The sequence below is a fragment of the Canis lupus genome, chromosome 12 (genome assembly GCF_048164855.1).
Source record: "Canis lupus baileyi chromosome 12, mCanLup2.hap1, whole genome shotgun sequence".
In the NCBI taxonomy this organism is placed as follows: Eukaryota; Metazoa; Chordata; class Mammalia; order Carnivora; family Canidae; genus Canis; species Canis lupus.
The window spans coordinates 24,967,356-25,097,892 of NC_132849.1; the positions used below are offsets into that span (position 1 = coordinate 24,967,356).

General features: G+C 41.6%; 1 protein-coding gene and 2 long non-coding RNA genes across 3 annotated transcripts; 2 read left to right on the forward strand and 1 right to left on the reverse strand.

Annotated features, from left to right (window-relative positions):
- Positions 1-2,453: 2,453 nt before the first annotated feature.
- Positions 2,454-12,645, reverse strand: LOC140601280 (uncharacterized). Its single transcript, XR_012004318.1, has 2 exons — positions 11,758-12,645; positions 2,454-10,869 (listed from the first exon to the last, which is right to left on the reverse strand). It is a non-coding gene; the product is annotated as an uncharacterized lncRNA (long non-coding RNA).
- A 525-nt stretch (positions 12,646-13,170) lies between these two features.
- KCMF1 (potassium channel modulatory factor 1) lies at positions 13,171-94,882 on the forward strand. The gene is made up of 7 exons (XM_072770023.1): positions 13,171-13,491; positions 62,112-62,279; positions 67,330-67,469; positions 83,026-83,127; positions 85,839-86,013; positions 88,660-88,942; positions 92,692-94,882. Exons 1-7 carry the CDS (start codon positions 13,476-13,478, stop codon positions 92,951-92,953), a joined length of 1,146 nt encoding a protein of 381 aa, XP_072626124.1. The 5' UTR covers positions 13,171-13,475; the 3' UTR covers positions 92,954-94,882.
- Positions 14,273-30,096, forward strand: LOC140601295 (uncharacterized). The gene is made up of 2 exons (XR_012004333.1): positions 14,273-20,356; positions 21,103-30,096. It is a non-coding gene; the product is annotated as an uncharacterized lncRNA (long non-coding RNA).
- Positions 94,883-130,537: the final 35,655 nt, after the last annotated feature.

Genomic DNA, 130,537 nt, shown 5'->3' on the forward strand with positions numbered 1-130,537 from the left:
TGGAGGGTCACTTGTAGCGAGAAGAGAGATGACTTCACACAGGCACAAGATTGGATAAAAGGGATCACTGGGTCACAAACTGAGAGTAAAACCAAAGGAATAGATCAATAGAACAACAGTCCTAGTTCACAAAAGTCAAAGTGAGTCCTACATGTCAGTGACAGGGAGAATGGTTTGAGGCAACATGGCAGGTGTCAAGGGGTGTCCATTAACCTTTAGAGTATAGCTTACTATTTTTAGGCTGTTACATATGCCTTCCTCTTTGTGGAACAGACCTTTTCTACTTAATTACAGGGTGATGGCAGTAACAACAACAATAAATAACACTTAGATAGGCTTACTATAGGCCAAATGCCAAACGAGTGCTTTACATAAGTGAATAAACTTTACTGGCTGGGAGAAGCCACTCTTTTTTTTTTTTTTTTTCCATTTTTTAAAAAGATTTTATTTATTTATTCATGAGAGAGGCAGAGAGAGCCCGACGTGGGACTTGATCCCGGGTCTCCAGGATCACGCCCTGAGCTGAAGGCAGCGCTAAACTGCTGAGCCACCTGGGCTGCCCTAAGCCTGGTTTTCTAATGGGTTCTGATAGGGCAGGGCCTGGGAGAACAGGGCAGGATTCAGTGTTCCGGGTGGTGCTCAGAGTCAAAGATCCAGTCCACAGGGAGGGCAAGGAAGAGACCAAGACACAACAGTAGGACCCCAAACAAAAAGCCAACCCAGGGATGGAGATCATAGGCAGGGCAAGCAATGATTTCAGAAACAACATGTAGGCTCAGTGGGTATCCGCAAGGTATGGATTCCTGGGGCCAGAGTATAAAGCTAAGACACCGAAATGGCAACATGGGAGCTCAGGAATCAGCCCAGGGCTAGCAGATCTGAGTCTGTGCCCAACTCACTCCCTGGAATAAAGGTGGGCAGATGGGCTGCATAAACAGGTACTGAGGGAGACTCTCCAAAGTACCAGTCTGAAGGGGCTGGGCGGAAGCCAAATATCAGGAGGCAGGACAAGAACTGATGATGTCAGGATAGAGTGAGTGCATTTGGAATGGAGAGAGGAGACAGTCCTGGAGAAGGTACTAACAAAGGCATCATCCCAGTTTGGACAGAGCCTGGGCCCTCTTTTCCCTCCTCACTCAACCCCACAATCTGGGCTGAGGCTGCTCCCATACTCCTCAGCTTGGGGACTGGGCTCAAGAAGTGGGTCTCAGGAAGTAACAATGGGCCAGCTGTGAGCCACCGTTTAAGGGGCTCGCCCTGTGGCCAAAAGCAGTTCTAAGTGTTACCCTGTAGTTACAGTTCATCTTTCCAGACTTTCCATTCTTTCTTCCTTAAATGAAGTTCTCCTTTTATAATTGTTTATCAACCACAACCTCTACAGGCGCCCAAATGACAAGTGTCTGTTAATGAGGTGGTCACTGCATGCCTATCACCAAAAAAAAAAAAACCACCACCACCACCACCAACAACAACAACAAAAAACAAAAAAACTAGGCTGGGTTTTTTTTTTTTTCCATTCATTGGAGGAAAAAAAACCTCATCATCCATGCTTGTTGAGTACTATGGGAGTAGGGCACTTGTGTATATGTTATTCTTTGTTCAGTTGATTTATAGTACTAAGTCACCTAAATTTGGGGTTATTTGTTCCTGCAGCATAGTTTACTTACCCTGAGTTCTCATTGTTTTTAAAGATTTTCATGTATTTATTCATGAGAGGCACAGAGAGAGGCAGAGACATAGGCAGAGGGAGAAGCAGGTTTCCTGCGGGGAGCCCAATGAAGGACTGGATCCCAGGACCCTGGGACCAGGACCTGAGCCAAAGGCAGATGCTCAAACACTGAGCCACTCGGCACCCCTACTGATCCTGATTTCTATGAGAGGATAGGGGAAGGAGACCATGACAGGCTTCACAGAGAAGCCAGGAGAGAACAGAGGAAAGGACAAAGGACACTGGAGAGAGGGAATGGGGGCTCAGTCCCAGAGCTGCACAAGCCACTGGCCTGATCTCTGGTCTGGTGTGGCTGGTGTGCAGGACATGAAGGAGAGAGAGAAGGAAGAGACAAGGCTGCAGAAGGAGAATGGGGCCAGGTCGTGAGTCTTGAAAAGTCAACTAGGGAGTGGCAGGAAATAAGGAGCCAACAAAGGGGTTTGGGGGAGTGTAACCCTAATGAGATTTATATTTTAGAAAAACCTCTAGCGGCAGAATAAAGAGACCCATGTGGGAGAAAGACCAGAGACTTTCTAGAGCCTCTGTAGAGCTTCCTAGAGCTTTTTCCAGAGACCGGTTAGGAGGCAATTACTACAAGTTGGGGGTCATGAAGCCCTAAACCAAAGGTTGAAGTATAGGGCCAGATGGTGAATATCAGCCTTTGGTTGCCATATCGTCTCTGTCACAGCCCCTCATTCTGTCCTTGTAGCACAAAAGCAGCTGTAGACAACATGTAAAAAAAACGTCTGTTCCAATAAAATTTTATTTACAAAGATGATGGGGCCCATGGGTTGCAGTTTGCCTACCCTTGACTTAAAGGAATAACACAACAGCTATCATTTCTTGAGGACCCCCCAGGTACCAGGCGCTCTACAGACATTGGAGGGAGGTTACTACTGGCTCCGTTTTGCAGACAAGGAAACTGAGGCTGAGCAATGTTGGGTAACTTGCCCAACGTCTTGTGATGGAGTGTGGCAAAGCTGGGATTCAAACTCAGGTCTGACTCTCGAGCTTGTGCTCTTTTGTGAGTTCATGCCACCTCCTGCAGGTAGTCAAGAAGGAAGAAAGAGGGAGATATACAGGACTGTCAATTCTCAGGGCCCAGGAGAGTTTACTCATTCATTCATCAATTCATTCCTTCAACAAATACTTTGCTTCTGCCGTGTGTGAAGTTCTGGGGATTCGAAGACGAATGACAAATGATTCCCCTGGATAGCTGGGTCTAGCATTTAGACCTATAACTGGGTGTGGGGATGAAGGAAAAAATACGATTAATAAGAATAAGGAAGTAAAACATTAAAGTTGCTCTCATCCCTGCCTCCTTCTTGCCTTTATGCATCCAGAGAGCCCTCTGATCCTCTGTGATCACAGACACCCCATCCTTTTACCCTCTAGCATCAACGCAAAGGCGGATTTACTGTGGAAGTTTTGAAGCTGAAGCATCTGGGTCCCTTGCTTCCTGAAACAGGACCTTCTAATGCCCTGAGTCTAATTTTGTATTTCTTTCTTCAGAGTCGCCCTTCAGAAATACGTAAGCTTCAGGCACCCAAACGTGGATCCGCCCTTGAGCGAATGTTTTCCAGAGCCTGGTCTGTTAAATGGCCTCTGCAAGAATTACTAGGGGCTAAGGATCCTGGTCTGGGCGCGCAGGGTTTCTCTCAGGGGAACTGAGAACCTCGGGGCAGTGCTCAAAGTCACGAGTGTGCCAATCCAAAGTCGGTCTTCATTATGTCCACTCTCCTCCGCTACCACCAGCTGCCCCCCCTCCCCCTTCCTTCCAAGTCAGCCCGGGGGCCCTAAGGTTTCTCTGACTCAAGCTCTTTGGAATTCCCCTCAGCAACCTCTCAGTGGGCCATCAGGGCAGGAAAGGACACCTGTGGTCCTGATGGGGTGGGGGTGGGGGGAGCCAAGGCAGTGCTGGAGGCTGGTCACTCCCTGCTGCTGGACTTCCCAGGACAGGGCTGTTATATCAAGCTTCCATCCATCCATCCAAAGGAGACCAATCACTGCCGGGAAATTTTGACTATTTCACATTCACCCAAGTCATAGGTGATTCAAAACCAGAATGCTATTAGTGTGAGCACAGGAGGCATAGTTGGCAAAATAATTGGCTCTGGTCACTTGCTCAGAGTCCTGTGCCCTGCTAGGCAAATCCACAAAGCATACCAAATTATAGACTGGGAATTGGGTGAGTGAGCGAAAACAATACTGTGACTCCTTAAGGGCAGGTACTGTACCTATTTGCCCACTGTCACATCTCCAGCAGCCAGTACAGCCCCTGACCTGTGATGGGAGGTGCTCAGTAAAGTCTCTGATTAAAGAAATGGGAGCCACTGTTCTTAGGAGATAAAACAATTTCTCCTAAGATGAATTGCTGTTCTTTTGGACTAGTTGTCTCTAAATGAACAGCACTAGCCAATAGTATCAAAGCATCTTTATCCTTGGGTCCTGTGGGAGATAGCCTATAATTTCTCCAAGCAAGTCACACGCAAGCCTTCTGTTAGGGCTCTGTTACCTCCCAAGCACCCACCTTAACTGTAACATTCCAGGGCTCTTTTCCAGAGTACGTTTTAACTTCTTGTTGGGTTTGCAGGAGACTTGGGTGATACACTCAGAATAGACGCTTGTTCATATAAATTGGTGTAGATTCTACTCATTTCACTTCAGAGGGCCTCACATTTGAAAGAGGACTGCAATCACCTCCAATTTGACCTCAAACTTTCTAATTAAGTTCTTCTTTCCAGCTTGTTTCTTAACTCAGGCAAAAGACCCTCAGGGCAAAGCATCCCCTGCTGGGAACCAAAACTACCCCCTCAAGCAATATAGACTGTCCTGAACCACAAGACCCCACCTGCGATTGACCCCAAGACAATGACTTGACCTTCACTCACTAACCTTTCCTTATATAGACCTGGGACTATTTTCAGCCCTTTGGAGACAGTCTTTGAGATGCTAGTCTGCTGTCTTCCTGGTGTTGGCCTCACTAAAATAAATCCCTTTCTTGTTTCACGAGTCCTCTGTTTCTCTTCCTTTGGATTTTGTCAGCAGTGAGTGGCCAACCTGTTTTGGAATCCCTGGAGCCAGGTGCCCTTGTACCCCTGCCTCCCAGCTACCCTTTTGACTTTCCTTAGAGCAACCAATCCTCCATAAGCCCCATTCTTCCCAGGATCTCTCTTATGTAGGTGTGTGAAGTTAAGTTTACCTATGATTTTTAAACATAGTCAAATCAGGAAATACTTTCACGAAGAATTCAGTGACTTATGAAGATAAAGCAAGACAGAGTAAGGACGTTGTGGGTCTGGGGGTCAGGACACCTGGGCTCCAGATCTGGACCATATTCAGGTCACAAAACCCAAGCCCCTCTTAGTGCAGGGCTACACTAGAAGTGTGGAAATGAAGAGATACTGTCCCAAGAGTAGCACTGTGGGGGGGAAGGGAATAGTTTAATTTCAATGATGGACAGTTGTAAAATGAATTGGGAGCACTTAGTGGGGTGATTCTCCAACTGTACTGCACCACTGGGATTCCCTATGGGTGTTCTTTCAAATGTAGATCCTGGGCCCTTCCCCTTAGAAATTCTGACTCAGTAAGTCTGAAAGTGTTCTGGGACTCGGAAAGCTTAAAAAGCCCCCCCGCCCCATCCCAAGGTGATTCCACTGGCTGTGGCCCCAGCAGCTTGAAGAGGTCAGGAAGTCAGTCACAAGGGCAGAGATCTACAGCTACAGCTGAGTAGAAACTCACCAGGCAGAGAGACACAAAATGGTAGGATCTTACCTTCCACTTTGGGAAAATGAAGGCCACGAGGCCTGACTGCCACAGTTTCCTGCTCTACCCAAACGGACTTGATCTCCGTTGACAACTGTCAGCAGAGGATGAAGTGTCCTGCCTTGTGGTGAAAGCAGACCTCATCTCTGGGCTCTTCCTCACTCCATCCTCCCCTTGCCCCACTTGAACACCGACGTGGACACACACAGCACACTCATCTCCCCCTCAGCCTCTAAACATGCTGGTTGGTGTCTGTGATCTCAAAAATAATCGGAATTAGAGCTGTTCCCTTCACTCTAGGCTGCGCTCCACATACCACCTTCCAGTTCCCATTTTTTTCAAAGCCATCTTCTTTACTTTTTTTTTTTTTTTTTAAAGATTTATTTAAGAGAGCGTGCGTGAGCAGGTAGAGAAGGAGGAGGAGGGGCAGAGAAAGGAGAAGCAGATTCCACACTGAACAATCCCAGGGCCCTGAGATCACTACCTGAGCCAAAGTCAGATGCTTAATTGACTGAGCCACCCAGGTGCCCCTCAGTGCCAATCTTTTATAACATAAGACACAAAAAAAGAAACAAAAGGGGTATGAACCTAGTACATGTTCATTATAGAAAGTTTCAAAACTAAGGGGGAAAAGGTCCTTTCAATCTGCATCAGAAGCTCTCAAAATACTTATCAGAACTGCAATTCAATTCATTTTATCACCAGAATGCAAACACCTCGAGGATGGGGACATGGTTTTTTCTTTCTCATCCTGTGTCCTTGGTGAACATAAAACACTCTCTACAAGTTATGTATTGAATAACATACCTCATTCATATTGTGCCCCCCTCCCCAACTGTATTAAGAATCTGGTATCTATCCAGTCTTTATTTAGAAAACAACAACGGGGGATGCCTGGGTGGCTCATTGGTTGAGCATCTGCCTTTGGCTCAGGGCGTAATCCTGCAGTCCCGGGGATCGAGTCCCACTCGGGGCTCCCTGCATGGAGCCTGCTTCTCCCTCTGCCTGTGTCTCTGCCTCTCTGTGTCTCTCATGAAAAAAATAAATAAAATCTTTATTAAAAAAAAGAGATTTTATTCATGAGAGACACGGGGGGGGGGGGGTGGACGGCGGGGGGCGGTAGAGACAGACAGAGGGAGAAGCAGGCTCCATGCAGGGAGTCCGATGCAGGACTCCAGGATTTCGCACCCGGGCGAAGGCAGTGCTGAGCCACCTGGGCTGCCCAATAAATAAAATCTTAAAAAACAAAAAAAATGACATGATGCCATTTAGAAAAGCCATCATTTAGAAAAAGAACAGAATATATTTTGAAACTTGCTTTTTTCACTGAAAACACCACAAATATATTTCTCATTCCTTTGGGTGTGTATAAAGCGTAATCCACTTAGATTGTCTTCAGTTTTATTTTTAAAGATTTTAATTATTTATTCATGAGAGACACAGAGACAGGCAGAGACATAGGCAGAGGAAGAAGCAGACTCCTCACAGGGAACCCAATATGGGAATTGATCCCAGACCCAAGGATCATGCCCTGAGCTGAAGGCAGATGCTCAACCGCTGAGCCACCCAGGAGTCCCTTGTCTCTAGTTTTAAATATTAAAAAGAACATGGTGATAAACATCCTTGTATCTGAAATCTTTGCATGTATCGTTCAACATTCAAATAGGCTCAATGACTTGAAGTGGGACTGTGGTGTCCAAGAATGAGAAAAAGCCCATGGCTCTTAAAATCCTGTTGTGCGATGATTGTAACAATTCATGTGAATAAACATTAAGAAACAGGACTTAAAAAAAAAAATCAGTGTGTGTGAGAGGGTCTTATATTAAATAGAATGGTCAGGAAAGGCTTTTCCAAGATGACCTAAAGTGAAGCCTGTCATATGAAGAATCTGGTAGACATGCCAGAGAAGCAAATGAAAAGGCCCCAAAAGCAGAAAAGGAGACCACGCTGAAGCCAGGGCAACCCACGTTAACACTGACCCCATGGAGAGTAGCAATAGACGAGCTACAGCAGGTCCTATATATACTTTAGACCTTGGTAGTCATTTGAGTTATCATCCGTAAGGGACAGGGAATATTGAAGGTGAGCCACTGAAGGGCTTTAAGCAGAGGAATATGATCCAGTCTGTGATTCTGAATAATAGCTCTAGGAAGGAAACATCAGAATATAACAATGTTTGTTTCTGGGTGCTAAGATTATAAGCAAATTTTTAAAATGCTTTTCTAGATTTTCCAAAATTTCTTCAATGAACATTTTTATTACTTAGTTTTTTGTCTGCTTTTTGAGTAGGCTCTGCTCCCAACATGGGGCTTAAACTCATGGCCCTGAGATCGAGTTTTATGCTCTATTGACTGGGCCAGCCAGATGCCCCTAGTTTTAAAAATTTAGTCAAAAAATAAAAAAAGCTAACTGGAAATGGTACAAAGGACAGTAGACAGAAATATGATTAATGGTAAGGAGTTGAGATCACTCTGAGTCTTGAGGAGGGTTGGTAGTGGTCTACAATGGTTTGGCTGGCATGGGCATGGAGAAAGAGATGAACCTGACCAATGTTTCCTGAGTAAAACCCAATGTGACTGATTGGCCAGGAGAGGTAATGGGAAGGAAGTCTAGGAGGACGGTTGGTTTCATCTTCGGTCACTGACTAGGTTGACAGTGACGTTGCTCAACTCAATAGAGGATACAGTAAAAGTACAGACATGGTAGGGAATACAAGAGTGGTATCACAGAAGACAAGAGTGGCTCACAGCATTAGAAAGCAAGCAACCAAATTCCTCAGGTTACAAAGCTGAGGAAGAGAAGTGATAGTTCTTCCAAGGAACTTGACTATGAAGAGAAAGAAACAGGACAATAACCAGGGGGAGTATAGGGTTGGAATGTTTTTGGACAAGGGAAATGAACCAGTAAGGCTGAGCAGTTGGCAGTACAGATGTTCAGGGGGTGGTTTAAGGAGCATGATCTAAGATGGGATGAAGTGGGATCCTCAGCACAGGTGGATTGAACCAAAAGAGGGACACCTCAGTTCTGGGATGGGAGCAAGGGTGTGAAGCAGCAGGATACACATATACAAATTTCCTTGGAGGCTCACTGTGTGAAGAAGTTCTTGCTTCCTTTTTTTTTTTTTTTTTAAGATTTTATTTTTTATTTATTTATTCATGAGAGACATAGGCAGAGGGAGAAGCAGGCTCCATGCAGGGAGCATGACGCGGGACTGGATCCCGGGGTCTCCAGGATCAGGCCCTGGGCTGAAGGTGGCGCTAAACCACTGAGCCACCCGGGCTGTCCCAAGTTCTTGCTTCTTAAACTTTATTTTCTCTGTGATTAGAAGGCAAGGTTATCTATTGGGGAGGTGGATGCATAAGCAGGTGGTGAAACCAAGTGAAGGTTTATAATGATCTGAGAATGGTAGAGAGTGCTGATCAAAGACACCTACCATGGAACACGGAGGTCCAACTGCAGTAGGATGCACTAGATTTCGTAACAGCTCTCCACATCCTTTATTTTTAATATTCTGCACCCCAAGTTAGGTATAGGTGGGGAGAAATGGAGTCATGAAACTGATTCAGGACTGGGAATTTGCAGAGCCAGTGCAGCTTGAAAATGAGGAGTCTCAGGAGTCAAAGGTTATGATTGAGAATAGCTTGAGTGGACGATTGGAACCCACTGGGTCAGGAAGATAATGGAGTTGAAAGAAAAAATAAGGGCCAAATGGGAAGTCCGAGGGATTGGAGTTCTCAAGTAAAAGGATATATTTAGTTGTAGATTAAGAAAACTGGAACAGGAAGTTATAATAAAACAGGAAGTTGTATATCCCAGTTCTGGGTATGGTCATGAGGGGAGCAGGTGGTGGAAGTGTAGATGCACATTTAGACTTGAAATAAAGGCACTGCAAGGCCATGCTTGAAAATACTCAGGGTGGCAGAACTGGAAATGAAAACCGGAAAGTGTGTTCAAGGCCTCAGTGACTTGCAGGGACTGTGAGGTTAGCAGGAGAGCATACAGGTGTGAGGTAACTAGATGGCGTGAGCCTTTCGGACCCTTTCCAGGCCTCCAGGGAGGTGGCAGGAAACCAGGCAGCAGCAGAGCCCCTGGAACCACAGGGGCTCAATCCTAGCTCTACCAGTGACTGTTTGTGTGGCCAAGTCAATTAAGTTCTCTGTGCCTCACTTGGCTTATGAGTAAAATAAAGATCAAACAGCACCCACGAGTAAAGGGCCTATAACTATGCCTGCTACACGTACCAGAGCACGACTCAAGCATCTGCATCGTTATCGTTTCTCACTCGTACAATGAGGGGGTTGTGAGAATCTCTAAAGGCAGATTCTTAAAGGTTCTAGTCTCAGAATCCCTTTACACACTTGAAATAAACCCATTTCCTAACGGGTATACAAAATATTTTTTTTTTAAACATTTTAAAATATTTTTAAGACAAGAGTTTTTTCAAAACAAAAACATTTGTAGGTATGACAACATTTTCTAGTTTTGCAAATACCTTTAACTTTTGGCTTAGCTGAAGACAGCTGGATTACCTTACTTGCCTCTACATCCAATCAATTGAGATGTGCTGTTTGAAGTATATTGATCTATTAATTTTTTACTCTGAAATAATAATACACACAGGAAGTTGCAGGGAGGGCCCATGTATAGTCCCCTGGCTCCTTCCAATGGTAGCAACAACTTACAAAACTATAGGAAACTATCATAGCCAGGAAGTGGACATTAGCACAATTAACCAACCTATAAAGCTTATTCAGGGCCGCCCCGGTGGCCCAGCGGTTTGGTGCCTGCCTTTGGCCCAGGGCGTGATCCTGAGGCCCCAGGATCGAGTCCCACATCCGGCTCCCTGCATGAAGCCTGCTTCTCCCTCTGCCTGTATCTCTGCCTCTCTCTCTGTGTGTCTCTCATGAATAAATAAATAAAATCTTAAAAAAAAAAAAAAAAGCTTATTCAGATTTCACCAGGCTTTCTATGCATTAACTTGTTTTACACAACATAACCAGGCCATAGTATGGAAGATGGGTTGGCGAGGTTAAGTACACGGGAAGAACTCAAGGAGGTAGGAGGAAGGGCCTGGAGGAACCATTTCTGGAGAAAAGAAATCATTTGATGGACATTTGGGTATAAGCACTTAAATTAATCTTTTTGGAAATGAAATCTCCCACATGGCAGGATAGCAAGCAGGTTGTTTTAAATTAAAGGGCCTGACCGTCAACTGGTCAACTGGACTGAGAAAATGTTTTCTTGAAACTGTTGAGGGCAGCCCGGATGGCTCAGCAGTTTGGCGCAGCCTTCAGCCCAGGGCGGGATCCTGGAGACCCGGGATGGAGTGCCATGTCGGGCTCCCTGCAGGGAGCCTGCTTCTCCCTCTGCCTCTCCCATGAAAAAATAAGTAAAATCTTAAAAAAAAAAAAGAAAATCCCAAATAATTATAATATTCTTGCTTACTCTTATGCAAAGAACAACGTGTAGTCACTCCCTTGTTTTCTTACTTTTGACCAACTGAAAACTATGGGATAACTGTCAAGATCTGATATTCCCTTGACGTTTAGACACTTACCTGTTTGTCCTCCTTAACAGAATTGGCTAACGACGCCCCCGAAACCAAAACAAACTAAACGTCTGTACTTACTCTTATTCCTTCCTGGAGTACAGTATTGTCAGTTCTCCTACCTGCTCTAGCATGTTTTTTTTTTCCTTTCCATGTTTTGACTATTATTATTAATGCCTTAATCTCTGTGTTGAATCTATTTACAGACATAATTTACTCATCACGAAACTGTAGGGTGGTACTGTCCTCACATTTATAGCACAAGTAACAGAACTCCTGAGCATTTGGTGCCCAGGATCACACACCCCAATACTGTATAAAGTGCTTAGAAAGATGCAGCTAAGCATTCAGTCAGCGTCAGCGTTAGCTAGCCTTGTTTCTGGAAGCCCTGTCCTAGTCCTCTTTCTTCAACAGCTGTGCTGGATTTAATTTAGGCAAAAGCTCCTGAAGTGCAATGGAAATATTTCTGGTGACAAAGTCCTGGTTTAGATCCCCATTTGTTTAAAACCTTATTTGGCGGGTGTCTAGTTTATCAGGAGTTATTACCAAATACAGTCGTTGGGTAGATCTGAGTGATCTAATACCTATCCCTTTAAGATGAGCTTTGTAACACGTTTGACATCAGGAAACGCTTTAAAAACAGATTTAATTATATATGGTAACAAACACTACTTTTACCATGTCTTATGCTAAATATATTACATACGTTTTAGCACTTAATCCTCCAAATACCTACCTGTTATTATCACTATTAGTTATCATCTGTAATCATGCTCATTTTAAAGACGGGGAAATCAAGGCATAGGAAGGCGGTGATTTGCTGCAGGTCACACAGCTGGTAATGGTGTACAGGATCAAGAGTGACCTTAGCCTAGGGACAGAATTTTACACACACACACACACACACACACCAAAACATCCAGAACAATTTCAGATATAAAAGCATAAGTCAAAATAACCAAAACCAAACATAGGGCAAAGAACCGGAGGTTCAGCAAGGTTAAAGAACTTGTCCAAGGTTACACAGAGGCTATCAGAACCAGAGTGCGGTGGCTGATGGATCTTGCCTCCGAAGCACGGTCCGTTTCCACCAACCACGCTCCCACCAACGCGTGGGCAGGGGCAGGACACCTATCTGTTGAATCAATAAGCCTGAAAACAAAGTCGACAGGGGAGAGGGTGAAAATGTAAAAGGGAAACGAAGACGGGAAAGGGGTCCCCGGGCAGGGGGACAAAAGCGGAAAATACACCCTCCGCAGCGCAACAGTTGTGCAAGCAGCGCATTCCGGGGCAGCCGCGGTGCGGGTGCGCGGGACCCGTGGGACACCCGGGCTGGCGGGGCCGAGGCTGCGGGATCTCCCCGAGGGGCCTGCCCCGGAGCCCCGGAGCGCCCCCCGCCCCCTCCCGACCGCCAGTCACCCGGCCGGGGGGCAGCCGGCGACGACCGAGGCCAGCCGCTCTCCCTTCGAGCAGCCGGCTGAGAGACAGTCACAAACACGAGTGCCCAGGCAGTGCGCAGCCTGTTCCGCAGCCCGCAGCCCGGTGCCGCCGCCCATGCGCCCGAGGGCCCAAGAGCGCCGCGGCTCCGGGGGGCAGCGCCCGCCTCCCGCGCTCAGCCCGGCCCGGCGTGGCGCGGTGCGGCGGCGGGGGGCGCCCCCGGCCGGGACCCGGGTAGGGCCCAGACGGAGCAGCGGTGGCCTGGCCGGGCCGGCGGGGGGCGGGCGGCAGCGGCAGCGGCAGCGGCAGCGGCAGCGGCCGGGCATTTCCTCTTCCTCCCTACGCGCTGCGCGGCGGCGGCCAGGCCCGGCCCAGGCCCGGCCGAGGCCCAGCCCAGGCCCAGGCCCAGCTCCGGCGCCGACCGCGGCCTGCTGGCGAGCGCGGGCGGGCGCCGCGCCTCCCCCGCCGCGACCGCCTGCCGCGGGCCCTCGGGGCGGCTGGGCCCGGCGCGGGCAGCGAGAGGCGGGGCCGACGTGCGGGCGGCGGAAGGAGGCGGAGGAGGAGGAAGAGGCGGAGGCGGGGGCGGAGGCGGAGGCGGAGGCGGCGGCCGGGAGCCGGGGGAGAGGGCGGGGGGTGGGCCGGGGGAGGGGAGGAGCGGGATTTGCGGAGCGCGGCGCCGCAGCCGGGAGCCGGCGGGCCCGAGAGTGACCGAGTCACGGCGGGCGCCGGCGGAGCCGCGGCGTCGGACCCGCCTCCTGGAGGAGCTCAGCCCCGGCCAGGCCCGGCCCCATTCCCGCCCCGCGCCGCCTCCCCGCCGCCGCCGCCGCCGCCGCCGCCGCCGCCGCCGCCGCCGCCGCCGCCGCCGCCGCGGGAGCGCTCCCCTGCCCACCCCGCCCCCGCGGCCGAGCCCGGGAGTCGAGTGGGAGTCGGCCGGCCGGCGCGGGTAGCGCCGGGACCCCGCCGGGGACACTGCAGCCGGAGCTCGGGAGGGGCCGCGCCGCCACCGTCTCAACTAGGATGTCCCGACATGAAGGTGAGAGGAGCCCCCGCCCCCACCCCACCGCCGGGCCTCGGCCTACCCCGCCCGGGCCGGGCGCCGCAGAGGGCGGCGGGGCAGCGGCGGAGACTTGCGGCGAGCCCGGGCCGGGCCCGAGGCGCCTGGCCTGGGAGCGAGCGAGCGAGCGAGCGAGCGAGGGCGGAGGACCGCGCCGCCTCCCCGCCGCCTCCCCGCCGCCGCCGCCACGGCCGCCGCGGCCCTGCGCTGGGCCTGGTGCCGGAGGCGGGGCGGCCGGGCCGGCCGGAGGGTTTGCACTGTCATGGGGCGGGGGAGGGGGAGGGGAGCGGCGGGGCCCGTTACCGGCGGGAGCCCGGCCCTCGGGACTCCTACCGGACGCCGCGGCCCGCCTGGCCGGCCCCGAAGCCGCGGGCTCCGGCGCGGCCTAGCGCTCTCGCCGTCCCGGAAGGGCTCGGGGCGGCCGCCGAACGGGGCCGCGGGCGGCGGCGGGACCCCGAGGAGCCGTCCGTGGGCCCGCCGGGCGCGTCCGGTCTCCGGGAGACGCCGGCGAGCGCCTGTGCCCGCGGGCCACGGCGGGGCGGCCGGGGAACGGGGAGCCCCCGCCACCCGGAGCCCGCCCCGGCCTCGCGGCTAGGCCTCGGCGCGTCCCTGGGCTCGGGTAACCGAGTTCCCGGGGCGGATCCGGCCCGGACGGGGCGAGGAAACTCCCTGCGCGATCCCCGGCCGGAGCGGGACTCCCTCGCGCGGCGTGCCCCGTCTCCCTGGCCGGGTCTCGGTAAAGGACCGTGGGGAGGTCTGCTAATGGCCAGGGGGGCGGCTGGGACTGGTTTTTCGGGCTAACAGCGTGGTCGGGGACAGTTGCAAATGAGCAGACAGCGCTAGCCCAGTCCCAGGGCACAAAGAGAAACCTGTCTGGGACCAGTGTACAGGCGTTGAGCCGGTAAAAAAAAAAAAAGAAAAAAAAAAAAAAGAAGTTAACTTCAATTTACTGCCATATGGTTTGGAAAAGGGGGAGGGGGGTTGTGTTTTCTTTGTTTCACTACCGCAGGTCTTTAAATAAATTTTAAAAAAGTGCTAAGTGACTTGGGGAAAAGTTTATCCTGGTAAGGTTAATGCAAGATTGTAGAAGTGGCTCGCAAGTATTGTGTACTCTTGGTTTTAAAATCCTGTAAAGGTGATGTAGGAGTGGAGAAAGTTTACTGAGTCAGATTAGTGTGTGCTTCACCCCATTTGGAAGGGTTTTCTTAAGGGAAATGCAGGCCTTAGAATTACGAGGTTGAAAAACGGAGGTTGATTAGAATTATATTGAGAGCAAGTTTCAGAATTTGTATTACTAATTGCAGTGTTGAGATTGACTCAAAGAACAGTTTGTGTCCAAGGATTCTGTATTTTAAAAGGCTCAAAACCGCCGTCTTCACTTGCTGTGTGCAAGTGTTGGACATTTTGAGATAAGGTACTTAGGCTCATAGAAGTGTTTGGCAACTAGGCCCATTTTCCCATTTTTTTTTTTTTCCGGTTTAAATGGGAATGTATTCTCTATCTCTGTAATTTAAAAGAAGTTATTGAAGCTACCACCACATTTTGATTTGAGATACTAGAATTTATGTTAGATGTAGTTGTACGTTCATTGACCACCTTTAAGACAAAGTGAAACAGCATGGATGCAGGCTCTCATAAGAACTGGGAGAGTTAAAACTACAGAATTAGCACTGGACGATTGGATTTGAGAACCGTTCTCCTGCTTCAGAAAAACATCCAGGTAGTTCCATTCTAATTCAGAGGTGTCCTGGGAAGTTTTCTTTACCCTCCGTAATCTTTTAGAGTAAGTAAAATCCCACTGCGTGAACATTCTTGAATGTAACACAAATTCTGTAATTTAAGCCCATTTCCCCCTATTTGGTCCTGTGGAAAGGCATATGGTTATGAAACTTACATTACCTTTTAGTTACTTGAATATTACTGAACCTCAGCACATTAATAGCACACTTTTTCCGGTAACTTACATAATGCCAGATGTTTCTGAAAAAGGAACATTCCTATAATCTGTCAGTTGAAGACTTACAGTACAGTATTTGACAAGTGATTATCTTTTAAGGGGCTAGTTTATGGCCTATCGCAGGAGTGGCAGTCTCATTAAGAATCACATTTAATTCACTAGATATGTGTTTTGTGGAGTATTAGTTCAGGCTGCCATTATTTTCATCAGTAAAAATTTAATCTATCAACAAATGTAGAATTTGACACCCTCACTATTGTAGTTCCTGTCTTACCTTTCTCTTTTTTGGGCAAACGAGTCCCATTTCTTTGAGCATTTCTTTAGTGGTGTGATTTTTTAGCTCTTTCCATCATCTCTTCAACCTCCAAATTCTCTGTGGGTTCTTGTTTCCTTTCACCGTGTGACCCAGAACTCGATGTAGTAGTCTGCTAAAAGATCTGAGATGTACTGCCTGTAATGTTGTATTTGGATCCTGCTACTTCTTCTGGGCCTTCCAAATGTGTGATTTGTTACTTTGTCTTTGTGCCCACCCTAATGAGTTGCACGATATTTTTTATGTAATGACGTAACTTCCGACAACACAGCCCCAAGATGGACATCTGTCAAGCTTAGAGTCTCTACCTTGTGAAGCAGTGGACCACCTCAGAGAAAGGAGATGCAACCCGGCGAGCATAAAGAAAAGCTTCTAGCCCGGGTTCAGCATACTTCTGTAAAAGGCCAGGTAGTAAATATTGTAGGGTTGGTGTGCTATAGGGTCTCCGTCATCTCTGCCATGGTAGTGCAGAAGCGGCTATGGACAACACGTAAATAAATAAGCATAGTGATGTTCCAATGAAAACTTTATTTTTGGATGCTGACATTTAAATTTCATATAATTTTCATGGGTCATAAAATGTGACTCTTTGTTTTACCATTTAAAAATGTAGAAACCATTCTTAGCTTGCAGGCCATACAAACACAGGAGGTGGCTGAATTTGGCCCAGTTTGGCCTGTGGGCTATAATTTGCCTACTTTGCTCAACTAGAGCTTTAGAGAGTTGACGGAACTGGAATTGTTGGGAGCCCATAAAGGGCCCACTCTGCTTGGTATTCATTCCCTCGTTTCCTATGGGCAATTGTAATGGGGAGTAACTGGTTCGATCCATCGTCTGTACCTCCGTTTCCAGCAGCACCGCGTAGATTGGTAGAGAAGTAATTGTTCTTCCTGGTGGGAAACAGGCTCCCCACCTTCCCAGGACCCTGTCTGAGTGGAGCCGGCAGTACTCTACATTAATTAAGTCTCCTGCTTGCCCATTATGACTTTTCTAGCCAGAATTCCGTTTTTCCATCCTCTAAGTCTCTTTGTAATGTTCTTGTCGTGTTAACAGACCTTTTACATCAGTGCCTGGTCACATTATGTTCACCATACCAACACCATCTAGCTCCATGTTACACACAATAGTACCAGCCATCATCTTTTTTATTCGTAAGAGTATTTTTTTAATGTTTCACAACACACTTTCTTTTGACTATGTTTAAAATATAAGAATGTAATTCAGAGCTTAAAATCCATTTAATAGCTTGGCAAATTAAAAACATGTCAAATTACTCAGTGCTTGTTAGCTAAAATGAAATTATGAATGTTCTTGCATGAGTTCGAGCCTAATTGATTACCTGGAATTAGGAACATATTTATTGCTTTAAATCGGTCAACCTATTTTCAGTTGCTACTATGTATAAGACAGTTTGCTAGGAACCAAGGAATTTGGGGTGAATGAGGCACAACTCCGGAAGTTTGGTGGCACAATTCTGCAGCACATGTGAGATATGCTGTAAGGAATGGATAAATGAACTGATAACAAAATAACTATCAACTTTTTTTTTTAACACAAGATTTTATTTATTCATGAGAGACACGCATAGAGAGAGAGAGAAAGAGGCAGAGACACAGGCAGAGGGAGAAGCAGGCTCCATGCAGGGAGCCCGACATGGGACTTGATTCCCGGTCTCCAGGATCACGCCCTGGGCCAAAGGCAGGCGCTAAACCGCTGAGCCACCCGGGCTGCCCCCAACTTTTTTCTTAACTAATTTTGCCCCACTTCGGAGAGGGAATCTTTTTCTTAAGTGCCTTCTTAACTTTTTGGTGGCTACTCTTGATTTTGGAAACCATCGAGATTTCAAATAGAGTCCTTATCTTTACTGGATTTATGTTTCCCCTAGCTTTTAGAAGACTTTTCATATATAAAAGTGATAGCAAGTAAGTGAACAGGTAGGTAGATATTGTTTTCAGAAGCATCTGATGCTGTTTATTTTCAAAATGTAAAGTACAAAAGTAGGTAGGCCATTAATCTAGCTTTTGAAAGTTGTACCATATTTTGAAATTGTGCCACTCTTGTTGGTAGATTTAAATTTTCTCTTCTCTAAAAATGTTATCTGACACTAAAAGCATACATGCAAATGATCCCAGAGTGAAGTGCAATAATTTTGTTTTCAGGATTTGGGAATTGCAAAGCCAGGATTGGTAATTGGCTTGTGATTTTAATGTGGTGACTTTTGCCTTCCTGTAAGTGAAGTAAATTGACTCCCACTGAAAAGATTTTTACCAACATGTCAGACCATTTATTTTAACTATGATCTCTTAAAAGACTATGACATTTTTACGTAAGACTTTTTCAATTCAGTAAATTGTGAATTACATTTACCTTGATTTTTCAATAAAGGATAGATAAGAATGTAAATATTTTAATTTCTGGGGTCTTCGATTTCATAAAAAGGTGGTTTTGAAGTTCATTTTCCCTATATTTTGACATTCATGTTTAAGTTAAGTCGTCGTAAAATTTTGTCTTAACTTGGAAATTTAATTTGGAAGAAATTACTTTCAGACTTAGAATTCTTTTTTTAAGATTTTATTTATTTATTCATGAGAGACACAGAGGGAGGGAGAGAGAGAGAGAGAGGCAGAGACACAGGCAGAGGGAGAAGCAGGCTCCATGCCGGGAGCCCGACGTGGGACTTGATCCCAGGACTCCAGGATCACACCCTGGGCCGAAGGCAGGCGCTAAACTGCTGAGCCACCCAGGGATCCCCAGACTTAGAATTTTAAGATGTATTAGCAGCGATCTTATTTAAAGATTGAAAACTTTTTTTTATAATAGAAACTTCATAAAATTCTAATGTGAAACAAATCCCTAGATTAGGCTTGCAATATCTTACAAATGAAGAAATCCGTGTACTTATGAGTCATTTTCAAAACATCAGCTTTATAACATTTACCATATATATTTGCTGAGGTTTGTGGGGGTTTTTTGTTTTTGTTTTAAACTGGAAGTTCCAAAAGCTGTTTTTAGTGAAAGTTAAGGTATCACTGGATTATCTTAGAAATAGTGTTTTTTAATTACATTATAAATATTTCTGGGGGGGGGTGTTCTCACAAGCATGAACTCAAAAGGAGATATTTCCTATATTTTATATTCATAAAAATTAAGGGGTGCCTGGTTAAGTGTCAGACTCTTGATATCAGCTCACCTTATGATCTCAGGGTTGTAAGATCTAGCCCTCCTATAGGCTCTGCACCGGGTGTGAAGACTGCTTAAGATTCTCTTTCTCCCTCTCCTGCACACACCCACGGGTCTCCCTCCCTCTCTCTCTCTCTCTCTCTCTCTCTCTCTTTCTCCCCTCTCCTCTCCCAAGAGTTAAAAATTAAATGCTGTTCATAATTAAAATCTTCCTTTGTAAAAGATTAATTCCATATTAATTTTAGAGCTGTGCTAGGAGCTATGATATTTTTCAGTTTTTTAAAATGATAAGGTATAGATTTTTCAATTGAAATTATTTATTAAAATTGAGGAACAAGGGGCGCTTGAATGGTCCGGTTGGTTAAGCATCCAACTGGATTTTGGCTCAGGTGATGATCTCAGGGTCGTAGGGCTCGGTTGCTCAACGCGGAGTCAGCTTGTCCCCACTTGCATGCATATGTTCTCTCTTGTGCACTCTCTCTCTCTCAAATCTTAAACATAAAATAAAATAAAATTGAAGAAAGAGCCCTTAAGAGGTGTGCAAATCAGACTTTTTAAAAAATGTGGTAATTTTTTATATATTAGCCGTGTCCTGATTCATGTTGGAAATACACGTTAAAGCAGTTTGCTACGAGAACATACTACCTAGATTTCATGGGAAGGAAGTGAGTGATCCAGAAAAGAGAGGTTGTTATTGGGATGGTAAGGACAAGAGGACAGGACATTGTTGGCAGAGGAATGTTAGACAAGGTGGGCCTGAAGCTTGGAAATGATTTGTAGCCACAGGGAATTAGAAACAGAAAACCAACTTTCATGCCTGATGATATGTCCTAAGAATTGAGTACCTGGAAATGAAAACTCAGTGTCCTGTGAAACTAGCAAGAGATGAATTTCCTTGTTAGGTACCTTCCAGGGTGCCATCCCTACTACCTTTCTCACCACCCTCCCACAGTGTTTGCTAATGATGTTTTTAGTTGTTGCCTTTCTGAATAGTAACAAAGCAGTGTGGGTTCATCCAGTTCATGTACATGGTCAGTTTATTTCTTCTTCTTTTTTTTTTTTTTAAAGATTTTATTTATTTATTCATGATAGTCACACAGAGAGAGACAGAGAGGCAGAGACACAGGCAGAGAGAGAAGCAGGCTCCATGCACCGGGAGCCCGACGTGGGATTCGATCCCGGGTCTCCAGGATCACGCCCCGGGCCAAAGGCAGGCGCCAAACCGCTGCGCCACCCAGGGATCCCCAGTTTATTTCTTCTATGGCTGCAGTGCCAACCAGCAGTCCAGCAGATTTTGCTGGTGGTCGCAAGGAGTATCAAGGAGGAAGTATGGATGGATCCCTACAAGACCATCACTACTGCTAGAAAAAAAACAACTGAAATCACAAGAGTGGGTCAGTCAAGTCACCTTCAGCTAGGAGGGACAGACGATAAATGGGTGAAGCCTCTTGACATCATGACTAATTAAGTTTAGCATTATGTCCTGCTGAATTGTGAGGGGTTTTTTCCTTCTCTTGCTAGTACTCAGTGCCAGTGTCATGAACTCTAGCTTTTTTTCTTTTTTTAAGAGGATTTTCATTAGGAGAGTCACTTCGGCGTGCTAACTTGAGGGGCTAGTACAATAGTCGCAGGCATATTCAATTATAATTTATTTTTGGTTTTGACTTTTGTTTCTTTTATTGTTCGCTGAAGACTGTCACCCTCCCCTCCCAACCAGTAAAGAGTCCCTCTAGTGGCACTCCTGCCCTATTCTCCAAGCATTTTTTTTATTCTGTAATTGTTTGCTTGTCTGCCTCCCCAATAAACTACCTGAAAGGTAGGTTTAGTGTTACACTTACCTTTGTGCCCTACCACCGAGCACAATGACTGGCCTTTGGGAGGCCAGACATTTGAACATTTGTGGGTGATTGTTAAGAGATGTTATTATTTGTCTAAAAAATGGTGAGACTAGAAACTGCTGTCTTCTGTTTTTATCTGGGAAACTGGTTAAGAAGGAGGGAGATTGTGGGAAAGAGGATTTGGAACTTTCCTAAAAGAAGGCGTGAATAAACTACATAGAATGAAAAAACTTAAGGGGAGCTGACTGCTGGGGGAATGGTTTAGGATTAAACTCAGGTATTGCTTTTTGTTCTGCTTCTAGCTCTAGTTTCGGATTAACTGGCTGTGGGTTCTGAATATTAATCGCACCATGCGTGAGTTTTCTGATTCATTCAGTGAATATTTATGGACTTCCCACTCGAGTACCACTCAAAGTCATCTCCAGAGCTTGCCACAAGTTGTGAAGCCCTGCTGCAGGATGATAATATTCAGTGGGTTTGAAACACCTTTGGGAATTAAATGCTTTCCTGTTGCACGGGCTGTGGTTCTTTTCCAATGTGCTGGAATTAGTCCTTGAAGTTTATATTTTATGACAGGGTAATTAAATCATGTACATATTTTAATGTTTTGGCAGTATTCATCTCCCCCTCCTTTTTTTTTTTTTTTTCTTTTAACTCATTTTAAGTTTCTCAATTACTTCTAATTCTGCCCAGCAGTACATTACTTTCCTTAACAATATTGTCCTTAGGCTATGGAAGTCTCAACACATACCTACGTATGTTAAAGTATGTTCAAGTAGGTTATTCCTTATAGGTTTATAAGTATCTTTTTGAAGGTTAGAAAAGAGCTCAAGGGATAAAATGTTTAATTTTTGTATTCAGTATACGTTTTTTGGTGCATAGGCCTAATGGTTATATAGCAAGTGTTGGGTGAGTAACTAGATGGTACTTTTTTTGGTATTCTTCCTCAACCAGTATTCTCCTTTGGTGTCCTCTATGATTATAGAGGTTTGGCAACGCAAGGAAAAGAGAAACTTTCTAAATTAGGAGTTAAGGACATTGCAGTAAAACAGACAGGGATTATTTAAAGGAATTACTACAGGGACACCTGGGTGGCTCGGTTGCTTGTGTCTGACTTCAGCTCAGGTCGTGATCTCAGTCAGGGTCCCGGGATCTGGCCCTCCTTGGGCTCCGCACTCAGCAGGGCGTCTGCTTCTCCCTCTCTGTCTGCCCCTCCCCCCACTGGTGCTCATGTGCATTCTCCCTCTCTCTCTCAAATAAATAAAATCTTTAAGAAAATAAAAATAAAGTTGTTACAGATGTGTCTCTTCTGTAAGAATGAAATACATACTGGGAGCTGGAGGTATTTGGGTATTAGGAACCAGGTAGTTTTCATAAACAGAGACCTTATATTCAGCCTAACACTGCTCAGGATTCTGATACAGTTAATTGCAATTTGAAATTAAAGTGTATAATTTGTGTGTGTGGGGCTATAGATGTGACCCTCTGTGATCATTGTGCATATCCATATCTTCCCTCCCTCGGAAGGTGAGGTCATTAGCACCTGAAGTGACGGGGTGGATGAGCACCTGACCCATGGTTTTCCTGACAGTCTATGTCAGACGTACCACATAGTTTCATGTTTTTTCATTGCTCCATTATCACCTTCTACAAGCTTTTTAGAAATCACCTAAAGGAAGAGGAGATAGTAAATCTACTTGCAGAATTGGGTTAGACCATCACTATGCAACGGAAATCTAATGCAAGCCACATGTAATTTAAATTCTCTGGTAGTGGGTGTCCAGGGTGACACATTCGGTTAAGCAACCCACTCTTGGTTTCAGATCAGGCTGTGAATCTGCATGAGATCAACCCCTGTGTCAGGCTCTGCGACAGGCTCTGCACTCAGCGTGGAGTCTGCTTGAGATTCTCTCTCCTCCCTCTGCCTCTACCATTTGTGCGCTCACATGTGCACGCACACTTTCTCTCAAATAAGTAAATGAATCTTTAAATTCTCTGGCAGCCACAGTAACACAGCCAAAGAGGTGAAATTAATTTAAATAGTTTAATACTTTAACCTAATGTATCCAAATTAACATTTAAGCCTGTAATCAACATAAAAATTATGTTTTTTTCTCACAAAGTTGTAAAAATCTAGTGTATATTTTACACTTTGCATACTTCAGATGGTAAATTTGGATTGAAAATATTTGATTTTTTTTTTTTTGAAAATACTTGATCTTTACTGAGAATCATCTTTAGATTTGTGCATTGGGGGTCTGCTAAGACATTTTTTGATCATATGCAGTCTCTTTTTGGAGGTACATTTTGTTTTTGTTGTTTTTTTTTTTTTTAAGATTTTATTTATTGATTGATGAGAGAAACAGAGACAGGCAGAGGGACAGGCAGAGGGAGAGGCAGGCTCCCTGGAGGGAGCCCGATGCGTGACTCCATACCTGGTCTCCAGGATCACACCCTGGGCCGAAGGCGGTGCTAAACTGCTGAGCCACCTGGGCTGCCCTGGAGGTACATTTTGATGTAGTATTGCCATCTTCTTAACAGTCCATTCATTAACGTTCTAGATTTTTGCTTCTTGAATTTCTTTGCTAAGAACCTAGACTTCACCTTACTTTTTCATTTTAAAATTATTTTTTGGGGATCCCTGGGTGACTCAGCGGTTTAGCCTCTGCCTTTGGCCCAGGGCGCGATCCTGGAGTCCCCGGCATGGAGCCTGCTTCTCCCTCCTCCTGTGTCTTTGCCTCTGTCTCTCTCTCTGTCTATCATGAATAAATAAATAAATCTTTTTTAAGAAATAAATAAAATTATTTTTTAATCTATGTTAGCAACGTATAACCATTACAGTAGAAAACGACTTTATAAACAGCTACAAATGTATATAAATTATAATCCCTCTGTGGGCTATTCAGATTTGAAGAGTAAATAATGGCCTCAGGGTGATTTTAATGTGAATTTGGGGGATCATTTTAAGTCCTCTGTGATGACGAATGTAGAACTTGTAAAAATTGTTACTAATCCATTGTAGGTTCTATTATGGTGGATTCAGAAGATGTTGTGGATTCTATCTGGTGATGATAGGCTTTTTATCATTTGAAGAAAGTGATCTACAGGCTTGTAATTTATTGTAGGTGTATTTCATTGTAGTAAGCTTCAATCTCTAGTATCCATCTGGAAAAGGCCTTTGGCATCTAACAATAGAAAAGCACGTGGTTATGATTCTTCCTCAAAGTAATTTAAAAAAATTGAGGTGTCTGGCTGGCTCAGTCCATAGAGCATGAGACTCTGAATCTCACGATCATGAGTTCAAGCCCCACATTGGGAGTGGAGCCTACTTAAAATAAAATTTTTAAAAAAGTAATTTTGGGCAGTAATTTTGGCTCAGCGGTTTAGCGCCGCCTTCAGCCCAGGGTGTGATCCTGGAGACCTGGGATCAAGTCCCACATCGGGCTCCCAGCATGGAGCCTGCTTCTCCCTCTGCCTGTGTCTCTGTCTGTGTGTGTCTCTCTCTCTCTCTCTCTCTCTCTGATGAATAAATGAATAACATCTTTAAAAAAAAAAAGTAATTTTAAGAAAACCAATGATGGAGTTAATAGCCCACACTATCAAGGTTAGCCAGCCATGGTGATTTCTCTTTTTTACCTGTTTGGTGTATTGTTTTAGCCAGTTAGAACTATATTTGCAAGTAAAAATAGAATGTTTGGGAGATAGTCTGTTAAAAAAATAAAGACCTAGTGGTTTTTGCTTTCATTTCACTGAAACAGCAGTTCCATGGAACAGTTTTATAGTTCCATTCTTTTTCAAACCCCCTGAAGCCAGGTCACTGGAACGTCAGGATTTTTGGCTTTTTTTTTTTTTCTTTTCTTGAAGAGTATAAAAATACTAATAAAGTTTTTAGGTGCTCTCACCTACTGGTTCTCAAAGTGTAGTTTAGGATCAGCACTATTAGCATCACCTAGGAACTTGGCTAGAAATGCAGATTCTTGGACCCTACCCTGGATCTACTGAATCAGAGCTTCTGGGGGCAGAGCCAAGGAATTCAGGCTTCTGCCTGGACCCAGTTATAACCAAAGGCATTTGTGTGTGACATGGTTATTGCTGGTGACAGGAGCACACAATGGTTGTGGTACCATATTTCATGGTATGGTACTAACCAGCTGGAAATACAGCTGCTGACCTTGTCCTCGTTCTTGAACACCATGTTACTGTCACTCAAGGAAGTAGAAGAGAGGTGACTCCCCACTCCAGACCAGCACTATTAATTTAATCAACACATGTTTATTGAATTTATTGAATATGTAGTTGGGACTAGGCACTATTTTGGCCTCAAGGATACCATAATGAACAAAACAGAAGATTCCTGTCCCTATGACATTCATATTCTTTTTTTTTTTTTTTTTTTTTAATGACACATTCTATTAGAAGGACTATATCAGGGGTACATGGCCTCTGAGCCAAACCTGGCCAGCTGCTGGTTTTTGTAAATAACATTTTATTGGAACACAGCCACATCTGCTCATTACATATTGTCTAAACTGCTTTTATATTATAATGAGTTGAGTTGTGACAGAAAAAGCTGGAAATAGATACTGTTTGGCTTTTTATAGAAAAAGCTTGTGGATCTCTGAGGTAGACCATAAAAGAATAAATGTGTAATAGAGTGTTAGGAGGTGACAAGAGTTTTTGAAAAACCATACAGTGGGATAAGGAAATAGAGAGTAGGGGCCTACTTTGGGAAACTGTGATTATGGAGGGCCTTTTTGAAGATAGCACATAAAAAAAAAAAATTCAATTAAGTGAAAGATATTTTTTTTTAATGATTTTTAAAATTTATTTATTCATGAGAGAGACACACACACACACACAGAGAGGCAGAGACACAGGCAGAGGGAGAAGCAGGCGCCATGCAGGGGGCCAGATGCGGGACTCGATCCCAGGACTCCAGGATTACGTCCTGGGCCAAAGGCAGACGCCAAACCGCTGAGCCACCCAGGGATCCCCCAAGTTTTCACAGTATTAATGACTGTATTCCTTATGCTGTATTCCTGTATTTTTATAACAAGAGTTGGGGATTAGGGCTTTCTACCAAGTGAGAGAATGGTAGAGGGTAAACTACAGACTAAGGAAACATGAAGTATGTTGGAGAGATGTGGATGAGACAACACTGAGACCAGAGCTTCTGGAACAGAAGACTCCTGTATGTAAGTGGTGGGAGTGAGGTATTAGATAGATAGATTTACCTAGGAGTCCAAGGAGGGAGTGGGACAGGGACCCATTTGTTCTTAGACATCAGTGCTAGAAGTCTGTTTTCTGTAAAAGAAAGATACTGATAACAGTTTAGCCCCCCCCCCCTTCTTTTTAAAGATTTTATGTATTTATTCATGAGAGATGCAGAGAGAGATACAGGCAGAGGGAGAAGCAGCCTCCCCTCAGGGAGCCTGATGGGGGACTCGATCCTGGACCCTGGGATCATGTCCTGAGCCGAAGGCAGACGCTGAGCCACTCAGGCGTCCCTGTTTGGCTTCTCTCTAAGGGTCATTAAGATGAAATGCCAGCCAGGTAAGAATGTTTTCTGAGTTAAATGAAGCACTGCATAAATGTAAGGTGATGGTATTTTTATCATGGAAATAAGATTGAAAAGGAAGACTGGAGCAAGGTAGATAGGGAAGGATGTAGATTGCCACATTGAAGTCAACCTTTGCCTTTTTCCATGTAGATTATGAAATGGAAGAGGGAGTAGTACACCAAAAGTTTTAAGCCGAGAAAGGCCATGGTGAAAAGTGGTATGTTTAGGAGGATCAGTGTGGTAGTGCATGCAGTATAGGGTGGCATCTGTGGCAGGGACACCATCAGAGCTTTTTTAGTGGAATAAGCTTGAAGTTAAAGGGGCCTGAATTAGTTGCAGTAGGAACAAAAGGAAAAAAGATGACTTGAGATAGTCTTATTGCAGGAGAACAAGGACTAAAGTATAATTTCAGGACAACTAGCCAGTGCACCAGAAGAATAGCAGGTTCTTTTACTAAATAAGGAAGATAGGAGGGGAGAAATGGGGAACTGTTGAGGAAAGGAATAATTTTCAGCTTTTGGCATTTTTAGTTTAAGCTGATGCTGGGCCATTAGGTAGAAATCAGGAGTTGAGAAATACTACCTGGGGCTCAAGAGAGAGAAATCTTGGCTGGAGATAAGAATTTTATGACTCCCTACTTTGAAGCCTGAAGATTTGCTAGATTTCTCAGGAAGAAAACATTTAGAAAAGAGAGGATCAGAGACATAAGAGAACCATGACTGTGATGTGATTTGCAAGTCACAGAGACCCTTTCCTGACCACCCATTTTTCTGTAATACCACTTGTCATGCAAGTGTTAACTTCTATAGATGCAGCCTTCTTTAAATAGGAGTGAGAGGGTAGATGTAGGAAGGGAGAAACTAATATTAACCAAGCATCTGCTATACTAATAGTAGTATTTATTGAGTGCTTACTATTTGCCAGGCACTGTGTTCAGCATTCACATGTACTAAACCATTTAATTCTCACACCAGTCCTGTGAAATATATATTATCCACATCTTACAGATGAGGAGATTGATGCACTGAGAAGTTAGGCATCTTGCCAAAAGTCGTACAGTCTGTGATAGAGCTGAGATTCCCTTTTTTTTTTTTTTAAGATTTTATTTATTTATTCATGAGAGACAGACACACAGAGAGAGAGAGAGATGCAGAGACACAGGCAGAGGGAGAAGCAGGCTCCATTCTGGGAGCCTGATGTGGGACTCGATCCCAGGTCTCCAGGATCAGGCCCTGGGCTGAAGGCGGCGCTAAACCACTGAGCCACCCAGGCTGCCCTAAAGATCTTATTTTTAAGGAGTGCCTGAGTGGCTCAATTGGTTAAGCCTCTGCCTTGGGCTCAGGTCATGATCCCGGGGTCCTAGGATTGAGCTCAGAGTGGGGCTCCCTGCTCAGTGGGGAGTTTACTTCCCCCTCTCCCTCTGCCCTCCCTCTGCCCAGCTCATGCTGCCATGCCTGTCACTCTTTCAAATAAAATCTTCTTTTTTTAAAAAAAAATATTTTATTATTTTTTAAAGATTTCATTAATTCACGAAAGACACAGAGAGAGAAGGGCAGACACATAGAGGGAGAATCAGGCTCCTCGCAAGGAGCCACATGTGGGACTCAATCCCGGGACGGGATCATGCCTGAGCCAAAGGCAGATGCTCAACCACTGAGCCACTCAGGTGTCCCTAGAATACCATCACTAAGTGGAGATGTTATGTTGGGCACTTGGGACCACAAAAAAAGACCCTCTTAAGATGAGAAAGGTGAGTATAATACAGTACAGTAAGAAGTATGATAAACTTATAGCATATGGTCAGTGGATAATGGAGGCTTCTCCATTTCTTGGATGAATTCATGAAGGCATCCCAAGAGAAGTTATTCATTTGAACTGGTTGTTGATGAATCCGTGAGGTATTGGGGTGTTGGGGAGAGTATTCCATGGAGGGAGACTTGAACAGAAAGGGTTTTCCTTTGAGGAGAGACCATAAGAAATTTAGCATTACTGAAGCAGAAGGGGGAGGGGGTTGGTTAATACCAGGAGATGAAGTTTGTTGAGATAGAAGGGTAATAGGGAGTGAATTTTTAGGAAATTTTAAGCCAGGAATTTGATTTTGTGTTCTGAAAGGAAAAGTTCTGAAGGATGGATTTGCAGGGAGGAGGGGACAGTTAAATTACCATAAGATAAGAAAGTGCTGTAGTATGTGCAAATAGGAGACATACTTGGTGATTAACTAGAGGGGTTGTGGAAGAATGAGAGGTCTAGGAAAACTTAGGGTTTGGGCTTGATTAGTTGGGCAGTGACATTCACTGTGATGCATATCTAAGAGAAACATGCTTTGAGGAAGAAGGTAGGAAGGAGGGGAAAGACAAGTGATTTCCATTTTTAGCACGTTGGGTTTGAGGTACATATGGGAAATCCAGGTAGAGATGTTCAGGGCCGTTGAACACGTGGATCTGGAATTCAGAAGAGGTTGGACTTAATCCATAGTAGTAGAGTTGGTTGCTCAGTGATGGTGAGAACATATGGATTGAGAAGATGAGGGAGACTGAGCAGTAAGCCGTTGGAAACACTTAACATTTAAGGAGCATGAGACTGTGAATGGGACTCGCCTGGAGAGTAGGAAGAGAATCAGGAAAGAATGCGGGCATTGAAATTTAGGAAGGCAATTTTCTTGGAAGGAGGATTCAGTTAGTGTTGCTGCAAATAGTTCAAGAAGACAAGAAATGAAGTGTTCATTGGCTGGAGCTCCTGGAATGAAGAACTTGTGGAACTCAGTGAGCACTTTCAAAGGAGTGGACTAGAGAGCCCAGGCTGCAGGGTATTAAATTCTCAATGAACATGAGAAGTTAGGAACACTACCTAAAGATTTAGCTGTGAAGGGACGGAGAGACATCAACAGCTAAGGGTATCTCTAGCACCTAGACCAGGTTTTGGCAGGTATTAGAGACTGGGAAAATTCATTCAGTCTAAATACTGTGCCAGTAGGTACACAGTATTTGAAACTGAGGATAGAGTAATAAAAATAAGAAGTTCTCATTGTAGGGCTTACAATTTTAATTGGAGGAAGAGGGTAAAAAAGAAACCTGTAATATAATTTTGATTCATTATAAATATTCTGAAGAAAGTAAAACAGGGTGAGGGAATAAGGATTGAATGAATATGATGGAAGCCGAATGAGTAGCCTCTGGCTCTCTGTTTAAAAGAGTGGTCTGGAAGGCCTTTCAGAGGATGTGTTTGATCCTTCCACTCTTTCTCTGCCCATTTAAGAGACAGCTAGAGCACAAGAGGTAGGGGTGATTGGGAGGAAAACAGAGAGAAAGAGAGAATCCCAAGCAGGGTCCACACCCAGCATAGAGCCCAATGGGGGGGGGGGGGGCGTCGATCTCACAATCCTGAGATCATGATCTAAGTCAAAATCAAGAGTCAGAGGCTTAACCAACTGAGCCACCCAGGCACCCAAGATATGTTTCTTTTAGGCAGAGATTTCACATATAAAGTCCTGGGGTTAGAATAAAGTAGGTTGCTTGAGGAACAGAGTAGCTGGAGCTGACTAGGCAGGGAGGAAGAGGAGAGAAGATGAGGTAGGGATAAACTGAGCCCGTATTCTATGGGGCATTTATAGGCCTAGTGAGACGTTTGAACTTAATTCTTTGAATGTAGAGTTTACCAGCACTTGCTGGTGTAGTGTAGGCAAAAGCATGAGGGTAGGAAGAGGGCCATTTACTGAAACAGGAAAGGCAGGAGGACAGAAGGAACATTTTTGGAGGTAGAGGTCAAGAGTTCTCTTTCAGACGTACTAGGTTGGAGATGTCTGTTAGATGTTCAAGTAGAGGTGTGTAGGCCATTTGGATGAGTGACCTAGAGTCACATGGGCTGAATGAATGAACAAACACATGCTCAGCAGTGTTGTTAGAGATCTTAAAGTCAAGACCTGATGTGACTGTGTTGTTCTGTTCCTCTTCTCAGTTCACTGTGGCTCGAATTCCCCAAACCTTTTATTAGGTAATGTCTGTTTCCAGGCCTATGGGCCTTGTCTTTTTTCTTAAAGTAGCAGAAAAGAGGCAGCATATAGGTAGACAGCCCGGTGTATCTCTTGTGGCTGTGCTAGAGTGATAAAGATCCAGACCAGGAGAGCTCACTGTGGGAACTAGGCCAATTTGGTAGCTGGATAATGAATTAGCTTATTTTCATTCTTTTTTCTCATCAATAAAATAAAGAAGTAGATAGAATAACAGACCGTCTGGTCCAGAAGGAAATCAACCTTCCTTTTTTCTTTTTCCAAATAAAATTGTGTAGAAAGGCTGAGTCATACTACTTGAGATCATAGTGAAGACTAGAATTCAGATCCCATGACTCTTATTCCAGCCCATTTTTTACTGTATATGCTTTTGAGATGAAGAGACCCAAAATGCAGGCTCAGAGTTTATTAGTTTATAGACTAATACTAGAGGCTAGACTAATGCAGTGGGTACAATTTTCCTGTTTACTCAAGTGTTTTTTGAGATGCTGAATAGTAAATTGAAGAGGGTTTTTGGAACCAGACTGCCTGAATTCAAACCCTCCTTGGTCACTTACTATGAAGTCAGTAGGTTGTTTATCTTTCTATGCATCATTTCATGAAATAAGCATAATGCTTACTAACCTCACAGTGGTTGGTCAGTGGTTATTATATATGAAATAGGCTAGTACCTGGCATATAAAGCACTCATTATTTGAGCTATCTTCATCATTTGCATCTTGGATATAGAAAACAGCTGTTTATCATACTTCTAAATAGTTTGCATATAATTTGAGTGCTAACAACATGCAAGGTATATATTTCCATATATATAAGATATAGTCCCTGCCCTCAAAGAATTTGTATTCTAAATGAGCAGGAAGGACAAAAATACAGGAGATACCAAAAGGCTTACCTACTTAAAATTAATAGGCCAATGAGGGCTATGAATAGTCTCTTCCTTTCCTGTCATTCTCTAAATCTAAGTGTTCAGATGAAGTCATAGAGACTGAGGAGAAGGGATTTGAGCCAGCTTTGTGGAGAAGGGACTTGCCTGGATAGGGGAGAAGCAGATAGACATTCCAGACCAATGTGGTAGGCAGAAATGAGTATGTAATAAGAAGGCCAAGGCATGAAAACACTCGAGATTTTTTGAACAGTAGAAGAAATTTGCTAAGGAAAAGGCTCATGATAGATAGTTGTGAAAAGGATCTGTGGGGAATATACGAAGACTGAGCGTACCAAACTTAGCTCTTTTTTTGATTAGGCTTAATTGGTGTATCAAGGGGGCAGCCCCAGTGGCTCAGTGGTTTAGCACCGCCTTCAGCGCAGGGTGGTATCCTGGAGACCCAGGATCGAGTCCCATGCAGGGAGCATGGAGCCTGCTTCTCCCTCTGCCTGTGTCTCTGCCTCTCTCTCTGTGTGTCTCTCATGAATAAATAAATAAAATCTTTTTAAAAATTGGTGTATCAAGGGGTGCCTGGCAGAGTTGGTAGAACATGGGACTCTTGATCCCATCAGTCTTGATCTCATCAGTTCAAGTCCTACATTGGGCATAGAGTTTACTTATAATAGATATATCAAGGTATCACCATAGACACTGTCTTTCCTTCATTAGGGCATATCAGACTAAGACTGTCCTTGTTCTCAAGGACAGGATAGATTACTAAATGACAGGATGGATAATGGTGTAAGCGTTGCTCACTGGTTGAGTAGCTCACAGAGTGTTGATCCATAGGTTTATGGCAACCTGAAGACAGAACTAAGGAGAGATCCTGTATCTCTTTTTTCTGTTCTTGGACTTTTTTAAAGAAATCGACTAAGATTAATACATAATTAATATATTCCCCTGTTCTATTAGTGAGTTTCAACACATCCATTTTTTTTTTAAGATTTTATTTATTTATTTATTCATGAGGCACAGATAGAGAGGCAGAGACATAAGCAGAGGGAGAAACTGGCTTGCTGCAGGGAGTCTGATGTGGGACTTGATCCCAGAACTCCGGGATCACACCCTGAGCCGGAGGCAGACACTCAACTACTGAGCCACCCAAGCGTCCCAACATTTTGTCAGTTTTATATCAAAAAGGAGGTTTTCCTCATTTCCAACCCCCTCCCTTTTTTAGAGTTTGAACTTTTTTTTAAAGATTTTATTATTTATTCATAAGAGACAGAGAGAGGGAGAGACACAGGCAGAGAGAGAAGCAGGCTCCCTGCAAGGAGCCCAATGTGGGATTTGATCCCAGCACCCCAGGGAGCCCGCTTCTCTGTGGAATGAATGAATGAATGAATGAATGAATGAATGAATATCTTTTAAAAATAAAAATATTTATAATAGCCCTCTCCTCTTTTATTTTTTTTTATTTTTTTAAAGATTTTATTTATTTATTCATGATAGACATAGAGAGAGAGACACACAAACACAGGCAGAGGGAGAAGCAGGCTCCATGCCAGGAGCCCGATGTGGGACTTGATCCCGGGACTCCAGGATCACGCCCTGGGCCAAAGGCAGGCGCTAAACCGCTGAGCCACCCAGGGACCCCCCCCCCCCCCGCCCCCGTCCTCTTTTAAAAACACTATTCATTGGGGTGCCTGCGTGGCTCAGTCAGTTAAAACATTTGCCTTTGGGTCAGGTCATGATCCCAGGGACCTGGGATTGAGCCCCACATTGGGCTCCCTACTCGGTGGGGAGTCTGCTTCTTCTTCTGTTTCTGCCCCTCCCTCTGCTCTCTCTCTCTCTCTCTCAAATAAGTAAATAAAATCGTTTTTAAAAATGCTATTTATTTGTTGAAACAACTGTTTCTTTGATAGTGTTTCCCACATTCTGGCTTACAGTTTTGTAATGTCATTTTAATGTTTCCTTTCATTCCCTATATTTCTTTTAAGTGGTACTCTGTTCTAGATGCTTGATTCAGATGTTTGTTTTGGTAAGAATGTTTCATAGGTGCTAAATATTTCATAATAAGTCTTATATCTTGTTGAGAGGCTGTAATGTCTGGTTGTCTCAATGGGTTCAAATGTCAGCATGTCTCTCCACTGGCTGTCACTGCTGTAAGTTGCCTGGATCTGTTATTTCATAGTGGTTGCAAGATGTTTAATTTCCAGCTCTTATCATTTTCCTGTGTTTATTCATTGGGATTTTTCTATAAAGAACTCTTATTGGGGCACTTGGGTGGCTCAGTCGGTTAAGCGTCTGCCTTCTGCTCAGGTCATGATCCTGGAGTCCCTGGATCCAGCCCCACATCAGGCTCTTTGCTCAGTGGGGAGTCTGTTTCTCACTCTGACCCTCCCTCCTCTTGTGCTCTCTCTCTCAAAATCTTAAAAAAAAAAAAAACTCTTATTTACATACTTTAAAGAAATCATTGTAATTCTGTAATATAAAGGAAAAATAACAAAATAATGTGTAATAAAATAATGTATCTTTCAAGATGTAAATGCTCAGGCATGATTAAATTAGGGGAAATAATGAGATTGTTGTACCTATATACAGAATCACTGTGAATGTGACAACCTCAAATGCAAGTCCATAACAGACATGTTGCCAGTTCAGATACTTTAAACAAAGTTGCCATCGATGCTGTTTCTTTTTGAACAACTCATGGTGTCAAGTTCTAAACAATTTACCCAAACAATTGTATTACTGGTGATTTCAGTGTGTGTTAAAACCATGCAAAAAGTACTTAGTATCTATATATAACACTGACTTTACTTCTAAGTTCAAGCTGTTATTTATTTTTTTTAAGATTTTATTTTTTTAATTTTAATTTATTTATGATAGTCACAAAGAGAGAGAGAGGCAGAGACACAGGCAGAGGGAGAAGCAGGCTCCATGCACCGGGAGCCCAACGTGGGACTCGATCCAAGGTCTCCAGGATCGCGCCCTGGGCCAAAGGCAGGCGCCAAACCGCTGCGCCACCCAGGGATCCCTAAGTTCAAGCTGTTATAAACAGGTTTTTCCTTTGGAATACTTTATTTATTTTTATTTTTTAGACTTTTTTTTAAAGATTTTTAAATTTATTTATTCATGAGAGACACACACAGAGAGAGGCAGAGACACAGGCAGAGGGAGAAGCAGGCTCCATGCAGGGAGCCTGATGTGGGACTCAATCCTGAGACTTTGGAATCATGCCCTGGGCCAAAGGCAGACATTCAACCCCTGAGCCACCCAGGCATCCCTAACCTTTTTTTTTTTTTAAGATTGTATTTATTTATTCATGAGAGACATGAGAGAGAGAGGCAGAGACATAGACAGAGGGAGAAGCAGGCTTCTCGCAGGGAGCCCAAAGTGGGACTCAATGTGGGACTCGATCCCTGGAACCGGGATCACACCCTGAGCCGAAAGCAGATGCTCAACCGCTGAGCCACCCAGGTGTCCCTTCTTTTTATTTATTTATTTATTTTTTTTATTTTTATTTTTTATTTTTATTTTTTAAAGTAAACTTTACACCTAATCTGGGGCCCAAACTTATGACTCTGCGATTGAGTCCCAGTCTCCTTTGGGACATTTTTTTTTTTTCTGTTGGGAAAGGCCATGGGAAAGCCATGGGAAAGGCGGGACAGTTCTTCACTGTGTGATATTTATTGTCCATCACAATACAAGTTTCTAGAGTCCCTGGCATTAACCTCCCAAATGCCACAGTGACATGCAGTCATTGTTACAACCAAATTTTCAAAATGTCCTCTCAGAAATAATATTCCCTCTTTTAATATTATATTATATTATATATATTATATATAATATAATATAATAATATTCCCTCTTTTCGTCCAGTTAAACGAACATATTAAGACAGGAAATCAAATAACCGCTACAAATAAACATTTGAAAATAGATAAAATTCATCTCTTTTATTTTTTTTTAAAGATTTTATTTATTCATGAGAGACACACAGAGAGAGAGGGGGGCAGAGACATAGGCAGAGGGAGAAGCGGGCTCCTCACAGGGAGCCTGATGTGGACTCGATCCCGGATCCCAGGATCATGCACTGAGCTGAAAGCAGACGCTCAACTGCTGAGCCACCTAGGCATCTCAAAATTAATTTCTTTTTGCTAATATTATTTTATACCTAGAAAAAGAGACTCTTACTAAATTATCTCATTAATTCTAATAATTTTTAAGTGTCTGGGTATATACCTAGAAGTAAGAACTATTAGATGATAGGGTATGACTAATTTTCATTAAAAAATTTTTGTTGCACTCATTTTTCTCCCTAATTAGAATTGCTGCTTTCTTCCTGAATGTTGTCAGTCTTAGAGATATTAAACCTTTTTAATATTATAGGACTTTTTTCCCAGTTGCATTTGCCGTGTGTGTGTGTGTGTGTGTGTGTGTGTGTGTATATGGTGTTTTGACTCCTCCAAAAGATTGTCAATTTTATTGTAGATACATCTCTGCTTTTTCTTTATGCTTTCTGGATTCCATCATGCCTAGAAAGATTACTTTTTTTTTTTCAAGACTTTATCTTATCTATCTATCTATCTATTTATCTATTTATTTATTTAATGAAATTTTTTGAAGATTTGTTTAATTGAGAGAGAGCGTGTGAATAGGAGGGGCAAAGGGAGAGGAAGAGAGAATCTCAAGCAGACTCCTCACTGAGTGCAGCAGAACCTGGCTCAGCACTCAATCTGACACTGAGATCAGGACCTGAGCCTAAACCGAGAGTCAGACACTTAACCAGCTGTGCCACCCAGGGGCCCTAAGATTTTATTTTTAAGCAATCTCTACTGGGGCTGTAACTCATAACCTCAAGATCAAGAATCACATGCTAAAATGTGATTCTTAAAATGGTCACATTATTGGCTTTTTGCCATGCCCATAATTTTTTCTCTGTTTATCTGCTTACTTGCGTTCAAGACAGAAAAGGTAAAAAATAAATTGAGGGGATGACTTGAACCATTATGTGGGAAGTGAGGGAGGTGAGAATGTATGTGCTTTATTTTTTTTTTTTAATTTTTTTATTTATTTATGATAGTTACAGAGAGAGAGAGAGAGAGGGAGGCAGAGACACAGGCAGAGGGAGAAGCAGGCTCCATGCACCGGGAGCCCGATGTGGGATTCGATCCCGGGTCTCCGGGATCACGCCCTGGGCCAAAGGCAGGCGCCAAACCGCTGCGCCACCCAGGGATCCCTGTATGTGCTTTAGAGAGAGAAAGAGGACATGGAAGTGGGAAATTGATTGCAGAGAGCCTAAGAGGGGAAGGACCTTGTAGGAGAATTGTGGACCACTTGTCCATTCAGTTTTGGGGGGTCTGGGGGGGTATTTTTAGGGTGGCTTGTAAACTTACTTGACCCTAAATTTTAGCAAGAAATACATTTTTTACAACACTCAGAAAACACACATATAATGGAAACAAAAGTTTCCTGAAACTACCCTATTTGTGTTGTACTCTGATAATTTTCTATTTTGTTCCATTTTCAAGAAATTCTGCCTAAGATCCACTAGATTAGTGATTGTCAACCCTTTCAGACCCAGTGCCTTAATTATTTGTGTAACAAATATTTTAACACTCTGTTGGTTATTCTGAAATAAAGTTCATTGATAAGTCACCAGCTACCTTAGATGTTACAATGAAATACATCATTGAGTGCCTGGATCTACTTGCAATAAATATATATGGACTTAAATAAGATCAGAAAACATACCCTATATAAAATGTGGGAAAATGAAAGAACTAGATATAGATAGTACAATAAAAACTGTTAGAATAATAAAAATGAAATAAGAAAAAGAGAAGCTTTAAAAAGAGGGAAAATATAAAGAGAGAAATGATCTTATTTAATGTAGGGATAACAGGGATCCCTGGGTGGCGCAGCGGTTTGGCGCCTGCCTTTGGCCCAGGGCGCGATCCTGGAGACCTTGGATCCAGTCCCACGTCGGGCTCCCGGTGGATGGAGCCTGCTTCTCCCTCTGCCTGTGTCTCTGCCTCTCTCTCTCTCTGTGTGTGTGACTATCATAAATAAATAAAGAAAAAAAAATTTTAAAAAAAATGTAGGGATAACATAAGACAAATTAGATTGTCAACATGGATAAATAAAAGTAGCACATATACTCATCAGTGAGTTTGACCTTGTTTATAACTGTAGTGTCCCAGGGCACCTAGGTGGCTTAGCAATTGAGCATCTGCCTTTGGCTCAGGTCGTGATCCTGGGGTCCTGGGATCGAGTCTCACATCAGGCTCCCTGCAGGAACCCTGTGTCTCCCTCTGCCTATGTCTCTGCCTCTCTCTGTGTCCTCATGAATAAATATGTAAAAAAAAAATTTTTTTTTTAAAGATTTTATTTATTTATTCATAGAGACACACACAGAGAGAGGCAGAGACACAGGCAGAGGGAGAAGCAGGCTCCATGCAGGGAGCCCGATGTGGGACTTGATCCCGGGTCTCCAGGATCACGCCCTGGGCTGCAGGCAGCACTAAACCACTCCACCACGGGGACTGCCCTGTAAAAAAAATTTTTAAGTGTAGGGTCAAAATAATTCCCTATGAATATAAGAAATAGTGAAAGGGACCATTAGAGAAGGGGCAGACACTGAGGGGGAGAAAATTAGGAAGACAAATCATTTGAGACTCTAACTCTGGGAAACAAAGGGTTGCAGAAGGGGAAGTCGGTAGGGGGATGGGGTAACTGGGTGACGGGCACTAAGGAGGGCACATGATGAGATGAGCACTGGGTGTTATATGTTGGCAAATTGAATTTAAATACAATTTTAAAAAATAATAATTCCCTGTGAAATGACTTGGCATGGGACAAGAAAGTGAAGTCCAACAGAAAACCTGGTGGAGTCTACCATTAGCAACCTATATTACCTTAGTCTAGTCTTTAACCCTGGTGGAAAGCATATCCTTTGACAAATAGTAGGGAGTAGAGGCTAGACTGGGAAAAGAAAAATGGTTATGTGGTAGACTTTGGGAGACATTGTTAGAATAAAAAAGAAAAGAATAACAATTCCAAATAAAGTTTATTTTTTTATTTTTATTTATTTTTATTTTATTTATTTATGATAGTCACAGAGAGAGAGAGAGAGGCAGAGACACAGGCAGAGGGAGAAGCAGGCTCCATGCACCGGGAGCCCGATGCGGGACTCGATCCCGGGTCTCCAGGATCGCGCCCTGGGCCAAAGGCAGGCGCCAAACCGCTGCGCCACCCAGGGATCCCCAATTCCAAATAAAGTTTAACATTTAATTTTTGCAACATAGATTTCTAATCATTCTGCCACAAAAAATATATATATAGAACAACCTTGATGTGAAATACTTTTTTAAAAAATGATTTATTCATTTTAGGGAGCAACCCTGCGAACAGGGGGATAGGGAGAGGATCTCAAGCAAACTCCATGCTGAACGCAGAGCCTTACATGGGCCCCCATTCCCACAACCCCAAGATTATGACCTGAGCCAAAGCCAAGAGTCAGATGCCTAACTGACTGAGCCACTCAGGCACCCCAATGTGAAATACTTTTTTTAATATTCAGAAAGAATCCTCTGCTGCATAATTCCCTACTAAATGTTTGAAAATAAATCTATTCAGAGGAGTCTTTTTTTACCTATTTGAAAATCACAGCTATAAAAGCCATCTGGTATAGGTATGCTATACTAGAAAGTCACCTACTACAAACAACTTCATCAAGATTTTCTGAAATACCAGTCTTTTGTAGAGTTCTAAAAATGCAAAATGGTCTTTCTTATGAGATAGTAGCATACCTGGAGAATAAGTGTTTACTAAGGCTGCAAAAGATATTTTGTTTTGGGACGCCTGGGTTTTGAGCATTTTTTGTCTGCCTTTGGCCCAGGGCGTGATCCAGAGTGCCAGGATCGAGTCCTGCATTGGGCTTCCTGCATAGTGCCTGCTTCTCCCTCTGCCTATGTCTCTGCCTCTGTGTCTCTCATGAATAAATAAAATCTTTTTTAAAAAAAGATATTTTGTGTTTATGGGAGAAATGGAGTCTAGTAGTATGATTAAATAATTTTAAAGGCTATTATATTTCCCAACTGAATGTCTGGTGGAAGATTTGGCATATCTTATTGGGTTGCTGGACAATTCTTTACTGCATTTCCAGACACGTATCTTTTGAACCTTTCTCCAGTAGACTCTAGTAGTACCCCACAATCATTGTGATGACCAAAAAATACCCCTCACAGAGTTCCAGCATGCCACCTGGGAATGGTACCTCCAGGGAGAGCTACTGTGACTAAACTGATTTCATGTGGTCATGACCTATAGTTTGAAAAACACTTACAGAAGGTGTTGGGGATCCTCTTTAAAACTAGTAGAAGGGTATCTGAGTGGCTCAATCTGTTGAGCGTCCAACTCTTAATTTTGGCTCAGCTCATGAGTTTGAGCCACACCTCAGGCTCTACTCACTCAGCCTGGAGTCTGCTTGAGGTTTTTCTCTTTCTCTCTGCCCCTCCCCCCACTCATGCTCTGTCTTTTTCTCTTTGTCTCTAAAATAAATCTTAAAACAAAAACAAAAACCTAGCAGAAGAATCAATTGCAACATTATTGGAAAGGTAAGATTATTTCCCTAGCATTGATGGATCCACTTCAGTTAGCTTTTTTCTTTACACTCTGGCTTTTGGACTCCAAGTTAAATATTGGTAGCCCTACTAAATTCATTTGACCTCCAATTTAAATGGTACCAAGTATCCCCTGAAATATGCGGATATCTTTTCAAAGGCACATTTCAGTTTGTCTAATCTCTAAACACAACCCATGTGTTGATAAGAGCATTCACTACACTATTTGAAAGTCATTTGTTGAACGGTTTCCCTTTTTATTTCTTTCTTTTTATAACTTTTTAATTTTGTCATAATTTCAGGTATACAGGGGAGTTGCAAAGGTAGTAAAGACTTCCCATATACCCCTCAACCAGTTTCTCCTAATGTTAACATGTTACCCTGACATATTTGTCAAAACTACTACACTGACATTGGTACATTTTGACTAAACTGTAGACTTGGATTTTATTAGTTTTTCCACTGATAACCTTTTTCTGTCATAGGATCCAGTACAGGGAAGCACGTTCCATTTAGTGCCTTCTGGTTTTGACTTCAGTAGCTGCAGAGACCAGTGCACTACTTTCTTACGCTAGCTCTGTCTAAAGCTGTCACATCCCCTATGCATTACCCACTCTCAGCTCTTCTGGTAGATAGCTCCTTTTGTCTTTTAGTAATTTCTCTTGACTTGGTTTTTAGAACCTTTGCCATTTTGTCATTATGGTGTATTTGTTTCTCATTTTAAAACAAGTCATCCAGAACTGAATGCAGTTCTTCACATATAGTCCAACAAGAGTAAAACATTTTGGAAATATTACAGTAATGTATCTTATGTTTGTTAATACAACCTGAGCTTGTTTATTTGCTGGCTTTTTGTTAGCCTTTTCATCCCATCTTAAGCTAATACTGAAGACAAAGTTCTGCTTAGTTAATTCTTTTAGAATTTTTTAGCCCATGGATGGCTGTTTATTCTAAAAACAAGACTTTACGAGACTTTTAAAAATTCAATTTGGCACACCCATTCACCTTTCTTTGAATGTCTCTTGTCACTCTGTTTTAGCTGTTTCATGTACAAGCGTTACATTTTTTGTCATTGCCTAAGTCACTTTTAAAAACATTAGCTAGGATAGGGTCAAGTACAGGACCTTATAATGGTGCAAAATAAGTGGGCAAAAGAAAAGATGTAGCAAGTATTTAACTATGTGAGGAAGCTAAAATGTTGTTAGCAAAGAGTGAAGGCCTGATTCAGTCTTACTTCTGTGTTGACTGTGGGTGGTGCCTAAAGCTAGAACTCTTGCAAAATGAGAACAATTGAATTTTTTGGAGGAAGGTCTGGTAGGAGGAAGGTCAGTTTTACCTAAGAATGAAGCCAGTTTTTGATTCACAGGCTTGATAGCTTACTTTCATTTTTCTGGTCATGCCTGAATCTTCTACTTTAAGATTTTCATGAGCCTTACTGAAATTAGACCTTTTTATGAATGGCATTGGAAATTTTGGAGGACTTTAGATACTTCTATTACCAAGGATGTACTTGAATCACATACTTCCTGTTCTGTAATGCCTGGTCATATCTTATTTCCCATTTTTCTTTTTTTTTTTTTCCTGTTGGTCTTTTTCTTAATTTTTAAGAGCCCATTGTTTGTTATATTTGTTGTATTTCTCCTCATCTGTTGTCATTTGACTTTGTTTATGCGATCTTTTGCCAATATTAAAGTTGTATACCTCTCGTCGAATTTACTGTGCTCCCCCCTTTTATGGTTTCAGGTTCTCTGTATTGCTTAGACAGTCCTCACTTACCTCCTCACTCACCCACTAAGAGGTAATAAAAGTATCCTTTTACAGTTTTTTTTTAAGATTTTATTTATTTATTCATGAGAGATCCAGGCATCCGATCCTCTTACAGTTTTTTTTTTTAATTTTTATTTATTTATGATAGTCACAGAGAAAGAGAGAGAGAGGCAGAGACATAGGCAGAGGGAGAAGCAGGCTCCATGCAATGGGAGCCCGATGTGGGATTCGATCCCGGGTCTCCAGGATCGCACCCTGGGCCAAAGGCAGGCGCCAAACTGCTGCGCCACCCAGGGATCCCTCCTCTTACAGTTTTTAAAAGAAATTTCTAGGGACGCCTGGGTGGCTCAGTGGTTGAGTGTCTGTCTGCCTTCGGCTCAGGGCATAATCCCGGAGTCCTGGGATTGAGTCCCACATTGGGCTCCCTGCGAGGAGCCTGCTTCTCCCTCTGCCTATGCCTCTGACTCTCTCTCTCTCTCTCTCTCTCTCTCTGTGTCTCTCATGAATAAATAAATAAATTAAAAAAAAAATAAAAAAGTTTCTAGCTCTTCAAAAAAAATAATCTAAATAGGATTTACCATTTTTAAGATATATGGCCAGTAAGTCAGTCCTTTTCTTTAAAAATGGAGTTTTTACATATGTGTGAGAAATGTGTCATATGTTCAGAAGAGTGTACAAAATAGGTGTATTCAGTAAAAAGATAAAACAAAGATCTTTGTTTCCATCACCCATATAAAAAAGTAGATCATCTAACAAACATGTCCATGCTCACTATCTGGAACTTTGTCTTGATCATGTCTTGCCTTTCTCTATATTTTAACTCTCAATATATCTATTCCTATAAGCAAGATATTGTTTAGTTATGAAACATGGAATAGCAAACTCCAACCTCGCTGTGTGAGGAAAGGGCAGTTTGCACTATTGGGTGAAATCTCTGAGGACAGGAGAAGCTGAACAGTCTGCCTTCAGCCTCACTGAGAGTTTCTGAGAGACTCTTTGGAGAAGTCATTCAGTGAGGTCATGATTGAACCCCAGAAGGAAACTCAGGGCCACCAGATGGGGGGATTTGGCTGGGCCATTGTGTGGACCAGGGTAGATTTATAGCAGAGATGTGGTATGAGGATGGCTGCTCACTATGGCTCACCTCCTGCTCTCTCTCTCTCTCTCTCTCTTTTTAAAGATTTTATTTATTTATTCATGATAGACGTAGAGAGAGAGAGAGAGAGGCAGAGAGAGAAGCAGGCTCCATGCCAGGAGCCCGATGTGGGACTCCATCCCGGGACTCCAAGACCACGCCCTGGGCCAAAGGCAGGCGCTAAACCACTGAGCCACCCAGGGATCCCCTCACCTCCTGCTCTCATGAGCGCCAGAGCAGAACACTTTGGTGAAATGAGGGTCCTCAGCTGAACCTCTGTCCTGGAGGGGAGAACAGGAACTTACTCAGCACACAGTTGTGACCAACCAAATCCAGACAAGCAGCTGAGTCTGGGCTAGACAGACTCCCTGGGTGCCATTCTGTCATCAGATTAACAAAAAAAAAAAAAAAATGTACAATACAATATGATTGTGTGTGTATATAGTTGATTCCTGTTACTTGTGGTAGTTCGGTTCTGAAGTTTCCATGAACACTGAATTAGCAAATACTGAACAGTTGCTCCTACAGTAAATTCAGGGTTAGGTTCCTGTAAGCTTCTGGTCACATTTTCATCAATAGATCAGTCTTGTTTTTCATAAGTGATTTTATTGAAAGACAACTTATTTAATATATATTGTTGATTTATGATCATAGAACTCACAGTCAATAGCAATATAACTCATGCCTGAACTAAGCTTATCTAATACATATTTTCTCTGTAACACATGTCACAGCCTTATGGTGCATAGGAACACCAGACAGTGCTGCAGCAGTACCATTAGGGGCCATTTGAAACAGCTTGGGATTCTCTCCTTCTGCCCCTAACCCCCATTTGAAACACTAAAACCACCTATAAACAGTACAAAAAGGTGAAAAGCATGGCATTAAGTGGACTGTGAAAAAGACCCTTCTTTGCAGTATAAAGACAGAAACAAGAAAGTAGAGTGTTGAGTTTTTTAAACCTCAGCTGGTAATGTGCATGAATGACTGAAAGCACTGCAGGTATTAATATGTATGTACGTATATTTATACATATATGTCAACAAAATGGAAAATTACCCTAGAATGTTAGAACTCAAGATAGTAACTCGGGTGGTTACTTGAAGGGATGTGAGGGAGACTTTTGGGATTCTTGATCTAGATGTTACACAGGAAGTGTTCATTTTGTGAAAATCAAACTGTGTGTTTATGATTTGTGTACTTGTCTAAATGGTATTCAACTTCAGTAAACAGTGTAAAACATTCTGTAGCCTCAGGATCTGGATGGTGACCACTTGGTATGTATGGCTCTAAGTGTCGCTGCTCTGATGAGGAGTAGTGATTCTGGGGGTTCCCCCTTCACCATCTAGCTTCCTGGTGTTTTGTTTTTTCCCTTCCTGGTGGTTTTTGTTGCCACTTTCTTGAGGAAAGGCAACTTAGAAATTTAACTGCCTCTTGGGCACCTAGGTGGCTCAGTTAGGCATCTGACTCTTGATTTCAGCCCAGGTCATGATCCTCAGGGTTGTGGGATCGAGCTGCATGTCAGGCTCTTTGCTCAGTTGGGGGAGTCAGCTTGGGATTCTCTCCCTCTGCCCCAACCCCAGCTCGTGCTCTCTCTCTCAAATAAATAATAAATAAAACCTTTTTCTTTTTTTTTTTTTTTTTTTCTTTTAAAGAAATTTAGGGATGCCTGGGTGGCTCAGTCGATTAAGTGTCTGCCTTCTGCTCAGGTCATGATCCTGGGGTCCTAGGATCGAGCCCCACATGAGGCTCTCTGCTCAGTGGGGAGTCTTCTCCCTTCCCTCTGCTGCTCCCTCTGCTTGTGCTCTCCTGCTCTCCCTCAAATAAATAAATAAAAACTAAAAAAAAAAAAAATATCTAACAGCTTCTCAACTCTTAACTATAGAGAACTGATGGTTACCAGATTGGAGATGGGTGAGGAGATGGGTGAAATAGGTGATGGGGATTAAGGAAGGCAGTGTTGAATCAGTATATTGTACACCGGAAATTAATATTACACTGTATGCTAACTGGAATTTAAATAAAACTTTTTTAAAAAGAAATTTAACTGCTTCTCAGCTTTTACATCTTCCATCTTTGTACAGTTCTCTTCCCTTTCGTTCTGGTGGTACCTGATACTGCCAGTCCTGGACATATTGTTACATCTGCACTGTAAATTGGATTGTTTCTTAGCTTTCTCCTTTACCCATATTAGGATTCAGCTCCCTCCTCCTCCTCCTCCTCTTCCTCCTCCTCCTCCTCCTCCTCCTCTCCCTCCTCCTCCTTCTCCTCCTCCTCTTCTTCTTCTTCTTCTCTTTAGATTTTATTTACTTATTCATAAGAGACACAGAGAGAGAGAGAAGCAGAGACATAGGCAGAGGGAGAAGCAGACTCCTCTCAAGAAGCCCAATGTAGGACTCCATCCTGGATCCTGGGATCAGGACCTGAGCCGAAGGCAGACGCTCAACCGCTGAGCTGTCCAGGCATCCCAGGATTGAGCTATCTTCAATTTCCTAACTCCATTACCACTCATCCATCTTCCAGCTTCCAAATTTTATTGCTATTATTTACTCATATCATTATGAAATTGTCATTTTTTTAATTCCAGTACTAAATTTTAAGAGTTTCAGAAAAGAACAGATTTAGATCTTACCTTGTTATCTGTTCTAGACTCTATCTTCACAAAATTATGGCTCAGCCTCAAATGCCATTTGTCTGATGCCTTGCTGTATAGTGCAGTAGCCACTAGCCACATGAGCACTTGAAATGTGGCTAGTGTGGAACTGAAGTTTAAATTATATTCAATCTATAGTCACATTTAAAAAATCATAGGGGCTAGTGGCTACCAGACTGGACAGCACAGGTCCAGTGCTGGTGAAGTAGGAATTAGGAGTAACTAATCTGCATATTTAATCTAGATATCAGCCATAAGGAAAATATTTTTTCTTTCCTGTTTCCTTCACCATAAGAAAATGTCCCCCTATTTCCTTCTCTTTGACTTTCTTACTTATGTGTATCAGTATGGACATGTGGATTCCTATATTCAATGGGTTATAATCTAGAACTTTTATTATTTATCTTGGTACTCAGATTATCCCAGATTTGGCCAATGGAAACCCCACCAAGGTTTCTTCTGTATCCTTTTGACATGTATCCATCCATCCCTCTGTATCATTCATTGTAGAACTAGATATTACAAGCTCATGTATTTGCCTTGCCCCAACCCTTGAAATCATCCTTTTCCAGGGATGGTCTATGTGCTCATTGCTGCTGGAGCATCACTGCTTCTAGATCTTCTCAGCTGGTGGGGTATTTTAATGGGTAGTAGCTGTTGCTTTGGGCAGTACAGATGTAGACATTTCCATCTTTACAAAAAAGGAAAAGATGGGTTTACTGGAGTTTTATGAGTGTGATGCAACTGGCTGGTGATGAGAATGCTGGAGCCGGAGGCCATCTTCTGCTGGAAGGATGCTTTCTCTCCTAGGGCCTCTCATTGGCAGAATGTAAACCAGAAGCCAGCTGCCAAAGGAGTTTGAATAATCAAGTTTGCAGACCCTGGGCCAGGTGGCTGTCCTGTGCTTTGTAGGATGTTAAGTAACATATTTAGCCTCTATCTGCTTGATACCAGTATCTCCCTCCCTCCGACCCAAATGTTTCCATGCATTGCCAGATATCCCCTGGGGGAAAAATGGCCCCTGATTAAGAACCACCTCCTAGACCCAGCATTGCAAAGCTGGGTACAGAAGGGTAGGCTAGAAGGTGAGAAATAGTAGTAAAACCAGCACCCTACTTTCCTTCAGATGTCCTTGAAATGTGAAGGTAGGGAAGAAAAATTAATGTTTATATATCTGTGACAGCGCTGCAATATAGAAAGATTATTGTATGCTTTTGTTTCTCTTTAACTGATGAAGAAAGTAATCTTTGCAGTCCAGCAGAATTCAGATCTTTGCCAATAAAGTTATTTGTTTACCTGCTCCCAGTGTTTGCTCTTGAATTTTGTACCTTGGAGTTACTGCCATACTTTTTTTTAAGTGAGTAAACTGCTCTTTTGAGTGTTGCATTTCAAAGTCATTGTTGATAATATTGTCAGCCTGAATGCATATTCTCTATAGTGCCCTATTCTGGGTCAGACTGTTCAGAATCATGGCTAGAAATGCTCATAAGTGGAGGGCAGAAGAAACATGAGTAATATTTATATTAAGACCAATGTTTTTATTTTATTTTTAGCTTTGGGTATTTATATTTGAATACCCATTGATTTCCTAGAGACTTATTTCAAACTCTGTAAGCACTGTTCATTTTCCTCATTTGTCCTTTCCTCATATTGTGTATCACTCTCCCTGATAGAGATATGTCCTCTCTTTAAGGGAATCTCCCAAAGATCAGCCTGTTTACAGTATCTTCCTGCTTACCAGTTTCATTATCACCTCAAACGTAACATCTAAAATTAGACTAGTATGCTTCTTCAACCAGATGTAAGCTGCCTCTTTTCTCCTGGTGCTAGAGCATTCTCTGTACTTTGTGTTAATTATTCTTAGTCCTCTCCAAAGTTTAATGTCTGCTCTAGGTCCCTTTAGTTTAAAATCAGTGAAGGAACTAGAACAGACTAAAGAAAAATAATGTAACAATTGAAGGTAACATATTTGAGGACCTGTTAGATTTTAAATTGGTTAGCCTAGACAAGAGGAAGTAGTGACTGAATTCTTGTCTTAAAGCTATGTGGTGGGTTTCTGAGAATGAGTTTGGAGTAACTGTTCTGTGTAGGTAAGATGGAAGAAAGGGACCTGAAGTGGTTTTTCAATGTTTTGAAGAGAAAGTACCTCAGGAACTGCATCATACAAAGAGTTGTGTCAGAGGGTGACTAACTGTGGGTTTTCTTGTACACTTCCAACCAGAATAGGTCATCTTTAAAAAAGAATTATTTTTATTCATTTATCTATTTATTTGAGAGAGAGCCTGCACAAGTGGGGGGAGGAGCAGAAGGAGAGTGACAGACTGTGCTGAGTGCGGAGCCTGGTGCAGGGCTCGATACCACGATTCCGAGATCATGACCTGAGCCAAGATCATGAACTGAGCCGAAATCAAGAATCAGATGCTTGGGATCCCTGGGTGGCGCAGCGGTTTGGCGCCTGCCTTTGGCCCAGGGCGCGATCCTGGAGACCCGGGATCGAATCCCACATCGGGCTCCCGGTGCATGGAGCCTGCTTCTCCCTCTGCCTATGTCTCTGCCTCTCTCTCTTTCTCTCTCTGTGACTATCATAAATAAATAAAAATTTAAAAAAAAAAAAAAAAAAAAAAAAGAATCAGATGCTCAACCAACTGAGCCACCCAGGCACCCCAGAACAGGTCATCTTTTATTGTTGTTGTTGTTGTTTGGTATGTTGGATGCATTTCCATAGTTCTCTGTCCCTGAGTCACGCTTCATACTGTAGTTTGCTTATTTACATATCTTTATTTCCCATTAAAGTTTAAGCACTGAATGGGTATTGTTGGTGGTCAAAATTTTTTGTTGATTAAAATAATGTGTTGAGGTAAGTCAGTGCAAAATGAGCTCCTAGTATTGATCCAGGACAAATCTTTTCCACTACAATAGAAAGAGCTGTCATGTGCCTTGCTTGACTGGGAATTTATCACAAGCGCAGCTGCACAAATTTCTAGCTCAAATATCATTAAATAGATACCATTAAACAATATGTTTTCTGCTCCCTTTTCGTTCATCTTGTGGTATATTAAGGATATCCAGTTTTCTTCCCTTTTCCCTCAAACAGTTGCAGAAAATCCATTTAAAAATGTTTAACCCATAGACCAGGGATTCAAGGGGGAATTTGGTGGGGGGTGGGGGGGAATACCATTAAATATATTTTACCTTTTAGTTGTTTTAAATGAGATTCTTTTCCAAACAGTAAGTCCCCTATTCCTATTTGTACTTATTGGCCAAGTATACGATGGGAAAGCATTCTAAACCATTCCTCCACCCTGTTGTCAGTGTCCAGTAGTATGATAATCACTGTATCTTTGAGTTGTTTAGCATGCCAAGATCATATATGGTGCTTAAGAGAAGTCATTCTTGAATGCTTAGCTTGAAACTCAGTGACTAATTTATACTTCAGCAAGAATAATTAACCAGTATGGGATATAGAACCCATCTTTGGGGCAAAAAAAAAAAAAGTTTTATTTCATAATTTCATATGTCAGCTATTTTTACCCATTTCTATCTCTGCATAAAACAAGCCATCCTGGGATCCCTGGGTGGCGCAGCGGTTTGGCGCCTGCCTTTGGCCCAGGGCACGATCCTGAAGACCCAGGATCGAGTCCCACGTCGGGCTCCCGGTGCATGGAGCCTGCTTCTCCCTCTGCCTGTGTCTCTGCCTCTCTCTCTCTCTGTGACTATCATAAATAAATAAAAATTTATTAAAAAAAAAAAACAAAAAAAAAAAACAAGCCATCCTGTGTCTAAAAGTCCTCTCCCATGTTGCTTTACAGATTAAGATGAGATGGGGAATTTGTCCATGTTCGTTGATTTTTTTTTTTCTTTTTTAAGAAAACATTTTCAACACAGGATTAAGACTTTGCAGATACTGGTGAATTCCACTTTATATCCTTCCTTGGTTTGGTTCTATTTACTTCCCCCTCTCTCTACCCCACAGAGATATCACTTCTTGCAATCGATATGTATCCTTTCTGTCCATTTTTCAGTATGCTTTCCACATATGTATGTGTCCATAGAACACATACACATATTGTGTATTTTTAAATTTACAGAAGTGGTTCCCTATGGTACGTATCCTTTTTTGCAACTTGTTTTTTTGTGGGGACCAACAATGTTGATATGTGGGAGTCTGGTAGTTCGTCAGAGCACAGTGTTGTAGTATTTCAGTGTGTGATTGTGTCATATGTCATAGGTTGTTGATTCCCATGTCTTAAAGTACATGTATATCAGATTTCCTGAAATGTTTGAAAAGACCAAAAATGAAAAATAAACTATATATCTGAGAGTTATATTGATCTGCTGTGATTTGAAGGAGTGAAGCTAGACAGACATGTTTCCAGCTTACTGAAATTTTGTCTCTACATTATAGCAAGTAAAAAGTGCCAAAGACATCAACACTTCTGAAACAAACAGATTTATTGTTGTCAAAAGGCTTGCCTCAGTAGATTATCCTGCATAGTAATCGTTGGTTTGCCACTTACTGGCTGTGTGCTTTTGGAGGAAAGTGGTTGTCTCTTCAATTTATTTATCTGTAAAAGAAGAGTTCAGTAACCAGACCCTTTCTGGAGGAGCCTGGGGCATCAGGGTCAAACACTGATTGATTATTGAAGGAACATTGCCGGGTAGAGATGAGCTGAGGGACATTCTCCTGTGTCGTGTTATGCCTATTTACATGTTTTAATTTCTTTAGCCCTAGAGGTTTGAATGTAGTGTTTTTTTTACTAGTATTTTCTTTTCCAAATCTCTGCAAAATGTGAGCCCTAGATATTTTCTGTAAAATGATCAGGATACCTATTTGAGAGGGCTGGAGCACTCTGCCTTGCCCATAGACCCGCCTAGGGAGGGTCTTCAAACAGAGCAGGAGTTCCTGTGCACTGAGCATTGTTTAAAGCAACTACACCAAATTGCACATATATATGCAAATTCTGGGTTTTTATTTTTTTTATTTTTTATTTTTTTTAAAGATTTTATTTATTAATGAGAGACAGAGACAGAGAGAGAGAGAGAGAGAGGCAGAAACACAGGTAGAGGGAGAAACAGGCTCCATGCAGGGAGCCCGACGTGGGACTTGATCCCGGGTCTCCAGGATCAAGGCGCTGGACGGAAGGCGGCGCTAAACCGCTGAGCCACCCGGGCTGCCCCTTTATTTTTTTTATTTACACATAAAACTGTAACTGACGATAAGTAACCTGTTTCCCACTGCCAGCCCCATCATCTGTTACAGCTGGCAGCCAAGCTCTGCTGGGCAGATGTTGCTTGCTGACTGCTGGCTGGTGTCTAGGAGTCTTTGGCACAGAGTTTTTACCTGACTCATTTACTTTTCTCCTATAGGAAACAAGAACCTGTTGTTCAGTTCCTTTCTCTTCCCCCTCAATTTTCATCATTCAGTCATTCTTACATCAAGAAGTCTGTTACACACATTAATCCCTTTTCCCTTCTCTCTTTCTGAGCTCTTACCTTATGACTCTAGGAAAACATCCTCTTTTCATTCGTTCAACAGGTAATTCATCAAAATCCTTACATACCTCCTCTTCTTTCATTTTATGTGAGCCAGAACACAGCTCTAATCATGGCTGAATTTAATAATAATAGAGTAACGTAGAAGCCTCTGTATTTCCAGATAAGTTACTGAAAGGCTGCTCGTAAGTTCATGAGTGAGCAGGTCATTGTTACTAAGATGAGTTTCTGTTTGCTCAGGGATGTATTTCTGTGAAATAAGAGGGTAGTCCAGTTCTTTAAAACCAAGCAGACCAATCATTTGTTCCAGAATGAACCAACTTCTTCCTCTATGTAGGAAACTTTCAGCGGTGAATTTAACTTCCCTCCTTGATAAAATGCATAAGGAACTCAATATAACGTCCAACCCCTGCCTCTCTGTTCACTTTTTGAGGCAGATTTGAACTGGCTTTGAGGGATCCCTGGGTGGCGCAGCGGTTTGGCGCCTGCCTTTGGCCCAGGGCGCGATCCTGGAGACCCCGGATCGAATCCCACGTCGGGCTCCCGGTGCATGGAGCCTGCTTCTCCCTCTGCCTGTGTCTCTGCCTCTCTCTCTCTCTATGTGACTATCATAAATAAATAAAATTAAAAAAAAAATGAAAAAAAAAAAAATGAACTGGCTTTGAATCATCCTTAGCCACAAAAGAAGTTTTATCACACTTCGCAACTACATAACATTGTTGTGAAGATTAAAAAAACAATATATGTAAACTTTCTGGCACACGGTAAATAAGGATAGAAGTTGCTACTCATATCACTAGAGTGTTAGCTCTATGTAGCAAAGATTTGTGTTCACGTCTGTATCTGGCACATAGTAGATACTCAATGAAAGGATAGAGGGATGTTCCTTATTGTTACATATGACAACTTGTAGAATTCTACCTAAAACACTAAAAGAAATGTAAAAAAGCTGAGTCACCATACAGAAAGGGCTGTTGTAAATTGCCAAGTAAATGTATCCATTTCACACAGGTATATTAAGTGTAAAGAGCACAAGTACTACAAACCTACTTACCAAACTTCTCTGTGCTTTCCTTACTCCTGTGTTCCTCTTTGTCGCCCAGTTCTATTCCTTCTGAATCTTGCCCTCTCCCAACTGTATACTTCTTTCTCATTTTTCTTTCTCTGCCCCTGGACTCTCTCTAACTAGAAGTCTTTTCTTGAATGGTATGTTTATATGGCTCTCTTTACCCAGTTTTCTCTCCTCTTGACTTTCTCCCTTAACCATATGGCAGAGATTTTAAAAAATAAACATGTATAGTTACATATATATTTTATTTTTAAAAATTCCCTAATTCTAAAAATAAGTAAGGCTTTTTTTTTTTTTTTTTGTAATTCCTAGAGTTAAAGAAAAGAATCATGCCTTACCTTTGCAAGGCATGATTCCTCTGTGATTCTTTAATAGAAAGGGGTAAAGCTTCTCACTACCAGCTTGGGAGGCATTTTAAAATTTGTCTTAAATTCCTTCCTCCAGCAATTTTGCTTGAGGTATGTCTCCAGATATTTCAAAATATCCTTTAACCATCTTCTTTAATGCTGGCTACTTCTGCTTTTTTTTTTTTTTTTTTTACAATACTTCATTTTCTAATTGCTTCCATGTTCATCTGAGATCCTCTTCAAAGGGTTGCATGATTTTTCAACCACCTAAATACAAAAAGCTTCTCCTTCAGAATTGTTATCATTGTAAAATTGTTTTAATGGCATAGATCTCTGTACTGTTCTCAATATTAAAATTATTGTATAGCGTATGTGATATAATATGCTCCTTTTTTTAAAGTCACAGTTATTAGAAATGCATGGGCCATAAAGAGATAGTACTTAGATTTCTTGCTAAAGTAAAAAAGAGGGTCTACTCCCCAAATTACATGGCACTAGACGTCAAAATAAGTTGTCACTGACAAATACTATATAATCCCAGGCCTTCAAATTCCAGGTGGGGTCAGTTTCCTTTTGTGCTCTTTGTTACTGTGTTCCTTGACAGATTGCTGCCTTTTATTGGCCTTGCCTTCCCATCAGCTCTATTCTACCTAACAATTTATTCAAATGGAAAGGCTGTATCACCCTTTGGGGTTTTCCTTTTTAAAACTATAAATAGGGGTGCCTGGCTGACTCACTTGGTAGAACATCTAATTATTGATCCTTGGAGTTGTAAGTTCGAGCCCTACGTTGGGTGTTAGAGATTACTTAAAAATAATCTTTAAGAGGGATCCCTGGGTGGCACAGCGGTTTGGCGCCTGCCTTTGGCCCAGGGCGCGATACTGGAGACCCGGGATCGAATCCCACGTCGGGCTCCCGGTGCATGGAGCCTGCTTCTCCCTCTGCCTGTGTCTCTGCCTCTCTCCCTCTCTCTTGGTGACTATCATAAATAAATAAAAAAAATTAAAAAAAATAATCTTTAAGAATAAATAAATGGCTGTAAATAAATGTCAAAATGCCTTCATTTCATTTTAGAAAATTAAGGGGGAAAAGGACTTTTTACATATTATTTCAGTGGCTTTTTCAACTTATTTTCTGTTCCCACTAGAGGGCATTCTTTCCTTTGTGTATTTATTTTACAGAACTGTTAAATAAAAAAGTAAATGTTGAGGGTATGAATGTGCTCAGATATACATACCTCTAATAGATAGGAGTTGTCAGACGTACACATTCTCTTTAAGTTTCACCAGTGCCAATATAAAAATTGAGGTTAAACAATATCTCCTAGCATTTTTATCTTATAAGCTTCGTCAGATGGGGATAAAAAATATCCCACCATAACTTTAGGATGTAGTTTGTGCAATTACCATTTTATAAACCAGTGCTTATCCAAATTTATGATACATTATGGCTAAAGCTAGATTATTCAAAGATGAATTGCTTATTTTATTATTTGGTTAACTCAGTTTTTGCAGGATGTATTTTGTATAGGGTAAATGAACCTAAACATTGTTTTTAATCCAGTAGATCTAAGTGCTAACACTCGGTAGTCCTCCAACCTTGCCTTGCAAGGCTTTATTTTGTTTGGCAATATTCTTGTTTCTGTTGTGACATCATACCTTTCTATAGGAACTTTAATTCTTAACATCTAATCAGAAGCAGCTCCGTTCTTTCCTATCAAGGAATTGATAGTTTTACATTTGCCACATATACGTTCTGTTTCAGATTTTCCTGAGCCTGCTGGTACCAGATAGGACCATGGCTGTTAAACCAAGGGACCGTGCAGCAAAGAGCTAACTTATCTTTTCTATTAGGAACTGTAGATTGCCTGCAGTTGACATTAAGGGAGCACATTTTGTTGGTGTGTGTTATACAATGAATTCAGACAGATATACTTAGAAGAGACTCTGTTGTAAGTGGGAAATCTGGGCTCCTTTTCAAAGCTAAATGAGGGTTGGTAATTCTAAGTGGGAGTTGGGGGAAGACGTGGTTGCTATTGAGAAACTGCTCCAAAGCCTATGGGTGCTTCTGTGCTTTACTTTCAAGTCAGGAGGTGGTATGGAATCTTCTATAAAATTAGATATTGACTTAATTACGTATTGATTTAAGCTTATGTTGACAGATTAGAAGTATTGAGTTAGAAGTGTTAAATGGCAGAGCTATTACAATGAGAGGGCAGGTTATGTGGAGAATTGTGCAGTATAAAACATTTTCGCCACCTCAGCTTTTTATTCATAGTCCACTAATCACACACAAAAAACCTTCCATAGCATATTTGACACCACAGATTATTATAAAATGACTCTTGTTTTAGGAGTCTGCTAAAAATTTACCTAACATAATGTTTGATGGTATGGCTGAAATACGTATTTGTGTTTGAAATAATAACCTCAAATTATAAAAGTTAAAAGTCTTCAGTGTTTCGAGAAGTTAGAAAACAGGGGCTCCTGGGTGGCTCAGTCAGTTAAGCATCTGCCTTTGCCTCAGGTCATGAACCCGGGGTCCTGGGATTGAGCCTCACTAGGGCTTCTCCTCTACCCCTCCCCCTGCTTGTTCCTGCTTTCTCTCAAATAAATAAAATCTTTTAAAACAAGATGTTAGAAAACATACATTTTAGAAATGACTCCATCAAAAAATACTTAATATTTTTAAAAAAACAACAGCCACTCTATTTAAGATTTTATTTTATTTTTTAACTCTATACCCAACATGGGGCTCAAACTCACAACCCTGAGATCAAGGGTCACATGCTCTACTGACTGAGCAGCCAGGCACCCTGACAACTCTTTCTTAAAGATCTGACAGTTACTGAACTCCTGCTGGGTTGTAGGTGAAGCCTCCCACCACCCCACACCCTCACCCTTTAGGAGAACTATGGGCATTTAGATTTAAATAACTTAGAATTATATCAGAAGAGTAAAACAGGCAAGAGATAAGCATCATCAGATCTTCCTCCTCAAAGTGATGATTGCAGAGTTTTTTTTTTTAATTTTTTAATTTATTTATGATAGTCACACCCAGAGAGAGAGAGAGAGAGAGAGAGGCAGAGACATAGGCAGAGGGAGAAGCAGGCTCCATGCACCGGAAGCCCGATGTGGGATTCGATCCCAGGTCTCCAGGATCGAGCCCTGGGCCAAAGGCAGGCGCTAAACCGCTGCGCCATCCAGGGATCCCTGATTGCAGAGTTTGGCAGTGTCCCCATCCATAGTTGCCATAAGTTTTGTTTATTATACTGGTCAGCAGGTGTCCCTACTATGGAAAGAAAAGTCAAAAAACAAAAAAAAAAAAAGTCAGGCCTACAGAGTAACCTCAAATGGGACACACCAAAAAGTGAGTGTTCAGAGCAGGGTTTTCTTTCTTTCCTTCCTTCCTTCCTTCCTTCCTTCCTTCCTTCCTTCCTTCCTTCCTTCCTTCCTTCCTTCCTTCCTTCCTCTCTCTCTCTCTCTCTCTCTCTCTCTCTCTCTCTCTCTCTCTCTTTCTTTTTTAAGAACTTTATTATTTATTCATGAGAGATACAGAGGGGGCGGGGGGCAGAGACACAGACAGAGGGAAAAACAGGCTCCATGCAGGGAGCCTGATGTGGGACTCAATCCCAGGTCTCCAGGATCATGTCCTGGGCTGAAGGCAGCGCTAAACTGCTGAGCCACCCGGGCTGCCCAGGGTTTACCTTTCTGGCACCTTTTTAGCACCATTCCTACTACATTTGTTTGGCAAAGTTATTGTATCCAGTTAGGTTAAACTTCCATTTGTGAATGTGAATAGTTATTTACCCCTTTTCAGTATTTTAAGTATTGTCCTGCCTGGCAGCTGTTCTGAATAAGCAGATTTTGAAGTATTCCATCTTTTTTGCCCAAATACCATCTTTTTCTGTGAAGCATTCTTGCCCACACAATTTTTCCTTTTCTGCTTTGTTCTTCTCCATAGTACTTTCTCCTAACTTGCTTTACAACTTCATTTGTTTTTATACCTATCTTCACCCATTAAAATGTTAGCTTCACAGGGGCAGAGCTTTGTCTGTGTTGTTTATTGCTATTTCCCCACCACCTAGAACATAGTAGGCACTCAATCAATATTTATTGAATTTGTTAAAAAATCTTTGGCTTAATGCCATCGTTTGGCTTTCATTGTAACTTGGTGAGATCTCGGTACAACCTTGGAGATTTTAACAATATGGGAAGGGTATTTTGAGGACTTATTTATTTATTTAAAAATTTTTTTATTTATGATAGTCACAGAGAGAGAGAGAGAGAGAGAGAGGCAGAGACATAGGCAGAGGGAGAAGCAGGCTCCATGCACTGGGACCCTGATGTGGGATTCGATCCCGGGTCTCCAGGATCGCGCCCTGGGCCAAAGGCAGGCGCCAAACCGCTGCGCCACCCAGGGATCCCACCACTGTGCCACCCAGGGATCCCACCGCTGCGCCACCCAGGGATCCCGAGGACTGATTTAAAAGGTTGTGTATACTGGTACTGATAATGAATTGAATACCAGAAAATGTAATAACAGAATCTTACTCCACCTGAATGAAACAATGTAAGACCTTCTGGGGCACCTGACTGGCTCTGTCAGAGGAATGTATGACTCTCTCTCTTTTTTTAAAAGATTTTATTTATTGGGACTCCTGGGTGGCTCAGTGGTTAATAAGCACCTGCCTTTGGCTCAGGGCATGGTCCTGGAGTCCTGGGATCGAGTCCCACATCAGGCTCCTTGTATGGGGCCTGCTCCCTCTGCCTGTGCCTCTGCCTCTCTCTGTGTCTCTCATGAATAAATAAATAAAATCTTTTTTTTATTTTAGAATTTTTTTAAAATTTTATTTATTCACGAGAGATACAGAGAGAGAGAGAGAGGCAGAGACATAGGCAGAGGGAGAAGTAGGCTCCATGCAGGGAGCCCGATGCAGGACTCCATCCTGGGACTCTGGGATCACGCCCTGGGCCAAAAGGCAGGCACCCAACCGCTGAGTCACCCAGGCGTCCCAGAATGTATGACCCCCCCCCCCTTTTTTTTTTAGAATGTAGGACTCTTAATCTCAGGGTTGTGAGTTCGAGCCCCACATTGAGTGTAGAGATTATTTAAAGGAAAAGAAGAATGGTACTGCAGACCCCCTCTGCCAGATCCGAAAGAGTATTACCTTTCAAGATCAGCGAGGGCTCCACACCCCCCAGAGGGAACCACTGACTAAAATTTTAGCATTCCCTGTTTTTTTTTTTCCCTGTTTTTATTTTATAGTTTCATTGCATGTTTGATTTCCTAAACTAGATAGCATTTTTGAATTTTCAACCATATATATCCTTTAGGACTTCCTTTCAGTGTTGTGAGATTCCTGAAGTCCTCACCTGTGGCTGTGATGCATTTTCTAATTCACTCTATAATAGACTGTTATTGGACCTTTGAGTTGTTAATGCCCACCTCCCCAACCCCCCAGTGCAAAATCCACTGTGAACATTCTGCTCCATTCTTCTGATACACATAGAGAGAAGATTCCCCAGGGAATCTACTTGAGAGTGAAACCGCCAAGTCCTGGGAATGGCTTAGCTTGAACTTGACTAGAATATGAACTGGAGTTTTTCCAAGTTGTCGGACTGATGTATGCTGGCAGAGTAGAACTGTTTCTGTTGTGTCTTCACTAGCGTAGCTTCACTAGCACTTGGAGTCATCATATTTCTAGGTCTTTGCCAGATTGCTAGATGTAAGATGATAGCTCGTGAGAGTTGGATTTTTACCTCTTTGATGACTGAGGAGATTGAGCACATTTTCATATATTTACTAGTCATTCGTCTTTATTGTTCTTTGTAATGCCCTCGGAAGTCTTTCCCCATTTTTTCTGTTAGAGGTCTGTCATTTTCTTACTATGTGTCAGTGTTTAACATACTCTGAACACCAGACTGTTGTCTGCCAGGTATGTTGCACATATCACAGTTTCAGGACCTTCTTGTCTTTCCATCACTGGAGGGCATTAAAAGGTAAAGAAAAAGTCCTAATTTTATTGTGGTTGAATACATGGTTTGGACCATGTGTGTGTTTTAAGAAATTGTTTCCTACTCTGAGCTCATAAAAATATTCCCTTATATTGGCTTCCAGGGATTTTTGTTTTTTTTTTTTTTTTCATTTTCCTTCAGTATTTGTCTTTAAACCATCTGGAATTGATTTTTATGTGTGGGATCTGTGGAAGAGCTCTGTTTTTATTTTCCCCACATATGGATAATCACCTGTCCTAGCATCATTCATTCCCTCCTCCCTTCTCTCCCCACTGAGCTCTAGGGACTTTGTTGTCATAAAACAGATTTCAACATATATGTACCTGTTTTAGGCTTTCTATTCTATTTCATTGGTCAGTTGGTCTGGCTCTATGCCAATAGTATCCTGTCTTAATTACTGTAGCTTTGGTTTTTAAAACAAATTTTTTAAAAAGATTTTATTTGTGAGAGAGCGGGTGAGCAAGCATGCATGAAAGAGGGGGAGGGACCAGCAGACTCTCCACTTAGTGGGCTGTTGAGCAGTGGCTTGATCCCATGACCCCGAGATCATGACCTGAGCCGAAACCAAGAGTCTGACACTTAACCAACTGAGCTGCCCAGGCACCCCTAAATGTATTTTTATAATAACTCTTGATATGTTAAGCCAATCCTCCCATCTTCTTTTTCTTGGAATATCTTGGTTATTCTTGGCCCTTTGCAACTTGCATAAAAATTTGAGTCAGCTTGTCATGTTCCACAAAAATTTTTTTGTGATTTTGATTAGAATTGCATTGATTCTATCAATTGATTTGGAGAGAATTGACATTTCATTTCATTGAAGCTTCTCATCCTGGTATTTTTAGTTTTTAAAGTCCTTTAAATGTCTTTGAATATATATTTATATATTTTTAAAGTTTTTTTTTAAAGTAATCATGTCCATCGTGGGACTTGAGCCCACAAACTGAGACTAAGAGTCACATGCTCTACCAACTAAGCCAGCCAGGTACCGCTAAATAGATGTTTACTAATTTGCTTCATAAAGGGTTGCCTATTTTTGGTTAGATTTATTCGTAGGCATTTTTTTTTAAGATTTTATTTATTTATTCATGAGAGACACACAGAGAGAGAGGCATAGACATAGGCAGAGAGAGAAGCAGGCTCCATGCAGGGAGCCCGATGTGGGACTCGATCCCAGGTTCCCCAGGATCACGCCCTGGGCCGAAGGCAGGCACTCAACCACTGGAGCCACCCAGGTGTTCCTATTCATAGTCATTTTAAAAATGCTTTTGCAAAAAAAAAAAAAAAAAAAAGCTTTTGCATTTAGCAGTTTTTCATCGTGGTAAAATATACATAAAATCTATCATTTTTACCATTTTTGCACATACAGTTCAGTGGCTTTAAGTACATTCACATTGCATGCACAACCGTCTCCATAGTTTTTCCATCATCCCAAACTGGCTCTGTACCCACTAAGCAATGCTCTCCATTCTCCCTCCTACCCCGTCCCTGGTAACCACTCTTCTACTTTTTCTATGAATTTGACTAATCTAAATACCTCATGTAAGTAGAATAGAATCTTAACTGGCATGTTTTTTAATAATAAATTTTTCTATCTTTTTTGGAGTTATGAAATACAGTGGATACTTTATTAAATTGGTTTTTAGCAACTTTGCTTAAAATACTGAATTCTAATACTTTAGTTGTATTTGGGTTTTCTACATAACAAACATTACTTGTCAATAAAAGGCTTTTCCTACTATTAAGCATGTCCATCGAGTTTTAAATTTTAATTAATTTTTAAAAAGATTTTATTTATTTATTCATGAGAGACATAGGCAGAGGGAGAAGCAGGCTCCATGCAGGGATCCCAGGACTCCGGGATTATGCCCTGGGCTGAAGGCATTTGCTCAACCGCTGAGTCACCCAGGCATCCTGTAAATTAATTTTTAAAATATCTAGATGTTGTTTGGTTCATTTCCAAATTTGTTGGTTACCTCTTCTTTTCAAGCTTCTCTTTTATTTATTTTAACCTATGAAGTATTATCTGATATTCAGTTCTGATATAAACTGTTTGTCAGGGCAGCCCAGGTGGCTCAGCGGTTTAGCACCGCCTTCAGCCCAGGGCCTGATCCTGGAGACCTGGGATCGAGTCCCACGCCCGGCTCCCTGCATGGAGCCTGTTTCTCCCTCTGCCTGTGTCTCTGCCTCTCTCTCTGTGTCTCTCATTTTTTTTTCTTTAATTTTTTTAAAATTTATTTATGATAGTCACACAGAGAGAGAGAGAGAGAGGCAGAGACACAGGCAGAGGGAGAAGCAGGCTCCATGCACCGGGAGCCCGACGTGGGATTTGATCCCAGGTCTCCAGAATCGCGCCCTGGGCCAAAGGCAGGCGCCAAACCGCTGCGCCACCCAGGGATCCCTCTCTGTGTCTCTCATGAATGAATGAATGTGCCTCTCTCTCTCTCTGTGTCTCTCATGAATGAATGAATGAATGAATGAATGAATGAATGAATGAATAAATAAATAAATAAATAAATAAATAAATAAATAAATAAATAAAAATTTTTAATTATTTGCCAGTCCGATTCTGCTGTTTATGCTACTTCTTTCTTGTGGTGCTTTGTTTTTGGGGTGTGTGTGTTTGTGTGTGCTTTGTATATGTTTTGTGTATGGATTCATTCTATGGAAGTTTGTTTCTGCCATAGGCTTGGGGGTTGTACTAATTTAGGACCTATTTTATTTTATTTTATTTTATTTTAAGATTTTATTTTTATGTAATCTCTACACCCAATGCGGTGTTTTTACTTACAACCCCAAGATCAAGAGTTGCATGCTCCACTGACAGAGCCAGCCAGGCGCCTCTGGACTACTTTAAACTAAATTCTTGACCTGAGAACCATTTGGAACTGTTTGGTAGTCTGAGTTTCAACTCTCTACTGATTACAGGGCTGTGATGGGTTTTGGTTATGATTTTACAGGTTTTGTTGTTTTGTGCCATGGGGGAGAGGGAAGCTCACTAGAGCAACTTTTGTAACCCCTCAGAGGGGATTTCTAGCTCACGCATACATTGAGAGTATATTAGGGTCTCAGCTTTGTGAGAGATTGCTTTTAGACATTCTACCTTTGGCAGACCTTGATCTTTGCTTTTGGGGCTTTGTCCTGTAACACTGTGAAACTCTAAGCTCAAATTTTTACATGCTTTGGCGAATAAATCCCTGCCCCCTTTAGTGATTCTGGTTACCAGTTCCTCTTTCATTTGGTTTTTACTCTTATTAGGTCATCAAGGCATTTTAAAAGTTATTTTTACATTTCATCAAATATTTTATTTTTTATTTATTTATTTTTAAATCCATTTGAATCTTAAAGATTTATTTATTTATTTATTTATTTATTTATTTATTTATTTATTTATTTATTTATGATAGGCACACACACAGAGAGAGAGGCAGAGACACAGGCAGAGGGAGAAGCAGGCTTCATGCCGGGAGCCCGATGCGGGACTCGATCCCGGGACTCCAGGATCGCGCTCTGGGCCAAAGGCAGGCGCCCAATCGCTGAGCCACTCAGGGATCCCCCTCATCAAATATTTTAAGTTACTTTCATTAGAAATGTAAATCAGAGTAACAAATACACTATATTTTTGGAAATTCCTATATCATTTTACTATGTTGTTTCTAGTCATTTTGGAAAGGAAATGTGGGGTTAAATATATACCTTAAATATTTATAAAAATAAAATGGAATGTGGCCTATTACAGCTGCTTATTAATGATATTTCTTTTTTTTAATAGGTGTCAGCTGTGATGCATGTTTAAAAGGAAATTTTCGAGGTCGCAGATATAAGTGTTTAATTTGCTACGATTACGATCTTTGTGCATCTTGTTATGAAAGTGGTGCAACAACAACAAGGCATACAACTGACCACCCAATGCAGTGCATATTAACAAGAGTAGATTTTGGTATGTATTTAATTCACATTTTAATGGGTTTTCATTTAGAAGTTTGTGTATATGTGCATGAAGAAGTAAAGGCAAATGATGTTCTATGACTCTTGCCAATGGGATACATTAAAAATAACATGAATTTTTATGTTCTAAATAATTCTCTTAATCATAGCTTAATTGTTCATGAAAGCCATTCAGAGATCTGTAAAACTGACAAGGTATAAGATGGAAGAGTGCCTCAATAAAGTCTAGAGTCAATGGACTGTTCTTGCCAACAGCATACAAGTATTCTTGCTCTGGTTATCAGAAAGCAGATTGTTACTATAGATTGTTCTTAATCCATAAAAAAAGCTATAAATGTTTCACCTTGTAATTTCTTACCTAGTCAGAATCTATTATCTTTCTGTTTACAGCCATCATACTTGCTGTGAAGTAGTATCTCATGGTTTTTTGGTTTTGTTTTTGTTTTTTTAAGATTTTATTTATTTATTCATGAGAGCCAGAGACATGGTCAGAGGGTGAAGCAGGCTCCCTGCAGGGAGCCTGATGGGGGACTAATCCCAGAACTTCATCCTGGAACTCCAGGATCATGCCCTGAGCCCAAGGCAGACGCTCAACCACTGAGCCACCCAGACATCCCCTTTGCTCATTTTTTAAAATTAGGTAATATGTCTTTTTGTTACTGAGTTTTATTTTACTTTATTTTATTTTTTTAAAGATTTTATTTATTTATTCGTAAGGGAGAGAGAGAGAGAGGCAGAGACACAGGTAGAGGGAGAAGCAGGCTCCATGCAGGGAGCCTGATGTGGGACTCGATCTCAGGTCTCCAGGATCACGGCCTGGGCTGAGGGCGGCACTAAACCGCTGAGCCACCCAGGGATCCCCTGTTACTGAGTTTTAATAGTTACTTGCATACTCTGTACAACTTCCTTATCAGGTGGATGATTTGCAGGAACTTTCTCCCATTCCATGTATTGTTTTTTCACTTAAAAAAAAAAACTAGTTCAATGCAAGGCTTGAACTCAGGGTCTTGAAATCAAGAGTCGGACGCTTAACTGACTGAGCCACCCAGGCACCCCGTGTCTTTTCACTTTTTTCATATGTTTTGAAATACAGAAGTTTTAATTTTGATGATGTCCAGTTTGTTTTTTCTTTTGTTATGCTTTCAGTGTCATATCTAAGAAACCATTGGCTGATCGTGAGAATTTAAAACTATATTTTCTTCTAAGAATTTTATTGTTACCTTTAGATCTTTGATCCATGTTGCTTTAATTTTTGTATATGGAATGATGAGGTAGACCATTCTTTTGCATATGGATATCCAGCCATCACAGCATCATTTGTTGAAAAAGACTATTCTTTACCCAGTTAATTGCTTTGTCATTCTTGTTGAGAATTAGTTGGCTGTGAGGTGAGAGGGGTAGGGAGATGGAGCAATGTTGGTCAAAGGGTACAAAGTTTCATTATGCAAGATGAATAAGCTCTGTAGAGCTGATGTACAGTATGTTGACCATAGCTAACAATATTGTACTGCATATTTGAAATTTTTGGAGAGGATAGATCTTAAATCTTTTCAACACACACACAGAGTAACTATGTAGAGGTGATAGATATATTAGTTTGATTGTGGTAATCTTTTCACAGTGTATACATGTATCAAAACATCAATTTGTATTTTTATATGCCTAAGATATCTCAATAAAGCTATTAAAAAGGAAAAGTTGGTTGACCATAAATGTCTTTTCCTAGACTCTCAGTCTCTTTCATTGATCTATATTATCTATCTTGGGATCCCTAGGTGGCGCAGCGGTTTGGCGCCTGCCTTCGGCCTAGGGCGCGATCCTGGAGACCCGGGATCGAGTCCCACGTCGGGCTCCCAGTGCATGGAGCCTGCTTCTCCCTCTGCCTGTGTCTCTGCCTCTCTCTCTCTCTCTCTCTCTGTGACTATCATAAATAAATAAAAAAATAAATAAATAAAAATTTATATTATCTATCTTTATGCCAGTACCACACTATCTTAATTACTATAAGCTTATAGTAAGCTTAGAAATTGACAAGCATAAGTCTTCCAGCTTTGGCTTTGTTTTGTTTTTTTCAAGATTATTTTGGGTATTTTAGATCCCTTTAGTTTCTGTGGAAGAATTTTAGGATCAACTCGTCAAATTTCTGCAGAGAAGCCAACTGGAACTTTGATGGGGATGGGGATTGTTTTGAATCTGTAGAATACCTTGGAGAACAATGGTATTGATTATGCCAATCCATAAACATGAGATTTTCTTCTGTTTATTTAGGTCATCTTTGATATTTTCAACAAAGTTTTGTAGTTATCAGAGGATAAGTTTTACACTTTATTCATTAAATATGTTCCTTTGTATTTTATTCTTTTTACAATTGTAAATGGATTTTTTAAATTTTACTTTTGGATTGCTCATTGCAAATATTTGGAAGAACAATGGATTTTTATATATAGATCTTATAATGTTTTTGTTGTTTATTCTGATAGTTTTTTAAGGATTTTTTTTTTTTTTAATTTTTATTCATTTATGATAGTCACACAGAGAGAGAGAGAGAGGCAGAGACACAGGCAGAGGGAGAAGCAGGCTCCACGAACCGGGAGCCCGACGTGGGATTCGATCCCGGGTCTCCAGGATCGCGCCCTGGGCCAAAGGCAGGCGCCAAACCGCTGCACCACCCAGGGATCCCGGATTTTTTTTTTTTTTAAGATTTATTTTAAGAGAGAGAGAGAACAGGAGGGGCAGAGGGAGAGAGCCTTTAAGCAGACTCCCTGCTGAGTGCAGACTCCACTGTGGGGCTCAGTCCCATGACCCATGAGATCATGCATGACCTGAGCCAAAACCAAGAGTCAGATGCTGCACTGGCTGTGCCACTTTGGCATCCCTAGGATTTTCTACATGTAAGATCATGTCATCTACTAATAAAGGTAGTTTTACTTCTTCCTTTCCATCTAGTGCTTTTCATTCATTTTCTTGCCTGATTACTAGATCCTCCAGGAAAATAATGAATAGAAATGGAGAGAGTTGGGTTGCCTGACTCTTGGTTTTGGCTCAGGTCATGGTCTCAGGGTGCTGGAATCCCACCTCACATCAGGCTCACAGGGAGTCTACTTGAGATTCTCTCTCCCTTTTCCTCTGCCCCTCTTCCCGTGCACTCTTTCTCTCTCTCAAATAATTTTTAAAAACAGAAATAGCTAGAGTGGACTTTTTTTTTTTAAGATTTTATTTATTTGTTCATGAGAGCCACAGAGACGCAGAGACATAGACAGAGGGAGAATCAGGCTCCCTGCAGAGAGCCTGGTGTGGGACTCAATCCCAGGATCCTGGGATCACAACCTGAGCTGAAAGCAGACACTCAACCACTGACCCACCCAGGTGCCCCTTGAGGGGAAAGCATCCAGTCTTTCACCAATAAGTATGATGTTAGCTATGGGTTTTTTGTACATGTACTTCATTAGGTGAACAAGTTCTGTTCATTTTTATATATATTTATCGCCACCTACCCCAGATCTACCTGGGGAGTCTTATGCATATAAGTGGGTAAATATTTTTTAAGATAGTGTAACTCTTCCTAAAAATGACTGTGAACAAATCTCTCGCGTAGTGAATACTCTTTCATTTTCTCTCCTCACAAAAATGATCATATTCCTATTAAACATTTGTTTCAGGGATCCCTGGGTGGCTCAGTGGTTTAGCCCCTGCCTTTGGCCCAGGTCGTGATCCTGGAGTCCCGGGATCGAGTCCCACATCGCGCTCCGTGCATGGAACCTGCTTCTTTCTCTGCCTGTGTCTCTGCCTCTCTCTCTCTCGGTGTCTCTCATGAATAAATAAATAAAATTTTTTAAAAAAATAAACGTTTCATGTTAAATATTTAATTCTTTATAATGAGATGACATACTAAATATATTTTCAATTGCATTTCCTTTTGTGCTACTAATGGAGAAAAAGAGAACTTGAGATGTACTAATGATGCAAACAAATTATGCACAGAGTATCACTAATTGGTCAGTTCTTCAGTAACCAATTTGAAAAGAATATATTGTAGTACTCCATTCAGGTTAGTATTTTATAAGAACTGAATGCTTAGGATCTTTCCTGCCCTAAGAATGGTGTGTGTGTGTGTGTGTGTGTGTGTGTGTGTGTGTGTGTGTGTGTTTTAAATATTTTATTTATTTATTTATTCATGAGAGACAGAGAGAGAGGCAAAGACACAGGCACAGGGAAAAGTAGGCTCCATGCAGGGAGCCCAATATGGGACTCCATCCCGGGTTTCCAGGATCACACCCTGAGCCAAAGGCAAGCGCCAAACTGCTGAGCCACCCAGGGATCCCCTGGTGTGTGCTTTTGACAAATAAATGTATCTGGGGATTTAGCATATTGAACATAGTTGCCTACTCTGAGCACTTGTCTTTTTTGTATTATCATATACCATACTGATTCTTTATTTTTTTGTTAATTTTCTTTTAAAGTAATCTATACACCCAATGTAGGGCTTGAATTCAACATTCTGAGATCAAGAGTCACACATTCCACCAACTGAGCTTTGAGGCACCCCTTACCCTGTTAATTCTTTGTGTTGACATTGGCATTCCTACACATACAGAGATACAGAAAAAGTAAATTACAGTAAAATTAGAACTCGATGTGAAATGAGAGATGTTTCAAAATTAAATGAAGGGGGATGCCTGGCTAGCTCAGTCAGAAGAGCATGCAGCTCTTGATCTTGGGGTTGTGAGTTTGAGCCCCACATTGGGTATAGAGATTACTTAAAAATCTTACCTCCCAAAAAAACATTCAAAATTAAATGGAGAGAGAAAAAGTTATTTGCTTTGTTTTTCTCTTAAGGCAATAATAGCTATATGGGTGAAAAAGACATTTTGGAGGGGTGTCACAGAGTCCAAAGGAGAATAAGGATGTTGCACATGAAAACAGAGGTACCTAAGCACTCCTTGACAGAGTGAGGTTGTTGGAGATTTCAGGCACACTTTTATTTTACATTATTGTACCATCTTTACATTTTTATATATTTTAAAAAATTATTTTTTTTTCAGATTTGTACTATGGTGGAGAAGCTTTCTCTGTAGAGCAGCCACAGTCTTTTACTTGTCCCTATTGTGGAAAAATGGGCTATACGGAGACATCTCTTCAAGAACATGTTACTTCTGAACATGCAGAAACATCAACAGAAGTGGTAAGTGAAGCAGCCTTGTATTGAAAAGGATATGCTAAAGTACATTATTTCTATAAAAATAAAGCTAGGTCACTGTCATCTGTCTCCTCCTAAGTGTACCAATACTGTTGGCATAATAATTATTAAAATTATCTTTTAACAGCAAGTTTTAAACATCCTAGGAGGCTGCGTGAATGCAAGAAAACATGCTTCATTTGTTCACACTAGCCATTCTTACCCTATTGCTAGAAGCACAATGTAGAATCTTGACCAAATTCAGGAACCCTTAGCAAATGCACTGTGAACAGGTGAAAAGCACCCCAATCTGCAGCACAGGTCTTTTTAGAGTATTCTTGCTACCTGCTTAATTTCTCTTCTACAAGGAAACCTTCATAAGGAGATTTTTAAATCTTAAGTCATTAAGTGTAATCTGTTGTCACATCTCATCATAACATATCACTTGGTTTTTATCAGGTCAAAGCTCTTGCTTCGTATGTCAAAGCTCTAAGGTCCCTAGAAGTTCCTCCTACTCTAATCTTTCCTAATGGCTAAAAACCAAGGACCCAAAATAATGTGCAAAGAAAATTTTGCCTTGAAAGCTTTTTGGATATTTTACTTGACATTTGAGTCAGCATATATTCAACTTTTAAGAAATGATAAAGGGTACCCAAAAGAGTCCCATTTCCTCCCTTTACTATTGGCAATAGATAAAGTGAGATATGAGAGATGGAACTGTAGGTCTAGAATTTGGACAATTTTGGCACAGGCAATTGCATATTGCATCAACTAATCAGCGCCTAAATGTACTCAAAGCAAATCAGCTGAAACTCAAGAGAAATAGTGTGTCCACGGACATATAGCTACTAAAGAGCAAGGCCAGGTGTTTGAACTCAGCAAGAGTCCCTCTGGGTTATAGAGTCCCTACTTACTGACTGCCCTATTTTATCTCTGCTACAGCTCTACAATTAACAGCTGTGAGAATACAGGTTCACTTCTATTCCCATTTACACTCCTTAGTTTGGTGCTTAAATTTGCTTAGAAGATATATAGTTCAGACATTTGGTAAATTTACATTATGTTGTCCTCAAGCCAAATTTTACTGTCTAACAGCTCAGAACTGCTTTCATCTTGCACCATCTTGCAGCCTCAGAATACCGTTGTCACATTTTACTACTGTTCTTAATTTGTTCTTATTTTGTAAAGGTGACTTTGCTTCCTTTTGGTACAGTGCCAGATACCAGCATGAGGAATCTAGACTTGATTGCATCTCTGTCCTGGTTGTTGTGGGAAATTTGGAATAATTTCTTCTTGACTTAATTTCTGTTAGGTTTGGGAACTTTATTTGCCTAGATACAATAGGGAAGGGTTTTTCTTACTGAACCAGGCATTCTTAAAATCATTACTAGGCAGTAGACCCCACCCAGACAGGACAGCTAGTGTTTTCCAAATCCCAAATTGGAGAATCTAGCAGAAAGTTAAGTCCTTTCAATGAATAAAAAACTACTTTTTTAAAATAAGAATCAGTAGCTCTGCCTCAGCAGCTTTGCCTTTATCTTTTTCCTGAGAGTAAATACTCAAAATTTGTTTATACTTCTCTATACCTGATACACAGTTTGAAAGTTAAATACTTGCCACCCACAAATGGTTTCGTGGTCTCTCTCTCAGAAGTTATGTTCAGTATGTGCCTTTATTGAGTTTCCAGGCTTTTGGTGTATAGCTCAGGACAATGGCCTTACTGTGTTTAGATTGATACTGGTGGAGCATTTTAAGGTTTGCTCCCTCCTCATGGGGCCTTAGTCTGCATGAACACTGCTTCTGCCCCTTATTTCCACCCAGGCATTTCAAGTGAAAAATGGCAAGCAAACAAGAATCTTTGATAGGAAGGTACAGAGTTTTTTTATCTTCTTCAAATCATGTGAGTCATCTCCTCCATCCAGGGCTGGCAGTACATGTGGCTTACTGACTAGTGTCCGTTCTGAAAGTGTATGACACCCCAATTATTAAATATTTTAAGCAGCTCTCTGAATACATGTGGAGCATGTTATCATCTCTAATAATGTTCCAGTTATATATAAATATCCAGGGGCTATTACTAGGTGTCCCCTCTCACCCTATCCCTCACCCCCAGCGTTTTGCCAAAGTCTTGGTTAGTCAAACATGGAAAAAAATCTGAAGTTCAAGAGTAACTCATGTCATTTGGGGGGCGGGGGGAGACTGTATTCCATAACAACTAACCGTACCTCTTTTTCTATTCCTGTTTACATTTTCTGAGTGCTCAGTGTGCTATCTTGCTTTTGCCCCTGTTTCCTGCGTGTGTCCTCTAGGCCACCACTTTGTATCTTTGTAGAGGACTTAAGGATTTCACTCCTCTAACCAGCATCCATTTGGAACATTTAGGGGCAAGAGGCTATGTCATTGAGATATCATTGTCATCACTATTAAGCATTTACTGATACCTGACACAGCCAGCAAGAAAGTCTACTTAAGATGAATTTTCAAAACAACTTTGTAGGCAACTTTGTAACCTTGTCTGTATTTTTCTGTTTCCTTTTTCGACTAGGGACTCTAAGACCTCAAACTATGATATCCCTCCCTTCTTAAGATTAATTTCCAATTACTCAAAAAACTTGATTTTGAGGGTATGGAGGGGACCATTCAAAACCAGATACTGTGAAAAACATCTGACATTGAATGTATAGTGAAGGTGATTACTAGCTAAAAATGTAAAAAGTGGATTGGGTATAATCTCAGGAGTCTTTTTTTTTTTTTAAGATTTTATTTTATTTACTCACGAGATACAGAGCGAGAGAGAGAGAGGCAGACACACAGGCAGAGGGAGAAGCAGGCTCCATGCAGGGAGCCTGACATGGGACTCGATCCGGGGTCTCCAGGATCATGCTGTCGGCTGCAGGCGGTGCTAAACTGCTGCGCCACCGGGGCTGCCCAAATCTCAGGAGTCTTGATGTAAATACCAAATATAATAAGCACTGTGATTTTTACATTAAGCACAAGTTCTTAAAACCCTTCAAAGTTATAATGAGATTTGCTAGATTGAGACAACTAACAAGATTTTGGTTATGGGAAGAATTACAAGGGGAAGTAGCACAGTATGTAATTTACAAATCCATCAACCTGGTAGTAGAAGTGAGCAATCGTGGTCAAATGGGATTATAAATACAAAGGATTATCGGGAAGTGTTAGGTTGGTGGAAGAACATAGTAGATAGGGATCCCTGGGTGGCACAGTGGTTTAGCGCCTGCCTTTGGCCCAGGGTGCGATCCTGGAGACCCGGGATCGAATCCCACGTCAGGCTCTCGGGATGGAGCCTGCTTCTCCCTCTGCCTGTGTCTCTGCTTCTCTCTCTCTCTCTCTCTGTCTATCATAAATAAATAAATAAATCTTTAAAAAAAAAAAACATAGTAGATAGAGAAACTTCTTCGAACATAAAAGGGCATTGAGAAATGATTCCTGAAATTTTTCTTAAATCTTACATTTGAGCTTGCACTCCAGCTAATTAGAAAGCCTTCAGGGATTTTGTTGTTGTTTTTAGATGAAACATTCTGCTAGGTTTCATTAATGATATGTAGTTAATCTTTCACTTTTTACTTAGTAAATCTCTTGTAATTAATCTATAGAATATTATGCTTAAAAGATAAAAGCACTTTTTTGGTTTACCAACATTTTCTTCTCACTTCCAGAAATTATGAACAGAACTACTCTGTTCATAATTAATGGCAGTGCTCTAATAGGTCATTGCTGGAAAATTTTTGCTGTTTTTCATTTGATGTATTTACTCATTTTTGTTATTCTCCAGAAAGGGGGTTAGGGTAGTGTCCAGTGTTTAAGTGCTCTTCAGTTATGTTAATGATACATTTCCCTCCCTTTTTAATGAAGACCCAGATGTGTTTATAACAGAATGAATTATATTTGAAATAGCGTGGTTGTACTGTGTTGCATTTATAAGAAATAAAAATCAAGGGCAGCCCCGGTGGCACAGGGGTTTGGCGCCGCCTGCAGCCCAGGGCATGATCCTGGAGACCCTGGATCGAGTCCCACGTCAGGCTCTCTGCATGGAGCCTGCTTCTCCCTCTGCCTCTCTCTCTCTCTGCATCTCTATGAATAAATAAATAAAATCTTAAAAAAAAAATAAAAATCAAGAAGAATTATTTTCAAAATTTTCCATAATCTGGGAATATTATTATTTTGAACAATAACTCTTGGAGTGCCTGGCTGGCTCAATCAGAAGAGCATGTGACTCTGGATCTCAGGGTTGTGAGTATGAGCCCTATGTTGGGTTATAGAGATTACATACATACATACATAAACTTTTTTTTATTAACCTTTACTTTTTAAAGATTTTATTTATTCATGAAAGACACACAGAGAGAGGCAGAGACATAGGCAGAGAGGAGTAGCAGGCTCCATGCAGGGAGCCTGATGTGGGACTCGATCCTAGGACACCAGGATCACACCCTGGGCCCAAGGTAGGCGCTCAACCACTGAGCCACCCAGGCGTCCTCATACATAAACTTTAAAAACAAGAATTCTTATGGAGAAAAATGATATCATAAAAGAACCTTTAAATTTTTTTAAATGATTCAGATCATTAATATATCAGGTTTAGCTGATAATCTATTTAAAAAGTTTTTTGAATGCCATAGAGCACAGAATAGAAATTATCATTGTTGTGGCAATTTGTGTACCAACAATTAGATACATTTGATCTCTAAATTAAATCTTTAAAAAAAAAAAGATTTATTTATTTATTCATGAGAAACACAGAGAGGAGAGAGCGAGAGGCAGAGACACAGGCAGAGGGAAAAGCAGGCTCCATGCAGGGAGCCCAACATGGGACTCAATCCCAGGTCTCCAGGATCAGGTCCTGGGCTGAAGGCGGCACTAAACCGCTGAGCCACCTGGGCTGCCCTTGATCTCTAAATTAAATAAGCAGGAAAATATTAGATCAAATCTGCAAACCATATTAACATTGATGGATATGACTTATGCATGAAGACTATGAGAAGTGACATATTTAAATTGTAAGACTTTTAAGACTAGATCATCTATATCTGTATTTCTTTGAGAGACCATTTTAATACGTAGTTCTACAGAACTAACTTCCCAACACGTTTATTTCCTTATTAGGAACAATAATGGTGGAGTGAATTACAATTTTTACAAATCTTCTAACCTAATTTTATACACTTTCTTAAATATCATAATTCCCTTGTTTACCCTTTTAACCAGGTAATCAGGAAAGGTAAGCATTTAAAAGCCAAATACACATTAAAAGAAAAAAAAAAAAGGCTTTGACTTTTACTGCTTGCATTCTTCTTTATCAAAGAATGCAGTTGGATTTTCTCTGCTTTTCTGTGAACTAAGAAGGGTGTTTTATTTAATAATAGGGGAGAAACATAGGATTTGAAAAGTACAGTTGCTATAGGCCACCATATTGCCACTACTCAGCTGCATTCAGCTAAAGAGATTTGTGGAACATTAGGATTTGGTACTTCTGTCATTTGTGCTTTTCATTACTTTTGACTCAAAACACTTTCTATTTTATAAATCGCTTTTTCCTATCTTTAGCAGTTGGCTGTCTTTGCATGTTTTTAAAATAATAGTTACTTTAAACACTTGTTTAAAATCAGATCATAGTGCTTTCAATTTTAAGATTTTTTTATTTATTTATGAGAGACACACAGAGAGAGGCGGAGACATAGGGAGAGGGAGAAGCAGGCTTCCCTCAGGAAGCCTGATGTGGGACTTGATCCCAGGACCCTGGGATCATGCCCTGAGCCGAAGGCAGGTGCTCAAATACTGAGCCACCCAGGTTGCCCCAGTACTTTCAATTTTAAGGGTGATATAGCCATTAGTATCTCAGCTTGTGAACAGGGAAGGAAGTGATAGGAGATTCTTTAGGGGTTCCAGATTTGTTTTGGGATGATCCTATATGCATGAATTATGGTATTTTTAAAAAGATGTTTCTATGAGAAATAAGTTTCATAAGATAATATGAAAACCAAGAAGGAAATTACTGAAATTACTGAGAAAATGAGATAATAGCTTTTCTAGAAAGGTGTGCCTGGTATTTGAGAATATGTTGTTATCTCTGGTAGACTTTTCATTACTTTCTACCTTCTTCTTCTATGTTGAAGTTGAATGAAAATCCTGTACTGGGGAGCACCTGGGTGGCTCAGTGGTTGAGCGTCTGCTCAGGGCTTTATCCCGGGGTCTCTGGATCAAGTCCTGCATCAGTCTCCCCGCAGGGAGCCTGATTCTCCCTCTGCTTATGTTTGCTTCTCTCTCTGTGTGTCTCTCATGAATAAGTAAATAAAATTTAAAAAAAATCCTGTAGGGGAAGGGAGACAGGAAGTTTTCTGAATGGAAACAATGCTTAATGTGAAGGAGAGCAGTGGCTAAGAAAGCAGTTGTTAGATACATTGATTTTGAATTTCTTTTCTTTAGCCACTGATCTGGTTTCTTCTTTGTCCTATGAAATACTGGTTTGTCTAGTTCATTTTCCAGACAGCTAATTTCAATTCAAAGAAATGTTTTGCAGGGTTTGTAGGAAGACTTGTAAAGAAAATGGCATAAAGATGGAGCTCTCTGGCAACTGTTGGCAAATTACAAGGTAGCTCAGAAGTTCTTTAAGCAGGTTTCAGCCTTGTCTCTTCTTCCACCATCCCTTCTTTTCCTAACCTGTCTCTTAGATAAAAAACAAAACAAACAAACAAAAAAACTGGTTAAGAAAATTACTTGAAAACTCCAGTCCTGGTATTCATAGCTGAGGTCATTTTTTTCTAGGAAGCTCTAGCAGACTTGGCATCACTTGACAAAGGGTTATGCCCTTGAGAAGAGAAACAGACAAAGCTTCTGTCCTTGTCAGACTCTAACTTCAACTCACTGTAAACAAAATAAGCCCACTAAAGTAGGGTTTATTTCTGATTCTTCACAAACATTGTTGCTTGCTTTAAGGCACTGTCTCCCTGGCCCTATCTAGAGTGAATTATGGTTTTGTGAATTCCCAGAACATCAGCATACACATATAATTTAAATTTCTGCCTTAAAAAAAAAAAAATTAAGGAAGCACCTAGCTGGCGCAGTTGATAGAGCATGGAGCTCTTGATCTCAAAGTTGTGGGTTTGAGCCCTATGTTGGGTGTAGAGATGACTTAGAATTTAAAATGTAAATAAATAACATTTTAAAAACCCAAACTTGGTTATTTAGGGCTTTTTTTTTTAAAGATTTTTTTTATTTATTCATGATAGACATAGAAAGAAAGAGAGAGAGAGAGGCAGAGACACAGGCAGAAGGAGAAGCAGGCTCCATGCCGGGAGCCCAACGCAGGATTCGATCCCGGGACTCCAGGATCATGCCCTGGGGCAAAGGCAGGTGCTAAACCGTTGAGCCATCCAGGGATCCCCTATTTAGGACTTTTTTTTTTTTTCTATTTAGGACTTTTAAGTCATGTGTAAAAATGTAAGGAACTTAAAACTTTCGTATATAGCAAAAACTCTAAATTCTAAATACTGCTCGTTTTTTAAGTTAATTTCAGTGTTCCACTACAATAAAAAATATTAGATTATAATACAGTTTGAACAGTGTGTTCAATCAAATCTTGAAAGTCATATATCTGTATTGGCAAACTGGATGGCCTTAGGTAGTTCTAGAAGGCCCAAAAGGACTTTACTGACCATGTAGCATAGATTTTCCAGTAGTGCTTTGTATATATCATCAAGGCAAAGCTCCAGCATTAACTCTAATCTACTCTGCATGTGAAGGTTTTTTATGTGTCTTGGCTTTAAATTCTAATAGTTATTTTTGGATCATCACTTTTTCAGTAAAAGAAACTCTTGTTAAAAACATGCCACTATGGGACACCTGGGTGGCTCAGTAGTTGAGCATCTGCCTTTGGCTCAGATCATGATCCCGGGATCCTGGGATCGAGTCCCACATCAGGCTCCCCAAGGGGAGCCTGCTTCTCCCTCTGCCTATGTCTCTGCCTCTCTCTGTGTCTCTCATGAATAAATAAAATCTTTTTAAAAAAATAAAAATAAAAACACCCCATTATATTGCAAGTGATCAGAAAAATCTGCCTAACAGAACAAGCCTGGGGTGAGTTTAAGAGCCCTTCAAAAGATGAGACATGAAGTATAAACCAGTTTGAATACATAATGAGAAATACATCACGATTTTTAAGAGGAGATGAAATTCACTTGAACTTGAATGGTGGCAGGTTCACCATTGCTCACTTCTTGGCTAATTCACTATCTTCATTTCTTGGTGATTTTATAACCCAAAATATTAAGTGAACACTGAATTGATGCTCAGTAAATACTTAATGAATTATTAGTGAATCCATAGTAACAAAATCATACAGTATAACAGATTATGTCATGAAGTTATTTAAAGTCCTCACTGGTTAATATAACAGATTTAACCAGTGAGGACTTTAATTAACTTCATGACATAGATCCTTTAACTGGAAATCAGGATGCAGTTGTAAAGAGTAGTACAAGAGAAATTGTGCTTATTGCAGTTCCGGAAGGTGCCTGCATCTTAAACAGTATTCACTAGGCTTTGTTTACATGTTTTCATTTAAATCTATATAGCCTACATATGTAGCATAAAAAAAAAGACGACCCCAACTTAAAAAGAAGCTACTTTTGGGGCAGCCCCAGTGGCGCAGAGGTTTAGCACTGCTGAAGCCCAGGGCGTGATCCTGGAGACCCTGGATCGAGTCCCACGTCAGGCTCTCTGCATGGAGCCTGCTTCTCTCTCTGCCTCTCTCTCTCTCTCTCTCTCTGCATCTCTATGAATAAATAAATAAAATCTTAAAAAAAAGAAGCTATTTTTGTAAATGTCCTTTGAACACCTAGCCTGAAACTCCAAGCACAGTAAGCATATAGGTTGGCAGAGCACATCATATGGTGAACTTTGATTTCAAACTAGCATAGGGAAAGCCTGTGTAACCTCGTATTAGAAAGTTTGTTTGGTATTAAACAACAGAGGAAATTTGACTTGAGATTGTATTGTGTTTTTATTTTTCTTGTGCTTATGGGGTGTGTGTGTGTGTGTGTGTGTGTGTTTGGCAGGTGGGGCAAACTTGCATAAGGATGAATAAATAAACAGCTTTTCTGCAGTCAAATGCTCTACCCCTGAGCTATACCCCCTATAAACAGCTTTTCTGAAGGCAGCAGAGCTATGCCAGTGATTCTTCACTACATCTTTTTTTTTTTCTTTTAAGAATTTAGTTAGTTAGTTAATTAGTATGAGTAGGGAAAGAATCTCAAGCAGACTCCCTGCTGAGCATGGAGCCCAACTCAGGGTTCGATCTCATGACCTGAGATCATGACTTGAGCCCTAATCAAGAGTCAGACGCTTAACTGACTCAGCACCCAGACTTCACCATATCTTGGAATTTTGCTCTAGAACTTGTAACTCCTCAGATATGAGAGCAATACCTTTAATCTTTTCAACCATGATTAAGTTCATAATTTGATCCACAGCTGTTTAGAGAAAAGGAACAAGGAATGAGAAAAAGGAGAAGGGAATGTTCAGGTGAGGACTGAAAAAATGTAAAGAAACAGGAAAGTCGGGACAGCCTGGGTGGCTCAGCGGTTTAGGGCAGCCTTCAGCCCATGGCGTGAGATCCTGGAGACCTGGGATCGAGTCCCACGTCAGGCTCCCTGCATGGAGCCTGCTTCTGTCTCTGCCTCTCTCTGTCTCTAATGAATGAATAAATAAATAACATCTTAAAAAAAAAAAAAAAAGAGGAAAGTTAGGGCCGCAGAACTTTATGTGAGAAGAAATGTGGGTGCATGAGAGAAATTGACTTGTTAGTTGTAAAACAGGAAAAGGGTGAAGGGAACACAACATGTACTTTACCCCACTTCGCCCTCAGAAAGATAATGTGAGAAGAAAGTGTTCTAGATCATTCCTGGGTCAGTTATGAAGGATGGCATGACAAGGGAGATATTTACTGGCATTTCTCAAGATAAACGTTCATGACTTCTGAATATGTCTCCAAGTATTAACCAAGAACATTACATTTAATATGTAAAGTGTGAAGTGTTGCTTTCTAAAGTCCCTAAATTCTTGGAGTAGGGCACAACAGCTGTCACCGTAACTTTAGAACACGGCCTCAACCCACACAAGACTTTATGGCCTTCTAAAGACCAAACTAACTTATCTCACACAGCTGGAGAATAACGCAGGAAAGAGTCAGAGGGTTTTATGACTTTACATAGGCCTTGAAAAATGGGCATGATTTCAAAAAGTGGATAGAATTGGAAAGAATGGCATTATTCAGAGGGAAGAGACAACATGAACTAAGATGTGTTAAGAAATGTAGAGGTAGAAAGTATGGTAAGACATTGAAGGTTATGGGAAATAGTGGGAAATAAAATGGAATCAGCTGAGTAAGGCCAGATACTAGAGAACTGTTAAAGTCAGACATTTGTTCACTTGGTTTGGTGGACAGTAAAGAGAAGGTTTGGCATTTGTACAGCGGAATAGTATTACTTTCTCCATCATCATGCCATATAGGCTATTATTTGGGAATGGAAGGATAGAGGATATGAGCGATTCTGTAGTTCTTTTGAGACAGGATGAACCTATTCAGAATGATTGTGTGGATGAAAATGAATCTAAAAAAGGGCCCAGGGATCCCTGGGTGGCGCAGCGGTTTGGCGCCTGCCTTTGGCCCAGGGCGCGATCCTGGAGACCCGGGATCGAATCCCACGTCGGGCTCCCGGTGCATGGAGCCTGCTTCTCCCTCTGCCTGTGTCTCTGCCTCTCTCTCTCTCTCTCTCTGTTTGACTATCATAAATAAGTTAAAAAATTTAAAAAAATAAAAATAAAAAAAAATAAAAAAGGGCCCAAAAAAGAAATTACAAAGAAGCTGTGCTGCCATAATAAGATCACATTTGCCAGAGAAATAATGCATCAAACATTTGGTGTTAATCAGAAAGGAACAATAGAAGATGCTATAGGGAAATCACAGCTTTTGAACAAATACTCAAAAGAAAATGTTTCTCATAGATCTAAAATTTGTCAGATAAAAGAAATAAATGAGTTTATCAAGTTTGTGATCCAGAAACCTAGTCAAGAAATACTAATTGCCAAGGCAGTTATTTATCTTAAAGTGATTGCAGGTAACAAGAAGCATAGTGTCCCAGAATTAGAGTTCAAGGGCAGTTTCAAGTGGTCTGGGAGAATGATGCTTCAAAGTGGGTCAGCCTCACGGTAAAAAACCAGCGTAGCTCCTCGGTGCTGAATGATGCTGGTGCAAGACCCATCTCTGTAGTACTGCAGTCTAGCTTCAGGTAAAACCACTTTATATGTGGGTCAGATAGGCAATTTTTAAAAATGCATTTTTCTGTAGCAGTGAACAGAATGGGCAAGAAACTTGAATAGGGGGGCACCTAGGTGCACAGTGGTTGAGTGTCTGCCTTCAGCTCAGAGTGTGATCTCTGAATCCTTGGATTGAGTCCCACATTGGGCTCCTTGGAGGGAGCCTACTTCTCCTAATGCCTATGTCTCTGCCTTTATGTCTCTCATGAATGAATAATAAAATCTTTAAAGAGAGAGAGAGAGAGAGAGAGAGAAACTTGGATAGGTTGTGAAACTTATATATATATAAAAAAACTCATCACATTATGAGAACCTAAGTCTTCAGTTGTTGTTTTTGAAGTGCTACACAGTAGCCAGAGCATGCCCTCAGCCTGATTGTATGAATTCAAAAAAGAGGCTGCAGGAATGTGGACTTGCCTTAGACTAGTATAGAGTTCTTGTTTAAAAACAAAAATCAAGGGGATCCTGGATGGCTCAGCGGTTTGGCACCTGCCTTCGGCCCAGAGCGTGATCCTAGAGTCCTGGGATCGAGTCCCACATCAGGCTTCCTGGATGGAGCCTGCTTCTCCTCTAAGTCTCTGCCTGTGTGTGTGTGTGTGTGTGTGTGTGTGTGTGTGTCATGAATAAATAAATAAAATCTAAATGAATTAATGAACAAAAATCAAGCGTGCTGATTTTAGATTTTTTTTTTATGGATATAACCTGTCACAGGGGGGAAAAATGTATAAATGTAGTACTGACCTGGCTAATGTGAAATAATGATTTCAGAAGGTGTGGTCTAGATATTGGTAACCACCTGTGTTAAAATCCACACTGACTGGGGTCCCTGGGTGGGTCAGTCAGTTAAGCATCCAACTCTTGGTTTCAGCTCAGGTCCTGATCTCAGGGTTGTGAGATCAAGCCCGACATCAGGCTCTACTCTACTCTCTTCGTGGAATCTGCTTAAGTTTCTCTCTCCCCCTGCCCCTCCCCATGCTCGCACACACTCACTCATACACTCTCTCTTTTTCAAATAAATAAATAAATAAATCTTTTAAAAAAAGAAAGAAAGAAAGAAAGAATCCGGGATCCCTGGGTGGCGCAGCGGTTTGGCGCCTGCCTTTGGCCCAGGGCGCGATCCTGGAGACCTGGGATCGAATCCCACATCGGGCTCCCGGTGCATGGAGCCTGCTTCTCCCTCTGCCTGTGTCTCTGCCTCTCTCTCTTTCTCTCTGTGTGACTATCATAAATAAATAAAAATTAAAAAAAAAAATTAAAAAAAAAAAAAAGAAAGAAAGAATCCACGCTGACTGGTTGCTTTCTGGCAGTCAGGCACTGGGACCACATGGAAAATTAGAAACTCTGTTATGTTTTTGGCATGGGATTTAATCTCAGTACATTGATAAAGGCTTCCAAAGGAGTTCAGATAAAAAGTGGGACTGATGATGAGCTTCAGTAGTGATATGAAGCAGAAGAGGAAGACTCGAACAACAGCAAAGACAAGACTACAAATAAATAGCAAGGACATCTGTGATTTAAAATTTGAGCAAGGGGATAGTAAGTATAAGAACATTTCATGTTTCATTCCACAGGGTAAATAAATACTATTTTTCAATACCATTGTATATTCAAGCTGTATTTGCCAAATTTATCTAATTATAAGATAATTGGGACCCTTGTCAAAAACAAAAATTTTCATATCTCCTAGAATCAGTTTCCAGGCATGGGCCTAGGGTACTGTATTTTTGACAAATGGTCCAGATGAATTATATACTCAGCCAATTTCAGGAAGCACTGACTTATGCCAATTCAATGTGCCTGAATGTTGGCAAGTTGTCATAATGTTAAGCTAATGTGTTACATAGAATTTTCTTCAAGTGATAGATGTTACAATATCATGTGGCAATAGAATTATGATAAATATTAATGTTGACAAACTCATAATTTTAGGGTTAATAGCTTATCCTCTGTGTTAAATTTTCCTGTTCTGTAACAGGTATTAGGTGTCATCATGTGGAAGTAAAGACCCAGTGAAAAATAGAATTCCACATCCCCACCTCAAAGGTCCTGTCTTCCTTCCAGGAATGCAAATTCTCAAGGAGACTTTGCTCATCTAAGAACATTCACATGTGTCCTCAAAGTACTGAAACTTCTACAGCTATCTTTTTGCAGTTCAAGTGTACATACATTTTATCTGAAGGTCAGCCTAAAGGAAATGTCTTAGAAGAAAGGCACCTTTTCCTCTTAATGGTTATTTTTTCTTTGGATAAAAATCTTGTACTTGCAATCTGTGGTATTGTAATAAAATAGTCCAGTACCTGTTAAGTGTTGCCAAATGGAGATTCTCAAAAATATCTAAGCTGGCTTATTTGTTTGATTTTTTTAATAACTGGTGGTTGTTTCTACTTCTCCAAACCTATTGGTCTTTTTGTTGTAAGCAAGTCTGGTCACAGTTCCCAAATAAGAAACAAATCACACTGTCCTGCATTTCTCAAAAACTGTTGACAATCTAACTAGGCAAGACAGAAACACACAGAAAATAAAATAAGTGTACCAGACACCGCCTTGCAGTGTTACAGCATGGGAGTGATACAGTAAAACCTAAATTCCCAGTAAAGAGAGTGTATAATCAGTAAACTTAAAAAAAAAAAAAAATCAGTACACTTATGAACAAAATACAATTGTTTTTCTCTCTGACAAAGGCAAGAATGTGACAAACTTTCTGGCATCATATAAGAAAGGCACACACATAACTATCTGCTTCTTTCTTCATTTCCCTCGCAGGCACATTCCTATGTGACCCCCCCCCCTACTTCTTTTGCACACTGTCATGCTTATATGTTATTTCTTATAAGCATCTTGAAGTTTTCTTGAGGCTCTCTCTCAGACTCCTGAGGCAGATATAATCAGGACAGGTGACTAAGCATCAGAGGAACTGGGATCAAATCAGAGTCAAACTCTCAGGGGACTCCTACTTTCTAGTCACGAGAGGATGGGGATTTGTGTTGGCTTAGGCTCTGAGAATCCATTTGTTTTCCTCTGTATCCCAGTATGGGCCTTCCAAGTCTCCTCTTGCCCCTGCCTCCCCATCTCCAGTGCCATTCTCCTCTGCCATGACCAAGCAGCAAGGTCAACAGAGTACCTGAACTTTTATTGCAAGTGAAAGAATTGAGGCACACAACACATGTATTGGCAAGATGAATCACATACCTATCCTCAGCTCTTTCATCCCTGGGCAGACATAAGCTTAAAACTCTACATTTCCAGGGGCTCCCCTTGGTTGTACTCCTTTGCATCAGACCTTTCTTCTGGGCTCTGTTCTTTAAAGTTCTTCATACTTCAAGGCTTGACTACCACTCTTAGATTTGGATTTCTAGAAAAAAAATAGCCTTTCCTCTGAAAGTTCTTCATTCTTCATTTCTTCCCTTCTTGTCCTATTTCACCACTTCTCAAGAAACTGCTGTTTCAAAAACAGTATTCCCAACCTAGGAAGCCTTCCCTGAGCTCTGCCTGTGTACATACCATTTTATTCCTGCTTTGTCCTATCTCTTGCCCTAAAGGCTTACGGGAAGTTGGTCTTCTACTCCTTGGCTTTTTGTTCCACCTCCCATTCCTCTGGAAAATAAAGTTCTAAAAATAGTCTCCCATCCACCATTTTCCCTTGGAAACCCTATTTGTGAATTTATAGAGCACATTTGCATATTATCAGTAATCATTGTCTTAATATTTGGTTCTGTATAGTTGTGTTTTAATAAAGCTTTGCTGTCATATTTGAAGATTGGCCCTCAAATCTAGCTTACTTGGGGAAGCTCATGTCTCCACCTTTGCCATTCAAGACTGAACTTAGATGGAAATGTGCACTAAATAGTACATCTTAAATTTTATTTATATATATACACACACACACGCACACACATATATATATATATTATAATAATTTTTTTTTTGGTCTTTTGCTAGACCGTGCAAATGCATTGGCCAGGCTGTTGGAAGGCTTTGCCAGAGTTCGAGTTTGAGCTGTTTGTTTAGAACTGTTGTGTCTGACCCTGAGAGGTTGTCTGTTTTAGGTGTAAGTATCGGTGTGGATGTGCTGTAGTTCATATTCAGGCCTCCATTACTTTTTACGAGTTCAGGATCTCTACTGTGTTTTTGCCTGGTTGAAACTCAGTTATAAAATATTCATCCAGAAAGATGTCTGATCAATATTCATCTGTTAAATCTGCTTTCTTTACTTTCATTTCAGATTTGTCCAATATGTGCAGCATTACCTGGAGGCGATCCTAATCATGTCACGGATGACTTTGCAGCTCATCTTACACTTGAACACAGAGCCCCTAGAGATTTAATATCCTTTTAAGAGGCAAGAAGGGATAGAGTTGTTTGTAATGTTTGTTACTTTGATTATTTTTAAGGACAACATACTCAAAGAAAACTAACCTCCAAATTATTTTAGTTTATTAGACCTTTCCTAAAAATGATTCAGTGTTGAGATACAATTTATTTCTCTTTTTATATGCTATGACTGTCACATGAACAACGCTCATTAAGTGAAAGTTGCCTTGCTCATCATCTTCACTCCATTACAGTCATTTTTTTTTTAAAAGACTGACTAGGTTAAAAGTTTTCAGCCGGGTGTTTTCATTACAAAAGAGGAAGATGCTAATATAAATTAAAATCTAAGTAAATATAAAGAGAATTTATTTGCATTCTCTCCCTGTGCCCTCTTGCCTTGCCCTGTTACAGGTGGGTTATGAGTGGGGATGCATGTTGGGGCTGCTTTCCCTTTTGGAGTCCTCTTCTCCGGAGAGTCATTCCCCGCCCAGTCTGAGTCGGACAGCATAAGGTCAGATCCAGCTCCAAAGTCCTTCCCTACTTTCCTTTCTGCTTCCCCTTTGCAAGTCTATCTCTCAGCAGTTGCTGGTGACGTTCCATATAATCTTCAAGAGGTTAGCGGCCCACCAGAGTAATTAATTTTATACACCCTGTGCTTCTTGTTTCAAGTTACGAATTATTTTTCTAAGACTATCCCCAATCAACAGGGGTCTGTTTTCATGTAAAGATGTCAGTGTTCATTATAGTTCAAAGCAATTCAGGAGCTATTCACAACTTTTCTCTTTGCCAGATTTCATTCTGATTCCTTTGATTGCCTCCTGGCAATCATAATTCAACCTTAGTCCTACTGAGGAAGAAACTGGTTCGATGATTTTCTTGACCCACAGCTCCTCTCCCTTGCTTATATGGTTCCTCATTTTCTAACTGGAAATATGGTCCCTCGGAGTTAGGGGAAAATGAGAAAACTAATGGAAAGATAAAGACATAGAACTAACCTAAGAAATTAGAATGTCAGTCAGACCTGAGCCAAGAGCCAGTCAAAGGGCTAGTATTCACTGAACAGAGGAAACCACTTTTCCTCTCTCCTAAGTGCTGAGGACACTGAAAGCATAATGAAGAGAGTGTGTGTGTGTGTGTGTGTGTGTGTGTGTTTTAGGAGAATAAGAAAACCCAGATGGTCAAACAAATACTTAAGTCTTTGAGTTGCTTCATACTTTATATAAAAGAATCTTACAACAATATCCAGAGGGTTATGCTTGATCCCTGTTTCCCTTGATCTTCATGGAGAAGCTAGGCAAATAACTTAAAGCCAAACTGTTATCCTGAACTTTTTCAGCAAATTCAAGGAATTCTAGTGAAATTGTTATCCATATTCCATGTCATCTATATCCATTTTTGTGAAATTATAAGAATCTCTGGTTATCAAGAGAAAATGAAATTATGCAAAATTAAGAATAAGAGAAGGCATATGTTACATTTTAGATTCCTAACAAGTATTACCATGAGGTTCTAGAAAACAAAATGTTTACACTGCACTCAACACTGGAAATATACTGATTTTTCAGGTGCTTCAGGTGCTACTGTATGGTGACTTTGTCATGAGGGAGTGGTTTCTCTCGAAGCCTCATAAGCATCAGAACTTTTTTCTTTTAAACTGTTTTGATGGAACTCTTCCTAAAGTGCACTTTTGATACCCAGATGCTTTTTGAAAACAAAGTACAATGATCATAACATCACTTTCTGTAGAACCCAAACCATGATCCTGAGTACCGTGATGAGATGTGCACATTCTGGTGGCACCTGAGGGCTTCATGGAGCTACTCAGCCTGTCCCTGAATGACTCCAAACTCATCAGCTATGAACTGGGAAGCCAGCAAAAAGTTATTGTGTACTTTATAGATGTTCTGTGTGCTGCTTTGAAAGAGAAGTCTCTTTTACAATGATAGCTGGCGTTTCCCACATGCTGGCCATCGTGGAAATGCAAGATTGTCTTCATGAGTTTGGGTAGCTGTCTGCTATTCGGGATGTTCTTTAGTTTGAGTTAGCTGTAGGAGATGGGGGAGGCTGCTGCATATGTGACTTGTTGAGAAATGTGGCATTACTCTCTGTGTGTCCACCTATACAAGAAATTCAACTCCAGTCTGCTGTCTTCTAGCAGCATTGAAGAAGAACTTGATAGATTAATAACCAAAAGGAATCTTTTACTCCTGAATTTAAATTATTTGTACTGTTCCTTTCTCTTTACAGATGATAATTGAGATTTGATTAGTACAGCTTTCCTCAGATATTAAAAATGATGCTTATTAATTCTGGTTACTTCAATATGAACATATATGATATTCTTTACCGAGGTCAGAGTAAGGAGATGCCTCACGTGGGTATCTGACCTGACAGCACCTTTCACCGCATCTGGTTATTGTAGCTGGAGCCTAAGAAGAAATTTCTTCCTCCCTGGAAAACCTTTTTCCCCTTTAAAAACACGCACGCGCGCGCGCGCGCACACACACACACACACACACACACACACATTGCTTTATATTTGAGTGTCTTTTTTTAGAGTTAATAGCCCTCATAGATATGGTTGTAACATTTGCATTCTAAATGAATGTGCTGTTTTTAAATGTTTATGGTTTAGGAAATCTGCATGTCTATCTAGCAAGGGCTCAAGTGATTTTTTTTTCTTTCTGTGAAATACTTGGGTTCTTTTCTTAACTTTGGAGTTATGATGAATCGAGTGGTGTTCGACATGTACGTAGAATGTTTCACCCTGGCCGGGGATTAGGAGGTCCTCGTGCTCGTAGATCAAACATGCACTTTACTAGCAGTTCTACTGGTGGACTTTCTTCTTCTCAGAGTTCATATTCTCCAAGCAATAGGGAAGCCATGGACCCTATAGCTGGTAAGTTAGTTTCATGTTCGTAAAGGAAATGGCCAGGGAGGGGGGCCTCCCTTTAAAAGTTTTTGGTGGATTTTGTGTTTTTAGTCTCTCATCATGCTTCTGTATTCATAGAATTTCCCCACATTTTATAAGTCTAAAATCTGGTAAAGGTAGATAATATATAGTAGTTCATTCTAGCATTTCTTTAAGTGCTTAGAGCAGAAGATAATAAGAAGTGGCTCTGGGTTCTCTATTCGTGGCCTCCATTGAAACTCCAGAAAATGATAAAAGACTTCAGAGTTGAAAGACCTCCAGAATTCCATGGTTCAACCTCCACAAGCACATGGATGCTAAGACTAATGGACAAGCTAAAGAATTATGTTTTTCTCATGGAAGGAAGTAGAGTAGGAATTTCTCTGTTCTTGCCTTGATTTGAGAACTGTATGCTTAGGGAACATACTGAAAAGTAAATATTTTAATAGCTTAGGAAAATCTTATTTTAAAAAGCAACAACATTAAAAAAAAAAAGAAGAAAACATTTGAACATGTAGTTCATAGCCAAGTCCATGAGTCTAATACATGGCCAACTGAGGAAGCCAGTAGTAGAGTCAAAATATAAGGTCAGAGATCACAAGAGCCTGAGGCTATAAGACACACCAAGCACAGCCAGGTGGTGAGACCCTGGAAAGCCTGCATAAGTTCTGAAATGTGTGCACGTGGTACAATATGCATCTGCAAGTTGTGATGCATCTTGCAGAACATGCTGAAACCCTGGTAAGTGTACATCTGCGATACCAACTAGGAACAGTTTTACTCATAAAATGTTCTTAGAAATGTACAGACATACAGATATAAAATCTTAATTCTAAATGTGCTTTGGGCATTTGAATGTGCAGTAAGCCCTATAAACTGAATTTTGGATATTTAAAAAAATATTTCTTCATCCAAAGGGAATATTTACATGCTGTCTTTGGTAGCAAGCTCTAAAAGTTAATTTCCAGAAGCAGAATTCAAAAGTGAGAGATTCTCTCCATGCAGTTTTTTTCTGTCAGTGAAAATTTGTTTATTTTAGTGATGGACTATATGAAAGAATGGTATAAGAACCCCTGGGATAGGGGTACCTGGGTGGCTCAGTGGTTGAGCGTCTGCCTTTGACTCAGATCATGATTCCGGGGTCCCCGCAGGGAGCCTCCTCCCTGTGCCTCTGTCTCTGCTTCTCTCTGTCTCTCATGAATAAATAAATAAAATCTTTAAAAAAGAAAGAAAAAAAAGAACCCCTGGTATAAAGCAATAGTGAGCAAGAAAACATAAATGTACCCTGTTAATGAGTTTTAATGATGAAGAGCATTTGCCAGCCAGGAAATGTCTATGAGGTAGCCATCATCAATTCCATGGAAGTGAGGTAGGGAGGGACTCCCCCACACACACACACAGACGGGAGAAAGCAATTCCTGCAATTTACCTGGATGGGAACTTGGGGACATAGGATATTGCTCTTGATGAGTACAACCTCACTGAAATAAGAGCGTCTGGATTGTAACAGGCCACTAACTAAGCTGTCCAGTCAGGAGCCATTCAGCCTTACTGAGTATCGCCAGTGGTACTCTGGTACTGTCAAATGGCAATACCAGAAAGTACCAGAGAGAGAAGGCAAAGGTGAATGGTACAAAGAGTCACAGAGAGAAATGACCCAGGCGGGCAGCCCCAGTGGCGCAGCGGTTTGGCGCCGCCTGCAGCCCAGGGTGTGATCTTGGAGACCCGGGATCGAGTCCCACATCGGGCTTCCTGCATGGAGCCTGCTTCTCCCTCTGCCTGTGTCTTTGCCTCTCTCTCGCTCTCTCTGAATGAATAAATAAATAAATTTAAAAAAAAAATAAATTCTTAAAAAAAAAAAAAGAAAAGGAAAGAAATGACTCAGGCCTCTTAAATATAATTTTGATCATCATTCAATTGTTAAGTAATACTAAAGGCCTACTGTGTGTTGGGCACCATTCTAAGAGCTGGGAATATCATAAACAGTAGACATGATCCCCGCTTTCACAGAGTTTGTATTGAGAGAATTTATGTTAGGATCAGACCATCAGATAATCCACTTAAATTTTTTTAAATACTAAGAGAAAGTATGGCTAAATTAGTCCATTAAGCAACAGTCTGTTATATTTTACTTCAAAAATAATTGTATGTGGAGTCATGTATTTGCATTCCCCATACACAATAGCTTCTGCCTCCAGGAGGCATTCTAAAAGATTCTGAGGGCTGCTTGGCTGGCTCAGTCAGTAGAGCATGCAACTAGTTCAAGCCCCATGTTGAGTATAGATTACTTAAAAATAGAATCTTTAAAAAATAAAATAAAACAAAAGGTATTGAGCTTCTTGGGGCACCTGGCTGACTCATTTAATAGGGCATACAACTCTTGATCTCAAGGTTGAGTCCAAAAAATAAAAAAAATAAAGGTTGTGAGTCCAAGCCCAATGTTGAGCAGAGAGATTACCTTAAAAATGGACAAATAAAAATAAAAGGTATTATGCTCCAAGCTGAAACTTTATGTTGCCATGGATACCTGTCTGTTGACAATCATTTCTAATATTCCTCTAAAAGAGTGATCTTCAGCATTTTGTTTTCCACAGTATTTAAGGAGATGTTAATTACCTTCGTTTCCATTGGCAGAGCTTTTATCTCAGTTATCAGGAGTGAGACGTTCTGCAGGAGGACAGCTTAATTCTTCTGGCCCTTCCGCTTCTCAGTTACAACAACTGCAGATGCAACTGCAGCTGGAACGGCAGCATGCCCAGGCAGCACGACAACAACTGGAGACCGCACGCAACGCAACCCGGCGTACTAACACAAGCAGTGTCACCACTACAATCACACAATCCACAGCAACAACCAACACAGCTAACACAGAAAGCAGTCAGCAAACTATCCAGAATTCCCAATTTCTTTTAACAAGGTAGTTTATTTATCAGTACAACTTTGTTTGAGGAGTGTTTTATTAGCACTATGCAGTCTGCAATGATCTTTTCTCTTTTGTTGTGCCTTGTATTTGTTCTTGAAGATTCGAGGTTTGATCAAACCATTAAAACTCCTAAATCTAATCAAAATTACATATTCAGTATTTCCCCAAGAATATGAAAAGTAATGATTATTTTAGAGAAAGTAGGAGTGCTGGTGGTCTTGTTCAACAGTAAATTATTATCTAATGTGAATTTTTTCCCTTATATTGCCCATAAAACCAAAACCTTAAAGGATTGAAAACTGGGACACCATATCATTACATTTCGGGGACACATGAAGTACATTTACTGTCATAATTAACATTGCCCTTTTTTTTTTTTTTTTTTTTTGCCAATTGCAGTTAGCTATGAAATACTAAAAGATACAAGAGAGGATTTCATAACACAGTGGTTTTCTCCTGAGAATTTCCAAAGGTTTTAAAGCCTTACATTTGCCACAAACAAAAGTAACAGTTTTTAAAGAGTTCACCATGGTGTAAAAAACAGTATACACAACTGGGTGGAATAGAGTTACCAGCTTCTGAAAACTACCATTAGCCACTAAATATATTCCTCTCCCAAGCCTATCAGAGTCTTATGTGACTTTTAAGAATATAAAGGATTTTCGAAAAAGCAGTAATGAGTAGACTTAGGCTTAACCTGGACTGATCTGGGCTTAAGTAAAAAACTGTGAAGTGAAGAAGATGAGTGTAATGTATTGGTTATCTTCAAACTGATATTTGAAGACAATGTTGTTTCTCTGTGTATTTCTTTTATATCATACTTTTAAAAATATTAGTACAGTAGTACATATGCATAGTTGTAAATAACATGTGAATGCAGAATAAAAAATGTTTGTAGACGTCTGTCTAGAGCCTCGGGTTTGCCACTTACTAGTTTGGACTTTTGGCAAGTCACTTCACTTCTCTTAACCTCAGTTCTGTCATTGCTGGCCCCTTAGCTTTGCCGCATGGAAAAGAGAATTGTTTTAAGGATGAAATGGAATTTTGGTATGTGTATGGTCTGGCTCAGTATCTGGCATATAATATAGGCCCAATTAATGATTCCCATGATTATCATTTGTTATGGATCTAAGGAGGAAGTTTGAAGTGGAGGAATCTACCACAAATAGAACTAACAGTGTATATATCCACAAAGAGTCCACTCACCTGTGGATGGAATGAATGTCTTTGGAAAAGACATCTTCCCACCCTTGACCCATTCTATTTTTTAGCTCCAAACTCAGTGGGCTTGATTTGGGGTTTTTCTCTGTGTCATTATTCTATCAGACACCCAGCTCCCAGGGCATGGTATGGGTAGCCATTCGTTGAGCTGCCTTCCTTGGATTTTGGTTATAGCTTTTTGAAGAGCCCTTTCGGTCATCTGATACAGCACATAACACAGTACCTTGCAATTTGCAAGACCACTTTTCCCATCTCTCATTGTATCATCTGATGCTGGCTCATATGATTTACCTTAGGCAATATTTCCAAAAAATATTCCCTGGAACTTTATATATTCTAAGGAACATGTATAGTTACTTATGTTCAGTTTTTTTTCCTGATGAATAATTTTGGGGAAGATTAGCAAAAGCAGTTTATTTACTGTTGGGCATCTCAGAACTGTAAATAGATCAGCATGCATTATGAATCTTCAAGGCAGGAGAGCTTCAAGGCTGCAGTGTTTCCATAGAAAAAGCCTGGATTTTGGTCACAAAGCCATTGCATGATATATGTAGGACCTAAGTCTTATCTTTGGCTTCTTTGACCAGGGACAGTTCCTGTTCACATTGCCCTGGAATTCATGAGGAGAAACAATTTCTTTGGGATCCAAAATTGTTGACCTTTGAAAAAGTGTTTGTTTCAGTGCTTATGTCAGATTTCAGTCTTTTGGTGATGGAGTCAACTAGTTTTGCTAACTCAGTTTGAAAATCTTCATAAGCTTTGCAGTTATTTCTAGATCCCAAACAAAGTTTGGCCCATTCGGAGATATAGCCCTAGTACCAGATTTTATTGCTTTTCGGAAGTGAAATATTTTCTCTGTTATTTCCTTAAAGTAAAAACAGTAATGTCATGGGGCATCCCAATTCACATGGGGCGCCTGGCTGGCTCAGTTGTAGAGCATGTGACTCTTGATCTTGGGGTCATGAGTTCAAGACCCACATTGGTTGTAGAGCATACATTAAAAAGGGAGGGGAACTCCTGGCTGGCTCATTTGATGGAGCATGAGATTCTTAATCTCGAGGTTGTGAATTGGAGCCCCACATTGCATGTAGAGATAACTTAAAAATAATATCTTAAAAAACCAAACAGACAATTAGTACTGTTGCAATGACTTGCAAAGGGTTGGGTACCTCAGCCCGTATATGTCTGGTTTGTTCACTGTGTAGGCAGCCTTCTGTATATCATCAGTCATTTCCTTTCAGTGTGGATTTAATGGCTTTCTATAATTACCTTCCAGATTCTTTTGCTTTCTTTAAGTTCTGAAATTTAGATCTTTTTGTTTGTTTCTGAGCCATAGATCCAATCATTCAGTGGCTTTGAGCTTAATGACTGGGAGATTTTGAGTGTGTCTGTTAACCTCTGCTTCAGTTTCTTCTTCCTGTAAAATGTTAAGAATAGTGCCTAATTCATAGAGTTAAGACATAATATATACAAATAGCACTTACAGCAGAGCCTGACCCTTAGTAAGGGCCCAGTGTATAGTGTTATTTTGGGATGCCCCTGCGCCTTTCAGCTTAGGTAGGACAGCAGATAGCCGGGGCCTGTCCATGGGAGAGCGTGGGCTTGAAGTGTACCTTCTCTGGGACCGGGACCTGTAAGCACATGCCTGCTCTGGGTGTCTTTGCACTGTCACCATCTTCTCTGCGTTTGGTTACTTTTCCTGCCCCCAGGGCTCCAGCTAGTTGTCTTTTCTTTCCTTGACACTAAAAATGTAGAGAAATAAAATCACAACCGAAACTAAGCAGAATTCTGCTTATGTCATTTATCATGTTACTAACAAGAACTCAGCTCTTCACATCTGTTCAGTATTCATGCGGATGAGCCAAGTCTCCCAGCATCATGCAGGTCTCCTGAGTGTGTGGAGCAGATGAGCCCCCTGGGCCGCTAATCCAGCCGGATCCTCACTCCCCTGTAGGAGAAGTGGAGGGGGTGCGCGGTGTGCCCATGTGTGTTTTCTTGCCCTCTCAGGCTTCGGGACAACTCTTCATTTTGGGAGGGATTAGATGCAAACAATAGAAAACTCAAAGGAACTTTGAGGATTTTTTCAGCTCAGTGTTCTAGTCACTAGTTTTTGTGACCAGGGTTACTCCTTTCCTTCTCTTTACTGCCCACAGGTGACATTCTGATTAGGAAATCACTGCATCCCCAAGCATATTACCTATTAGAAATTTTGTTCTCCTCAGAAAAATGTTTGCCACTGTTTTTTTCTGGAGGGGGTGTGAGAAGTCTCGGTGTGTTTTTTCTCACTGAACCTGGTTAAAGAAGCATAGATTTGCACCTGCGGGTAACAGTGTTGCTGCAGGTGTGGGGAATTCATCTCAACACAATGAAGCTGACAGATGAGAGCCAAGTGTTCCAACACTGTCTCAGGGTCTGAGTTTTGCCACCTGTAAAGCTGGCACAGGACGAGACATTGTTGAAATCAGCCCTGCTGTTGTTCGTTGCATTTTACCCACGAGATCTCTTCTTTTTAACTTACGCAGGTTGAATGATCCTAAAATGTCTGAAACGGAGCGCCAGTCCATGGAAAGTGAGCGCGCAGACCGCAGCCTGTTTGTCCAAGAGCTCCTTCTGTCTACTTTAGTGCGTGAAGAGAGCTCGTCCTCCGACGAGGATGAACGGGGGGAGATGGCCGATTTTGGTGCTATGGGCTGTGTAGATATTATGCCTTTAGATGTTGCTTTAGAAAACCTAAATTTAAAAGAGAGTAATAAAGGAAATGAGCCTCCACCACCTCCTCTTTGATGACATCCCAATTCGCAGACAATGTCCTCTGTGCTGTATTTGCCAATGAAAGTGGACAACAACTATCTTGGGTTTGTTTGGTGATTGTAATTTCAGGTCTGTCACTCTTGTTACATTGTGTACATTCAAAGGAAGAGAGAAAATATATATGATAATCATTTCCACTTAACTAATTTTTACTTCTAGCAGGTAAATGTAGGTAGCAGTGCAGGGGTGATCTCTGCTTCCTGTACCTTGACATGCAAAAGGCTCTCCTAATACTCCACATTCAAACTGAAGAGGAAAATTGAAATCTCTAATGAAGCTGCTGTGTGTATTTATGAATATTAATGAATAAAAACTGCTTGGATGGTTTACCTTAACTACTGCATGAGGTTTTTTGCAGCGTGCATGAGTTTTAGTGACCTTGTTATTTAAAAAATTAAATACAAGGAGTAAAACTTAAACAAACATAAAAGCCCAAAGCTTTCCTGAGCATTATTCAATGGTTACACGGCAGAAGAGTTACATGGCAAAGTAGCTTTTGAATAATGTCTGCCCGAGTCACCTTTCTTTGTGTGCCTCCTACGCACAAAGCCAGCTCTGCAGCGGAGTCTGGGGGTCGTAGCCAGGGGTCGCACTCTGCCCTGTGTGGCTGTCCTGTCGCCCTGTTAGTCATCCTACCTGTGTGGAGCTCAGCCTGTCTCTTTAACTCATCTGTAGAAGACACACCAGTAAAGCGACTGTCGGAATCTGCTGCAGGGCGTTTGTGTGCCCTAGAAACAAATCCTGTTCATATGTGTTGAAAGTTTTTACTTGTTGTGGTTGTTTAAAATTTTTTTCAATTGTTAAATATGTTTTATTCAGGTGTAGATGAATTTCATTTATTCACTGTTCAACAAAGTTAACCTGAATTATGTTGTCTTTGTTTTTGAAAAATCTCACATTCTCAATCATATTTTGCGTTATTTATGTACTTGCTTCATAGTTTGCTGAGACAGATCAGATCAGGGGAGCTTTGAGGATTTGCCTTCCCAGGTTTTGTCAGTATATCACAACCAAATTCTTAATGCTAACTCTAGCACCTTTTTATTTATTGGGTTTTTTCTGGCATAAAAAGTAAAGCCTTTTAGTTGAATCATGCCACCTATATGCCTATATTATTAATCCTATCTGTAAAAAAAAAATGTACAGCTTTTTTGGGTTTGTTTTTGGGGATTTGGAGGGGCTGGGATATTTTTTATTTTCTGTTTCAGTTTTTGTGCATAGACTTTCACAATAGCTCCAAGGCAGGGACAGCGGGTTTGGGGGTCGGGGGGCAGTTTTTGGAATGTAAATTTAGGACTTTTAAAAAAGGTGCGCACAGCTTCTGATAAATTTATAACTAGACTTAACCGAATCATGTCGTGTTCCAGTTCTCCTTTCTCAAGTCTCCTCTCTTTCTCCTGTCATCCTTTTTCCTTTCCCATCTGTGTTTCTCTCCGTTCCTCCACCATGACAAGCATACAGACTTGAATGCCCTGCGGTGTTCTTCTGAGAACTGTGAAGTCCATGTTCGTCCAAATGTAACCAAAAAAGAAGTCACCCCACATGTCTAAAAACTGTTGCTTCTCCTCCTCTGAAACTTCAGACTCGAACAATTTCCAAATATAACAGCTTTGTTTTATTTAGTTTCTGTGATGGAAAATGTTTTAAAGGAAAATTTTACACCAGGCTTCTGGTTATACTAGAAGTCAAATCCAGTAGGGATTTTCTTTTTCTTTTCTTTTTTTCTTTTCTTTTTTTTCTTTCTTTCTTTCTTTCTTTCTTTCTTTCTTTCTTTCTTTCTTTCTTTCTTTTTTTTTTTTTATCGTTGAGACGTTTCAAAAACCAGTTTTCAAGCTGTGGTCTTTTCAAACACATCTTCTGCACATAAGTCACACATTTCAATAAAGCATTTTCAAGACTGTTGATCACTTGAATTTCTTTGCTGTTGATGAATTAGCCTAACTCTTATTCAGGGATATTATTATATCTCCAACCCAGGATTTTTTTTCCTTTTTATGCTAAACGTGGAGGTCCTGATTTTGTGTGAATGCATTACTTTGGATGTGAGAAACAGAAATTGCCAATAATGTGCTTTCCTTTTCTGCACAAATTCTGGGAATATGTAAGATCCTTCCTTTTTTTAACATGGTTTGAAGGAACAACTGTAAGTCCATTCAGGGCAGTTCGATTTAGATGATCAGTTGAACACTTCAGACCTAAAGGTTCGTAAGATTCCATCTCATGTAGAATACTGTATATTAATTATTTTTTACCAGATATTTTACAAATACCTCACCTCATCCTGTATGTAATCAATAATAATGTATTTTAGGGTAGAAAGACACAGACTATCAATATAAAAAATATATTTAAGCCCTTCAAATTCTTGTGTCCTTTTTCTTTAGTTTCTGAATTAACATACTATTGGATTTATTGAATATAAGTCAATACGAAGATTTTGATGTAGAGGAGACAAGACTGATATATCATTGTCATTACTACACCTTCAGATTTCTAAGGATCAGATCCTGATTTTTGCAGGGTTTTTGTTAAGTTTTGAGTGTCTAGGGTATAAGTTTGAAGCATTCTTTCTCTAGTGCTTGTCTTTACTTCCTGCTTGGAAATAATTTAAGTCTTTCTGCTCAGTGTTCTAGGGGTTTAATGTCATGACTCATAGAGAACCCAAAAAAAATTAAAGGGAAGAAGGAGACCTACAGAGAATATTGGAAACTATACTTGTTTCTATTTCTGTGTGAATCATGGAATAGAACACACAGTGTGTTTAAGAAGCCCAGAGTAGTTCATGTTAAGCCATAATTGTGTGTAGATTAGCAATAGACCTCACACTCCTGGATATTTCATCATGGACAACAATGGAATTTGGAATTTGACTGAAATGTAGAATCTATCTACCTCATTACTTCCTCAGGTTTTTCATTCATGAAGTTTCCTAAAATGTTTCAGCTATTTTGAACAAGTAGAAATACCTGTGCTTTTATAACTGTAGTCCTAAGATTCGATTTCTCTGGTTGACTACAGTGAAATAGATGGATTTGTATTTAGATTGTATTGTTATTTTTTAAAAGAAAAAAAAAAACAGAATTGGAACCCAGGTTTGTTAGTAACAGAGTAGTCCATTCTTACTCCATTTATTAGACCCAGGCAATATAAAAGAAAGCCCTTCTCCCTATGGCCACAAAGAAATGTAGCTGAGGATAGCAGATACATTATTACAATAACAGAAGTAACACATTATTTTCATCCCATTATCTGTTTAAAGGCAAATAAAAGGGAGGTAGGTGATCAAGAGGAAGGGTAGTCGAAGGAGGCGGTTGGAGAAAAAAGGTCTTAAGGGTAGGATCCCTGCCAATGAAAAATGTTCAGTAAGAAGTCTAATGTAACTGGACTGGAGGCTAATGTTAGTACAGCCCTCTGAAACTGGACTGTAGAAAACCCAAGAAACAGAGGAGTAGGCACTAAAAGCTCTTCAACAAATGTATCTGTTTGGTAGAGGAAAGCTTACAGCAGTGTTTACTGTATATACATACCGTATTTTTAAATACTATGCTAACACAGTTTTGGAGGCACATGCAAAATTTATTTCATGTGCAGTAATAAGTAAACACTAGCTCCGAAAGTTTCCCAGAATTGTATGCTAACAGTGGTGTTAATGCTGGCACTAAGGTCCTGCTTTTCTTTGCTCTTTGTAAAGCTCCACTAGACATGCTAAAACCACCACAGAGCTCTCCCTGGGGCGTGGGAACTGAAGCCCTGTCTCCAGCTTGGAGTGGGAAGACATTAGGGTTGGAATGCAGGACGAGCAGCAATTTGCAGGCTTTCTGCTCTTTGTGGCCATAGTATGAAATTCTGTGGCTTTAAACATGGCTTTATCTGAATAATTTCATCCCAATATCCCGAAGTCCTGTTGAGTGACTGGTTTTTCAGAGTAGGATAAAAACCTAATTTTTTATATCCATCACCTTCAACCATGCCTCAGCATTTAAGCGATGCTTTGTTTTGAGTAGTACTCAGTAACTCTTGGTTCTTCTGTTTATCGGCCTGTCTCTGTTTAAATAATTGTTCTATAAATAAATCTATGAGCTTGAATTCCTTAAATATTTTTTTTAGTTAATTTTTTTTTTCATGAAAGAGAGAGGCAGAGACACAGGCAGAGAGAGAAGCAGGTTTCTTGCAGGGAACTTGATGTGGGACTCGATCCCGGGACTCGAGATCATTCCTTGGGCCGAAGGCAGATGCTCAACCACTGAGCCACCCAGGCGTCCTTTTTTTTTTTTTTTTTTTCCATTTTTTTTAGAGAAGTTTCTTATTTAAGGAACCCCACAGCACATCTTGTATACAGACGTTTGTTGCCACTTCCTCAATTCAGTTAACAAAGTCAAAATTGAAAGCTGATTCATCTCTCAGTAACGCTGGCCCAGACGCTAAAATCCACATTAGCATTTTAGTCCCTTGTTACCAGGTGGGTTGTGCCCTACTTAGGTTCCTCAAATTACAAAGTAGGATGCTCCCTGCAAGTCCTCAATTTTTACAAAGTCAATTGTACTTTACAGCAATTTGTAAAAGGTCATTCAGTTAAAAAACAACAACCACCAACCCTTAAGTATGATTTTGTGTCCCTGGGACTGTTTCTTGGCATACAGATTGTGCACGGACACTGATGAGTGTGCATACATTTGAAAACCTCAGTGAGCCGTGTGCACAAACCCCTCTAAGGGCTGCTTTCCTCAGACCAAGACTGACAATTTTTGTCTTCTAGTCTAAGGTCTTTACTAATCCTTTACAAAGCACCAGGGACCTGGTCTTCATTTTGTTTCCTTTGTAGACAGTTGGATGTGGCCTGTGGTTTGTTGACTCCTCTTGTCTACATAAACTGCTATTACCACTGCCCTCTCTCATCATTCATACTTTCTGAGCTCTCCGTAGGTACAGAGCTTTGATCTAAGTCTAAGCATCATTTACAACTTGCAATTTTTATAGACATTTCCCTGTAAGAGAATTTTTCAGAAACCATTTCCTAAAAGCCCTTCTCCATGTCCCAACCAGGTGTGTTTCAGGGTCACCAAGCCTGTTGTATTGGGTAGATCATGGGTCTGATCTGATCTGGTGTATGAGCTACTTCTTTAAATCTTGCTGCTAAATTTGAGCACATTTAGAATTCTGTATACATAAAACATCAGTCTGCATTTAATAGCAAAGCTGGCACAAAAACAGTCGGGACATCCTCTTCTGTAAGTTAGATGAGCTCCCAACCTTTCTTTCAGATGTTCTGACCACACCCTACATAAAAGGTTTACTTGAGGTAGAAGCAACCACATTCCTAGGGTAAGATTTTGTAATCCTCCTAAATCAGCAAGTGGACCAGGTCACTGGGAAGCAGGCCTCAGCCACTATCTCCAGGCCCTGAAGACTTTATGGATTCTTACCCTAGTCATGTAAAGTATTCTGACCAGTCCTGAATGCCTTTAATTTTGCCTATGACCGCCTGTCATGACAATTAACAAGACTCTAGTTTCACCAATAAAAACCCATTTTGCCATGAGTGGGGGGCACACTTGACTGGCTCAGTCAGTAGAGCATGTGACTCCTGATCCTGAGGTTGTGAGGTCGAGCCCCATGTTGGGTATAGAGATTACTTAAAAATAAAATCTTGGGGCAGCCCCGGTGGTGCAGCGGTTTAGTGCCACCTGCAGCCCAGGGTGTGATCCTGGAGACCCAGGATCGAGTTCCATGTTGGGCTCCCTGCATGGAGCCTGCTTCTCCCTCTGCCTGTGTCTCTGCCTCTTTCTGTGTCTCTCATGAATAAATAAATAAATAAAATATTTTTAAAATTTTTAAAAAATCTTTAAAAAATAAAAAATAATAAAAAATAAAAATCTTAGAAAAAAAATTCTGGCTATGCAGTATGCTAATTAAAGTCTGTTGAATTGCAAAAGAGCATGTTGGAGCTGCCACTGGATTGTGGCCCAGTTGGATGGCAGCCACCTTGTTAGCTGACTTCTCTTAGAATTAAAGCTACCTTGGAAAATATCACACTTGAGTATACAGTAGTATTTTAGAATAAATTAAAGACATTAGAACAGGCTCCCAGACTACACTGAACCCTTATATGGATTATCTTTTATAACATCATCACTTGGCCACCCAGCTTTTCTGTGTTTTCTGATTTGAATATATTCATGGGTACATGTATAAATAAACTTTGTGCTATACACATCATTTTCCATTTCATTCATGTGAACAGAGCTTGACTTCAATGGCTATATTGTATCATCTTAACAGGTAAGTAGTGCCCAACAACAGACTCAGACATCTGTGGTACCAGGGTCTGAGCTGTCCCATAGGGAATTACTGTAGTTTTAAGCACCCCATGAATATCTTACTTCTGTCCCTCTCTGCTTCCTCTCTTGTTTCCTTCTGTCTTCTGTGTGTGTGTTTCATGAATGCTTCCAGTGACACCTGAATTTTAGTCATGTTTGCCTACAGAATTTTCAGGACCCACCCCAGTTACCCTAAGACCCATTGCCGATGTCATTTGGGATGACCAAGAAGATGGTGCTGAGCCTGACAGGTGGAGGTGTGGCCTCGGTCCTCAGTCCAGAAAAGGACTTTGGAATACTTACTACTCTGACTTACACTTACTTACAACTTCATAGGACAAGTGAGACTAGAAAGAGGGAATTGGGAAGAGCCTGCAGAATTTCTTCATCTGCATGGATATGAGTCCCACCTAGGACCAGAGAGTGGAAAAGGCTTTGCTCCTTATTAATGTTTTTCCTTCTCAGGGTCCCTCTTGGCTTCTTGGTTGTTGTTGGTTTTCCCTTTTTGGACACCTAACTGCTTCCAGGTAATAAGAGGATTAAAAGTGATGATGGAAGGGTGTCTGAGTGGTTCAGTCAGTTGAGCCTCCGACTCTTGACTATTTTTTTATAAAGATTATTTATTTATTTATTTATTTATTTATTTATTTATTTATTTATTTATAGAGATGCAGAGAGAGAGAGAGGCAGAGACACAGGCAGAGGGAAAAGCAGGCTCCATGCAGAGAGCCCAACGTGGAACTTGATCCAGGGTCTCCAGAATCACGCTCTGGGCTGCAGGCAGCGCTAAACCGCTACACCACCGGGGCTGCCCTTGACTCTTGATCTCAGCTCAGATCTTGATCTCAGGTTGCTGGGATCCAGGCCCACACTAAGCTCCCCACTCAGAGGAAATCTGCTTCTCTCTCCTCCTCTGCTCCTCCCCCAACTAGTGGTCTCTCTCTCTCAGATAAGTAAGTCTTAAGAAAAAAAAGTGATGGTGGAGGGGCACATGGCTGGCTCAGTTTGTAGGACTTACGACTCTTGATCTCATGGTTGTGAGTTTGAGCCTCACGTTGGATGTAGAGATTACTTAAAAATAAAATTTTTAGGGGCACCTGGGTGGCTCAGCCAGTCAAGCGTCCAACTCTTGGTTTCGGCTCAGGTCATGATCTCAGGATTGTGAGATAGTCCTGAGTCAGGCTCCAGGCTTAGCTGGGAGTCTGCTCAGTATTCTTTCCCCTTCTCCCTCCCCCAGCTCCTCCCCCTGCTCTCTCTCTCATAAATAAATAAAATCATTAAGAAATAAAATCTTTTTTACTTATTTATGTTTTAAGATTTTATTCATTTATTCATGAGAGACACACAGAGAGAGGCAGAAACACAGGCAGAGGGAGAAGCAGGCTCCATGTAGGGAGCCCCATGTGGGACTTGATCCCTAGACTCGGGGATCACCCCCTGAACTAAAGGCAGATGCTCAACCGCTGAGACACCCAGGCATCCCAATATCTTTTTTTTTTTCCAATATCTTTTTTTAAAAAGCATTGGAAATTACACAATTACAGAATCTAGCCTAAACAAGGGCTTTCACTTTAACCTGGGGCTGCAGTGGTTGAGGCTATGAAGTAGGGTGTCTGGGAAGGGAGGTGGAGTGTATGTTTTAATAACACTTTTAGCATATTTCAGTGAATCTTTATATATATATATATATATTTTTTTTTTAAGTGATCTCCACCCAATGCAGGGCTCGAACTCCTAAAATCAAGATCAGGAATCAGATACTCTACCAACTCAGCCAGCCAGGAGACCCTAAGATTTCTTAAAGGATGCAACAAATCCTGATTTTCACATCTTATTTTTCTGCTATCAGGTAGACGTTGTATACATTGTTATGAGGTATTTCAGGTAGAATTTAGGGCAGTGTTTGACAAAGTATTGGAAACGCTCAGCTTGTTTTAAATTCTGTAACCAACCATAAAAGATGGCAATCAGGAGAAAGAATGGAATAATATTGGTGGAAAGTAGAAGTGGTTGCAAAGATTATAATGAATGATGAAAATTGATATGAATTTTCAGTATTAGATATTAGGGTTTAAAAAAAAGAAATTAAGGTTTAGGGACGTCTGGTTTAGTTGGTAGAGCATGCGACTCTTGATCTTGAAGTTCATGACTCACATTGAGTTAAGAGATTACTTAAAAAAAAAAAAATCTTTAGGGACACCTGGGTAGCTCAGCAGTTGAGCGTCTGCCTTCAGCTCAGGGCGTGATCCTGGGTCCAGGGATCAAGTCCCCCATGGAGTCCCACATCCAGGCTCCCTGCATGGAGCCTGCTTCTCCCTCTGCCTGTGTCTCTCTCTGTGTGTGTCTCTCATGAAGAAATAAAATATTTTAAAAATAAAATAATAAATCTTAAAAAAATTAGGGTTTAGCTCATTATCTTAAGGTTCTCTGTCCCACCTCAAAAGTACCCCAATCATGCTTGAACTAGGAGGCAAGTCCTGGGCAATAATTGGTCAGTTCATTCTGGGCAGCAGTCTGAAATTTGTAGAATTCTTTGGATTATTGATGTTGCTCCCCCAGAGGAGGAAGAGGTAAAAAGATGGCATCCCTTGATCAAAGGTTAAAAATTTGAAATTCATGGTGAGGACCAAGAGATACACAATTTTGTGTCAAAAAGGATAATGGATGACACTTGAAATCAAGCTTAGTTAAAGGTGAAGTTTGGGGAAAACCTGGAGAATGGGGAGTGCCTGGTTGGTAGAGTGTGGCTCTTGATCTTGAGGTTGTGAGTTCGATCCCCACATTGGGTGTAGAGATTCCTTAAAAATAAAATAGTTTTATTTATTTTTTTAAGATTGTATTTATTCATGAGAGACACAGAGAGAGACAGAGACACAGACAGAGGGAGATGCAGGTTTCTCGTAGGGAGCCTAATCCAGGACTCAATCCCTGGATCTGGGATCACACCCTGAGCTGAAGGCAAATTGCTCAACCACTGAGCCACCCAGGCGTCCCAAAAATAAAATATATATTTTTAAAAAGTCTAGAAGGGGATCCCTGGGTGGCTCAGCGGTTTGGCGCCTTTGGCCCAGGGCGTGATCCTGGAGTCCCGGGATCCAGTCCCGCGTCTGGCTCCCGGCATGGAGCCTGCTTCTTCCTCTGCCTGTGTCTCTGCCTCTCTCTCTCTCTCTCTGTCTATCATGAATAAATAAATAAATAAATAAATAAATCTTTTAAATAAATAAATAAAGCCTAGGGGTGCCTGGGTGGCTCAGTCGATTAAGTCCTCTTTCAGTTCAAGTCATGATCTCAGGGTCCTGGGATCAAGCCCCACATTGGGCTCCCTCCTCAGCAAGGAGTCTGCTTCTCTCTCACCCTCTGCCCCCTCCTCCCTGCTCGTTCTCTCTCTTTCTCTCTCTCAAATAAATAAAATCTTAAAAAAATTTTTTTTTAAACCCTGGATAACAGAACTCTGGAATTAAAGCTTAGAGTGGGAAAGGTCCAGTTTTCCTCTGAATGCAAGAGTTCCCATGGAAACACTCCTGACACTAACGTCCACCCCAGAGCAGAGCAAAGATAAAATGCAGAGGCTGCAAGCGCAGACAGGTTTCTGTTCCGGATCTCCCACTTACTAGCTGTGTGATCTTGGTCAAGTTAATCTTAATTAAAAAGTATGCCCATTTCCTCACTATTAAATGAAACTAATAATAGTACTAAATAATGTGTTGATACAGTGCAGGGTACAAAGTAACCGTTCAGTAAATGGTAGGTGGTAAGTCAGAAGGCAGAGAATAGGCACAAGATTCTCACGGGACCACATTCCAGAAGACTGAACACATGCACTTGGGTAAAGGCAATGTATTGGTTCAATTAGCCTGCCCTACTTCAAATACTTGTAAGAGATTCTGGCAAAAATCTCCAGGAGAATCAGTGACCTAGTAAAAATCAGAGAAACCCAAAATTCTTTACCAGAAGAGTTTGAGCTCAGAGAGATGCAGGTATCATCCTAGGTCTGGTGACCACAGGTGTCAAAGAATAAACACTGATCAAGGCCTTCCTGAGGATCCTGCCATCTTTCCATTTACTCAGTTGGTTGAGCCCTACTAAGTGCTAGGCACTGTTCTCAGCACTTGGGGTTCTGTCATGAACAGAGCAAAGAAGCCCCTGCGCCTCTAAATAGCATGGCTTTCTGTCCTTGCAGTTGCTTAACACAGAACCTGTTGGGATCATTTTCTCCTTTTCTTTTTCCTCGCACTTCATTCGCATCCATTTATTTTATTCTATTTTATTTATTTTTTGCATCAATGAAAATAGTTTTTATTTCCCCCTATTCCCATCAACTTAATCAGCAAATTGGGGCAGCCCCGGTGGCGCCGCCTGCAGCCCAGGGCGTGATCCTGGAGACACGGAGTCGAGTCCCACGTCGGGTTCCCTGCATGGAGCCTGCTTCTCCCTCTGCCTGTGTCTGTCTCTGCCTCTCTCTCCCTAGCTGTGTCTCTATGAATAAATAAAAAATCTTTAAAGAAAAAAAAAATCAGCAAATCGTGTTGCCTCGCTTTCCACAACTTGTACAGGAACTGGCCCCTTCCTTCCCACCTCCAGGGCTACCGCTGGCCCAGGCCACCAGGGTCATCACCATAGTCAATGCAGCAGCTGAATGATCTTGCTAGAACCTGGGAAGATCCTGTCATCACAAGCCCCGATTCCTGCCGTGGCTCCCAGCACCCTGGAGTTTCACGGTGGCCTGAGGCCCCGCAGGATGGGGTTCCTGTTGCTGCACTGTGCTTGTCCCCTGCTGCTCTTTCCTCCCTCCCCCTTGCCTGCTGGCCGCCTCGCTGTTCCTCAGGCATGCCACAGCTTGGGGACTTGGGCCTTCGCAGTTGCCTTTTCTGGAAATGGTCATGGTCCCTCACCTTCTTCCCTTTATCACTGAGGCCTTTCTGACCATCCAAGTGCAAACAGCCACCCCATGCCCACCCAGAATTCCCCAGCCCCTTTCTCCTTATACTGTTTCCCAATAACTAACAGCATCACCTCCCGAACACACACATGCACACACACACACACGCACACACACCTCCATACATACGCATACATACAATCATATACCCATACACATCTATATGCACACACACGTTTGCCGGCTATTTTTCATCACTGTATCTACAACAACTTTCAGCACCTAGTAGGCGCTCCACAACTAAGGGATGAAAGAATAAATATTATGGGCCAGGCTCTGTTAAGAGTGGTTTTCATGATTCTAACAGTACATACCAATATAAAATACTCAGCCACTGTGGAAAAGAGTCTGGTGGTTCCTCAAAACATGAAGCATAGGGTGACTGCATGACCCAGCAATTCCACTCCTAGGTATGCACCCAATAAAATTAAAAACATGTTCACACAAAAATTCCTGCATGAATGTTCACAGCAGTATTACTCATAAAAGCCAAAGAGTGGAAACAACTCAAGTGTCCTTCAAGTGATGGAGGGACGGACAAACATGACATATCCACACGATGGAATATCACGTGGCCATAAAAAGGAGTGGAGTACTGATCCGTGCTACAACTTGGAAGGGCCTTGAAAACAGTATGCCAAGGGAAAGAAGTCAGACACAATAAGCTGCATGTGTACAATTCCATTTATATTTATTTTTATTTCTTATTTGTTTTTTAAAAAGAAGAATGCCTGGGTGGTTCAATGGTTGAGCATCTGCCTTTGACTCAGGGCATGATCCCGGAGTCCCGGGATCGAGTCCCACATCAGGCTTTCTGCATGGAGCCTGCTTCTCCCTCTGCTTATGTCTTTGCCTCTCTCTGTGTCTCTCATGAATAAATTTTAAAAATCTTTTCTTTAAAAAAATATTTATTTATTTATTTTAGAGAGAGAGTTAGAGATTGCACCCGTGGTGGGGACGGGAGGGACAAAAAGGGAGGGACAGAGCAACTCAAGCAGGATTCCTGCCGAGCCCGGAGCTGACCCCTGAAACCACGACCTGAACCCAAACCAAGAGTTGAATGCTTAACCAACTGAGACACCCAGGGGCCCCTGTATATGATTCCATTTAAATAAATGACCAGCATAGACAAATCCAAAGAGACAGAAAGTAGGCTTGTGGTCACCAGGCACCAAGGGAGCAGAGTGCAGAGTGATTGCCAATGGGAAAGGGTTCTTATTTGGAGTGAAGAAAATGTTCTAGAACAGGTAGGGGTGATGGTTGCACAATTCCGTGAATATACTAAAAACCACAGAATTGTACATATTTTAAAATGCTGAATTCTAGGCAGCCCAGGTAGCTCAGTGGTTTAGCGCTGCCTTCAGCCCAGGGTGTGATCCTGGAGACCCGGGATCGAGTCCCATGTCAGGCTCCCTGCATGGAGCCTGCTCCTCCCTCTGCCTGTGTCTTTGCCTCTGTCTCTCATGAATAAATAAAATCTTTAAATAAATGAATAAAATGCTGAATTCTATGTGAACTTTTTTTTTTAAGACTTTATTTGTTTATTCATGAGAGACAGAGAGAGAGAGAGAGACAGAGTGGGGGGGTGGGGCAGAGAGAGAAGCAGGCTCCATGCAGGGATCCTGACATGGGACTCGATCCCAAGTCTCCAGGATCACACCCCAGGCTGAAGGTGGTATTAAAACACTAAGCCACCAGGGCTGCCCTATGAACTTTTTTTAAAGGCTTCTTTATGTAAGTAATCTCTACACCCAACATGGGGCTGAAACTCGTTCTGACAGAGCCAACCAGGCACTCCTTACATGATCTTTATATAAATAAATAAATAAATAAATAAATAAATAAATAAATAAATAAATAAACAAATATTTTAAAAATGATGTTAGAGGTTCCTTTATTTTTAACTTTTATTTATTTACTTTTTAGTAATCTCTACACCCAACGTGGGACTCAGACTCATGACCCGGAGATCAAGAGTCGCACATTCTTCCCAGCCCGGCGCCCCACAATGTTAGATGGTCTTCGTATCTCCATCTTACAGTCCCTGAAAGTAAGTTTAGGGGGACAAGGTTGGGGGCAGCAACCCTGCATGTCTCACCCTGGCAGTCAGACCAGGTCTGGGTGACCCGCCCTCCAAGTCCCCGAGGAGCCCAGGAGTGAGCGGCCTAGTGAGTGCTGCGCCGGGGCTGGTTGTCACCCACCTCGCTCTCCTTCAGGAGCCCCGGGAGGCCGCTTCTGGCCCCTCTGCCAGTCCCCCAGGAGCAGCCCCCCCCCCCCCCGGCCTCTCCAACGATGTCTGCGGGCCCCTGCCCAGCCCACGGAGCCGCTAGGCCAGAGGCGACAGTTGGCTTCCGCACGGCACAGCACCTGCCACCTGCACCCCCAGCCCAGGACTCAGGGAGTCGCTGGGACCGAGGCCCTCAGGAGCTGAGCCTCTGCCCTGTGGGGAACGGCCCCGGCCCAGCCCCGCAGGGACCAGCCTCGGGCCCTGGGCCACCGCCGCTGCCGGGGCAGCTCTAACACTGCGATGCAGGAGGAAGTAGATGTTCCGGGTCCCCTCCTGCCGAAGCCGAGCCCCTGCCCCAGGTGGTCTGACTCCAGTCAGAGAGAGTGAGATCCATCTGGTGTGACATCGGAGATGAGGGTAAACTGAGATCAGGACATTTCTAGAAAGTATGATTTGTCTTTCTAATGGTCTTCTCTAACCCCTTCAAAATTTCTGCCTTATCTTTACTATGACAAATCCAGAGGAGCCAAGAATTCAGAAAAGTCTCTCTGGGAGCATTTAGAAAGTCATCCTTGGGAAAATTTTTGGGTTGACACTTAAAAGCCATTTAATAACTTTTACAAACTGGCCCAGCAATACACATAAATGTCTTTCTCGAGATTAGGAAGTCAACCGGGGGCCTTTATGCTATATTTGAACACTGCCTCCAAAATGTGAGCATTCCACAGGCTGGAGGCCATCACCCGTCAGGAACATTTAAGTCATGGCACCTCACCTAGGCCTTCTTCAATTACCAGCCCAATTTTCCAGCTGCTTCTTCAGTCCTTAAGATGGACAAGCTGGGCTAATTGCTGAGAGCAAGAGGCTGCAACTCCTGAAACATTTCTGCTTGTGTTTGTGGTTGAAGGGATCGCCTCAGCAATAATGGGGGCAGGGCTCCCTTTCTTGGTATGCAAGGCTGGTGACCAGTCTTGATGAATGGGCTCCACGTTGACAAGGAGGCAGGGTGACCCAGCGCCAAGCACAGGAAGAGCCAGATCTGGGACTGAACCCCAGCTCAGACCCGGGCTGGCTGTGTGGGGTTGCAGCGATTCCTTACCCCTGAGCCTGACTCTCCTGCTCTGTGAGACAGAGGGCACTACCAGCTTTGTCCCAGGCTGGCTGTTTAAGGGCAGAAATCCTGTCCGGGAAGGCACCTGGCAGTCCCACACCTGGGAGGCTCCAACAGTTGGTGCAGGAAGACACACTTCCAGCCATGGGGAGGAAGGTCCTTCCAGCTTCCAGAGCAGTAGAGCATTGTCTAGTGAGGGACCTCTCTTCCTGAGTCTCAAAATCAGGAGTCTGAGGCAGGTCTCCCCTTATATTAGCAAATTCTGTACCTTTTACTCAACCATGATCAGAGTAAGCCAGCAAGAACCAAACTAGTCTAATAAAGCATTTCTCAAGGACTCTTGAAAGGGAGGTGGCCTCACGTTAAATGCTGCGTCCCAACGTTGGCAGCTGATTTTGCAGCTCACCCACTGCAGCACAGGCGTGAGGGTAAGTGTTGCCACTCCTGATCGATCCTTTTTTTTTTTTAAAGATTTTATGGGGCAGCCCAGGTGGCTCAGCGGTTTAGTGCCGCCTTCAGCCCAGGGTGTGATCCTGGAGACCTGGGATCGAGTCCCATGTCAGGCTCCCTGCATGGAGCCTGCTTCTCCCTTTGCCTGTGTCTCTGCCTCTTTCTCTCTCTCTGTCTCATGAATAAATAAATAAAGATTTTATTTATTTATTTGAGAGAGAGAGACAGAGAGAGAGAGAGAATGAACAGGGAGGAGGAGCAGAGGGAGAGGGAGAAGCAGGCGCCCCGCCAAGCAGAGAGCCCAACTCAGGGCTCGATCCCAGGACCCTGAGATTATGACCTGAGCCCAAGGCAGATGCTTAACTGACTGAGCCACCCAGGCATTCCTCTATCTATTATTTTTAAATTTTTGCTAGTAATCTCTATACCCAACATGGGGCTTAAATTTATGACCCCAAGATCAAGAGTCACATTCTCCACCGACTCAGCCAGCCAAGCGCCCCAGCCACCCCTGATTTAGAGAGAAAAGAACTGAGCATTACAGCACCAGAGCTAATGTTTATTGGGCCTTTATTAATTCAGGAATTTAGTTGTATTATTTTATTTCATCGTTTCATTTATTTTGCTATCATCACCCCATTTTAGAAAGGAGGGAATTGAGGCCCAGGAGGGCAAGTAACCTGTCCGAGGTGACATGGTGCTTCCTGAGGCCACAGGGGTGTGCTTCCCAGCAGGGTGAGGTTGGAGGGTCTTTACAGCAAGAGCCAGAATCTGGAAGGCAGGCCCGCGTTGAGGGACAAATGAGGATGAAGTTTGGGATGTGGCCACATGGGGGCAGTGCATCAACACTAAACGGAAGGTGAGCCCCTTGCCCAGCTCAGCCCTTGAAGGCCTTCAAGGGGTCATTTTAACATTTATTGTACAGGTTTGGGCCGCAGTAGCGGGAGCTGGGTAAAAGTGTGGTGTCTGGGGCCCGGCTGCCTGGTATCAAAGCTGCTCCATCATTTACCCTGTGGACCTGTTCTCTACAGTGGCTCACTTAGCAATGGCCCGAGAGGACTCCGAAACAAGGAACAGGTGGCCGAGCTTCACTACCTGAAGCCAGGGGGCTGCAGTTATCACAGGGAGCAGCGAGATTGAAATCGCTGCCAGCAGGGTCAGAACAGAGTTACAGAAGTAGTTAATAGAATAGAAAAAAAAAAAAAAAAAAGAACTTGACATGATCATGGGCAAAATGTTTGGTTAGCCAACAAGGGTACTATTCAAATTGAATCATCCAAAAAAATAAAAAATAAAAATAAAAGGTGATGATGATCAAGATTAGAGCAATTGCTTCAATAAAAAGGTCACACTCCCTTGCCCAGTTTCTACACAAAGTCAGTTTTCAACCCCAGAACCCACTGATTGAAGAAGAGGTGGGAACTCCAGGATTCAAGGACCCTGCAACACATGGCAATTGAACTTGATAATGATTCCTTCTAGCCTTCTCCCAGAGGGACTTATGATTATTTACTTGGGTGATTGAGTCCTGGGAAAAGGAAAATACTTAAACATTTTGAGGACAATTGGTCATAGATTCCCAGTTGACTTTGATAACCTGAGACTCAAAGTGTAATCATGGTCCCTGGTTAGAATGAAAGCATATAGGGGACACCTGGCTGGCTCAGTTGGTGGAACATGTGACTCTTGATCTCGAGGTTGTGAATTCAAGCCCCACATTGGATGTAGAGATCTCTCAAAAATAAAATCCTTTTCGGAATGCCTGAGTGGCTCAGTCGGTTGGACGTCCAACTCTTGATTTTGGCTCAGGTTGTGATCATGGATCAGGTTGTGATCATGGTCATGGGATCGAGCCTCGCTCAATGTGAAGTCCACCTGTCCTTCTCTCCCTGCTTGCACACTCTCTCTCCCTCAAATAAATAAATAAATAAATAAATAAAATCTTTAAAAGAAAAATAAAATCCTTAAAGAAAAAATGAATAGGAGCATATAGGGGCCAGGTAATAAACGACAACAAGTGGAGTTCTGGCCAAAGTCCAGTTCAGAGTAGTTGCCTTAAGGTTTGTGTTACCCACGGTCACTTCCCCAGCCTCCCAATGTGTCAGTAACAGACATCCTTGAAAGCTGGCCTAATCCCTACGGTTCTTTTCATTATAGCCATCTGGATGGGTATGTAATGGTATCTCAATGTGGTTTTAATTTACTTTTCCAAATTGACTAATAATATTCAGCATCTTCATATGCTTATTAGATATTTGTATGTCTTCTTTGGTGATGCCTATTTTCTCCATATTTTGATTCGATTGTTTGTTCATTGAGTTCAGTTCCTTATATATTCTGGATATAAGCCCTTATCTCATATATGACATGCAAATAATTTTTCCCAGTGGCTTATCTTTTCATTTTCTTGTGTCTTTTACAGAGCGAGGTTTTTTTTGGGGGGGGGTGTTAAAAAGATTTTTTTTATTTATTCATGACAGACACAGAAAGGGAGGCAGAGACACAGGCAGAGGGAAGAGAAGCAGGCTCCATGCAAGGAGCCCGATGCGGGACTCAATCCCAGGAATCCAGGATCACATCCTGAGCAAAAGGCAGATGCTCAATCGCTAAGCCACCCAGGCGTCCCCAGAGCAAAGGTTTTTAATTTTGATGTTCAATGTTTTTTCCTTTTATGGATCATTCCTTCAGTATTGTGGCTAAGAATTCTTTGCCTAACCCCGGGTCACAAAGATTGTCTCTAGTGTTCTCTTCTAAAAGTTTTATGGTTTTACTTTATGTATTTATATCTATAATCAAATTTATTTTACCACCAAATTCTGTCATCCAAGAACTAAACAATTATTTTTATTGAGTTTAAATTCACATAACATAAAATTAACCATTTTAAAGTATATAGTTCAATGGCTTTTAGTACATTTACAGTATTATGAAACCACCACCTCTGTCTAGTTCCAAAACATTTCACTTCTCAAAAAAAAAGGTAGGGGGTATTTTTCCTTTCCTGAAACTCCTGGCAACTACCTACTTGAATTCTGTTTCTGTGGATTTATCTATTCTGGACATTGCATAAAATGAAATCAAATAATGTGTATTTTTTTCCTTGGCATGTTTTCAAGGCTCGTCACTGTTGTAGCATGTGTCAATATTTCACTCCTTTTGGGACACCTGGCTGGCTCAGTCAAGGGAGCATGGGATTCCTAATCTCAGACTTGAGAGTCTGAGCCCCACACTGGAGGTAGAGTTTACTTAAAAATTTTTTTTTAAATATCTCATTCCTTTTTTTTGTTTGTTTTTTTATGATAGTCACACAGAGAGAGAGAGAGAGGCAGAGACACAGGCAGAGGGAGAAGCAGGCTCCATGCACCAGGAGCCTGACGTGGGATTCGATCCCGGATCTCCAAGATCACGCCCTGGGCCAAAGGCAGGCGCTAAACCGCTGCGCCACCCAGGGATCCCTCTCATTCCTTTTTATGACTGAATAATCCTGTTATTTATATATGCCACTATTTAGTTATCTGTTCATCCACTGATAGATATTTGGATTGTTTCTATCTTTTGACTGTTATGAGTAGTGCTGCTATGAGTACGGTATATATGTACAAATATTTATTTGAGTACTTGTTTTCAATTCTATTGTGTAAATAGTAATAGAACTGCTGGGTCATGTGATAATTCTATTTAACTTTTCAAAGAACTGATAAACTGTTTTTACACAGTGGTTGCATCATTTTACATTTATACTGCCAGTAGAAGAATCCTAATTTCTCCACATTTCGCCAACACTTGTTATTTTCTGTTATGTATTTATTTTTAAATTTTATTTATTTATTTAGTTATTTATTTATTTAGTTAGTTAGTTATCTCACACACACACACACACACACACACACACACACACAGGGTACAAGCAGGGGAGCTGCAGAGAGAGAGGGAGAAGCAGGCTCCTCACAGAGCAGGGAGTCCAATGCAAGGCTCCATCCCAGGACCTTAGGATCATGACCTGAGCTGAAGGCAGATGTTTAATCGACAGAACCACCCAGATGTCCCAGTTTTTTAAATTACCTTCATCCTATCAGATATATAGTGGTACCTCATTGTGCTTTTGATTTGCATTTTCCTAATGACTAATCATGTTGACCATCTTTCACATCATTATTGGCAATTTGATTGTCTTATCTTTTTTTTGTCTTATCTTCTTTAAAGAAATATCTATTCATGTCCTTTGGTGCACAAATGTTTTTAATGTCTTTATAATCAATTTTGACTTAATTAAAAAAAAAATAAGGCACAAAGGGGGCACCTGGCTAGCTCAGTCAGTGGAGACGTGTCTCGAGCTTGGGTTGTGAGTTCGAGCCCCAAGTTGGGTGTAGAGATTACTTAAAAAATAAAATTTTTATTTTTATTTTTACTCATTTTTTAAAAGATTTATTTATTTATTTATTTATTCATTTATTCATTCATTCATTCATTCAGAGAGAGAGAGAGGGAGACAGGCAGAGAGACAGGCAAAGGGAGAAGCGGGCTCCATGCAGGGAGCCCGACGTGGGACTCGATCCAGGGTCTCCAGGATCACGCCCTGGGCGTGATCACGCCCTGGGCTGCAGGCGGCACTAAACCACTGCGCCACCAAGGCTGCCCCAAAAATAAAATTTTTAAAATAAAATAAAATAAAATAAATAAGGCATGAAGTTTAATTCAAACTGGGCTGCTTTTTTTTTTTTTTTTTAAAGATTTTATTTATTTATTCATGATAGTCACACAGAGAGAGAGAGAGGCAGAGACATAGGCAGAGGGAGATGCAGGCTCCATGCAGGGAGCCCGATGTGGGATTCGATCCCGGGTCTCCAGGATCGCGCCCTGGGCCAAAGGCAGGCGCCAAACCGCTGCGCCACCCAGGGATCCCTCAAACTGGGCTTCTTTTGCAAATGGATATAGAACTGTTCCAATATAATTGGTTGAAAAGATTATCCTTCCTCCATTGTAACAATGTCAAAAATCAAATCTCCGTATTTCCTTTGTCTGTATATCTAAACATTCACCAATAGCACATTGTCTTGATTACTATTTAACTTTATTTTTTTTAATTTTTATTTATTTATGATAGTCACACAGAGAGAGAGAGAGAGAGGCAGAGACTCAGGCAGGGGGAGAAGCAGGCTCCACGCACCGGGAGCCCGACATAGGATTTGATCCTGGGTCTCCAGGATCACACACTGGGCCAAAGGCAGGCACCAAACCGCTGCGCCACCCAGGGATCCCTACTTTAGCTTTAAAATAGATTGTGTAGGGCACCTGGGTAGCTCAATCAGTTGACGACCTGCTTTCGGCTTGGGTCATGATCTTGGGGTCCTGGAATTGAGACCCACATTGGATTCCCTGCTCGGTGAGGAGTCTGCTTCTCTCTTTCACTCTCCCTCTGTTCTCTCTCTCAAACAAATAAATAAAATCTTTAAAGAAAAAATAGGTTGTATAGAGGAAAACACAAACAGCAACCTCTTTGATCTCGGCCACAACAACTTCTTGCATGTCTCCAAAGGCAAGGGAAACAAAGGCAAAAATGAACTATTGGTATTTCATCAAGATAAAAAGCTTTTGCAAAGCAAAGGAAATAGTTGACAAAACCAAAAGACAACTGACAGAATGGGAGAAGATATTTGCAAATGACATATTAGATAAAGGGCTAGTATCCAAAATCTATAAAGAACTTATCAAACCCAAAGAACAAATAATCCAATCAAGAAATGGGCAGAAGACACGAAGAGACATTTCTCCAGAAAAGACATACCAATGGCCAACAGACACATGAAAAAATGTTCAACATCACTCAGCATCAGGGAAATACAAATCAAAACCACAATGAGATACCACCTCACACCAGTCAGAATAGCTAAAACGAACAAATCAGGAAACGACAAATGCTCGCGAGAATGCAGAGAAAGACAAAGTCTCTTACACTGCTAGTGGGAATACAAGCTGGTACGGCCACTCTGGAAAACAGTATGGAGGATCCTCAAAAAGTTGAGAATAGAGCTACCCTATGACCCAGCAATTGCTCTTCTGGGTATTTACCCAAGATACAAATGTAGTGCTATGAAGGGGTACCTGCACCCCAATGTTTATAGCAGCAGTGTCCACAATAGCCAATCGATGGAAAGAGCCATAAATGTCCATCGACAGATGAATGGATAAAGATGTGATGTATAAATATATGAATATAAATATATATATCATGGAATATATATGTATATGTGTGTACATATACATATATGTATATGTATAATACACACATGTATATACACACATATATAACATATATTATATATAACAAATATATAACACATATATATATTATATGGAATATATATATTCCATTATATATATAATTATATAAATATATATATTATATATAATGGAATAATACTCAGCCATCCAAAAAATAAAATCTTGCCATTTGCAGTGATGTGGATGGAACTAGAGGATATTATGCTAACTGAAATTAGTCAATCAAAGAAAGACAATTATCATATGGTCTCACTCATATGTGGAATTTAAGAAACAAAACAGAGGATCATAGGGGAAGAGAGGAAAAAATAAAACAAGATGAAATCAGAGAGGGAGACAAACCATAAGAGACTCTTTTTTTTTTTTTTTTTTTTAAGATTTATTTATTTACTTATGATAGACCTAGAGAGAGAGAGAGGCAGAGACACAGTAGGAGGGAGAAGCAGGCTCCATGCCAGGAGCCCAACGTGAGACTCGATCCCGGGACCCCAGGATCACGCCCTGGGTCAAAGGCGTGCACCAAACCGCTGAGCCACCTAGGGATCCCCACCATAAGAGACTCTTAATTGTAGGAAACAAACTGAGGGTTGCTGGAGGGGAGGGATGGGGGATGAGGTAACTGGGTGATGTACATGAAGGAGGGCATATGATATAATGAGCACTAGGTGTTACATAAGACTGTTAAATCACTGACCTCTACTTCTGAAACCAGTAACATATTATATGTCAATTAATTGAATTAAAATACAATATTTTAAAAATTAATATAAAATTTTAATTACATTTTAATTTAAAATAAATTAAAATAAAATAAATATTTTATTTTATTTTATAAAATAAAATTTTTTTAAATGGGTTGTGCAATTACTTCAATTTCATTCTTCTTTTTCAAGATTGTTAGCTATTCTTTGCCTTTTCATATCAGTTTGATTTATTTTATTATTTTTTTAAAGATTGTATTTTTAAGTAACCTCTATACCCAATGTGGGGTTCGAACTCAAAATCCCAAGATCAAGAGTAACTTCTAGCCCCTTTCCCTTATCCAAAGATTGGGGGTGGGGGCAGGCATAAGGCTGAAAGTTCCAGCCCCCTAATCATGCCTTTGTCTTTCAGGTGACCAGCGCTCATCCTGAAGCTATCTTGAGGCCTGCTAAGAATTACCTCATTAGAAGGGCATCTGGGTGGCTCAGTAGGTTAAGCGTCTGACTCTTGATTTCAGCTCAGGTCTAATCTCAGGTTCATGAGTTCAATCCCTGCACTGGGCTCCATATTAAGAGTGGAGCCTAGTTAAAACAAATTGTCTCATTAGAACAAAAGATCCTCTCATTTCTCCTACCAGGAAATTCCCTGGGATTTAGGAGCTCTGTGTCAGGAACAGTGGACAACGACCAAATATTATTTCTAACTGTATCACAGGTTACAAAACAGCTCTGACTTCCATCTTGCGGGCTCTTACTTGCTCTATGGAAAGCCAGTTGCCATATTATGAGCTGCCCTATGGAAAGATCCACATGGCCAAGAACTATGGCAAGCCTCTAGCCAATAGCCAGTAAGAAACTGAGACCGAAAAAAAAAAAAAGAAAAGAAAAAGAAAAGAAACTGAGACCGTCAGAATGATAGTTGGGATACAACTATGTGAGAGCTCAGAAGCAGATCCTTCAACTGCAGTCAAGTATTGGGTGAATCGTCAAGTTCTTCTCTGTTTCAAAAGAAACAGAGGCTTGAGGGCATGGGCGGGTGGAGGGGGGGTTCCTGAGAGACAATGATGACAGAGGTGTGCCCCCAGGAAGGAGCCACAGGCTTCGCCAGCAGCAAGGGGTGGCCTTCAAACTCAGCATGACAAGAAGGTTGAGACTTGGTCCTAGACCGTGCCACATGGTGAGGGGTCAGCATAGCTGGTTGAGCTAAAGGACTGGCATGGTGCTGCTGGAGGATCAAGTGGTTACAGTCAGGGTTCAAGGTCAGAACAGTCCTATGACCCTAGGATGGCCCTAGAGGGACAGGGAAGGATTCATTGACACTAGGAAGTCAGGGAGCCGGGTGTGGGTGGTCTAGCCACAGGCTCTGATGATCATCAGGGTGGAATTCACAGGTAGAGGTGGACAAAGGTGCACAGGACCTGTTGGGGCCTAGGGGCTGGGCAGTGTCCTGGGCCAATAGCTTGGAGTAGTACCTGGAACTAGCATAAATTCTAACATCTAGACCCTGGCGAGAAGGAGCCAGAAGTGAACAGGGAGAATCAGGAGCAGTGGCCAAGATGGGAGCCATTGAACCTACCCATGACTAACCTTTCTTTCTTTCTTTCTTTCTTTCTTTCTTTCTTTCTTTCTTTCTTTCTTTCTTTCTTTCTTTCTTTCTTTCTTTCTTCTTTCTTTCTTTTCTTTCTTTCTTTCTTTCTTTCTTTCTTTTTTCTTTCTTTCTTTCTTTCTCTTTCTTTCTTTCTTTCTTTCTTCTTTCTTTCTTTTCTTTCTTTTTTCTTTCTTTTTTCTTTCTTTCTTTCTCCCTTCCTTCCTTCCTTTCTTTTCTTTCCTTTTCTTTCTTTCTTTTCTTTTTTTTTTAAGATTTCATTTTTTAAGTAATTTCTCCAGCCAAGGGGGCAGCCCGGGTGGCTCAGCGGTTTAGAGCCGCCTTCAGCCCAGGGCCTGATCCTGGAGACCTGGGATCAAGTCCCAGGTCGGTTTCCCTGCATGGAGCCTGTTTCTCCCTCTGCCTGTGTCTCTGCCTCTCTTTGTCTCTCTTTCTCTCTCTCTCTCTCTCTGTGTCTCTCATGAATAAATAAATAAAATCTTAAAAAAAAAAAATTTCTCCAGCCAACATGAAGCTTGAACTTACAATCCTGAGATTAAGAGTCACATACCTGGGACACCTGGGTGACTCAATGGTTGGACATCTATCTACCTTTGGCTCAGGTCATGATCCCAGGGTCCTGGGATCGAGTCCCACATCGGGATCCCCAGAGGGAGCCTACTTCTTTTTTTTTGTTGTTTGTTTAATATATATATATTTTTTAATTTATTCATGAGAGACACAGAGAGAGAGGCAGAGACACAGGCAGAGGGAGAAGCAGGCTCCATGCAAGGAGCCCGATGTGGGACTCAATCCCGGGTCCCCAGGATCACACCCTGGGCTGCAGACGGCACTAAACCGCTGCACCACCCGGGCTGCCCAGGGAGCCTACTTCTCCCTCTGCCTGTGTCTTCTGCCTCTCTGTCTGTCTCTCATGAATAAATAAATAAAACCTTAAAAAGAAAAAAGTTGCATACTTTACTGACTGAGCCAGCAATGTACCCCATGAATTTCTCATTTTTATTTAACAAACACTTATTTAGGATTTACTATATCAGTAAGCACTTTCTACACATTCATTCATTTAATCTTTGCAAGAACCTTGAGGGAGGAAAGGTCATTAATTCCATTTTACATGTGAAGATTCTAAAGCACAGAGAGATTAAGTGTCTTGCCCAAGGTTACCCAGGACAGGGATCCAAATACTGTCAGTCAGCCTCTGAAGCACTTGCTTTTGATCACCAGAAGAGAAAACAATGACCTTCCAAATGGGAAATATCTATTATTTTCCCTGATTTTGAAAGTAATTAAAGAGACATAAAAATATTTGAGCAAATAAAAGGATATAAATGGAAATGGAAAATCGGCCCGAGTTAAGAACAGAGATGTGGACGTAGAATCTACATCTCATTTTTAAAAAGATTGTATTTATTTATTTATTTATTTATTTATTTATTTATTTATTTATTTATGTATTTATTTTAGAGAGAAAGAGAAAGCATGAGTAGGGGGGAAAGGCAGAGGGAGAGAGAGAATCTCAAGCAGACTCTCCACTGAGCACAGAACCCAATGTGGGGCTCAATCTCAGGACCCCAACCAAGACCATGACTGAGCCAAAGTCAAGAGTTGGATGCTTAACTGACTGAGCCACCCCGGTGTCCCTACAACTAGTTTTTAACAGATTATAATCAGCTCTTTGGAGATTAAATCAGCAAATCATAATGATGACAGCCAGGCCCAGTGTGTCACAGGCCAGGAAGTAGGGAAAAAGAGGGTTTGGGCCAGGAGGAAGAAGAGTTGGAAGTGATGCTGAGTAGTTTGTGGACCTCTAGAATGGAAGGCAGTGCAAGGCATATGCTGGGGCTCTGAGGAGATGAGACCCACAGGATGGGAGGCATTGGCACTTCTGAATATTCCGGTCCAGCTGCTGGGCCTTTAGGAGCAGAGTGTCCCCTCAGCAGAGGGCACAGCTGGGCCTTGAGCTGGCAGGATGCAGGGGACATCTAACCCAGGAGGATCCGACCACTGGTCCTCCCTGCTTCCGGCCCACTGCCCGGGCCTGGGGTTGGCAGGGGAGAGCTTGCTCGCCTGGATCCCCAGCCAGCTTCCCTTAATGAGCCCCAGAGCAGCTCCAGCTGCCAATCAGCCGGCTCCCAGCATGACCTTCATATCAGGAGGAGGCTGTGAACAAAGATGCCAGGCACAGCAGCAGGAGGGCTGGCCAGGAGGGCAGTGACCAAGGACTGGCATTGTTGCCGACAGGCCAGCACCTGTCCCGACCACCAGGGATGCGGTTCCCGGGCCCTAGGAGAGCTAGAGCCACGGAAAATCCGTGTTTTTCTTCCCTAATACTTCCAAGCCAGAGGAGACTGCTTTTTCCCCAGGGTCCCACAGAGTGTGAGGTTCCTGGGGGAGAGCATGGAGCTTGCAGCCTAAGGAGGTAGTGCTCTCCGGGAGGGATGAGCCGAGAGAGCCTGGCAGGAGGCGCGAAGCTGCAGGCAGAGAGGCTGGGGGAGAGCCGGAGCACAGCGGGTCTCAGGAGCCACCTGCAGACATCATGGCCTGCTGTCAGCCCTTCTCGGGGAACCTGCTGCCATGGGGCCTTGCGTCCCACCATGACACCCAGGTCTGGAGCACCTTGTTTGAGCGCCCTTGGTTTCAAGAAGGGTATTAAGTTCTGCAGCCCATTCAAGGAGCGAGACGTGAATACTTGTAGGGCCTTTTTAGAAGCTGCAGACTGCAGTCCATGTTCAGCCCTCCACGATTCACGACCCTATCCCATGCAAAATACATTCCCTCTTTGTAAAGGTCCCCCAAAGTCTCCTTCCATTACAGCTCAAAGTCCAGAATTTCCTCACCTACGTCAGGTCCAGGTGTGGATGAAGTTCCTCAGGTGTAGTTCCAGTTCTCAAATGTGGTTCTGCTCGTGAATTTGTAAAACGAAGGAGAGGGCAGGGGGTGGGGGTGACTGGGTGACGGGCACTGAGGGCGGCACTTGATGAGATGAGCACTGGGTGTTATGCTATATGTTGGCAAATTGAACTCCAATAAAAAAAGAAAATAGAAAAAGAAAACGAAGGAGAAAAGATAGTTGCCCTCCTGCCCCCACACGCAGAAGTGGGAGGACAACTACTGTAACTACTATAGACATCAAAACCAAAACACACACACACACACACACAAAACAAACACAAAACCAAAAAACAAAGAGAGAGGCAAAGGGAATCACTGGTCCACAGAAATCCTGAAATCCAGCTTGCTGGACATTGTGAGTTCCTTGATTAGGTTTTGAAGCCTGGGAAAAATTTCACATGATTCTGGCTTTGCCCTATGGGCTCTTAGCTCTGCCTCTGAGCCCATCCTCCCTTTAGAGGAGAGACAATCTATGTTTGCATTTCAATAATTTTCTCAGCCTGTTTCCACCAGTCAAATTTTATATATATATATATATATATATATATATATATATATATATATTCATTCATTCATTCATGACAGAGAGAGAGGCAGAGACACAGGCAGAGGGAGAGGGAGAGAAGCCAGCTCCATGCAGGGAGCCTGACATGGGGCTCGATCCTGGGTCTCCAAGGATCACACCTTGGGCAGAAGGCAGTGCCAAACCGCTGGGCTACCGGGGCCGCCCCCCAAATTTTAGAAATCAAATAGCCTTTCTTCATTCTGTACATCTCTGTCTTTTTCAGTCCAAGCTGGCAGTGTTTCTGCTTATACAGTTTCCTCAAGAACTTTTTGGGTCTTCTAAGAATCTCTTTCAGATTCACTCCATCTGGCCAAGTCATTACCACAGATCTCCAAGACGAGGCCTTCTCTACCTTGGCCTCCGGCTGCAGGCAGTACTCTGAACCGTCTCAGAGACCTGTGGCTTGATTGAAGACGATCTGGGAGGAACATCCTTATTCTATTGAAAGGTCCTTTCGTGCACTGAAAACTACTCCGATGACTTGATTTTTCTGAGGTCTTGACAAATCAGTGTATAGTTAGACCCTTGCTTTGAAGGGGCAGTCTGTGTTTGTTTCCAAGAGTGCTCTGAACTCATTTCGTTTGAGTGATTGGTTCATTCATTCATTATTTAAATTAAATTTGCCAACATATAGTATAACACCTAGTGCTCATCCCATCAAGTGACAGAACTAGGGAATCCCTGGGTGGCTCAGGGGTCTAGCATCTGACTTCAGCCCAGGGTGTGATTCTGGGGTCCCAGGATCGAGTCCCACATTGGGCTCCCTGCATGGAGCCTGCTTCTCCCTCTGCCTGTGTCTCTGCCTCTCTCTCTGTGTCTCTCACGAATAAATAAATAAAATATTTTTTAGAAAGTGACTGCTAATTTCCGTCATGGGGCCAAGACCCAGGTGTTCCTCTTTTTTTTTTTTTTTTTTTAAGATTTTATTTATTTATTTGATGGTGGGAGAGAGAGAGAAAGAGCACAATGAGGGGTTGGGGCAGGGGGAGAGGGAGAGTAGGGAGACCCACTAGGGCTCTATCCCAGGACCCCAGGATAATGACCTAAACCAAAGGCAGACTGAGCCCCCCCAGACACCCAAGACAGAACTTTCAAAACCATCAAGTCCTGGCTCCTTTTTCGTTAACAGTCTTTCCTTCCATTGATCTCTCTCCTCTCGTGTTTTACTATAAGCAGCAAGAAGAAACCAGGAGGCACCTTCAACACTTAGCTTAGAAATCTCCTCAGCTAGACCTTGGAGTTCATCAGGTATATGGTCTATCTTCCCCCTGGTTACAGATACCATGTCATGACTTGAGCCAAAGCCAGACCCTCAACCAACTGAGTCACCAGGTGCCCCACCTCCTCTAGTTTCTAGTATTTTCCTCATTTCTTTTTGAGCTTTCACTGGCAGTCTCCTCAAAGTCCAGATTTCTTTTTTTTTTTTAAGATTATATTTATTTATCACACCCTGGGCGAAGGTGGCACTAAACCGCTGAGCCACCAGGGTTGCCCAAAGTCTAGATTTCTACTAACAGCCTGCTCAAAGCAACTTAGGCTTTTTCTAATATGCTTCTCAAAATCTTACCACTTAGTTCCAAAGCCTCTCCCATACCTTTGGGTATTATTTATGGCAGAGCCCCATTTCCAGGTACCAAAATCTGTGTGAGTTATCTATTGCTGCAAAACAAATTATCTCAAACCATGGTGGCTTAAAACAACAACATTGATTACCTCCTGGTTTTAGTGAGCCAGGAATCCAGGCAGAGGTTCATTGATTCTGGCTCTTGGGGTTATGGTCTCATCTGAAGGCTTGACTAAGGAAAGATCCAATTCCAAGTTTACTCAAGTAGCTGTCAACAGGATGAATCCTCATGGATTGTTGGACTAAGGACTTTAGGTCCTCTCTGGCTATTGGCTGGAGCACCCCCAGGTCCTTGTCAGTGGGACTTCCTGTAGAACAACTCACAACATAACAACTCACATCATCATAAGAGCAAGCCAGGAGATAAGCAAGAGAGAGAGCGAATTTGAGCAAAACAGAAGTTACATTATTTTGTAACCTAAGCTGAAATGGACATCCCATCACTTTTGCTGTATTCTCTTTGTTTTTGTTTTGTTTTGTTTTGTTTTGGTTTTTTAGGTAGGAAGAGGGAAAGAGAGAGAGAGAGAGAGAATCCCAAGCAGGCTTTGTGCTAGGCACAAAGCCTGATGTGGGGCTCGATCTCATAACCCTGAGATCATGACCTGAGCTGAAATCCAGAGTTGGGTGCCCAACTGATGGAGGCACCCAGTTGCCCTGCCATATTCTATTTGTTAGAATCAAATGATGGGTTTAGCGCATAGTCAATGGGAGGTTTTTACACAGGACATGAATACCAGGGGGATGGGGATTATTGGGAGCCATTTCAGAAGATACTGACTGCGTAAAAATTCTTGAAATTCTCTTCTGTGGATTTGTAAGCACCATACCTGCTAAGTCCTCCATGTTTCAGCTTTCAGAGATCTTTTGGACCTCAACTGTCCTCTTTCCTCACAGCAAACCTTCTCCCTGACTGGGTTTAATATCATTTCTACTGGTGACTCTGGGGTTCCCTCCATCAGAAGTAGTTTAGAGGTAGCAATCTGGCTAGATGACAAGGCAAGATTTATGAAAAGATACAAAGAATAATATAGTGAATAACCATATACTTATTGCCCAGTTTAAGAAAGAAAACAATAGGGACACCTGGGGGGCTTAGCGGTTGAGCATCTGCCCTTGGCTCAGGGCATAATCCTGCAGTTCTGGGATCGAGTACCACATGAGGCTCTTCCCAGAGAACCTGCTTCTCCCTCTGCTATGTCTCTACCTCTTTCTGTGTGTCTTTCATGAATAAGTAAGTAAAATCTTTTTTAAAAAAGAAATAAAACAATATTAATTGAGTTGAAGCCCTTGGGTCTTCCTCCCTACTTATATCCCTACTCTTCTATTTTTTTTAAAGATAGATAGATTTATTTATTTATTTATTTATTTATTCATTCATTCATTCATTCATTCATTCAGGAGAGGCACAGAGAGAGAGAGAGGCATAGACACAGGCAGAGGCAGAAGCAGGCTCCATGCAGGGAGCCCGACGTGGGACTCGATCCCAGATCTCCAGGATCAGGCCTTGGGCTGAAGGCGGAGCTAAACCGCTGAGCCACCCGGGCCACCCCCTAGTCTTCTCTTTAGAGGCAACTGCTGTTCTGAGTTTGGTGTTGATTGGTATTATGCATTTCTTCATATTCTTACTATGTATATGCATTCCTAAGTCGTATTTACTATGATTTTGGATGTTTCAATCTCTATGCAAACATAATCATATTATATATATTTTTCTGCAACTGCTTTTTGTGGCTTATATTATGTTTCAGAGATTTATCCATAATGACACATGAGACTCTGGTTGATTCCTTTCTATTACTGCATGATATTCCATTGCATAAGTATACCATCATGTATGTGCTTAAAGAACAATTAGCCTGTTTCTTTTTTTTTTAAGATTTTATTTATTTATTCATGAGAGACAGAGAGAGAGAGAGAGAGAGAGAGGCAGAGACACAGGCAGAGGGAGAAGCAGGCTCCATGCAGGGAGCCTGATGGGGGACTCGATCCCGGGACAGCAGGATCATGCCCTGGGCTGAAGGCAGGCACTAAACTGCTGAGCCACCCAGGGATCCCCAGGTAGCCTGTTTCTTTTCTTTTCTTTTCTTTCTTTCTTTCTTTCTTTCTTTCTTTCTTTCTTTCTTTCTTTCTTTCTTTCTTTCTTTTTTTCAAGATCTTATTTATTTATTCACAAGAGACTTACAGAGAGAGAGAGGGTGAGGCACAGGCAGAGGGAGAAGCAGGCTCCATGCAGGGAGCCCAATGTGGGACTTGATCCTGGGACTCCAGGATCACACTCTGGGCCAAAAGCAGGCTCTAAACTGCTGAGCCACCCAGGGATCCTCAATTTTTTTTAAAGATTTGAAGTTAGCTTGTTTCTAATGAAATATCTTGTAAACAGTATATGACGAATATTCTTGTACATGACTATTAGGACATGTGTGTGTGGAAAAGTTTCTCTAGAATTTGCACCAGGAATAGAATGAAGAATATGTGTATCTTAAATTTTTCTTGATAATAAAGCTAACTCTTCAAAGAGGTTGTCCCAGTTTATGCTCCAACCAATCATGCGTAGGGGTTTAATTTGCTCATGCTCTCAACACTTTAGGTGTCAGGCATTGAAGTGTTTGCCATTTTGAGAGATGTGAAATGGAATCTCATTCTGTTGCCAGAATGTGTCATGGACTAGATATTCTTAGAGGACCTCCCACAAAAACCATTATTTGTATTGTTTTGCTGAGTTTGCCAGAAATAAAAACAATCTTCAAAGGGGAAGAATCCTAAGAGGTAGTGTTGCTTGGACAGTAAATGCTGACAGAAGCCCTGTAGTTGGGAGAGTGAGTCTTGGGCCAGCAGCAAAATGGTTGGGATAGGAGTTCAGCCTGAAAGTCTGGTGGGAAGGGGTGTAAAAGGGGGCTGAAGTGGCCTCAGGAGACTGCCTTTGCTGCCCCTAGCAGAAAGAAATGCAAATCTATTTGGAGGAAAACATACCCAATGTACAGTGTTGGGATTTCCCCAGATTAAGATAAACCAAACACAAGTTTATGATCTGTTATCATCATAGAAACACAAAAATGAGAAAGTGACAAGAGACTATCAACAGCAAGGCAGTTTTTAAAGTAAACTAAAAATGTTTAGAAATTAAAAATATAAAAAAAAGAAATTAAAAATATAATTATTGGGATCCCTGGATGGCGCAGCGGTTTGGCGCCTGCCTTTGGCCCAGGGCGCAATCCTGGAGACCCAGGATCGAATCCCACGTCAGGCTCCCGGTGCATGGAGCCTGCTTCTCCCTCTGCCTGTGTCTCTGCCTCTCTCTCTCTCTCTCTCTGTGTGACTATCATAAATAAATAAAAAATTAAAAAAAAATAAAAATAAATAAAAATAAAAATATAATTATTGAAATAAAATGTCAACAGGCAGACCAACCTCCCTCATGAACATAGACATAAAAAAATCTTAACAAAAATTAGCAAATAGAATTTAGCAACCTATAAAATCAAGCCCCATGAGCAAGTGGAGTTCCAAGAATGCAAGGCTAGTTCAATATTCAAAAATCAATCACTGTTATCCACCATGTCAACAGACTAAAGTAGAAAAATCATGTGATCATATTAATTGCTACAGGAAAACTATTCGACAAAATTCAGCACCTATTTAGAAAACTAGAATAAGGAGGAGATGAATCTCCAGAGAATTATTCGGAGTAAAAAGAGTCAAAGGGTTCCTGAGTGGCTCAGTTGCTTAAGCATCTGCCTTCGGCTCAGGTCATGGTCTGAGGATCTTGGGATCAAGTCCTGCATCAGTCTCTCTGCTCAACAGGGAATCTACTTCTCCCTCTCCCTCTACCCCTCCCCCATTCATGATCTCTCTCTCTCTCTCTCTTTCTCTCTCTCGGTGTCACTCTTACTCTCCTCTTTACTCAAATAAATAAATAAAATCTTTTAAAAAAAGAGTTAAGTCAATTAAAAAAGATTACACATTGTGTGATGCCATTTATATAACATTCTTAAAATGGCACAGTTTTAGAAATAGGGAACTGTGATTGGGGATTAGTGATTGCCAGGGGCTAAGGAGGACGTAGCAGTGAGAAGGGAGTGGGTGGGAATATAATAGGGCAACCTGAGGAGTCCTTGTGTGATGGAAATATTCCGAATCAATGCTGATATCCTGGTTATGATACTGTACTACACAGATACAATTTTTTAAATTGAAGAATAGTTGACACACAATGTTACAAGAGTTTCAGGTCTACAACACAGTGACTGAACAACTCCAGAGAAGTCTTTACCTTATGCAATACTCACAAGTATAGCTACCATGGAACACCATGCAACGCTATTACAACACAAATGACTGTATTCCCTGTGCTCTCTCTTTCATCCTTGTGACTTACTCATTCCATAACTGGAAGCCTGTACCCCCCCCACTCCCCTTGACCCACTTTGCCCATCTCTCATCCCTTCCACCTCTGGCAACCAGCAGTTTGTTCTCTTATTAAAGGCTGTGTTTCTGGGAGCACTTGGGTGGTTCAGTCAGTTAAGCACCGGACTCTTGATTTGGACTCAGGTCATGATCTCTGGCTTTTGGGATCGAGCCCTGTGTCAGGCTCTGTGCTGAGTGTGGAGCATGTTTAGGATTCTCTCTCTGTCTGTGTTCCACCCCTTAAAAAAAAAAAAAAGGTATTTCTGGATTTGTTTGTTCATTTTTTTTGTTTTTCAGACTCCACATACAAGTGAAATCATGGTATTTGTCTTTGACAAATAGTGTAATTAACATTAGTATTTCATTTAGCATAACCACCCTCTAGGTTCATCCATGCTGGTTTTGCAAGATCTTACCATTGGGAGAAGTCGGTAAAGAGGACAATGGGGCCATTTTTAAAAACTGCATGGGAATCTACAATTGTCTCAAAATAAAAACTGGGGGGAAAAAAAACCTTAATGAAAGGGTTAAACAGATTACACAAAGATGAAGAAAAAAGTGATCCAGAATGGAAAAAGAGAGAAGCAAGCCGGTGGAAAATACAAAGAGAAAGTTATAAAACAAGAAGGGTGGAATGGGAAGATCCAGTCTACACCTATCAGAACTCCAAGAGGAGAGACTAGAGAGGATGGAAAAGAGGCATTTTTGAAGAATGCCTTGAGAGATTTCTAGTGCCGAGGACAGACCAGAGTCACAGCCACAGGAAATAAGACAAATAAAAAGAAGCTAACACCTAGACACAATGCAGTGATATTGCAGAAGTCCTAAGATAGAGCTTATCTAAGTGGATCTTTTTAAAAGACCACAGAAAATAGGTTGCCTACAAAGAAACTACAATTAGACAGGCAGTAGATTTCTCAAAGCAAGTATGGAGGCCAGAAGATGAGGTAGTATCCTTTTCTTAAAAATATAAATGGTTGTCACTTTTTTCTTTCCTTTTTTAAAAATAGATTTTATTTTTAGAACAGTCTTAGGTTCACAGCAAAATTGAACAGAAAGTACAGAGTTCCCATACACCCCACCCATGTCCCAGAGTGGTACATTTGCTGCAAGTGATGAGTCTGCATTGATTGACACATCATTATCACCCAAGGCTCAGAGTTTACATTAGGGTTTACTCTTGATGTTGAACATTCTATTGGTTTTGACAAATGTACAATGACATGTACCCACCACTGTAGTATACAGAGTGGTTTCACTGCCCTAAAAAACCCTCTGCTCCCCTTGTTCATGTCTCCCTCCTCCAATCCCTTAGCAACCACTGATTTTTTTACTCTCTCCATAGCTCTGCCTTTTCCAGAATGTCAGATAGCTGGAATCACACAGTACATGGCCTTTTCAGATTGGCTTCTTTTCACTTAGTAATAAGTATTTCAGTTTCCCCATGTCTTTTCATGGCTTGATAACACATTTCTTTTTAGCACTGAATAATATTCTACTGTCTGGATGTACCACAGTTTATTTGCCCATTCACCTATTGAAGGGCATCTTGTTTGATTCCCCCTTTGGGCCATTATGAATAAAGCTGTTATAAACATCCTCGTGCAGCAGGTTCTTGTGTGGTTATAAGTTTTTAATTCATTTGGGTAAATACCAAGGAATTCAATTGCTGGAATGATATCTTTTTGTAAGTAGCTTTATTGAAATATAATTCCCATGCCATGTGATTCACCCATTTAAAGTGCACAATTCGGGCAGCCCAGGTGGTTCAGTGGTTTAGCACCGCCTTCAGCCCAGGGCCTGATCCTGGAGACCCTGGATCAAGTCCCACATCGGGCTCCCTGCATGGAGCCTGCTTCTCCCTCTGCCTCTGTCTCTGCCTCTGTCTCTGCCTCTCTCTCCATGTCTCTCATGAATAAATAAATAAAATCTTTAAAAAAAAATAAAGTACACAATTCGATGTTTTTAGTATAGTCAGGAGGTTGTGCAGCTATCAACACAATATTATTTTTAAATTTTATCTTAGCTTTTTAAAGATTGTATTTATTTATTCATGAGAGATACAGAGAGAGAAGCAGAAACATAGGCAGAGGACGAAGCAGGCTCCCTGTGGGGAGCCTGATGTGGGCTTGGATCCCAGTACCTTGGGATCATGGCCTGAGCCAAAGGCAGACGCTCAACCACTGAGCCACCCAGGGGTCCTATCAGCACAATTTTATTTATTTATTTATTTATTTATTTATTTATTTATTTATTTATTTTGTGTTTTTTTTATCAGCACAATTTTATTTTTTTAAATTTATTTATTTATCCATGTGCAACACAGAGAGAGACAGAGACACAGGTAGAGGGAGAAGCAGGCTCCATGCAGGGAGCCCGACATGGGATTCGATCCCGGGTCTCCAGGATCGCGCCCTGGGCCAAAGGCAGGCGCCAAACCGCTGCGCCACCCAGGGATCCCTAATTGAAATCTTAATATGAAATTATATATATGTATATACAATTTATATAATGTGGTCCTTGAGTCTGACTTCTTTCAGTTTGCCTATTTTCAAGGTTTATCCATGTTGTAGTATGGATCAATACCTCTTTCTTTGTTCCTTCTGCTTTCTTTCCTGCTGAAAAACATTCCATTGAATGGACATACCACATTTTGCTTATCCATTCATCAGTTGATGAACATTTAAGTTGTTTCCACTTCTTGGCTGTTCTCAATAATGGTACTTTGAGCATTCACATACAGGTTTTCATGTGGACATGTTTTAATTTCTCTGAATATATATCTAGGAGTGGAACTACCAGCCCATATAATAACTCTACGTTGAAATTTTTGATGAACAGCCACGCTGATTTTCAAAATAGTCACACTACTTTGCATTCATACCAGCAATGTGTGAGGGTTCCAATTGCTCCAGATCCTTGTTGACCCTTGTTACAGTCCGTCTATTTCACTACAGCCATGCTAGTGAATGTGAAGTGGCATCTCTTTGTGATTTTGATTTGCATTTCCTTAATGATTAGTGATATTGAGCATCTTCTCACATGCTTATTTGAAATCATCTTTCTTTTTTTATTTTATTTATTTATTCATGAGAGACACAGAGAGAGGCAGAGACATAGGTAGAGGGAGAAGCAGGCTTCCTGTCAGGACCCCATGTGGGACTCGATCCCAGGACCTGGGGATTGCGGTCTGAGCTGAAGGCAGACATGCAACCATTGAGCCACCCAGGAATCCCATGAAATGATCTCTTTAAAGTGCCAAGAGGAGGACCACCTGCCAGAGTTGTCCTACTCTGATGAAAGGGGGTTGGCCTTATGTCCTACCCCTCTCTTCGTTGGCTATTAGTCACTGGCTTCACCCCCTCAAGGGGTGTATAATTTTACAGGCCTCTCCAGGTGAAATTGCTCCTCTTGGCTAAGGACAATTCTCCAGTGCTGGATGCAGCTGTGAGATTTTGGCAGCTAATGCTCACAGCAGCTGGAGGAGTGGGCACACCAACCCAGGGAGAGAGATCTGGATGGGCTACTCACTGTGTCTCCTACTACACTTCAGGAAGAAGAAAAATGACCTGAAGTGCAAAAAGAAATAGCAAAGAAAAATTGTGGATATATAGGAAATCTGAGTGTCCACTGTATATTATAATTAATAATGACTTGTAGAAATAAAAACCACAAAACTTAACTTGTAAAAATAAAACTTGTAACTTGTAGAAATAAAAACCACAAAACTAAAGTACTGGACAAATATATAAGATCCTTGGATGTTTTTTCACCAAGAGTGTTAAGACACTAAGTCTGGACCTTTCTAAGTATGCCTGGTGAGCTTTCAAGGGTGGCTACTAAAAGAATTTAGAAGTGTATATAAGGGGCACCTGGGTGGCTCAGTGGTTGAACATCTGCCTTTGGCTCGGGTCATGATCCTGGGGTCCTGGGATCGAGTCCTGTGTCGGCCTCCCCACAGGGAGCCTGCTTCTCCCCTCTGCCTATGTCTCTGCCTCTCTCTCTCTGTGTCTCTCATGAATAAATAAAATCTTTAAAATAAATAAATAAAATTAAAAAATAAAAGTGTATATAAGTTCCCCACTAGCAGAAGAAGATGACAAAACAAAATTAAAAGGTCATTGTTTTAAAAAAAGACAACAAAAAAGGAAAGAAAGAAATGATATTTTATTTTTATTAATGACATTTTATTTTATTTTTATTCTATTTTATTTGTGTCTCTGATATCTAGTGAGAAACTTTTCATAGACCCATTAGCCATTCATGGATTCCTGTTTACATCTTTTGCCCATTTTCCTTTCGGATTCAGCACCTCCCTCCCTTGCCCTTATTGATGGGTTAAAAAAGAGTTCTTTATATATTCTCCCTACAAATCCTTTATTGTCATATGTCCAGCAAATATCTCCTTCCTTTTTGATATTCAACCAAAGATGCTATTG

Excerpts from the sequence above, each read along its gene's own strand:
- KCMF1 (XM_072770023.1), top strand. Across the intron at positions 62,280-67,329 it reads ATTAACAAGAGTAGATTTTG|ATTTGTACTATGGTGGAGAA; the intron begins GTATGTATTTAA and ends TTTTTTTTTCAG. Across the intron at positions 86,014-88,659 it reads AGCCATGGACCCTATAGCTG|AGCTTTTATCTCAGTTATCA; the intron begins GTAAGTTAGTTT and ends TTCCATTGGCAG.